General features: G+C 34.6%; 2 long non-coding RNA genes and 1 other non-coding gene across 4 annotated transcripts; 2 read left to right on the forward strand and 1 right to left on the reverse strand.

The window, feature by feature from the left end:
* Nucleotides 1–28500: 28500 nt before the first annotated feature.
* Nucleotides 28501–28614, reverse strand: LOC138223176 (U5 spliceosomal RNA). The gene has a single exon (XR_011181696.1). It is a non-coding gene; the product is annotated as a U5 spliceosomal RNA (small nuclear RNA).
* Nucleotides 28615–29710: 1096 nt separating this feature from the next.
* On the forward strand, nt 29711–78117 carry LOC138223129 (uncharacterized). 2 transcript variants are annotated; one of them, XR_011181640.1, is made up of 3 exons: nt 29711–29780; nt 36265–36361; nt 78063–78117. It is a non-coding gene; the product is annotated as an uncharacterized lncRNA (long non-coding RNA). The 2 variants fall into 2 exon arrangements; XR_011181641.1 differs by lacking the exon at nt 78063–78117 and adding an exon at nt 45306–45436.
* Nucleotides 78118–94546: 16429 nt separating this feature from the next.
* LOC138223147 (uncharacterized) lies at nt 94547–98204 on the forward strand. The gene is made up of 2 exons (XR_011181664.1): nt 94547–95130; nt 97281–98204. It is a non-coding gene; the product is annotated as an uncharacterized lncRNA (long non-coding RNA).
* The last annotated feature ends 45975 nt before the right edge of the window (nt 98205–144179 follow it).

The raw sequence follows: 144179 nt of genomic DNA on the forward strand, positions 1-144179 counted from the left end.
ACTATTAATTACATCTGTATCCTGCTGTAAATATGAAATTAATACCTCAATATATATTTCCCCAAAGGCAAAATCTCCTAAGGTTACCTTTATTTAAAATTAAGCTTTGTTGTCAAACTAATTGAATGTAGTTCAATAGCAGTTCATTTCATACCACCTCTTCAAGGCCATTGCAAAAAACGAGGGAACACAATCAAAAAACTATGATCAGCCTTGATGTGAACTTAAAAGAGTACATTGTCTTCACACCATGAGCTTTTTATGTATGAACAAAGACAAAATCTTGAATTTTTGCATTCATAAGTGAATAAAGCATTGTTACAATATAATCTCAAATTAAAATGTGACATGATGTTAAAAAAGGTACATTAAGCAAAGCTTCCAAGAATGTCGTGATGCCTGCAGTAATTTAAAAAAAAGATCACATCCCCCATTCCACTCCCCTAAAACTCTGCATCATAATAGTAAGAGCATTTTAGGGTTGGAATAATGAGATTTTCACATTTTAAGTCTACATAGTTTAAACATTTTTTTTGTCTTTAAAATGATTCCTCTTTCACTTACAGTGATACATACAGTAAATGACTCTCAGCAATATAATTCTCATGACTAAAACTTTATATCCATTCAAAATAATAAGACATCTATAGGGGTAAGCATATCTGTACAGCACAGATCTTTTAGATATTTTATTTTCTAACAGTGAAATACGGTTTTTTATATTTTAGAGTCACAAGTGTTGGTGATTGTAAACACACAGCTAAATTTTAGATATACCTTTAAACATCTTTTCTTTGACAATCATTGGATGTTTTTGTTTATAAAATATCAAATTATTCCTAATTACATGCATATGATGTCATATGATGTTGACTGATTGTCAGTAGCCACAATGGGTATTGCGTATCTAATCAATGTATAATGTTTGAAGAGCTGAGAATTTCACATTTGCACATGGGTGAAATTAGGCATTGGATCATATTTAAAGGATGTTTGAGGTGCTGGAGATGATAGGGGTTTTGAGTGATATTATTATTCTTTTGTACATGAAAAAGAAAAGCCACAATGTGATATGATGAATGTTAGTGTCACTGACAAAGGGAGTTTCCTGCCTGAACTATTACTTTGCTTCATTTCCCGCTGAGGAAAACTGCTAAATGAAAAATAAATCCATAAAGTGCACATGAAATGCAATTAATAAATAATAATAATAAAATTATTAAAGATAAACTTTTAATATATAAATGTAATATATTCAAATAATTTTATATTTAATAATTCAATTATTCTAAATCTTAGAAATGTAAAATGATTCAGAGTGGATCACCTTCCTTCCTAGTAAGAAATAAATACTACATTTTATTTAAGAGGAAAGAGTCAACTAAAGTTATATAAAAGGACACAATGTACCCTACCCACTGTGCAGGTTAATAAACAGGAGTTTAAACATTTTTTCCATCATATTCTTGTCTGTTCAAGAATTCAAATATTAAGGTTTTTTTTGTAAGACATTCCTTTGAACTCAACAATGCTCTTCTCTGAATTAATTCTTGAGCAGCAATATATACTGTAGATCAAAACTGAAGACAATATGTGGTTTTGTTTTTGTATCGCACAACTTAACAACAAATGTTGACTGATTTATGTAAGTGTGTGCCAGTTTCCAGAAGGGACTTCCCTTCAGTTTAGCCCTGTTCTCATGTCCAAATTAAATGTGTTGTAACTGCTTCCCTGTTTATTAAGTCTCTGCAGTTTACAGAAAGTAAATTTCATACCTAACAATATACATTATTTTGTGGAATATTCTAACAAGGAAATTGAAAATGTATACAGAACAGAAGCTAATTACTATAAAATGGGGTAAATAGAGAAACCCTGTACACTGTGTATTAAAACATAGTTCTTCTTGACTTAATTCTTACATTTACAAGCAAATCTAGAGACTTTTGTAAGAAAATATTTCATTTGTATTTTTTTCTTGGATAAACACTTCTGTAAGTATCATCACATGAGGGATACAATGTAAATCTAAATCATGAATTCAAATTCCAGAGAGATTTTTCTAAATAATTAATAAAAAGTGGTGCTCTATTTAAGAAATGTATACACTTGACAAAACATTTTTTTCTAAAGTTTCTGCATTGTATTATAAATTCAGATAGGTTCGAAATTAAATGTTAAACATAATTCTGGAATTGTTCATAAACACATTTCTGAAACTGAAATTAAAGATTTCCCCATCAAATTAAATAGCATATTTTTCATTAATTCCTTAACCTATTGAACAGTATGTCCATAAGAAGTTAAGATGACTAAAGTCTGCTTTTAATTAACCACCACGTATTAAACATAGGCTAAACAACATTGCAAATTACATAATTATTATTATATAGTTATTATTGTTTTCTAATAACAATTATCAGACAGCTAAAGACATTTCATGATCTAAAAAAAATGTTCTCAAAAAACAACGCCTCACTCCAAACATCCCTGTTTATTTAACTCTCCTTCATTACAGTGAAAGTTCTTTGTATATTGCAGTCCTGCAATGATTCAATATGATTTTTAAAGTGCTGTTTGAAAAATAAAATCTTATGCCTATACTTGTGCTTCTTTTCTGTAGGATACTACGACTGCTAAACCTGTAGTGGGATTTTGTAGGATGAATTGATGTGACTTAAGACCAACAGGGTAAAGTTCAACAGCACCTGTCTGCTCTGTGGCAGATGTATTGTGTGTGCCTCTATTTAAGGCTCTGTAGAACTCATGGGGCTTCTGATATCGAACAAAGGATGGGAGATTTAATGACATGTTTAAATAACAAAACATTAGAGATGGTCTTACCTCAAACATACTACATTGCAAAAAATATGTAATTTGTGGTTCAACAAAGCACTGATACACTTTCAGTGTGTTTTAGAAATAACAGGCAAACCAAAAGAAAAAAAGGCATACCCCCGAACTCTTCATCAAGGGAAATTACAAGAATACATTAGAGACTTATTTCTAAACCCAAGCAATCTGTCTTATACAAATACTAACAATATAAATAGGTACAGAACTATTACATTATTAAAACAGTGCATTGTTAACAAATACCATCTGATTGGTAGCCATTTAATACATCACACCTCAAGAGAAAAAGAACATCTTATTTTTAAAAGACAAACTTTTCACCCGATCAGTTCTAATAAATCTTAATCCAACATGTTAAAAATGCAAAGCTGTCTTTCCATTTAGTCTTCTGAGACCTTCTGTATCCAAATTAATACTCTGGTAATATTCCCTTTTCTTAGAAGCACTCAATACATTCTGCTTTCCCTAAAACACAGAAACAGCAGAAGGAGGCAAGCTAGAAACAGATGCCATAGAGAAAGGAATTACTGCTGCATGTACACATGTAAAATAGATATTAGGGTACTGAATAGCATATTTTGTTAAAATGGCTTCATTGTTGAACAATTTCTAAAACCATCAGTCCTGGGTCATTCATATACCTATTGTTTTCATTCCTTACAATCCTATATCCAAGTTTTTCATCACATTGTTTCTTACTGACATCACAAAAAGAATGCCAGCATAATTTCATACCATGGGCCTCTAAAGAAAACTCTGCAATACTTAATCACAGGATCTTCTCCTTTCTGCCAAGTCACCATGTAATCACTTGATGACCATCCTAGTGTTGCCAGAATCTCAGACTTTGGCAGCTTTGACAGGTTTCTGTTTGCTGCTTAACAGAACAAAAATAGCTTAAATACCCAGAGTAATTCCCTGTATTGTAAATCCAAGACTTAGCTTTTTCACACCAAATGAAGAAAAAATGATGCCTACTCTTGTAAAAGCAGACAGAAGGGATAATGGTATAATTGTTTCGGTTTGTGTTATGCTACTTTTAGATACATGCAGTCATAGAAATTTGCTCAGCTGGCTATTTCTTTTAGCAACTAAGACTAGTCTGTGTTTCTGTTTTCAAGAATCCACATGATTCGGCATTGTTTAACAAAATGTGTAGGTCTCTGTCGGACTGGCCAGGTGTTCTAGACTAGCAATTAATAAAGCACATCTTATTTTAAGCTTCCTAATGTTGTATTAAGACATGGCCGAAAATGATATGCAAGATTGTCTTCTGCAGTTCTTACAGGTACAGTAGGCATCAAATGCTAAGATAAGAAGCAATACGGTTTGGCAGAAATGCATAGGAACAAGTACTGGTATACTGTATTTCTAAAACGCTGCAAAACATATGTGGTCAACATGTCATTCTCAGGAGGATCCATAAAACAGACACAAGGTGATGAGGTGAGTGGAGACAGCACAAGATGTTACATTGAACAGTAGAAGAAAATGCTAGAGATCAGAGTATCAATATGAATGCTGATGTCCAACATGACGAAAATAAAACTAAAAAAGCACAGCCAAAGAGGAAAAAATAATGAGATAAATGAATCCTTCCACTAAGTGTGCCAAAATTACATTAAACATTAAACATTAAAACTTTCTGTGCAGCTAAAACTGGATGTGAGACATTTGTCTTTTTAAAACGTCTGTGTCCGAAGGCACAATCGAATAGCTTTCAGTCAAATTATACTTTTTATATTGAATTATACTTTTGTACTTTGTTAATAACAGTAATCAGAATGGGAATTCTAATAACTGTTCAAAAAACTGTTGTAATGCACTAACTAAACTACAGTGTCTAAATAAAGTATCTGACACTATACCGTACTAACTTTTTTTACTAGCTATTTCAAACAGGTTCCCTGAGATCCATGATAGAGGACTAACTTAATTACCTAACGCCAGCTGATCTGAATCCATTTAATTTTTCTGAACCTATAAATCCCATATTTTGGGTAAACCAAAACCTATATTTACAGTAGGGCTGTGATTGAGCAAAATGTTCATTCACATTCACCTGATATATGTTTTATAGCTATACATTTTGCATATGTACAGTAGGTAACAATCTATAACCATCTTAAAGAAGCTGTTCTTGCACTGAAAGGGCATTAAAAAGAAAATAAAAATAAAGTACAAGCTACTGCAAATGTATATAACACTACTTAAAGCTCACATCTGCATGGATTGCAGTGAAGAGAAGGTCTTTCACACTCTACTGACCCTACCACTACACTTAGCTGGCTTTTGTTTCTTTCCCGCAGATAACACTAAAACTAAAAAGATCTATGGTAATGTGCTGTCCAGCTGTACAGAGCTGCACACCGCAAACAAAACACTTTATAAAAGGCCTATGGAGAGAGGTAAGGAGATACATCAATCAATTAACAATTACTCTGTTGATAATCAGCTGTCCCCTGCCTCCACTGAACAACGGCTTTGTAATCCTTTTGGCAGCATCAATTAAATTCTTAAGGTTAGTCTATTGAATTTCTGATAGGGGAGAAACATATGAATTAACTGTAACCAAGGCTTAATCTCAGAGCGATTGTTATGCATTTGGTAATTTTCTCCACTGTGCTATTATATATTTATTAACAGATCCAATCTACAATGATGGAAGAGGAAAATGCTAAGGATTATGGAACGATCTTAACACTGCTTTCAAACTATAGAAAGGCCTTCAGTGTTCCAAATGCTACCTCAGTCTGCCTGCCAGTCACAATTATGTCTCATTTGGTGTGGCTAAAAGATTTATCTAATTATATTTATGTGTCTGAAAATTAAAGGGGTAGGCTATTTTAAAAGTTTGTTTAATTTCGGTGGACAGTATCTTTAATTCAGAAATTCATAACTCTAAGAGTTCAAAGCACTTGTTAAATCTAGCTTTATTGTATCTAGATAGGACACTTTCCCTTTCAATTGAGTCACTGCTATTTTCAGGATCACTAGGTGTCTTCTTTCATGAGATGGTGTGTGTTGGTGGCATTAAAAGGGTACAATTATTAGCCAGTTATACCAAAGAGTGGATTGTGCCTCCTGGAATAGTTTTGTTTTATCAAAAGATACATAAACAATCTTCCACCTTTTTAACTCTTTGCTAAGGCCGCCCCCAGCCTGTTTTACTACCATTTAAAGTTTGCTCCACTCTCTCAAATGTAGTTTCAGACACCAGAGTCCAAGTCCCTGGTTTTCCTGGACATTACATATGAACCTTAGCAGATTCTAAGGATGAGTTATTATGTTAGCAAACTGAAAAGAATCAACTAAAATATCCTGTAAAACCTTAAGAGGAATATACATGCTCTACTGCAGCAAACAAAATTTTGTATTGTGGCAAGCACCACAAATTGTACATACTAGTTTACTAGATATATGTATAATACTGCATATATATATTGGGCAAACATATAGCATTTCTGTTATTACAAATTTTATACATACATACTTCTTTTCAAAAGACATGTACAGTAGTTATCCTCAAACAGTCAAAGATTCCTCAAAATTCTGAATGACGAAAATATCCTTAGGAATCGATTAGTTTGGCTTATCATGGCCCAAGCAGAATCACTGCGTCCCAACCTTCTTCTTCACCTGCACAACAGGAGCAGTCCATGCACTTCTTTCATGATACATCATTACTGGCTTGGCTATGACTTTCTCTAATGGGAGCAGTGTCACCTGTCGGAACTGCATGATGGATTTTGGAGGTACAGCTATAGTCTTCCTTGTACATAACACATACAGAATGTCCACTACTGAAGAAGGGTTTCAATGGCTCCTCACCCACTGCCATCTTGTGGATGTGTCTTGTTGGATTGCAATACAAATCACTTTTTTAATGATTTGAAACCCTTTTGAGCAAAACATATTCCACCAGGACTAATTGAATCAGCCAAGGACACCACTGGCAACTGCTTGTGCTTCTTCAACTGGACAGGGAATGACTTTTCATTCCAAATACAAATAGGCATACTGCCTTTTTTAACAGTGCTAAGGGACTTAGCAATTTGAATATTGCCAGCCTCAGGCAAAGCTTCGATTAAACAACAAAAATGTTCTCTCCCAGGTCCTATGTTGTTACTTCAGTCTGGACTACAAGGTCCACAGGCCTTTGACAACATGCCCATATGTCTTCTGTCTTTCTGTTTAGAGCATTCCTCTTGCTACCAAATAGTAAAAGCTTGAACTCAAGATTGTTTGGTGCCCTTCTGACAAGAGAAAAATCCATCTTCATTTTGTTGAGGAGCAACACCTCAGGGGTCACTGAGCTCAAGTTATAGAACACTTCTTACACACATAAAATATAAATACCCACTGACGCCCTATCCCAGAGCTCCATTGACAATTAAAATGTATTGTAGATCTAAGCACCAAAGCTAGAGTTTTATCCCCATAAAACCCCTCGAGCACTTTAAATATCAATTCAGCTTTAGTTCTTTCCCTCTCAGGGCAGTTTCCCCTTTTTACGATCCTACAGGAAAATCTATTTGTTGTTGAACTGATATTATTTCCATTGTTAATATAATTTCAAATGCCAATCTCCATTATGGAAAATCTAACAGATGATTCAGCCCCTTTAAATTTTATAACCCATGCAGAAATAAAAAAGGACATCATCATGACCACTGTACAGTATTTTCACAAAGTCTAGATCCAGTCTAGGTCCAGCATATTGATGATCACAGTTGATGATGCACAGAAACATTCAGCATGGAATAGTAGTATTATTATCCCCCCAGAAAAAGTTTTACCAAAAGTAATGAAAGAAGTTTTAAATGTAAACTATTATTTCAATAAAAATAGGGTATACATCTTTAAAAATTTTAAAAATTCCAGAAAAAAATGAGAATACAAATCATGACAACTTGTTTTTGTAACGGGAGCCGGTCCAGGCTCCCGTCAAGTGGAGTTCTGGACCTTATACAGACGGTATAATCCGGAAGTAAGTGGAGAAGGATGATGGGGAGGAGAGGACGGGGATCAGGAGGGGTTGACAGACAGGGGGGCGTGACGACGGTGAACTGGTGCTCGGGGGGTGTAGCCAAGGCGAACAAATCCAAGGGGTCCAGGGGGGAAGTGCAGGGCAAAGTCCAAAAGTCCAAAACTGGGTGATCCAAACGAGACGGGACAAAACAGAGTTAAAAACGAGAACAGGATCCAGTAAAGGACAGGGAATAAAAACGGGATGACTCTGAGCCCCGGACTCAGCTGGGTCAGGACGCAGATAGGAGGCCTATGCCCTCAAGTCATGGACGTACAGTAGGGCGACTTGGTGGTAGGCCTTTGGTCGTCCGTCTTCCAATGCAGAGCCCAGAGTAGTGAGAGCACCCTGCTTAAATAAGGGGGCAGGATTGGGGGCAGGTGCACATAATCAACTAAAATGTGAAAGAGCCGGAGCGCCCTTAAGAGGAGGGATTACGATCATGACAGTTTTTCACTCAGTCATCTATTTCACTGTAACTCCATGCAATCCAAATACTCCTCTCTCTCTTTGAAAATCAGAACCTTTTATGACTAATTTCATCTTTTTGGCCTCAGCTTAATGAAAACACTACCTGAACAGGTATCTCATTGGAATCAATTCAACACGTGCACAAAGATATAACACTCATTTTGGCTAGTTGTGGGAAAAGAACCCTGCTCAGTGACCACAATGTATATAACAATCATGGCATCTAATACAATTACTGTATAATGGGACAAATAAAATTAAATAACATTAACAAATTAAAAAGTATGTTCAGTATAAAACAAATAAACGTGTAAGTGTTACATTCAATTAGGAGAATGTTTAGCATTACAGAAACTTTCTGCAAAGTCAATCAACTATGTTTAGCAGGAAAGAGTATAGCTTACCTTGTTAGAGACTGGAACTTTTTTATAGAAGTACACTTGGCCTCAGCAGTTTCTACATACTGCAGGCTGCCTGTATCTGTAATTTGCTGTTTTTTTTGTTCCATGAGTAAAAACATATGGCATAGTTCCAGGTTTTTACTTTATCTTCTTACCTTTTTCCTCTTTCTCCAGTACTTTTTGAGGAAAAGAAATAAAGGGCTTTTTGCTTTCCACTTACAAAGGATATATTTATCCATACTAAGCCTTAGATCACTCCCATGATGTTTCACTGTATGCACATTTTATGAAAAGAAATGCTTTCTGGCTAAAATGAGAGTGACAGGTAACTATTGACAAGATCATGCTTTGATCAACAAATCTTTGGTTTGGTCTTTGGTTTATAGTAAAACAATCTATGAATAAAACATTTTAATGAGGCCTTAACATTCATTAACATTTTTGTATATAAAAACAGAGGTGGTTAAAAATATTTGGAAAAAAAATTAAGATATATAAGACTAAGGCCAGAACAAGTGAAAAAAATACATTAATGTCTACATTTCTGAAATTCTGTTTTGTTTTCGTAACCGTGCGTACTGTTGTCTTGTCACAGGTAGATCAAAGGTTTATGAGACGTTTTTTTTTTCAAATAATACTAAAATTAGAAATACCATTAAAATTGTTTAGAGAGTTTTGTATTAAAAATGAAAATACTTCTTTGTTATAATAATTGCCTTGGACACAGTTCCATAATGTCTGGAGAAAACGAGAATTTTCACAATTTCCCCTTTTCATAATTCGCAATTAAAATAAAAATATTTATGAAGCTGATTCTCAGTTCAAATTATTTGGTTCAAGAAAAAATCTCAGTAATTGTTATACGTCTATGACTTTTTTACTTCCATTTAATTTTGATTTATCTTAAGCGTTGTCTTTGTTTCCTCATTTCTATTAATCTGTTACAGTCTAGGATTCCTCTGCAAACATATTTTTCCTAAGTAAACACTGAGTCACAGATGTTAGCACAACTAAACAGCATTCCTGATAACAAGCTATAGGGGGTGGTGTTAGCTCAGTAGTTTGGAATCTGAAAACTGGGGAATGGTGCAATTTATGCTCTTCCAAAGTTTTTCTTTATTATTTTCCCTTTCATATACAGTATGTAGGTGTGTGTTCTGTTTGCTTAGGAGGAGGTTTGTTTGATGTTCCAGTAACTACTCTGAGCTTTTCTACGTATTTCACCAAGTTGATGTCCTGTATTTTATGCATTTAGTCCTGCATGTTTCATACTGCTAGCATCCAACAGTGATGGTAAACAATATCCTTTTTATAAAATTAAGTTGTCAAGTACAAAAAATGATGTACTGTATATAAACTAAATACACAAAAATGATGCTTTCATTATCTATACAGTATGCACGTATGCATAGCTGCTTCTGTTTTTAAAATAAGAATTATTTAACAGTGTATTTTGCCATCAAGACAATGTGATATGCTATTCCCAAAACCTATTAGTTCAAAAACATGTTTAAAGCTGTTTTTACTTATTTCACTCTTAATGTGTCAATTAGTCATGGGAAATGTTTATTTGAAATGTCCCCCAAAGGTTTATTTAAGCACAACATTACATCAATGGTGTTTAATTTCTAAATAATATGGTATCATTGTCTATTTTTACTTATTCAGTCAGAAGAAAGGTACTACTACTCTGCATAGTGGCATAACTACAATTAGGAAATATCTGCACGTATGACTTAAAGTTCCGCACCTACCCATTTTTTTACATACTTTTTTAACTGACCTAAAGTCTGGACTTTACCTATGGCTCTGAAAAGCTTCTCGTATCCTGGGAGGTTGTTCATTTTCTGCCATCCAAAACTGTACTTCTACACTCATGTACAGTCCCCTCAGGACTATTCATGATAACTTGCCTCATTGTAAATGCTCCCTGGTAACCTCCTCTTGGGTCAGAAATATGTTCATCATCCTTCCAGGGGACAGAAATTTTTCACTATGTGCTGGTCTGGTGTGGAGCCTGGGGAGGGAAAAGAATCTGCTTCTTCTTTCTGTGGAATTTCCCTACAGTATTTCATGGATGACCACTCTTACCTCACTAGACAATCTGCTCCATAAGAAAACTAAACTCTACTCCCTCAGTTCTATTTTTACCATTTCTCTCTTTATGGTATTTGCCTTTTTTCCTACTCTTCCTCATGCTGCTTTTCCCTCAGAGCTACTAATTGTCATGATCGTAAGCCCCTCCTCTAAAGGACGCTCCAGCCTTTCCTCATTTATTCTCGATCTCCTGCTCCTGCCTCCTGTTCCTGCCCTCGTGCTATAAAAGCCAGACGTTCCTGCCCATCTGGGCTCAGCTTTGGATCATGGATGCCCGGAAGCCCGCCTACCAGCGAGTCCAGGAGAACGGCGTCCTGATCATCTGGGTCCGGGTCCGGGACTGGGAGTGCCTGGTCCTGTTACCCTCTTTTATTCCCCCGACCCTTTGCCGGATCCCGCTCTGGCTTTTAACTCTTGCCTTGTCTGTCAGGATGGATCAACCGGCTTTGGACTTTGGCTTGCTCTGGATATTCTCACGGACTCCCTTGGACTAGTGTGCCTTGGAACACTCCCCCCCGAACACCAGCGCACCTTGGACCCCTGTTCTTCTTCCAGTCCCTATCCTAGTCTTTTTTCCCTGTGTTTTCTCACTCCTCTGCAGATTGTGCTGTCTGCATAGAGTCCTGAAAGACACTCCATGACACACACATAGGGGAGAAAACCACCCTTCCTATTACACTGACATGGATGGGCAAAAGAAATGCTTTATTAGTTCAAATACTGTATGCTGTTCCTTGGTCACCATCAGTTTGGTATTCTCTCAACTTCCTGATGACACTAGGGGTGTTAGCCTGCCATAGCTTCACCTTGAAGTAGACTCTTTCTCATTTTGGCTTGCACATACATGGAGTGCTCTAACTCCATGCTCTTCCTTACTCTTTGGCAGAGGATAATTCTCATACATTCTTCTTTCCAGTCCCTGTGACACTTCGATACAATACTATTCTTATCTTTCTCCCACCTCATAGTTGGCTGATGCCCACAGTTCCTGTAACAACCACATCTCTTTATAAATGAGGAGTGTTTTCTAACTGTTGAGCTATCTGTCTTTTGTTGTAAGTGTACTTCCTTGGCTTTGTCTTGGAGTAGACTGTTGCTCTCTTTCCTGAGTGACTGCCAAATATTCCGCCCTAGGAACCAAATCCAGGAGAGAATTCTCAGCTTTGGTCAATTCTCATGTTGACCTCTGTGTTTTTTCTCTGTAAGGTTTTAATGCTCTTCTGTAGTAACTTCCAGTGTTTCCTGGGCCAACATCACACACAGTGCATGTGTATATTAGTTATAATCTTACCTTTTAGGTTACTGGCGACTTCAGACAAGCAACAACTCTTGCTGATTAAAGGCTCTCTAGGGTACGAATGATTCTTTAGACCATTATTTCCCAACATTCATAGCTCACAGCACTGGGGCCCTGGGTTCCTGGGATTAAGTTTGTATGCTATCCCTATGTTTGCAAGGGTTTCTTCCTGGTGTTCTGGTTTCCTTGCATAGTCCAAAGACATACTGACTTCTGAGAAAACTGTCCCGAGTGTGAGTGAGTCTGTGTGTGAGAGTGTGTTTGTGTGTTACTGTCTCTGTATGCCCTGCATTGGGCTGACATCCCATCTAGGACGTATCCTTCCTCCGGCCCATTACATGACAGACTCTGGCTCTCTTGCGATGCTGTATCGGGTAAAGCAGTTAGAAAATGGATGGATAGTTATAATATATAAATAAATCAATGATGAGTGCAAACAATTAATATAATTAAATTAAATTAAAATTGTGGTGGAAACAGTATTAAGTCAATATAAAGTCAGTAACCCTTTCCATTTTTTTCTGGTGTTATAATTTAAAACTTAAAATCTGTATCCATGTGTATGGTGTACTGTTAGTGCATAAGAATCCTTCATTTATCCTTTGCGAAGTTAATTGTTTTCATTGAAAACTCAGTAAAGTGTAAAAAAGAAACTGCTGTTACATGTTATAGTGCAGAGGATGCTGACTCTTTTATTTTTCCTGAAATGTAACTTTAACAGGCTGACCTAAAGACCTCGTGGAATGTCTCTAAAGACCTCAGTTTGAGAACCACTTATCTATGTGATTGGTCTGGACACTGATCTTATTAAATCATCATGAATCATCAATTAAGCTAGGACAAAAACTTAGAACTGAAGCATAAGGGATTTGCCAATGTATTTGACTTTGAAGCAGTAGTTAATGCTCCGTCTTTTCTTTGTTCATTGCCCTGGTATAAAGAGAGCACTTCTGATGAGAATATTTTAGTTTGCATTACCAGAAGCAGTGGTTAGATATCCTTTAATTTGTCATAGCTTAATATTAATCTCTAGAAGACACTATAACATTTTTTTTATTTTTAAAATATAAGGATCTGTTTTAAGATCTCGTAAGATACATTTCCTTGGACATGACATATGTGGCTATTTCAAGACGTGCAGTAATAGTATGAATGAGGCTGAATTTAAAAACGAAGCCCTGAAAACACATAAGACACTTATAATATTCAGGTGCTATTCCTGTGATATTGGATCAGGATTACTTTGTAATTTGTGGTCATTATTTTAAAGTGCAAAAGAGCAAATAATAGGTTTATTCCATACTGAAAAGAGAAGAAAGAAAACACAACGTTTTGGCCGTGGAGCCTTCTTCAGGTGTGAGAAAAACAGGGCAGTAAGCAAAGGTAATGTAAGGTAATGTATTATTAAAGTGTTGGGCTGTATGGTGGTGTGTTTGGATCTGGCACTAGGCATAAGTCTGTGTGAAGTCTTGCATCTTCTATTACTGTTCATGACATGCAATACATGCTCTCAGGCCCGCTTTGTACCCTAGGCTTCCAAAACAGTGGATTTAAGACAATAGCTACAGTACATGGGTTTAATATCAAAAGTGTCACAGACGTCCAAAGGGACTAACCGTGGGGAGCAGGAGAGCGGAAAAAGACCCATATGCGTAGCGGCGAGACGGGAAAAAGGCTCCGGCTCATTAGTGCAAAGAGTTCAGGAATGCCGTATAGAAACCTATGCCCTCAGGGAGCGGACGTGGGGCACCCTGGTGCTAGGCGGGTCTCAGGACATCCGAACGTCAATGCTTAGGGAGGTGTTAGACCCGGAAATATATAGCCCAAGGGAAAGAGAGGGACCGGAAGGACAGCAGACCGGAAACTAGGGACAGGACAGAGAAGGAGGGCGTGACAAAAGGTCAACCATGGCTTTCTAAAAATCCTGTGATTAAATAAATCTACTTAATCACATTTCCATTTTTTAATCCTTGCTTCTTCCACACCCATCACACGGCCTATTTTTGTGAAAATTGGTTCTTTTATGTGAATATTATTTATGTTTGTGTCACATTGTATGTAAAAAACAGTACATCCAGTAACATATATGGAATTGTAGAAGCTTCTATGGTTTATTTAGAATAGAGACAGTAGTATAATAAGCTTTTCAATTCTGAAATCTAATAATTTTGAAAATATCACTAATAGTAATACTTTTAATGCACTCATCATTGTAACCCTGAACTATTTATTATTTTAAGAACATATCTATTAATTTATTTTAACAGAATAGGCCTAAGCATTTATTACATATACAATAAAGTGAAATGTGACACAAACATCCTGTATAACATTGAAAATGCAAAACACCAGTGATAGAAATTCTGAAAAAGTGAAATAACCTTGGTCATGAAAAGTATTGACTGCTCGTTGCTGAACATTCTCTTAAGTTATGATATCAATATTCCTTTGTCAGCATGACTGTCATGTACAGTAACTCCCAGATTCACAAGAACAACAATTACAAAAGGTCCTGGTTTATACATCTAATAGTTGAAAAGTAAACAAAAGAAACACAGCTCTTAGCAAAATCTTAATGAAGTCATTTTCTTCTCAATATCTCAGAAAGACATTCTCAAGGGTTTGCAAAGGAGAAAAACAAAGAATCACCCTTTTTTAAACACTGCTAAAGACCAAGGCAACAAGGTTTGGATACTGTTTTTTTATGTCAACCCCCTTATTACCTCCATTATTGTATTTTAAAGGGCAAACATCCTTTTACAATTTTCTAAAAATTAAACAAAATACACTGTAAAAATAACCTGTTGGGTCAAAAAAATCTAAAACCATACACAGTATTTTAATACTTTTTCATTTAAAGAAAAAATGTTTTGGGAGGAACCTTGAAATAATCATTTTCAAACTTACTGTATGTGAAGAATGGAAGGGGTAACTGCAATAGACTGGTGTCCCATCCAGGTTGTTATTCACTAACAAGAAAATGGTGACAACAGCAGTCTGGGGTAGAAAAGTAGTGTACTATGACATATTTTTATGCCCAGTGTTCCTAGGATGACAGAGTAATAGTACAACCATCTCTTCTTAATATTATTTTACTGAACTTCATCTTATTGGTAACTTTATTATATTCCACCTCAGCTGTCTACTGCTTATACTGGAAGAGGCTCCATCAGGTTGCACTGCAGAAAAGCCAGACTTGACAGCAAATCTGTTTCTATTAAAGATTCCAAGGAATACAGAACGTTTTGTACTCTAGAGTAGAATGTGCTGTTGGCTTGGGGGTCTTAGTCCTCACTCTTTACTTTGAAATGTACAAAGCAGGAAAGTGGAAAACACAAAAAGTAGCTGAAATGTGCACTTTTAGCCACTCCGATTTGCCATCGCACTTTCATCACTGTTCCTTATTGCTCAGTTGAGCATGAATTCCCAGATTTTACGGTTAAAGAAGCCTGTGATGGGATGCTGCGCTCTCTGCACTTATTCCTTTCACCACCTACTGAGCCTCCTGCTGTCACCTTCCAGAGGAAGGCTACAGCTCATCTGAGCACCAGCTCAGGCTGGAGAAATTGCTCTCGGCTTGCTTCTTGTCAGTGGAGACCATCAAAACATGCTGTCACAGCCAGTCCTGATGAAGCTACGTTTTATTTAAATGACCAATAACAAAAGTTCCTTTTTGCACATAAAGAAATCTCTATCTGTAGTGTACTGTATAATGTATACAGAGTTCCTCAGGTTCTACTAGTGTCATATAAATATACTGTGCGAGGTGTATAATTTTGAGTGACTACAGAAATTTGTATTTTATGTTAGACGTTTAGAAACTTTAACTGATAATGGCAACAATATTTCAAGGGTTTATATGAGTGATTAAACATTTTTTCCTCAATTCTAAACATTTTTTGAGTGGCATTATGACATAGAGGTTAATGCTTCTGCCATACAATTCCTGTTCTTGGGCTTGGTCCCAGCCTCAGACATGTGTCTGTGTGGAGGCTGCATATTTTCCCCATGTTCACCTGGGTTTTCTTTGGGTGCTCTTCTCTCTTCTCACCCCCTAAAGCCTCACTAACTACAGTGGGTTTGATCAGTGGCTATACGGTAAATGTTCCCGTTTTCCCATTGCCCTGTGATATGCTAACATCTACAGTATATGAAAGTGTTTTAAATAAGGTGAAAACAATATTAGCATATGTGCTAAAAATAAAGAACAGTCTTTGATGATTTGATTATACAACTGGTAAAAAGACAGCATCACAATTTAGCCACGAAAGCATATTAAAGTATACATACTGTATACAGTAGAATATGGAATGCATCGTGAAAATGATCAGTTGCCATAATACCAACACATTCAGATAAAGCTGGCATTTCATAAAATATTTTAGGTTTGTTGTCAATATTTTGTTTGCTTTTGATTCAGCCAAGGAACACATGCTACTGGAACATTTAAACAAAGTGTTAAACTAACACAGTAGAAAGAGAAGATATTATATTTCTTGTTCCTATTTATTTTATCATCTGCTAGCCTGTCAATGTCTCAACACCCTTTCTATCTTGTGTTTTTTTATTTCTGAGCTCTTAGGTTCTGTAGCTTAGTGAAGCTATTTTGACATTTTTATGTTCTTTTTAAAAAAGAACCTGTAATGTGGAATTTGTCCTTGTTTGTATATGCCAATGACTCTTGTAATAGTTTAGAAGAGAATGAGACGCATAGACATTCTTTCCCAACATGCTCTCCAGGAGCCATTTATAAGCTCCACAGTGCTTTACAAGATCGGTACCTCTGATGATGGGAGCTGTGACACATCTCTCTCTGATGTCATTGCAGGTTCACAGATACCCAGCAGGACACTAGACTTGCTGTTTTCCGGAAAGCCAAGGGGACTCTTGTTGAGTTATCCCAACTCTACCCAGACATCGCTCTGCCAGTTGTGAAATGATGTGAGATATGGGATTACTCAAATAAAAGCAGATAGAATATGCTACCCCTAGAACTAACACTCAGTGGTCACTGAAATACAAAATATTTTGGTTCTCATTATCCACACCTTCAGCCCTTCTCAACTGTTTGCTGAAGGCCCTGAGTGTTATTTTAGTTTTTATGGTTATGCCAAAGATACATTTCCATCCCTTTAGGATAAAAATAAAGTTATATAAAGATATTTTGGCTATACAAAACAGTTTTCTATTTTAATTTATTATGTAATTTGTGCTAATCATTCAGGACACAGTTGACTGTGTACTTGATGCTATTGGTACATATTCTCATAGACGTATTTGGTGAAATCCTAGTCCCCGAGATGCCTAATTAGTGCATCTACTGTAGCTGTCACTCCGCTACACTTTACCAGAAGTACCCAGGCAAGAAGACCACTAAGCAAAAAGTTTTTGTTGTTGCAGGAAACCATCTTTGCCAGAAACAAAAGCTTTTGAGTCAAAAACCTAAATGATGGTAATTTGCATGTAATGTGTGGTAAATGCAGTTCACTCCTTGTAGTTATACCAGGTGTGTAATGCCCAATTTAATAAAGTAATTAAATGCAAACGTACAGTAGGTAAAAAATTGAAATTAGCATACAAACACAGCATGGTAACAGGGCTGATGTAGATTCACCACAAATCAAAGCACATACCAGGTGGCTGGGACAGAGACAGAAAGAAACCCACTGTTTCTTTAAGTACTGGTACTGTACAAAGTTTGGTTTTCAGTAATGAAGACGTGGTTAATGATTAGTATTATGATTAGTAGCTAATTTAGTTTGTGTTTTTGTTTTAACTGTAAATATAATACAAAATATTAAATAATGTGAAGTTATTCATTTTTTCTGTCCCTTTTTCTCCTTTTATTTGCCTTAAACAGTAACATGTTTAAACTTAGACTTTCATTTTTTTTGCAAAATAATGTTGCATTTATGGCTGAGAATAAGCATACTTATACAGTATAGAGTACTTTCCCCGCTGAGGCATTTTGACAGATATACAGTACCTTGCTATATACAACATGCCACGATGGTATTTTTTGTGATTTTTACATCTGTTCAGGACTTGACAGACTTCCGTGAGTTGCCTATGAATATATGACAGGTCATTATTGGTGCTTAACATCCTCATTTGCATGCATTCAAGTAGCAGCAGCAGTACTCATGTCTCCGTCGTTTTCTCCCCAGTAAATCCTTATTTTCCATATGGAAATGGGAATGGTAAATAAAAGTAAAGAGAATCACGAACATTATACAGTACTTCTTTACCAAGGGATGCAGTATGTCCACTACTTCTGTTTGGTAAAACAGGAGGCCCTCAGGCTGCACAAAGTTACAGTAGTTCCCTACCATTGTATATTCCCTAAAGAAACAAAAACATTGACTTTTTAACAGGATGTTGTTCTCCAGCTTTTATATGAACCAGGATCTCCTTTAAAAAAATGTATCTTCTGCTTGTGTATTTTATACTGTTGGAATTTAAAATGTAATTTATATATATCATGTAGCATAGAAATATTTTCTTTTTATATTTTTGTCCAGTGGAAATGTGTATCTCTTTCTATGCACTGTACTTACGTGCACTGTACGTTTGTGGTTACATTCATGTGTTTTAATTGTTCAAGCTGCTGATGCTGTGGATTACCTGAATAAAACACAAATATTGTACTGTATCATATGGTTCACTATAATTTAAATATTGATTTTAATACAGAGGCAAAGTTAATATTTCAGCAGTTCTGTTTAAGTGATTAGCCAGATTACCTCCAGTAAATACGGAAAACCCATGTGTTGATGGGGTGAGAATATGAACTCCACACCAACAGTCCTGGTCCTGTGAAGAAGTCATCTTCGAATTACATATGTCCTTTCTCTAATATCTGAACATAAAATTTAAAAGATAACTGAATTTGAAAACAAATAAAAACTGGTCTATACTTTGATCTAGAGCCTAACCTCAGCCATAACCTATGATCTCCATCTGCTGAATGTTGTGTACAAATAAGGCTTTAAAAGAAGGGATCAACATTAGTACCCCCCCCATGAGAAAGAACAGTGACGTCTATGAGGTGAGGCCAGACTGAAATTGATTTGGTCGGTTTTCGCAGTAACTTGACAGACTCGTCTTCAGAGTGAAAATAACATGCAGCCAAAGAGTTGAGGTTGGAGGCTATTATGCTACAGATTCCATCAAATGCAGCTTCTGAAGAGTGAAACAGGAAGGAGTATTATACACGGTGATGGCTGAAGACAAGGTGTGAATCAAGTGCGCTTCTTCTGACTATTAATTACCATGAAATAAATTAATGGAAATGCAAAACACTTTAACAAGATGTGAAGCCAAAATGAAAAGCAAGAAAACGAAAATGCAAATATGATTGTCTCCTTCGAGCTGTACTTAAAAAGTACGAGGGCTAGAGTATGGTGACATTTCCTAAAAATAGTTTCTTCCACGTACCACAGAAAAAAAATCTGTTGTAGCCATGGGAGAAAATTTTCTCAATTTTTAAGAATACAACTTGCAGTTTAAAGCTACACTCTTTTGTTGATAAAGTTGCTGCATGTTAAAATTGATTATCGCATTGACCAATAACTCACTGTTAGAAAGAAGACAACAAGTGCACAATTCTGCGGCAAAATGTAACCTGCATATACTGAGGTCAAAAGGCCAATGAGGGAACAGATACTCCTTATTATGTGAGCTTCAGTTTATCCTGTGATAAATGGCAGATCATGAGAGGTGACATTGCCACATCCTTCAGTAAAATTTTACTTTTCCTTGCTCTCTCTGTTTTGTGGGACAATTACAATTGAAGTGCTTTGCACTGTCAGCAAATGAGATGCTGACATCCCCATAGGCTCCAACTCTGAATAAAATTAGAAGAGCACGAAAGTGCTATCAAAATGTAAACTTTTCCTAACTAACCTACGTGTGTGTGAATACATCTCAGTAACACGGTGCCAAAGCATAAATCATGCTACATTTTCACATCCAATCCAAACCCAATAGTTTCTGAAACACTGTAATTAATCTGCTGCACCTAGTAAGTGAGATATATATTACACATCACATAGTTGTAAGCTATAGTGCAATCAATATTATGCTAATCTTGACTGTGTCTCACAAAACATCCTAATTTGTTAATTATCGGATATTAAATATCTGATGACTAACGTTTACATAAACAACAAAGAGGAAGCAAACATTTTTCTGTACATATGTGACATTCAATTATATTGATCTCATAGAATTCACAGGTTTTTCACAAGGACTACTACATACTGTAGAACCTACCAGTACTAAACCCAGTAATCCCAGATAAATAATAATAATAATAATAATAATAATAATAATAATAATAATAATAAAATCCATGGGAAATATTTCTTTGTGAATATTTCCTAAAGTGTCATTTTGGCTTTATTTAAAGGTAACCTTTGTATTTTGTAATAGTTTCATAAATATTACATTTTTCTGACACATTTGTTTTTATTTTTATTTTTATTGATTTCACAAAGTTGACAAATGTCTTGTTTTTTGTATATGTGTCACTACTACATTTGCTTTATTCAAAATGTTATGTAAACATTTCCTAATTACATTTTGCATGGTTATAATTCATGATGCAAAAACAAACCTCAATTTGGGATGTTTATTTTCAAACACATAGCTTTCTGTCTACCTTAAAGCACATCGGTTTGTTATATTCCTTACTTCCAAATCTGTTTTGTAACACAAAAAATCCCAAAGTAGGATTTTTCTATTTTTAATTGAAATGCAAACTACATCAGTGTTTGGGCTACATAGAATTGGCAATACTCTCCTGAAGGGATGATAAAAGCTTTAGCTATTTCAGTGGCTATCAACTTGGTCATGTGTGTAATTGCTTCATGCAATTCTATAACCTTAGATGCACCAATGTAAATATAAAGAGCGCTGACTTAATAAAATATTGTTCAAACATTATAGATTTAATTTCTTAAAAGTTCCTGGTTTACACAGGAGCTTCTTATTTGGGAAAAGAAACTGCAGTCTCAATGTCAAGCTTAAGCTTGCCTTTTACAGCTGTTTCACAAGCTACTGGAAAGAAAAGAAATAAAGAGGAAGAAAGCTCATAGATCAGGTAGCACAGTCTGCAAGACAGGCAGACTTTTTAATAGCATTGATTGGCTTCAAGGCCATGTTAGAGATGAATGCAAGCCTCATGAGACAGCCTGTTGTCACCTTGACCTTGGGTCACTGCTAGGCTGCTGACCTCTGACACCTGAATCCCCTGCACCAGATCTTGACAGTTTTCAGGCCGACAGAGAAAGTCAGCGGGGGCCACATGTCGATGTGACTCTTGCCAAATGAGAATTGACTTCCTCCTAGGAAGCTGGAAATGTGGGTTAAAGTATGTCAATAATGTTTCACAAGAACAATTTCTCCTAAGAATTGTAGCTGGTGGAATGTTTTGACATTTATTCGGTGGAGAAAATGTAGCGCATTTTGTGAAGCACTTGAAGGGAGTCGTTGCTGCTAACTGCTCTGGTGTATTGATCTTGCTGTTAAATTGCATGGGCACACTTGGGAGATCATTGAGATTCAGGCACAGGGCAGAAAGGATCGTCTGCAGACGATAGTTGCTAATGGTAATTGCTTTCGATCCTCACTTGAAGACGCATGATTTACTTGACTTGCTGATGAATAGTTGACACAAATATTTTGGGAAGAAAAATGTATTGCAATTTTCAGGGTTAGGGAAGGTAGTCTGTGCCAGGAAAAAAAAAACTTCATTAATATTGCTAACTTTAAAGGGGTGTTAAACATAACAGTAGATCATTTAAAGTGCTTGGCTTACTCAGGCCCCACTTCATTATGTTACCTGCAAAAGGCATGAAGAAAAAATAAAAGCTCTTTCTGGATTTTCTTCTAATTATTTCAGATAGATTAAACAAGCAAGGGAGTAACCCGTATGTTTTGCACTTTAACAAAAAATAGCACCATTAATTATTCTAATTCGTATTTACACCACAGCAGTAAGCTCATAAATCACTTTTGCCATCTTTTGACAAGGTTTATTTTGAAAGAGAAGCAGACTACAGTGCCCATTTAGGATTTCAGACTTCTAGGCCCTTAGTTTAATTCTACAATAGGAGTGGCTTAACACAAGAACTATTACAGAATGTGCCATGGGTTTTTTTTACAAATAGAATAAGACTAGGCAGAAACAGCTTATTCTAAATATTCATGTAACTTCCTTAAAGCAATTTAATAATGAAAAGTTTTATAGCTTTGGCATGAAACTCTATTATTTGGTTGCAGCTTCAATGTTACAGAGTTATTTCTTATGCAAAAAAAAAAATTCTCTTCACCTGGCAGTGAGATACAGAATGCCAAAAACACCATCAGTGCAAGTCTTTTCAGTGATATTCTTGAGCTACTGGGATCTTTTTTTTCACATAAACTGCAGCTTCCAAATGCAAAAGGTGTGATTGACATAAAACACATTTCATGTATTATGCCTTAAGTGTACTGTATTTTTTTACACCTTAAGTGTATTTTTCACAGCATGTATTATATTTACAGCGAGAACTCAGCTTGTGGAAAACCAGAGAGCAGTTTCCTGTTGTTTTAATTGTTGACATCTGATGACCATTCAAAACATTTCATTTCACAAAGATTTTTTTCTAAAGGCCCAACCTCTCATTGTCTGTCATCTGCTTCAAAGGCCTCTTGAAATCAAGAGTACAAAAAACAACATAGCTGGGATGTGTAAATGTTTAAAGTGTCTAGAATCTGTAAGAGATGTGAAGCACGTGGTTTTAAAAGACAATCCCATTCTTGTGCATTTCTAGGCTTCTTATTAAAATAAAAACTCAGCTTCCAATCATGTTTTTATGTGTTTGTAACTCTTCAGTATCTGATGAAGTATCATTTAGATCTCATTTGTTTCAGCAGGATTAAACTTAGTTATTTAGTTAAAATAAGCATTGCAGAAAAAAAATGTTTTACAGTATATAAATAAATGTCAGATTTTTAAATTTTAGTTCTGTTATGGCTTAGTCACTTACATTTATTGTATATCTACAGTATACTTAGTTATACTAAACATTTACTTTTCTGGTAAGCCATGTAAGTTTAAACATAAATAAGTTCATCAAAATATGTGTAGAGAGATTTGAAAAGATGCATTAATAACAAAAATATTATTTTTTAATTATATACTTATGACACAGTTGCAAGCCCAGTACATCTATTGAGAAGCCGCACCTTTTAGGGTAAAATAACTAATTTCCTTTCAGACCACAGTAGCATACAGAAAGTAGGTTTTCTGTTGGTATGCAGAAAGAAATGGCAGCTTCTGGTGTGACACATAATATACTGTCAACAACATAAACCTTGTAACAGTATTTTACAACACAATTTGAATGCATAAGAAAAATGTGTAAAAGAAGCTTTCTAAATATATATTATTGTTTCATAAAAATAAGAATGCAAGTGACAGCTTAAAAATCTATAGCAAATAACTTATTAACACTCAAATACTGTATGCATTAAGCATTAATTTATGAGAATGATCTGACAGAGTGATTGGTTAATATGTTAGCATGCTAAATACATAGCAGGTACTAAATATATAAGCTCATGTGTGATAAACAGATATTTATTGATAACTGTTTTCATTATTTAGTCGCAATACATTTTTATTTTGTGTCACTTGTTTATTACTGTGGAAAGAAATGTCTGCCATTTCAAGAAAAGAAAGACCAAGCTTTTACAACAACAATTAACAGAGCAAAGCAGAACTTGGTAAGACAATAATTTAATTAAAGTAAAAAATTTGATTGATATGCATTTCTCTGCAGCATACTTTGCCTGAGAAACTCTACATTTAAACAGATTTTGCAAAAAAGTCTTAGACTCCCTTTTTCTTCCAAAGCCAACCCAAGTGCTCCTGTCTTTATGGTACTTATGGGTCAGGACTCAAGATATTTTGGCTTTGCCTACACAAGGGCATTTTGTTAACCTTAGCATAGTGATAAACCTCCTGCTTCTTTGTATGCATACAGTAAATGAATGGAAATCACAAATGTCAACTTGAATACCTCTTCTCCTTGCACATGGGACATTTGTAATTGTGCCCACTTACATCTGCCAATGCTAATTCTGTTTATGCTGCAATGTAAAACTTAGTACATCTGCAACTCTATCACTATGTCAATATCCTAAACACCTTTCTCAATTTCAGTGCTTTTGTCTCTTGAAGTCATCAGTATTACTGAACTTTCCAATATGTTGTCTAAAAGGAGGAACAGTGCAGCAGAGCTTTTTAGAGATGTTTTTTTTTCAAAATAGTGTTGGTGTGCCTAAGGAGTTGAGTTTATCAGATTTTTTGCCAAAATTTAAACAAAATACCTTGGGTGAAATATAAGATAAACATGCAGGTTGTTGATACGAACCTGATCATTTCGTAGAGCTGATCCTGAGTATGTAGCTAAAAGACATATACAATGACTACAGTGGTAAAATGGTGTTACAGGGTTGAGTATGTAGGATTAAATACAGCTTCCTGCAAACTGGTGTTAGAATTCTCAGCTGATGCTCAGGCTTTTTTCAAGTTAAACCATTATTTAAAGTAATGTTATTATAATTCTGAACAACCACTTTTTCACATTTAAAGGAAATCATGTAGAGTACATGTGATGGTAGACTCAAATACGTCAAAGTCATAGATGGATTTGTACCCACAGAAAAAAATATGCCAGAAAGTCAAAAATAGTTCACTGGATGTCTAGTTAAAGGTAAATTAAAAGCATTTATGATTAAGAATAATTTATGAAAATATAAACATCTTGCAGAAAGCTGAGATATGAACATTTATTAATACGAAGTTTGGTTTTATTTTCACCTGGTTAATAATAATCTTATGACTCACAATTTTATAAATAAAGATTAAGAATTTTTAGAGTTATACTATATTTAAAACAAAAATAAGTTGAGAAAAAACTCAGAGGCTATGCCAAAGGTTTGAAAAAGTATCTCCAGTGGTTACACAAAGGGCGTAGTAAGGTCGATGGGCCACAGGCTTCATTATTGCCTCAAAAGGATATGAAACCAATTACAGAATTTGCACTCTGACATTTACTTATGTGTCCCAATACTTATAGTTACTTTAAAGCATTGGGTTGAGCACAAAGTAGGTTTTTGTTCTGAAAAGATCAAATGTATGCATGGAATTACCCCAAAAATGTATATTCAATTGCAGTGATCTTTCCTATTAATTTCAGGATCACAAATTCTAATTACTTAACTGTAAAGGAAACAGTTAAGCAACAGTTTGTGACTTTATTGCCCCCAATATATTTGAAGGGCACAGTATATTTTAGATAAACTTAATTGTACTTGTACAGATGTTTTCCTCTACAGTTAATTTTACACTGTGGAGGGCTATAAGACACATTTCAGTACCAGAACAAATGATAATAATGCAGTATTTAATGATAAAAAGCACTGATAATGAAGTAGAATTCCATAACTCAACTGCATGAAAAGTGAATGTCCTGCTTACATTAAATACACACTGAACAAATTGTACACACTGGTACTACATGGTACCAACTTATATAAGTGTTCTGTTTTCAAGGTTTTTTTTAATGAAGTAATATATATTTAAAGGTGTAAGTTAAGAATATCTGGGTAGATTAATTTAACTTATACTTATCAACTGCACCGTATGAGAACGAGTCCACAATTAATTAATTAAATCATGAAGGCATCTGGGCACTGGAGAAAGAATTCATCTATAGAGGAATTAATAGCTTGGAGATACATACTAAAGCTTGTCTTTATAATATCTGATATCAATCAGTCTAACAAAGTCCATATGGAAAAGCCTCAGAGGTAAATGTCTGTCTCCAGTAAACAAATCTAAACAACAGAGCTTTATAGTCTTGTGTACTGTAAGTAAACTTAATTTTTTTAAGCAATTCAAAGATTTGACCCAAAAAGCTGCTTTCAATGCTCCCTTGTACAGTTCACTTAATTCTGCTGGAGGTACTGTAGGGTTGGAAAAAGTAGGCCAGGACTCCCATATCCCAGAATAAATGGTAAGACTTGCCAGGCTCCTGCAGGATCAAGGTGACATCAGTGATGTTCACGCCAATCTTCTCAAGTTGTCACTGCACTTCCTATATGTTGCTGTATAACAGGGGTCAGCAACTCCTCAGAAGGCACATGTTCATGCATTTGTTTTGCACGCCATTTGCGTTTTGTGTGCCATTGATACATTTTTAATGCCACTAATAGTCTAACTAAAAATTTGATGAATACAAAAATATATAAAAAACCTAATAAATGAATATGCACAACTTATCTTTTAGTGTGAGCTTTACCCTTACGGAGTTCTTTAATCTCAGGCTTGTAGCTTGACACTTTAATCAGCATGCAAGCTTCTGAGACTGTGCAGTTGTCCACCAGCTCTGCTATGGTAGGACAAAGAACTAACTTAATGTGGGAAAATACATGTTAGTACAGGTATGTTGATCCGAATACTGAGAAAACATATAGTTCAAAATCAACAACATTCCTCCACTGACACTGAAAAATACATGTTGCTGGTATCATACTGTAGCTGTCTATTTTAATCAGAAAAGAAAAGGGAAGAAATTGGGCCAGAACATTGGAAATCCTGAAATTCTGATGCCAGTTCTTGCATGTACACTCCAAACTCTGCAACAAGGATTTTCCAATGTTTTGAAAGTTCTTCAAAATGTTGGGATTTGAGCTGTCAATGTCCTGAGAAAAACTGGAGAGTTTTCCAAGAAGCGCATTCCACATTTCGAAAAAGATCCTCAGCAGTTTAATCTGCACCCTGGAAACAGAGCTTAAGTTCATTCATATGTGTAGTGATGCTGACATTGGGTCTCATGCCCCTCATTTGCAGATTCCCACCCATGTCTGCAAGGCCATATGTTGTCCCATTTCTAATTTGTGTTTCACAAGTGTGCTCACAAGCACCCCAAATGAGCCCTTTATACAGTATGCACCCTTCTCATAAGTCTGCATCAATGTAGACATCACTGAAGGGATTTACCCCCAAATGGCTTGCTGAATGGTGACATTTCATGTTCTAACCTATCAAAGCATAGTGAAGTTGCCTTGGGAAATGAATTATTCAAGTGTTAGTAAAATATAACTTTTTTACAATTTTAAAACTCATAATATTTTATGGAAAACCAAAATTTCATTAGGTTAGTTTACATTCATACGTATTCTACAGTAGGTACAAAGTATTGACATAAAGCTGTTATTTCGTTATCCCATTTTGACTAATGAATATTCATTTATATAGTGTATTTTGTACAATGAAAGACAGAGTACAAAGCTCTGAATAAACAGAGAGCGTTATTGCCAAGTTTTCCTTATTTAGTTCGCCTGTTTTAAATTGATGCTGCTCAACATGAATGAACATGTTATGTCACTACTTTTGTGTGGGGAAGGATGAGATGACATTCAATTTAATCAAACAGTGAGCAGTGTATGAAAAAAAAAATTAAAGAATTTTCTGCCAGTGTGCACTTAGCCATTGAAAGCGAAGCAGTGTTAAAGCATTTTCCCTGTGTGACATAACAATCACATGTTTTATAAGAGTGCACCCTTGAATGCTTGCACACCTTGAGTCCACACCTTCTCTAAATCACAGAAGTCTGGTCTTGAAAGAAAGTCTTAGGGCTAAGTTCGGCATTTGGGACACAGCCAAAGAATGTCTCAGTGAATGGGTTGGAAATGCATCTTATTCAATTAATACTTAATACTTACTGTTAATATATGTTGTGCCTTCCTGTAAGTTTTGTCTGGTCACTAAATAAATTTTGTGTCTGGGAGACCTTTTTGGTTACTAATTTATTACAGCAGCCTCTTTTAATTGCTATGCTTCTTGCAAATAGAACTTTGTGACTCTTATTATCAGACATAATTACATAAAGCACATTTTAATATTAAATATCTTTGCTAGGTTTTTTTCTTTTAACTTAGGTACTGAGTACCACAGCTGAATAAGCTCTGAGGCTACCTCTTTTTTCTGTCCTAATAGAAAAACTGACAGACTTTTGAATAATCAATAGCTAAGATAAGATCACTTTATTGGCCATATACAACTCTTTTATTAGGAATTTATCTTTTCACATACCCCAACTTGCTCTCTAAGACAGAGAGAGAGGTTTGAGGTCAGAGTGCAGGGTTAGCCATTTTTATATGGTGCCCCTGGAGCAGTTGATTAATGGCCTTGCTCAGGGGCCCTACAGAGTAGGATTCCTCTACCTGCTGCGGGAAACGAACCAGCAACCTTTCAGCCACAGGCGCAGATCCTTGACCAGTCCAACTGCACCCCACCTGAAGGCAAGGAGAAAAAAAACTCGCACGGAACTCATTCATGCTCCTCTCCACGGAAATCTTTAGTAAAAGGCAAAAGATTTGTACGAGATGAAGAGAAACCAGAGTTGATAGTATCAAAAATAATATCTAATTATACGGATGATTTTAAATTATATATCATTTAAAGGCAGAAGTGCATTAAACAACAAAAAGTACATCGGCAATGAAGATAAATCATTATGCAAAATAGAGCTGGAGACCAAAGAAAAATGAGGTTTCTCTTTTGGATAGGATTTGAGAAAATGTATGCATAATCAAAACACAAAAAGTTTTGATTGTTGTTTAATTGAAAATACATTTTCTAACTAACACTGTACTTACTACAATACAACATTTTAAAAATAAATGATTGAAGTTTATTTTTGAGATCTGGAACGACCTCTGCCAGTCACTACGACTATAGAGGAAACAGACTTCTAGAGGCTTGAATTTGTTGTGAAAGAGGTATTTTTAACTTTGCATTTTTATTCTAATGCTGACACCACCACATACTGTGTGTTTGCTTAATAATATACTTTAAAATCAATGACCACTTAAGACCAGTTACTGCATATATTAAAAAAGAACTACTAAGGAAGTTACCTATAATAAGCCAATGATTTTTTAAAGATGCTGGTTATTATTATAGTCGCTAATGATGGTGAATTTAAGCCATTTGGTGAGATAAAAAAAGTCTGCCATAATAATTGTGAACAAGCTTTTATTATTGTCACAGTCTCCTCCTTGAAGAGTTAAGAGGCATAGATAGAATGCAACAATAACGATGGCACAGCCACAATTGCAAAGACATGCAATGGTTTTTATTAAGAGGAACTGTGTTCTCAAATAGACTGCTGTAGGCAGCTACTATTCTACCCCCCTTCCAATCTTCTCCTATCTCTCATCTGCCCCCCATCCATCTCGAAGAGCTCCTTTTCTAGGTTAAACTCCTCCCCCTAGAATATTCCACTATAAAACCAAAAATAATTTGACAAAATAATGATCAGAATTCTCATATACATATTTCTTCATTAAGTACACAATTAAACAATCAACATATTATTACCAAAAATAAAATATCATATTACTTTAATGTCTGTAAATATTGTTTAAAAAATACTACCCCCCTCTTAATGGTATCTTCTTACAAATCAATCCACGCATGTGCAATCCTGAAACAGGCACTACTAAACCAGCCCCTGTTGCCATGCCAAAGTTTGGGTCCTACAGGTTTGCGGGAGAAACCATTTTGCAGGTGAGAAATCCAAACATCTTATTTATTTGAAAGGCGTCAATTGGTCACCAATTTGGTTTATTTCACTTCTAAAACAAAGGAAAACAGGTGTTCGGTTTGAGTTAATGTTTAATTTTGATAATACGGGAACAACCTTACTTTACTCTGTGTGTGCACCCACAGAGCAAGCAAAGTTATCCCCGGAATACCAGACTAGTTTGTTTACCTTGGAAGCCAGAGTTATAGCCTTTGTTTAGATAGTGAAGTGTTTGCATTTGTGTGTGAGCGGTATGTATTCATGTGGATACCTCACGAGTGCCAGGTGTTCTGGAAACGGAGTTTCCAGTCACAATTATAAAGCCTGGCACCTAAGAAAATGGGTACTTATTGATAATGAGTTTAAGAACATTTATTTATTCATTTAAATATAGTAACATTCTTATGGTCGTTCTTCAGAATTGGCCTCATGAGCCCATGGGGATATTTGAATGTAAATTCCCTGCTTGTATTGTAGGGACTAGGGACAAGTAACTCCTGACTGGCAAATGGTGAGGTCTGAGGTGTGTAAGTAAATCTGGTAGGAGAGACATTGTGCATTAAAAGAAAAATATACTGATGTGTGATCAGGCAAGCATATATTATGTCACAGAATCCTAAAAAGTTGTGTTCAGAAATCTTGTGTTAAAAGAATCTTCTCTGGTATTTTAATTTGGATTTTTTAAATCCAATTCCTTCTCTATAGAATTTTAGGTACCTGCTACATTGAAGTAACTCCTACATTAGGAGTTGCAAAGGTAACCCACCTGCTTTCTATGTGATATACTGTAAAACCAACAGGTTGCAGGCCTTTTTAAATTGGTACAGTACTGTATGCCTCAGACTGCAGAAAAGATGGAATGTTTTATTCGATTACATTGGCATTGATGCCAGCATATTGTTTACATTTAATGGCTTTGTGATTTTATTGCTTGTCGAACCTGAAGAGAGACCCATTTTCTGTGCATGAGCTCCTGCCCTTTTGAACTTGGGTGAAAGTGGTTGGACCTCACTGTGTTCAGCTGCTTTTCACAATAGCCTTAGCCTCAGGAATTACTTAAGGGGACATTTTAACCTAAGGTGGTTTTTGCATCTGACCTGCTAGTTTAAAGTCCCATTGTTTTTTATGGTATTTCTAAAACCATCCTCGTGAGCTTCAATGTAAACAGTCTCCTAACAGTGTGAATTATTTTGTTACAAACACACCTAACAGATTTTTAAGTTTAAACATTCCAATATTACCTGCAGACAGACAGAATTAAGTAATGCATTACCATTTCGCAAGAAGTGAATCTGAACTGTTTGTTCACTTTTTTTGTCATTTCCAGCAAAGAGTTTTGGGTTACCAGTACTGTTCCTTTTAAATCAACATATTGAAAAAAATCATATGACTTTGAGATTATTTATTCAAACCCTAGCTACATGGAGTAGGAAAAAAAACAGCTAAATTTAATTTTCCTCACTAGTTTGCATGCATGCTGCCAATTTGAGTGACGATAACCCTCTCCAGGAATATCCATGCTCCTTACTGCTCCAGGCAAATCCGTGTACAGAAAGTTACTCTGAGCTGAGGTTTAAGGAGAGTCTAAACTATGCCAAAGAAGAACAGTACCACTATGATTTAAGTGGGATCTTGTCTCTATGATCTCCGTCATCTATAAAAGCATATAATAAAAAGGCACCTAAAGCTAACACTGAATTGATTTCTTCTTAAAAGCATTTGTACAATATATCTTCATAAAACAGTGTGCTAATCTTCAAAACAATCCATTCACCATCATTGTAAATATGCATTTAACAGCATGAACATACTGTACTTTAATGACACAATGCTATCTTTGAAACTCTAAAAATGCACTTCTTTCTTTAGCTTTTGATATTCTAATAATACCTATATATGAACATATCTCTCAGAAATATGTTGACAAATTTATCATCTAATTCTATAATTCACCAATAGTTGAATTCAAGGATTGCTAACAAATCATTGGTAGTGAAAATATATAGATTGTATCTTTAACAAATCAAGGAAAGGTAAAGTATCTCAGTTCAAACCAGAATATGTGATCATTATTTCTTCATAATGAAGTCATTTTCAGTTTTCAAGAGCCTTGTTGGCCAAGGTCCAGGTACCTCAGATGGCTGCCAGATGTTTAGATGCATAGTCTGTTTTTACTTTTCATTTCATTTCAAGGTTATTTTTTGAGTCTTATTGCAAGGTTAACATTTCTTTAAATGTAATAGTGTTTGTGTCAAAAAGTTAGGAAAGATCTGCTTTTTAATTAACAAATGCTAGCTGAAAGGGAACAGCTGAAAACAGAAAATGCTGCAGTCTCCTGGAAAAGTGGAGCATTAAAATGAGTAGATGCTAAATATTTTATTATGCAATGTGAAGAGGATTTCATACTTCTCTCATTGAATATAAGGTTCTATTTAAAATGATAACCACATAGCAAGTGTAAACATGCTGGATTTGCCTGGCAGTAGAAGCAAGTGTATTAACAAGAGGTCTAAAGAGCATGAAGAAGTATTGAAAAATTTATAATGGTTTGATTTGGATCACTCCCTCAGGACAAGCCATTGAAAACAAGCAATCTGCGGACAGCCAAAGGCAATCTTTTGAGGAGGTCAGACCTATAGGTTTTTCTTTACATGAAAACATATCTTGTAAAATAAAAAAATAAAGCTTCTACACCTGGATTTGGGCATTTGAGAATTATAGATTTCTTGCTTCAGCAAGATTCTTTTCCTTATTTTCTTAGATCAAAAAACATGCATGCAGTATTAAATCTGGCAGATACTTGTATACACAACAAATTCAATTTTCTCCTGTTTTTGACATCTTTTATGACAGCATCTGTAATGCACATAAAGGGGATTTTAAACCTTGACAACAGGTTTAGCATTGTGTGATCAGTTTTTAGTGCTATTAGGATTTGATTTATCCAGCTTCTTGAAGCTCATAAAAGGTAAATGTACTGTATAACTTGAAACCTTACAGCAATTGAACAGCATTGCCAAATATTTACAGTTTTCAACTGGATAATCACCTTTTTTTTAAATACTCTTTAAGGGTTTTATTCTAAATGAAAATTTAGAATAAAAAATAATACATATCTGAAGTACTTTGACTTTTAAAATGATATTATTTAACATAATTAAATGATAGAAGATGATTGCGCAATAGTTAGCACTGCTCCCATGCAGTGCTGGGCCCTTGAGTTCAGTTCTAGACCTGGGGTTGTATCTGTGTGAAGTTTGTATATTCTCCCCATGGTTGTGTGGGACTCTTCCAGGTGCTCCAGTTTTCTCCCACACCACAGTCAAAAGTCATACTGGTAGGTTACTACTTCTGGGAAAATTGGCCCTGGTGTGAGTGTGTGCATGTTTATGTCTGTGTGTGTTCTTTGTGATGGACTATTGTTGCAGTCGGGGTGTATCCTGCCTTGTGCCCATTGCTTGCTGGGACAGATTCCAGCTTCCCCGCAAGCCTGAATTGGATGCAGTGGTTAGAAAATGAATGAATAATGCGATTTTTGTTTTTATGTATCTTGTAGGTTTAGGAGACGTTTATTAAAATAAATACCTTGCTGAATCTGAGCTATCACCATGTTTGTGTGGCTTTCTCATAGGAGTATAACAGAGTATCCAATGTGTGATAGTATAATACTCCAGGGTCTGTACTATAGGAAGAGTTAAAAAGAAGAGTAGGACGGAAAATAGGATTTTATCGAAATTTATGTGTGGAGATTTTCAATAATTCCAGAGCCCTAACCAGCACAAGTGGATGGATGGATTTTCAGCTAATAATGTTCATAAAATGCATTTTATTTGTTATACTTGGTTTAAGACTCACCTGGAGGACAGAAGGACTGACCAGGTACTTAAAGAACTTGAGTGTTCTAAACATTTTGTCACAAGGTGAAGTATCTCAGAGAGAGAGTGGTTTGTTTCAGTGTTAGGTTGTGGCTTTTGAAATTCCCTGCTATGTAAATAGTGGCACTACAGTGTTTTTAGAACCTTACAGTTGTATTCTGTTTTGTATTACTGTTGTATTACAGTTTGTATTTGGTGTGATTGTTGGTCCAAACCTGCTATTTTTAAAGATCCTGTTATGATACAGCCAAGGGTTTGTCACATGGTCCAAAGAGTAACACTCAAAGCATTAGCTCAGTCAACACTAAAAATTTAAATTGCAAAGGTAATCAGAAATAGAGTTCAACTATGAAAGGGGAGTATTCATGTTGTATATTAAAATGTACATTATGAATCTCTTTAACATGTTTAAGAGGGTGTTTCACACCACTGGTAATCATGAATGCACATGCATTAGAAAACCAACATGCCAAGGCTTGGTCTGGTCGAAACAGTAAAGAACAGACCTTGTCAGATAAGCTATTTTAATAATACGTTTTAACTTATTAATCACATATTAATATTGTATTATAAAACAGATTAGACAATAAATAAATCTATGTGAAGCCTATCTTCCCATTACAGTGTTAGATTTTTTTTTTCCTGCTGAGTATTATACCCTTGCATTTCAATCTAATCATATATCAAATGTTCCAGTATAGTTTATGTTGAATTATCATAGTAATGTGAAGAAATCTGTGTATTCAGACTCGTGGTATTGTTTTTTCGGCCTATACGTTTTTCTTTTTTTCTTTAAAAACATGTTAAGATGCATAGTGCTTTGCAATAGTTTTCAGACCTTTGCACGTTTTTCACATTGTTGTTTTAAAGGTTTGACTTTGAATTACCAATTAATCTGTCATCTACGCAAGCTTTTTCACATACCCAAAACAAAACCTCAAAGAAAGAAAAGTCAATAGATAATATAAAAGAAAAATAGAAAAGTGATGATTGCATAACTATACAAACCCTTTTTTGAACCATACCTAAACAGGTGCACAAAATTAGCTTATTGAGTAATCACTGTAAGATCTTTCGTTCAGGTAGTTCATTTCAAGCACATATTCAACTATGAAGACCAAGGAGCTTTCAAAAGAACTCAGGGATAAAGCAATCAAACACACATACCAGGAGATAGTTATAAAGACATTTCAAAAACCCTTAATGTCTCTTTGAACAAGTTAATGACTAAGAAGTGGAAGGCAGCCAGACACTGCCTAGACCAGGCTATCCCTCCAAACTGAACAGTTAAACAAGGAGAAAACTGGTTAGGTATGTCACCATGAGGACGGTAGCAACTTAAAAATTACAGTACAGAGTTCAGGAGCTGAAACGGAAGAAAATGTCTATGAATAAAGTGTATACCACTCAGACCATAAAAAAGCCAATTATAGAAGTGAAAAAACAACAAGAAGAAAATCTTGTGAAAATGAAAATCTACCAACTAAAGAGATGAAAAACTGTGTTGTGAGAAAGCTATTGCAGTACATTTTGACTTGAAATAATAGCTCCAGAAATGTGTTCTGAATAAAAGGGATCCTGTTACTTTGTGTAAAAGCTTCAATTTAAATTACCAGACTGGAGACCAAGACCAAGAACCTTCCAGGATAATACCAACCAAAATAAGGAAAGGCAGCAGTTCTCATTTCCCTGTGGTTACTCAGTCAATTAGGCCAAAAATTAGACAGTGGGAAATGTGCCCTTTGTGCTTGATGTGAAAGACTCAAACCACTTTGGATGAGACCTAGAGGGACTGGCTAAATCATGCATGATCATTTTGCTCTGATTCTCTATTACTTATAATGCTCCATGCAAACCAATATGGTAAAACAATTTCAGTGGATTAAGGTCATGTTTATTTTTTATGAACATATTTGCTAAGTAGTGTTCGTTTTCCTTGATTGGGAGTTTTATGCTATTTATAAATTAATCAATGGAATTTAAATAAGCAGCAATTGCTGCACTATTTAACAACAGCTCATTGCTTTATTGCTACTTCATCTAAACTGTAAAAATTTTGATTTCTCAAGGTCCAGTTAAAACATTTTCTAATTTAATACCACAGAGTTGCATATGGTTTTTAATTATACATTATGGCTGTCCTTATTTTCATGTTCTCATGCATGAAATATCATGCTCTCCACTCCTTAATGTAGCACATTGCACTAGAAGACCTGTACAATTTCAATTCAATCGAGAACTATTTACTGATGCTTCATCTGGCTCAAAAAATCATTATGATATCACAATGGACTTCTTGAAATCAAGAATTCCTATTCTGAGAGAAGGGGAACAATGATTTGTTTCTTATCGTGGAGTGGTAGGTCATTAAATTCATTAATCATTGCCTCTTTGTACAGTATGCTTGACCACCTGCAATCCTGTGACAATTTTCTGGAAAACAATTTACAATAAGTGGCTGTCCATCTTTAATTTATGGGGATTAGAAAAGTTATGTGAAATATCCATTATCTGCAGGACTTTGTCTGTATTGCTTTTGTAATTACATTACAACTACACTTTTTAATGTCAAGTCTTATCATTTTCTGGGCAGCTCCATTGACGGTCCAGACGCCAGTCCTCTGGATCCATGGGGAGCAAAACCTTCAGGGAGACCCAGTCATGGGAGTAAATACTACTACTATGATACAGTACGTACTGTATAAATTATACTCAGAACAATTTTCACTCATGAATTATTTGCTCTAAATTGGGATCTAGTCAAGGGTTAATGGCAACTCTAAACTGTTTAAGGGAAGGTAGATTTGAGGAAAACAAACACAGAAATCAATGTCCCATTGGTTTAAAATGAAATACTGTAACTCTCATGGAAACAAGGATTCCCATTGGGTATGTACCATAATGTTACAATTGTATTGTATTTTTCTTTATTGAAGATAGTTTAGATAAACTTATTTACTTTTCCTTTCTTTACTGCTCTGGATCTCAAGGTTCAGCAGGGTATATGTGATAAAATAATAGCGAATGTGCTGTCCTTCAGTCTCATTGATTCTCTTGTAAACAATGTAAAGTTATGCAGTTTGTACAAGGTACAGAGGACTAACCTGACCTGTTGCGAATAGCATCCCTGACAAGATCATCCAGTCTGTTAAATATAATGTTACATCTACAGTCAGAATTATATTTTAGAATTACTGAGAATTGCTTTAAATGCATCTCCCAACACATTAGCCTATATGCAATTAATTTAATGATTACTGTCCTAGACCCTCTTAGCCAATGTCCGCCTGGAATTTCCTCCCCTTAAACATTTTGTTATATCTCTGCAGCAGAATATAGCAGGAGCCTGGTTCAGGGCTTAAATTGAAGCTAACCCCCTTGGATTTGAGTGTGAACGGTCACATTTATTTCTTAATGTGTCCACTCAGCAGACAAACATGGAAAAAAAACTACAAACTTGTTTTGGTCTTCAGAGGTCAGGCCTTTCAATTCTAGGCCTGTCAGGTAGCTGAAAAAGCCTTGTCCTACGTATCTACTAGCTTGGATAAAACTTTGGGACAAATTGATCAATTTGAAAAAGCTCTACATAATGTTTTGTGAAGACTGGACCTGGAATGGAATGTCTCATCTCAGAATAAGTTATAAAAATTATTTAAAGCAATAACATAAAAGCTATTCCAATTTCTATAAAAACCTTTAGACTTAAAAAAAAGACCACTGATAAGAAACTGTTTGATTACCCCTTCTGAGTCAATGATTGACAGCTAGAAGTCAAGTGGAATGTAGCCTGAGGCTTCTAGAGGAAGTCTCACCCCCTTAGGGCTCTGAATTGTTTTTTTTACCAATCAGATCACCTTATTTCAGGCAGTCCAGTTTCAAATATCAATTTCAAAGCCAATAACCTTCAGTTCATTAATGATTTGTGGATATATATCGTACTTCAGAATAAGGTAAAAACATGGGATATATATATAATTTTTTTGCTGGTTTTTGCTTTTGCGGTCATGTTTTGCTCACTTAAGGATTACTTATCGATGTAGTTCGGAAGTGCATCATCAGATAAAAAGCTTCTTTGTGTTTGATTGCCTTGTTGTTTTTCGGTTCTGAAAACGGTTTTATAAAGCTCCAGTTGTCCTTTTTTGGTAGATAACAGGTTTTGTAAAGGTATTGTGGTTTTCTTGGTAAAAAACAATGAAATATGGCACATGTCTCAAAAGTAAATATTGACTTAGACCGTTGTCACATGTGACTACGCGGCGCACAATAATTTTTTTGATTAATTACCTGTTTTTTGGTTCTGAAAATGTTTTTTTGAAGCACCAGTTGTCCCTTTTTGATTGATAAAAGGTTTTCTGTAAAGGTTGTGTGGTTTTGTTGATGTAACACGAAGTGAGACGCTCCTCTTAAGTAAATATTTACTTACCCGTAGTCACACGCAACTACGCTGCGCATTAAGAGGTGAATGATTACTGTATTGATACAATGTTCCATATTATTCTGTGGACAATAAATTACTTTTGCATTCACTCCTTCTTCCAGACATTTTTGTTGATTTATACTATATATAAACTTGTATAACCAACCAATGGCCAGATATGCTATTTTATACAAAAACAAAAGAATTTCAGAACAAATTAGTTTGTCTAGATAAATTTAATTAGGTCCACAACATTTGTCTAGTACATTTGTTCTCTGATAAGAGTGTGTTGCCAAAAGTCAACACCAACAAAATCAATACACTGCAGAAATACTTAAAAAAAATAGAAACCCATAGTGTAGATACTCTAGATAGTCTTGATAAAATATGGAAGGAGTGTGAAGATTTCAGGAAGAATGTCACAGGACGTTTTCATTAATGATTAAATATAGCAGAAATAAAAAACATCAAACTGTGTGCCAAGGGTAGAGATGCAAAGTTCTAGTAGAAGAAATATAATAGTGAAGCTTTTTTGCTTATATATAATTAATAGTGATGGCTGTTCTGAGTGTTTGCGCTACTTTATATGTATAGTTAACCTAAAAAACACTTATTCTGTACTTTGGCAAAGTGTACTGACATCACCACCTACAGATTCTTCTGTTTAAGCAAATATATTTTAACATGTCATGCTACATTGTCAGGTATAACTAGAAAATTGAAATATTTATGCCTGAAATAAAAACTGAACTTTATTATTGCAAATTGTAACATTGACTTCCCTCAGCTCAATTCACCTGGCACAGCAGAATGCTGAGTTGATCTACATTTTACGTTCTCGAAATAATTCTTGGTTTTCATATTACAGCTACAGCACATGCAAAGTACTTTGAATTATTTTTTTCCAGGTTTATACAGTATTTTGATACTAGATTTCTATTCTGACAGGAGGGATACTGTAAATACCCTTTTGTTTTGGGCTCTTCTGTGTTGTGTTAAATGGTTGTGTCTGAATCAGGGACAGGTGAGGAATATATTCATAAATATGTATTGCATAACATATTACCACTTAGTATTTAGTTATTCATCATCCATGTGCTTGCAGGGTCTCTAAACCCCCAGAAATTTATTAATTTTAAAATCTGCTGAGCCTGGACCCATGCATGAGAAATCACCAGACTCCAACATTGTGCTAAAGATCAAAATGTCTCAATTCATTTAATGTTTTTAACTGCAGTAATGTATGTGCATTGACTAATGCTTGTAAGGAAATATCACTGCATTATAATTTTCAGGTAAGTACAATGATTACATTGTCATTCAGGTACCTGCAGCTTCCTACCTGAAATATTTCCATATTGGTGTAAATAGGCAACTTTTTTTCTGATATAAGATGAATTAGAAGCATAAACCTGACACATTGGTGGGAAACTACTCTGAAATAATTTGGGACTATAAAGAATGCCAAGATCTGCTGGTTAGGAAGGCTGCACTAAGCTTGTACTCTACAGTTATGGGTAGTTTCCAGTCCGATAAGGCAAACGGGGAAGGTTGCAATGGTTGTACAGATGACTACAGGTTTCAGTGGTGTATTTTCATGAAAACACATCAGATATGTCGCTTTTAAATGATGCATTTACTGGGAAGATTTTCCAATTTCCCATTAAATTTCCCATTCTCTCTTTTTTTGAGAAAAACCCTGACTCCATTTTAATGATGCCTGAACGTATTTATGTATATGGCAGAAAGTTTTGTCTAATTTAAGAGCTGATTTGAGGTGGCTCTATGCATTCTGGAAGGAAGCTCACATTAAGCGAAGTCCTCCTCCCTGTGTAGTGCTCTGTCAAAAATGTTCTGTTCAGTGACACCGCACTGTGATTTGTACAAACAGCAGGCTGGATATGATGGCTGAATGAAACGATCCATAACCTTTCCTGACACATTTAGAGCAGTTCAGCTGTGCATAGAGAACAGTCCATCATCTGCATCCTTCTGTGAAAGCTGGCTTTTCCAAATGCTCCAATGAAATATGTGCAACTTCCCATTTAAATTAGGACCCCATGAACCATGAAGAACACCACAGGTATCTCTTGTAGTACCAGTCTAATGTAAAAGTGGCCTGTCTTGTAATGCTCTAACAGGAAAGACATACAACTGCTCATCTATAACATATTAAAACCAGATGAAACAAATTACATTGCAGATGATGAATTGTCTCTGGATAGTTAAAACCGTAGCTGTGAAAAGCAACTTTTGGGGGAGGAGAAGATATTATAAAAGCTTCTAATTATTGAATACACAACTAACACCCTGTTCCCGTGAATAAATTCCTTTCAGGCTTTCAATTTATGTAATCCATCAAGAAGATTGTATATCAAGACTAACAAAACCCCTACAAATATACATTTATTAACATAAACTGGCATCAACCTGGAATATCCAAATCAAATTTTGACTTGCCAAATAAAAACCTAATTTATGAAAGCATCCTTTAATTGACACCTGAATCTTATATTTGCCTTTGGCAGTTTTTGTAACATTCTCCAAGGAAACACCATAACGTGTTTACAAACTTTTTATTAACTCACTTAGATCAAAGACAGCTACCAAATTGTGCATTTGGCGTGAAATGGAAAATTCCAGAAACTTATTCTTCAACATTACATTGAAAATGTTCAGGAGAAATTAATTAATTTAAATATACATTTGCATGTGAATGTGTTTGCTAAATAATTTAATCGTGGGTTCATGTCCACTTGATGTTGATTCTAGTCATTCTAAAGTTTTCTGTTGGAATAAAATACAGTTTATTTTAAAATACAGATAAACTGATAGGTGAGAGGATGCATTTTTAAAAAAAAAAATCATTAGCACATTCAGATGTATAAGTAACATTGCTTAAGTCTGATTAGTTTCTTGCCTGGCATGTGTTTCCTTACATTGTGATATATTCAAAAACCGGATGCAATTTTCAAATAACTGTATTAAAAAAATAAAATAACACAAACTCTGTAACAGATGTGCTCACCTCAAGATGCAAATAAATGCTGGTTCAAATTTATTTAAATATATTCAATTTTACAGCATTGCAATTTATTTTTTCTGGAATAGTTTAGACGTTTTTACAGATCTGCTAATAAATATAATTTTCTCATAACATAGTGTAAGCAAGGTGAGGTAAAGTTGCACATAAAACTACAATTTTGTAATATTTGATTTTTGACTTTTGCATTGGAAAGTGCAAGCTATTATCTCTAGTTTTCCTTAACTTTAAAACAATGAAGTTCACTTACTGTTAATAGATTCACCAGAAAATAAAGGTTCTTCTGTAGTTTGGAACATTTGTTTTTTCTCTCTAGCTTAATATTTGATCTGATGAGATGAGAAACGGTTTTTACTCCACCTAGTCTTACGATCATATATCCTGACAATATTTGAACCAACTGCACCCGTTGTGTTTCAATTATTCTTATTTTATGTCACCTATGGATATAGTAATTCTATGTGAAAGAATAACAAAAATTAATACTAATTAATGTTCTCTTTCAAGGTTACTGATTTGTCATGAAATATGTCCAATCAATTACAAAAACAAAGAATTAAACATATTCCTTGAAATTAAGCATACCAGCAATGTAGTATAAAATTTTTAATTGCTGTTATTTTTTTTTGCAGACAGCTCTTATGCTTCGAAAGAAAATTAACAGAACAGATAACAGGGCCTAGCCCAATTGTTATCAAAGTCTCTCTTTCTCAGTTATTGCGTAGTCATAAAATTGTCAGTGATCAAACAGCATTTTATTTCCACTTCCACTCATTGTCGATTTGCAAAACTGCATGAACCACTTCTTCATTCATTTCTTATATGGCAAAATATTGTTCTTTCCCCATATCCCCATTTGCATTATGCTGTATCAATAGGGTTCAGCTTTTTTTAAAAATTCATTATGACCTGTGATCTGACAGACCTGAGTGCTGACACTGAAGGTGGAATTGAAAGACAGCATTCATTGTTGCTTGTGCAAAGGAGCTATGTTCTTGTTTATTTTGGAATAAACAGATGTAGCAACTGATAATCAGCCTTCAGAGTTTTCAACTATCCTGATGAATTTCAAGATTTAGTAACCAGCACAAGCAAGAACATTTTTTTTGGCTAAACCAATTATGAAATAGAACAAATAATAGATTTATTCAATGCTGAAAAAAATAAGAGAAAAAACAACGTTTCGGCCATGGAGCCTTCTTCAGGTGTGAGAGAGACAAAGCAGTAGGCCAAGGTAATGAAGTGGGAGAACAAAGGCTGGGAGGGAGGAGGGGTTAGAGGCAGGATCAGGGGACAGAAAGAGAGGCCAATCAAGAGGTAAAGTCAGGATAGGTGTAAAAAGGTGTGAAATGAAACTTCCAATGAATGGAGAAAATTTAGTAGAATAGTAGTCTGTCGTTAAGAGAAGGGGGAAAGTGTGATCCTAGCTGCAGGATAAGTTTGATTTCGGTAGTCTTTCTGATGTATGAGTTTGGAAAACCATCTTTGAGAACACAGACGGAGAGATTAGAGTGGTCGTGGCCGTCAGAGGTGAAATGAGAAACAATGGGCTTGGAGAGATCTTTCATCTTCACAGCCCTGATGTGTTCTCTGAAGTGGTCTCCAAGTCTCCTTCCTGTTTCTCCAATATAGAGAGAAACTGGGCATTTACTGCAAGAGATACAGTAAATAAGGTTGCTGGAGGTACAAGATGCCATCTAGATGATCCGGAATTGTCCTGAGGGGCCTTGAATGAGTGTGTTGTTGGATGTCTACTTGCAGGTGATACAGCGAGCTTTGTTGCAAGGGGAAGTACCTGGTGTGGATGGTTGCTGAGGGCAGTCAAGGGAGCTGTGAACAAGAAGATTGCGCAGATTAGGTGATCGTTGATATGAGATGATGGGGGGGAGGTCAGGAAAGAGGGCCCCAATGGAGGGATCATCCTGTAGGATGGAAAAGTTGTCGTTAATAGTCCTGGGGATAGGAAGTGTGTTAGGGTGATAGGGAAGCACCAAAGGAATGCGGTTGTTACGGCGGGAGTTCCTGATTGGTTTGATGGTCCGAGGGGAAATATGAAATATTCTCTTTTTGCTTAAAGAATAAAACTTGTCTTGATGTACATAACATATTGTTTACACTAAAAGTTTAGGCTTTCTAACACCAATAAGGCATTTTGATTTGAAATGGTGGACAGAAAAATCAATAGATAAAAACATAAACAGGGGAAGCAATCAATATGTATAGAATGCAAAGACTAACATGCAATGGCCACTGAAACACTTTCAATTACAGACATTTTTGTTTGTTTTCTGTTGTGTTGGAATGTAAACATCCCATTTCTGCAAATAATACAAATGTAATATTTTGCAGGCCAGCACAAAATCCAGTTACTTTAATCAGAATCTACAGCACTCTTATCAATTTAAAAATAATTACAAATAAGGTGCAAACAAATATATAATAACTCTGTTATTAACTTATCGGTAAACATTAAAAGCTCTATGTAAAGGTAATGTGCTTGACCAGACTTCAACAAAATAAATATTGGTCCAGATAATTAATCCCGTATCCCCATTCAATCAAAGTCCTCTCAAGCTTATTTTGCACTTATGAACATCTTTGTACTGATCAGATCAGTGATGCTACATACTGTATCTGTAGTTTTGAGAATGAAAAAATATTTTTTATTATGAATGTCATTTAAATATATTGCTGACCATTGCTGATTGGTTACCAACACTGCAAAATTGCTCTTGAAAGGGAATAAACCATTGTGAACCATTGAAATTGTGGTGAGAGCAAGCTGTATTTATCCATTTAAAAATCCAATATTAGATGATTGGCACAGTGTTATAAATGATCTTGAATTAGTTATATAGCAAACTATCATATAAAAGAATAATACATTCCCTCAGAAGTAGGCCTTTGAATGTGGATGCGGATGCGCTTGATCATCAATATTTATTGCTTTTAATAAAGATTTCTGTATGTGCTTGGTTAAAATTGTGAGCAGTAGTATTTTTTTTTTGTTAATTTTAATTGACGGTTTCTGTATTTATACAGAATGTTCTTATACAATATGTTCTTTGAATTGTGTAGCGCACAATGTACAACAGTTTTCTCACATTTAAGCACAAAAGCTTCGATTGCTTCACAGATGCTTAAAGAAACTAACAGACACCTTTCAGGCTTGTATTTTCAAATTAAGTCTTTCTTCACATTACTGTCGTTGTATGCATACTTGCATGTACTTAATTCTTTATAGCATTAGTATCAGCATAAGATGCACCTGACCTAGCAGAATACTGATTGCACAACACTTTAAAAGGTTCAATAGAAAATTAAAATTTAAGATAAGAAAATTCAATAAACAGGGACAAATCTCAGGAGAAGGTGGAAGAAGAGTTTTAGAATCTGTACTGACAATGTGTTGATCTTGATGGCCCAATATTTAAACTTTAAGAAAAAGAGTTAACAATATATCGAGAAAGGTAAATTAGGAAGTTGTTCACAACATGTATAAATATGCACCGTAAGGATTTTCTTGAATTGGTTTTGGTTCTAACTACATAAGTTATGAAAACACATAAATAATGTACTGAATACACGCAAGGCTGCAAGATGTGCTCATATGCATTAAGAAATAAAACAAAAAATTGAATTTCTGCATAAGGAACTTAACATAAGTTTGAAGCTTTTCTTTATCCATCAAAAGATAAAATCTCAGAACTCAGAGACCTGCACTGCTTCCTTTGTTTTTTTTGTTATGATTACATTTATTCACATGATGAAAATAGAACAAAGGTACCCATGTTCAAATAGCAATTACTTTTTCTTCTTTGTTGATACTGTCCAAGTAAAATTGGATTTTAATGAAATTAAATTTCTTTTGTGGTATAAAATAACATGTGATGCTCTTAATTAACATTGTCAGGTTTAAGTAATGATATTGGGCCACGTCTGAACCAAAACTGCTTTCATGTTCCATTCTTCAAAAAGAAATAAAGAAAAGCAGTAAAAGTGAACCAGGAATCATGAATCCATCTGCCTACTGACTTGCACAGCTGGAAATGTGTTTAATTAAGATCTAGTTTATCTGTAAGAGGAGATCAGCAGTTCTTGCGGAAGATGAGACGTGGTATCTGAATATCACTGCTTTGGCAAAACTTGTTACTTCTTCTCTCTGTTTTGACAGAATTTAGATAGGTGATGAAGTCCAGCAGGGATGAAGTGGAAGCTAATTTGTTGCATGGTGGAAAAGGGAAAGCAGAACAACAGTATTTGGTGTGTATGACAGAATTTCTCTGTTCTGAAAATTTGATCACCATCACCATTCACAAAGTATTGGACTATATGTTTGTGATCATTTATTATCCGATGTAACAAGCAAATACAAGATTCCAGTAGATCCATTATAAAACTGCCTGGGTTCTATCTATAATGATTTTTCAAATGGTTACTAATATTCAGTTAATACATGTCTTCTGAGTGAAAGAGGCCTTTATTGTTCATGGATCTACACAAGTCTAGAAAGTTTAAATCTTTCTTCCAAGTATTGTATTACCTTTCAATGACCGTGATTTTATTTAATTAAATCTGGAGTAACGTAGTACAATTTCCTTTTGTGCTGATTGGATTTACTCTGTATTTATATACAGTATCCATGTGTGTGCATTTGTTTAAACTCAAACCATGCTGACTGAATTACATTAATGATTGTTCTGATCTGCTTATTTTCTGCCTTAATGAGATACCATACTTGTGATCATGCTACTGGTAAATACTGGATTCTCATTTTTAAATGTCATCATAAAAAACATGCAAATTTAAGAAGACTTAAAACATGAATCCTGTGAGGTGAACCTCATCAGGGAAGATGTCTAAATAATGGTATTTACACACTTGCTCTCACTGAAATGTTTACTTTCAAGGTGCTGCTGTATTAGCAGTTCCCATGAGGATTAAAAGTTCACTGTAATGCCATAAGGAAACAACAACATAATGTGCAAATACTGTACACAGAACAGAATAAACTACACCACTGCCACAGTTACATTTTTACTTGTCAAATACTCACATTCAGCTGATATTGTGATCTGCAGTGTTGCATGGAGAGAAAAATAATAATTTTCCTTAATAGGAGGTCTTGTCATTCAAGTGCCACAATGAGTTATGAAATAAAGTGTTCAGAAGATCGCTCAGTTGAGAACCAGACAAAAAGATTAAAAAACAATGTATAACAAGACAGAATAAGCATTATACTGTACTATAGAAAATACTAAAATCCTGGGAATATTTGAAATGAGCTCCAGGTTCAATTCTTGGGATGCTCTCTATGTGGATTTTTTCTTTCCTCCCTGTGTTCGTTTGGATTTACTGAGGGTGCTCCATAAAACAGAACATTTTTGGATGGATTATGGTAGTTTTAAAATATTTTAGCATTGCACTTCACCCCAGTCCTTGGGCTGTGCTGTTACCCCTGACTTTGCTCTCTGGAAGCCTTTCCTCCCCTCAGCACCCTATATCGAGGGGGACCCCTAACTTTCTCCCTCCTTGGAACACGTGGCAAGCTACTGTATGAGAGGTTGCGTTCTCCCGCTTTCTCTCTCAACGTTGGGTCTATTCCCCTCTTTATCTCTTAAGTGTCTAACACATACCTGTAACCCAAAGGGCAATAAACCCCCTGCCTTGTGAAGCTGCATTCCTACCTCCTGCCCAGTCTATGCCCTTCGCCAAACCAGGATTAAGGCCAATTCTCCACAATATACAGTAAATAAGAAACAGTGTGGTATATGCACCTCTCTGTATCATGCTTAGTGAAGCACGGTGTTGACATTTTGAAACATTACAGATATGACCAGTGGGGAAGTGTATCTACCTGGTTTGCACATCTCATGAGGTATTTGTTAGTCAGGATGTGGTGTAGGAAACCATAAGTACCATGGTGATAGCTTGGAATCTTGAAATATCACAAAGAGCTCAATCTAAGGTAGATGGAGCCTGCTTTTAATTATAAGATGCTATCCAGCAAATTTGTTGTTTTTGCAAGTATTTATTGCTTTGTTTCCCATACAAATAGACATGCATGATCTCGATCTATTCATGATCTATAATCATATTTGATATTTTCTATCCAATGTTGTTAAGGATTTAAGTTTTTCTGCAATGTTATGTCTGAGAGCCAGCATGATACTTGATTTCAAATACCCTAATATTTACTCACATACAGTGTCAATACTGTTATTTAAACTCTCTTCAGGAGAAGTGAGTGCAGGCTTCTCAACAAATGAGATGCATTGGTAAAGGAGAATTCATTAAACTAGTGGGAGAATAGAATCTAGAGTGGTGATTCATAATACAATATTATTCAATGTTTTGATAAGATGCAATCTAATTAATGTTTAGTGAGGTTTATCACACTGAGATACTTTACACTTGTTGCTATTCAGTGTGCAAATAACATAAGAAAATGAATGGCAGGAAGCAAAAATAACTACAGCGCAACGTTATTGTACATCTGTTTGACTGTAAATTAATACTGAAGCAGACTCTGGCTAATTCAATTTTCTTTCAATAGAATTCCAGTGCCGTGTAACCAGCTGTGAAACTGCTCTTTGCAAACTCAAAAGAAATGACTAGAGTGTATTTACTCCCATTGCCTTTCACTAAAGCATTTTCCAGGGATTTTAATAAACATGAAATATGTCAAAATCTTCCATTATTAAAAGGAAATTTAAGCGGCACTTAACTCAAACCACCATTTTCTATGTAGTGTTTTCTTCAAAGTTTCCTTTATGCTGACAATTTCAAATATGCTACTTATTCCAACCAATCTGAACTGTAACATCCAATTTGGAAGATACAGAAGTCTTTTGTGAGTGGTCTGTTTGGAAAAATCTATCTTTACAATTGCTTTTGCATTGTTTTCTCTGTAAATTATAAACTTGACTACAGAGAAAATATAGTAATTCACAAATGTATCTGAATACCTCATTGCCTCTCTACTATCAATTAGCTGTACATATGAAATCAGACTACTGTAGCTAGAAATTCTGAAGAATGGCAAAATAGACAAACCCTTATCTCACCGCAGTGATGATTTTAATATGCTGCAACTGCATTTAATTATAAATTGTTGGAGGAAAGACATCAATGAGATGAGGAAATTTAATATATTTGGGGTGGGTTGGTAATTGTCTATCAAAGAGATGAAATTATGGGACTGCAGTATACTACTATACTACTACTGATAATACTGTTTTAAATTAGTGTAAAATATGGGGTAAAGTACCAACATGTTGATTATTTAACATTGTCCAAACCCATGTCTGCCTGGAACGATGTCCCAATAAACATCTTGCATTATCTTGGAAAGGATAGATGGTACCGGGCTGGTTAAGGGCTTGAATTCATGCCGACATCTTATTGATCTGAGTATTATGATCTAGCCTCTTCTTAAATGATAGAAACTCCCCCAAACTGTTTTTATTTTAGTCCTGTAAAGATGCCGATTGAGCAAATTGGCATAATCCAGGAAAATAATGACTCCATAATTCATTCCCACAAATGGGGAGCTCGTTCTTACTTATTAATTAGTTTTACATTAGATGATGTAGTAGAACTAAGTAGACATACCAATAACTTTTTCTATTTATTTTAAAGGAAGTCACCTGCTGCAGTCAGTCACCTGTTTTTTTTTTGCCTTGATTTCACTTGATTTCAGAGACTTATGGAATGAGATTCTGGGATAGTTGACACAAAAACTGAAATATGAAATAACTATAATAAAGAACAAAAAGTATTTACATGTATTTTTAGTTAAGACTGCAGTTACAGCCAGGCAGAGATATTAAAATCTCATTTTATAATCTGTTTGCTGATAGCATGTACTGTAGATTACAACTTTGTATTGGTTCTGAGCCCCATCTGTGATACTGTGGTAATAGTCTGTCCTCATGGCCTATATAACATATCAAGTTCTCTGTTATTACTAAGATGGAGGCTTTCCTTAACTTATTAACTAACATGATTTACAAGTTTGTTTATCTACCAGTCTGTATGTTAACTGTCATGTTACATTTTTTTATATTTGGTGTATCTACATGTGACAATACACTGTATTATAGTTGGTTTATTTTTTTATTTATTCTTTATTTGTACATGTATTACTTATACTCACTGCTTCATGCAGGTTAGTTCTGTTATGAGTTGAAATAGGGGTATCAAACTCCAGTCTTTGAGGCCTGCAACATCTTTAAAAAGGTTTTTTATACTACTTCAAGCTCATGATTACTTAGTTGGTCTCAACACTTGCTCTTTTAGGCCTAATTAACATATTGTTTTCTTTTAGATTATATTGTGCTAAACTATGCTTAAATGTATCTTCAATAATGTGGTGTAAATGCTCCCTAAGTACTGCACTTACTGACTAATCCAACAAGAAGTCCTTTTTATTTCATTTTCTTGATTTTCACCAACTGTTTCACCAATACTGTTCTCTGGGGTTTTTCTCTTGTTCAAAGAAGTCTGGACACATTTACGTAGTCTCATTTTCAAAGACGTTCCCCAGTGGGAAATAATTAGTGTTCCCTAAGCAAAATCAGTGACCTGTAAAGCTTAATCAATAACAGACATCTCCTGTCCGTGCATACTTTTGTCTCATCCATCCAAGCCAATAGAAGCATGAAAGACCACCCTTTAATGTATGTGTTACACTTTAAATTTGATACTTTTATTAACACACTATATGTTTGGAAGTAGACTGTGCATGTTTCTGTATAAATTAATTAAACTGGTAGCACATTTCTAGCTTGTTCTTTCAGTTCTGAGGAATAAATGAGACTGCAGCTTTTCACAAGAATATTGTAGTTCCAAGGTAAGGTGAAATCGCAGAGGCCTCATACTTCCTATTTTCAGAAGTCACAGTAATTTTAGAAGCATGCTCAGCAGACATAAAACCTATGTGTAATCAAAGAACTGACAAAATACACTTCATTTTCTGTCTGGTTTTGTGTATATTATTATATGTTTCCATTTTGTTCATATTCCTTAAAGCTGGCCCCTTTGCACAATAATTTCGTATTGAATGAGAGAAGGTGATCAAAGTAGAAAAAATCTTTTTGATTTCTGGAGTAGTCTCCTGTGCCTTTATTATGCTTTTTGAAAATCATACCCTAAAAATGTACTAAAAAATGTGCTACTACATTTGTCATTCTACTTGTAGATATTCTCTCAACTCATGTACATTGGTTGGAAGTATATTTTTTTGGGGGAAATATATCTCATGGGTCTGAAGGGTGGGTTACGTATGGGTGCCACATTATGGTTTCTCCTTCTTTTGTGACTTTGTGTATGCCAGCATTTTATTTGAAGACAGCAATGCCTGTATTGATTACAAGATGAAATAGCATTGCAATACAATATATTATTTAAAAACTGTACAGTACTATATGAAATAAAATCCCTAAATGTCTTTTTTCTATTACACATTTACATCGGTTTTTCATATTTTGTCTTCTGGAATGTCTAACTGATTGTAAGATTTTTCTTGTTCCAGTTTAGATTTTGTGCCTTGTAGAATTTCCAATAAAGACTTCTTCTGGAAAATATTTTCCTGTTTTGTTTTATGACTTTGAGCACTTCTGTACAGTCATTCTGAGTACAATATTTGTTAAAATGTTCTTTGAACTAAATATCTTGTAATTGAGTTTTATTTTATTTAAAGCCTGGGGTGATTCTTGAAACTTACTTTAGTGAAACATTTACCCAACAGCAATTCATAAATATGCTATAAGCTAATGATAAAACATGCTATAATTTTATTTTACTTTTGTCATTTTATGCTTAGAATGTATAATATACATTTGTCTTGCTAAATCCAGTACCCTTAAATCTAATAATCTTATCACATGTACTTTCAGAGGATGCAAAAGAAAAAAATATCTTGAAGCAAAAAAGACTTTAAAAGTCCTTCTGCCACTATAGTTTATACTAACAATGTGAATCAGAATCATGTTTTAATGACCAATAGCTTTGATGTTAGTTTTTGGAATGATTGTGAGATTAGCTCTTTGTGATCCTAAGGAAAAATCAGGTAGCAAAACACTTGTAGAATTTTGTTGATATGAGGGGACAAAGTCTTTAAAGGATTGTTTGATTGATTTATTTTACTTTGAATTGTAGGGGGAATGAACACTTTACACTATTTGAATAGGATAGCCTGATATACTTTTAGAATGTGAATACTAGTATATTGATATCAAGATATAAATATAGCAGAAAACATGTAAGCATGGATACATCCAGAATGGCAAGAATAGCAGGCAATAACACTAATTGTTTTCACTGGATTTTATTATTGCAACTGTGCAATAGGTAAGGAGTCTGTTGTGTTAAATTAATTTCAGGTGATAAAGAAAATGACAACATGCATGGGGATAAGAAAAGACTTTGGTCAATGTTAACTACTAATAGCATTGAAGAGGTAGATGTACCACAGGCATATTTATAGGGCCTGGTGGTACCAATTGTATATAAGGAAACAAACAATGTTAATTATAGGCTGTTAGCAAAACTCTTACTGCAGTTACTCAGGATATAGGTAGAACCATTATTATAATGGTATTCAGCCCATCCATTTACTAGCCTTGAGACTTTTCACAGGATATTCCTGCAGTTACATACAGTAGGCACAGGATGTATTGCTGTCAGATCTCACCCAGACAAACTTCATGTTACACCTTTACAGTTCTAAATTATTTATTATTACCTTTAGTATAATTGGTGAGAGGTTTCTCCAAAGTTTTCATTTACTCGGTCATTCTCCTGAAAAGGCAGCTGTACTAGGATTGCCTATATCACTGCTTGTGTGGAAGGAGGTAGCTTGGGACAGGATGGAGTCAAAGTCAAATTAGAAAATAACTTTATTTCCAAACCTGCCAAACATAAACACTCTTCTGCAAAATTACCAGTACATACCTTCATAACAGTGTTGAGTTAAAAGAAGGTCACTGTTTTGGTGAGCCGGTGCATCTCAATCTAAGTAAAAACAAATAACCACAGGATAGATGCTCTTTTGCAACAACTCTACTCTAGATTTGATATACTGTACCTTATCCTTCTTCCAGGGGGAAGAGGTTCAAACAAGGGAAAAGCTATAGTAAGTGAGAGTGGGCAGTGATAGTCTTTAGAGATTTTGGATTTAAATATGTTGCATTTATAAATTCAACAGATTGTACATGACGGACAGTTTTTTTTTCTCACTTTAGTGGCTAAGTTCCCAAACCAAACCAGACTATGACAGAAAGTTAACATGCTCTCACCTGTCACCCTGTGGAAATGGAACATGGCTTTCTGAGACACTCCAGACTTTCTGAGCTGCCTGAGAAAATGTTTGTACCCTCTCCACTATCTGATAATTAATCACAATGGGTTGTAATTCATTGCTGTCACATCTGGAATCAAAGATTACCTATTTGGTTTTACTTATATTGAGTTGCACCAGCTCACCGAAGCAATGACCTTCTTCCTGTACAGAGATTCATAGTTTTTTTTTGTTATTAGCCCTGCCAGGGTAGCATTATCTGCAAACTTGATTAATTTCACAGATTCAGCAGTAGATTCACAGTTATTAGCATACAAGAAGTACAGACTTGGTGAGAGACAGCAGCCTTGGGGGGCACCCGTGTTTCAAAACCGTCTATAAGCGCTTCTGATGTACAGTACTTTGACCTCCTACCTACTGCCCCAGAGGGTGATCTTCTTGACATTAATGCCATCCCTCCTGAATTTTATTTGACTGTTTGGCCCCATTTAAGTCCATTTTCCCTTGAAGTGATACATCCTGACATACAGAGAGCTTTTAATGTCAGATATCTCTTTTATTGAGAAAAGACTAAAAAAACACACTTTGAGTTATTCCCCCCTTTTCTCAGACATCAGGCTGTACAGTATATGAAGGGAGAACTGCAGTCCCCATTTCTAAAGACCTTTTATTAATTCTTGGTAACAAAATGAATTTCCTGACGTTATCACAAGATTTACAAATTCTAAATTAAGCACAAAATCGTGAACTTTTAAAAAAGGACTATATGGCCCTCATTGCTGTCGCAAACCACTGGTCTAACCACAGGCGATAGTGAGAGCTTGTGCAAATTGTGACGTGAAGTGGCCCTTCTTGCTCTCTAATCACTGTAATGACCAATGTAATGCGATGTATAAGCAAATAAGTACAGGTTGCGGAGCAGGCATTTCACCACAGAAATGTTCCAGCGTGATCCGCATGAAGATTTAATAAGTAAGTTGTATTTGTTGGCAAAATAGTCTCAAAGTCAAGAGCAATTTTTCTACTGGATTAAAGAGATGTATTCAAAGCCTGCTTGCTTAAATGTAAAAAGGCCGCTTCACGGAAGTGGATGTTTTGTTGCCTTATTCTGAATCTCAGAATGTGGCATTGCGCATACCTGAAAATGTTGTCTACTTTGTGATGTTAAAGGCAGATTCTGCATGTTACTGTGTGCATTTTACTTTCATTGTGATTTGAAATGCACTTACCAATGCTTAGCAATTCTTTCTAACCCTGAAATACAAGAAGAGTGTTGCAGTTCCCTTTTAAGGTGCTATTTCGTCAACATGATCATACAGGTTTTATGTACAGGCACCTTGCATATATCATTCACCTCCTCCTCCACATCCTACTGTACAGTATGTGCAGCTATTGCCTTCCCTCTGCCATTCTTTCATATACCAAGAAGACTTCTTTTCTAATCTCTTCACACCTTTGGAGAAATACAGTGATTTACACCGTAGCAGATGATTTCAACATACTTATAAAGAGGGAGCTCTGGATGCATGGCATTGTGTGGTGTAGGAGGATTGTGAAGCTCTCTTGCTAATACTGTCAAATCCTTACTGCATGGCTCAGATCTTCTACCACAACTGCCTAATTTTATTTTTTTGGGGATCTTTGGCAGAAAACGCAGAGGGAGATTATATTGGTGTGTGGGGGGGGGGGTGTCTTTTCATGCTTACTCTACTTTAAAAACAAATTATCCTTATTGTGTTCCATTTTTTTTATTTCTGTAGCTACTTTTTTATTTAAAAAAGGAAGTTTCTTATTGACTTATAGAACCAGTACTTCGAGTAAACTATTGTGCTCCAATGTTTTTGGCTCCTCACATGTGTGATATATTTATTCATTATTGTATGTGTATTTACAGTTCATGACTCGCAATAATTATATATTTTTTTCCATATCAATTAGAAGCACGCATAATATAACTGCTTTACTATTTATAGATTGCAAAATTTACAGGGCAAGTAGCTCAGTATTTGCATTTCATTTAAAAAACAATCACAGATTTTATATATGTATTTATAATATTACAATACAATGAAAACCATTTACCCCTTTCACATTTTAAAACAATGGTATCGATTTGAATATCTTGAACACTCTGCCTGAATTGTTGAGAACATTAGGTACAGTATGTTTTCTATATTTCTAATAAATAGACATAGGGCATTTTCTTAAATTATTACAAGTATTTCTCTTTGATATTTCAATATGTGTGAAAGAAAAGTATTAGGAATTCATGCAGTAATATTTTTGCTTATATGTAAACTACAAAACGTCCACCTGTAAATTATTTAACTATTTAAATTATTTTTTAGAATGTTATCAATTACATTTTATTATTATAGAACACAATAGTTTTCTTAAAATGTCTCATAGTTCCACTATAAAAACATCGGATATTTTGTGTGGAAAACTTTACTGGACAGATTTAAACTCTAAAAAATGTTGCTTAGAGAAAAAAAAATACGTGTGGGGCATGCTTCAGTGCTATACATTTAATTAAAGGATTTCACGTATGATAAACTGTGACAGTGCTTTTTACCAGGAATTCCAGTGATACTTTAGCTTTGTCTGTCTTAGTCTAAATCCATTGTAGGAATTATTGCAACTGGTTCAATAATTCAGATTAGTACTCATGTTTATTAATGCTCTACATCTGTGCAAACAACATGTCAAGCAGAGAGTTTATTGTAATTGCCTGAGCAAACAAAACCTGAAAGAAGCAATTTCCAGTTACAATGTGCTATGACAAGTAATGAGGTAATTGGCATTCTGTCCTGATTACATCCTCCTTTCTTTTCATCATTTCTATATTGTGTGTGATAGTTATTTTTATAAGAAATGAAGGTGTTGGATAATATGGCTCGCTATTGGGAAGGTTAGTGATTAAAGATAATCATCATTTTCTCCTGGAGATCTTATTAGTTTTTAACATTATTTATTCATACATGTAGGATGTCATTCCATTGTTCTGTTAGTGGTACAGGTGAATGTTAATCTATGTTTTGGAAAGTGATTTTTGAGACAGGGCTCTTGCTCTCCAGGCATGTTAAGATGGTAAACTCTGAGAAAATAATTCATTTTGTAATTTGGCAGAAATTACAAGGAAAAATTCTAAATGAAAATGACTACTGACAGAAATCAGAATAACATGTATTAGTGTTCATTTAAAAAAGTTATTCCTTAATTGAATTTTAATTGAATTGGCATTTTGTTAGGCACTCTCTTTTCATAATAGAGTCTTATATTCACTTGTTTAGAGTTTCTGAAAGAGCAGTTCATAGAGTATGTATACATTTCTGACACTTCAAACAGGATTATATCATTGTGGTAATCAAAAAAGCATGACATACAATATCTCTAGGGTACAAGAATGTTACTGCACAGTATATAATGCCTATTTTAGTTGATCATAATAGCACAGTCTTAGTTCTCCACTACAAAACAGGAGTATTAGTTTCATTACAAGCAAAGCTTTGCTTGATCAAGCAAAGTTTGCCTTTACTGTTAATGCATATATGGTATGCAGTTTATATTAATAAAGTAGTATTTAAGATTAGAGGTCACCCTGGAAACCAGATTGAGTTCTGCAGAAAAGAACAATTCCTATTAAAAAATGCACTGGACATATCACAAAAAAATATAATATATCACAAAAAAACAAACTGAACAGCATCTGATTTACTGTTCTATTATGATGTCACAAAAGATGGCCTAAAATGTGGTAATTGTAAGAATATATTAAGGAGACAATTTTACCTGTGTTTTAATAATATATTTGTAGCCTTCTGTTAATACTTTATCTTTCTTGTTGATGATCTACTACTTCTCACAGACCAAAAGAAGACTCCACAGCTGAAACGTTGTGTTTTTTTCTTCTCTTTTCAGCATGGAATAAACCTATTACTTGTTCCTAACTCAAAGACATTCAGGTTAGGGTTGATTGATTACTCCAAATTGTCAGTTTCCAAAGAGTGACCATTCAGAGGGATTTCATACTGCAAGATGAGCCCATCTCGTAAGTATAGATTATGGGAGCAACAAACAGAAATAAAATCATATGATTTCAATCTATTAAATCATTATTTCTTGAAGAGTTATAATGGCAATGGCTAAAGATTGTCTATAAATGTAAATAAAGTAAGTTTTGATTTGATTAAATTAAATTAAGCTACTTCAGCTATTTAGTTAATTAGTGGAATGATTAATCTTTACTATACTTTACTATACTATTACTTACCAATTTTATGGTATACAAAAATCACACTACATTCTCCATTTTGAATATTTTGGAAAGGAACAAAGAGCTTGTATCTATGGAATTAAGAAAATCAGTTTTGTTAAGGTGATATTTGATTTCATATAATGTTACACTTAATGAATGCTACTATTTTGGTATGTGAACTGAAAATGAAAATTGAAAAGTGAATAACATACAGTTACTAAAGTATATTAGTGATATTTGTAGTTCAGTCAGTGAAAGGTGGATGCCTGTCTATTGCACTGCTTTTACAGTTAATTGGATAAAAGATAAAAAAAACAGTTCAAAAACCATATAAATACTGTTTGTGATTAAATTGTTTTAGTTTTTAAGACCTTTCAGTTAGTCAGGGTTTTACTTTTTTAGTATTGTCATGGGAGATCTGTCCACTCTTTATAGGGTCAGAAATTTAGACAGAATTAATATGGATTATTCCTATGCTTTTTTAAAATAATCTTAATAAAAACAAAGATACATGCTAATACTCATAGTTGTGACTTTGAATTATAGGGCTAATCCCAGGCAGAAATGTGCTCAGTGGACAATTGCTTGAATGTTGAAACACACCCAGGAGTTCATTGTACTTAGACTAGTCCAAAATAATTAAAATAGTATTAACCAAAAGCAGAGGTGTGGAAGGAAGGAACTCGGAGAAGGTCAGCCATAGCAAAGTACATGGTGTCATTTGGGACATCGTGCTGCACAGACTCAAAGAGATATTCTTGTGTCGGGCCTTGAACTGAATAAGAGAATTTTGTTCCCAGTCCTCTGGGAGCTAGTGGAGTCTAGACAGAACAAGAGCAATCCTTGCAAAAAACGTTCTACTATGAGCCAAAACATCTCCCTTTCAGTCGCATATTAGAAAAGACATTATCTGGAAGACAGGCCAGTCAGACTAGTGTAACTGAATCTACAATTATCAAATGGTTGTGGAGATTTTAACATTTGCCACAACTTTGGCATGTGTGAGACAGCACTGTTTTATGTACTGTATAAACATTAAAGAGCTTTCTGAAAGCAAAATTATTTTGGTTAAAAATGCTGAGACTTGTTTTAGGTTCAGAAATATAATGGACTGTTTAGCTAGGTGATGACGTAAGATTGTCGTGATGACAGTAGGTCATGTCATTCATCTTGTTAATTTGTTTTATAGTAGTTTAATGATCCTTCTGTCCTCAATTGTGTAAATCATATTCATGGAAACTGATTGATCCTTTTCTTGATAGTAAGAAAATATTGGTGCATTTCTATCTGTCCATTTTAGACTTTTGAACATTGTTTTTATATTATTGTGTACTCACTACAGTCAGTACAAAGTGTTCAATCACTACCCATGCACATCTTTACAGTTATATAGTTACAGTACCAAAGATGGGTGTTGTTTCTCCCTGTGTCTCTAGTTAGTCAGAATGCAGTTCTGTTAGTAGGCTTGAGGGTGAGTTTAAGAACAAGGCAAAGGTAGTGGACTTTATTGTAATTGGGGAAGACATTGATAAGCTAATGGAGCTTGATTTCTTTTAGCTATGTAAAGAGCAAACATCTACTGTATGTTGTTTCTGGGTAATCACGCTCACAGTTTAGTCCTTACTTCCTGCTTTCATTACATATCTTAGGGCACTAAGTGCCTTTCATACAGTAACAAATACTGATTATTGTTGTAAATAGTGTATGTCCTAAGTTGTAATAGAATGTGAGGGCTGTGGCTAGTTCAATTACTTGTATATCTCAAAGGACATAATGCCCAAGTTTTGTGAAGTCTCATATGCAGAGACTATATATAACTATAATTTCCCTTGTTTCAGTTTGGGTTGTTAAGGAAAAATAGATTTTTTTTACATGTGTCTCAAGGTGCCACCTTTTTCTCCTTCCAGGTGGTGTTCATCTAAGTTCAACACATGGGGGTCATGTTTGTCTCATGTAGGGAATGTGTAACCCACCTTCATTTTCTGTCTTACTAAAAGGAAGTTATTTGTGTCTGTGTATCTCAAGATCTTGTTGGTTACTTCCTGTTCCCACTGGGCTTTCAGAATCCATCTAAGATGCCTTCCTTAAAAGCTTCTGAGCTGGATCTCTCATTTTTACTTTGTACAGCAGGACTGAGCTGATGTTGGATCTGTAAAATTTTACTTTAATCATGGTATGAAGAATTGTAAATTTCCAATCTGATGCTGAGATTAAATACTACATGATACTACAGGGCCTTACAGAACTTTTTTCTTGATATATAGCTGTCTACTGAGATGGAACTGCTGATATTTGAAGTTGTTCACCTTCTTGGACTCCTGTGCTTCTTGCACCTTTTTTTTTCAGCTTCATGAGTTTGGTTTTGTTTGAGTGGATCCTAAGTCTTACAGTTCATTCTTACAATTTTCTTTTGCCCATCCTACTGGGAGTGAGAAAGGAGGTTGATGTCATTGACAAAATCTGATTTCAGGGCATGCTGTGAGTCCCCATACAAATCTCAATAGCTGCCCAACCTAATGATTGTTCTAATATAAACCAAATGACAATGATCTGATCTATGCACTTCTATCTTCTACTCATAAAACCAGCATGTCCTTTTCTCTGGTAACTTTTTTGTCATCTTCTTATGACAAGGGCATTAATTCATACATTTTCAACTATCACTCTTTGTGAGATTTCATTTCTTTGGAAGTTTCCTAAAATGGACACACTATACTGTACATACAGTAAATGAGTGCTACACTCATTTCAGTTCTTGAATGAAAGAAATGACTTTGACACTGCACATTTCACTTCTTTCATCCATTCTATCCATTCATCAATCGATATATAAAATTCCTTTTGTCTATGATGCTGTTGTACATTATTTTTGTCCTTATTATTTCTAAATCATGTAATTGTACCAGATGAATGCTGAAATGTCTAACTGTAATGCTGGTTGCAATTTTATGAATATTGGATTTACAGACCAGAATTTGTACCTTTAGCTGGTTATCCAGAAAAACAAATGGACACATGTTATGCCACGACATATACCCTATCACTCTAGACAACAAGGATTTTTTTTTAATCTGTAATGTATAAATGTAATATACTACAATTTATTCCTAAACTGTTAATTGTTTCTTTTCATCAGAATATTGTCTTCATGCCTGTTGTGCTTGCCCTCTTCCTTTAAATCAAAAGGCATGTTGTGTCGTGTAACCAATTTATGTCAGCAGAAATTGAAATATAGATTTGAACGGCATGTTGTAAATTGAAATAGTTTCAATAAAATGGTAAAAGATAATATTTCACTTATTGGTGAAAGATAATAATACTGAAAGACAACTTCAACAGAACGTTTTTAGATCTGCAGTATGAGCTACAGGAAACTTACAGTATTTGGTACAGAGTATTGTTTACAGCTACAAGAGAGAAAGCTGCTGGCTTAAGGACATACTTCACATAAGAATGTAAAACAATTAAGCATATCACTAAAGACATAAACCATAAATATACCTTAACATGACATTACATGTTTCATGTAACAGGTTGTACTTCTTTCTTTATATACTCACAAGGGTTGAGATTTGGAAGCTGAAAATTGTATATTTTGCTCATTCATCTTCACTCCACCCCTAACTATCTTATTAGACAAACTCATCACCCATGTCCTAAGCATACATTTTAAACATTGGAAATCCATTGTTTAGAGTATCTATATTCCTTTTTTGTAGCAAACAGTTAAAATTACAACCAGAGTAGCTCAGAAAGTTAAGATATTTAAGAAATGATATGTGTACAGTACATAGTGTTTACTTACCTTAATATATGTTCTAATATAATTGGAATGTTCAGATACTTAACATTAAAACCCTTAGCATTTAGACATTTTGTAGGAAAGGATGCACAACAGAGTGGTTAAGATGGACATGCTGAGGCTCCTCTTTTGAATAGTGATGTAGTACATAACGGTACTACTGCTGTGGTGCTTTAGGTGAACACACATTTAATTTTGACTAATCATTATAAAGTATTTAAGGTGTAATCTTCCCCTAAGTTTAGGCAAGTAGCACATTTAATATATCTTAACATAATTTATCAACAATCCTCACCTTTTTCCATAGTTCATCTTTACTGGTATAAGGAGGGCCCACTGGGCCTCAGTCACACTTAACAAACTTCCTCATCATAGTCTGCAGTATATTCTAAAAGTCAGCAGTATGTTATAAAACAGGAGTATGTACTGTACACTCATACTGAGAGAGACTCATCACTTGATTTGCTTGCAGGCCAGGTTTACTTCCAGTTGCTTCTTCTAATTTCTTTTTGATGTCTCAGCTTCGAATGGTGTTCAAGAGAATTGGACATTGTTGTTGACATCAGGTACATGGATGTGTGTTAATTAACACTGGCCTCCTGGAATATTAGTTATTATTTATATTTGATATTAGTTATATTAATACATTACCTACAGTAATAGCGGGTCAGTTCACAATCACTAACAATTACAGTTGTAACATGTTGAAGGGTCAGACCCACTTCTTCTTAATAAGCATCTGTGGAGATACAGGACCAATCTGGTGCTCTCACAAAGTGTGAAATCAGATGTCTGTCCCTTTGGTTCAATGATTTCTTGCAGTCTGAATTGTGCTTCCATTTGGTGTGTGTGTGTGTGTGTGTTTTTTTTTTCCCTCCAGCTATTGTCTGCAATCCCTCTAGGCTTTCTGAATTGACACATTACCCAGGTCTGCTGTTGCCTTGAGCAGTGCACCTGCATCAAAATTAAGTCCCTTGTGAGGTCACTTATATCATCCTTCTTTCCCAGAGTATAGGAAGGAATAAGACTGGTCTGGTACTACTTTACAATATTCAGAAATCAAGGACTACCCTAGAGCGTACCATTCTGTATTACTTTGAAAGAGCATTTATAATTATATATATACTGTATATATTTAAACATGCAACACAGACTTTTACAAAGCTAGATAGTTTAAATGTCATATAATGTGAAACTACATCCTGTCATCTCTACTCCTTTGAGTGTAATTGCACCATGTCCATTCCCCTTCCATTTGGAAAAGCAGTGGCAATTACAGAAATACAATGTACCTTACATTTGCTTGCTGGGTATAAAATGTATATACTAATTCGCAATAAAATGTAACAGCTGTCAGTGTATTTTCTGCTCTGTTACTTCAATAAATTGGAACTCTGAGTGGGGAAAAATGGGAATATTGCATTATACACTTCCTCCAATGAGTGCTTCTCTTGCAAACACAATTTATTTTTTTAGACTAAAAAATATGGGTAGTCATTACAGATTCCGGATAAATATTCATGCTTCAAGTTTCTGATATATTGCCCTCACTTTGGAGAAGGGGCTCGCCTTTTTCTTAAAACATAAAAGTAAAATGAAACAGACGCATGACTCGAATTTAAAGTTTATATTGGGCATTCAAAAATAAAATGTCTTACATTTTAACATCCTCTTTTATTTTATTTTTATTATTGTTATCATGAATGTTAATGCTGCTGTGGGTTTTTGGAATGTGGGTAATTTCTCCAAGATTAATGTCGATTCCAGTATTTCATGAATAGTTTAAGATACTGTACCTTTTACTTCTGTAACTATGGTTGCTAGAGGGGGAGGGGTGTGGGATCTTTCCTGATAATTAGCCTTTCATGCTCTCTGAAATCAACCTGAACTAGTTATTTTGGCTACAATATTGTGTGCTCCTTTTGCTGTGGCTCCCAGAAGGTTCAAGTGCTGAAAATCTAGCTGCAAGCTTCTAGGACTGTTGCTTTGTGTTGCTAATTATCCCACTGCATAATTATTAATATCGAGCAGAAACAGGAAGGAAAGCACACCAAACAGTTGAGAAGGCTCTGTTTCAAGCAGGAAACGAGCCTCACATTAATAAAATGTGCCCGTGCCATTATCGCTTTAGATAGGAGTGTTCCTTGTTAAGGATCATTTATTAACTGAGATCATCTTTTAGTTCGCCTTGGGGTAATGACTAATGTCAATGGCAAATTTCACAGTTGTCTAGAGAAATGAATTAAATTTGCAATAAAAAGGCCCTTTGGCTTGTTGTACATGTTCATTTATTGGAGTTGTTGAACTAGGAGAACTGTAAAGCAACCAAGAACATTGGCTTAATTTTCCTTATGTGCAACGCTGACCTTTTTTTGCTCGTTATTGGAAAAAAAATCACCTGCTATAGACTGGAAAACTATATTACGACATTCTGAAATGCAAATGAGACATTGGACATTTACTGTAGCTATTGCTGTGAATGTTACATTAAAAACCACTCTGTGCCATGTATTATGTTTTTTATCCAACATCTGCATGCGTGAGACATGAATTAAAAAAATGTGCTCAGAAGTATTTTCTAATTCCCACATTCGGATATATTGGTGTATGCAATACTGTACATCCATATAATGCCCACCTGCCTGGCACCATTCATGTAAAATGAACAGAACTGGACAGGACAGCAACACATCTTTTTCCAAAGTGCCTGTCAGGGGACTCTCATTGGATGACTTTGACAGCTTCAGAAAGGGAGAAAATTAGGAACATTTTTCTATAAGGCCAAAATAACATACGTGGATTTTTTTCCTATATGAAGTGTTCTATATTATTGTCATAAGCTGACATTTCTGGGGAAGATTAAGGTCGATATTAAATAGACACACATTTTAAATGTTGAATTTGCAAGTATTAATTTGGTAGAGATTTTAGAAAAAGGACAGCAATAATGTTGTCAATACTCAAAGTCAGAGAATAAAACCTCTATAAGGTGTACTTTACCATTGACATTGTATGACATTGACAACAGCTGTCTTTTTTCCTTCCGAATATTCCTTATTCTAGCATCATTAAATAAACATTCAAAATGAAAATTAACTGAATTTATGATATCTGGAATGGAATGGTTAAAATTTGGCCACCCTTTTGAATCTGAATGAAGGCTCTTTCTGTATTCGCTACATGTTCAAACATGTATACCTTTTTCTTGTGCCTAAAATACTGTAACACTCTAAAATCATAAATCAAATGAAAAACATTTTTGAAATAATGCAGTGTACCCTTAGTAAAATGAAGTGAAGTTGACCAGTGTACTGTACTTTTACTGGACAAGCTGAATGTGATGTAGCAAGCTGGCCATGAATTTTTGCTCCAGGCAACATCTCCAAACATTTGCTGTTCAGGGCATCAAGAAGCAAAATTCATCAGCCTGTGTGTGTAGCCCAGTGTGAACTCTTCCTGTTTCTTACAGATATTGTTGCACATTAACTATTTATAGATGGTAAAAGTGATATGGGGGTGTTGGGCTTGCATGCACAGCAGGGAGCCGTCACACGCATTTTGGTATCTGACCTTACCTTAAAAGAGTAATTTATACCATCTGCACTTTCCCGTTATTCCTTTTCTTAGTGTTGTACATTTATTCTGTGCCATTATCTGCTGTTGTTTCTGTTTAGGATATCTTTTACACTAAATGCATTAAAAAGTCCTCTCAAGAAATGTAAAGAGGACATGAATCAGCATGACACAAAATGAACTTGTCACTATGGTGCAATGTTCGTGTGTTTCCCCTTTGTTACTGATCAGCTAAAACAGTAAAATAGCACAGCAATTAAATTCCAGCAGAAAACAAAAATAGCTTTTAGTTCAGTCACTTGAAAATGAAAGAGCAGAAGTATTTCACTGGTTTAAACTTTTCCTTTATTGTCTTTTTCCGTGATGTGCCATTAATGTGCTGACTTTTACAATAGCTCTGATTGCACCTCAACAAACAACTATTATGTGCTTCATGTTATTTTTAAAAATGCTTTAACAGTGTTACATACATCTGTGTACAGTATCTTTTAAGATTTTAAAAAAATCTCAATACTGTATTAACAAATTGGTTTGAAGAATGTCTTCAGACATTTTGCATACTTTTATTTTCTTACTGTAGTTTTTCTTCTTCTTTAAATCTTGTTTTAAAATACAAGATCATTTTTTTAGGCTTTTATTAGGTTTGAGGAACAGGTTTTGTTAATCACTTTTGATTGCCAAACATGGATTCACTACAACACTTTTCTTTGGATACACATGTATAGATTACTGTACCTTGAGATGCTTGGATCTTGCTTTTGAAAAATAGGTTAAATCAATCTAAATAAAAGGTTGTGAAATGAGAAATGTATTTTCTTTCACCTTACCTAGGTTGTATTAATAATAAAGTTATTATTGAAAACCCTAGTGGAGGGAATTTTTAGTGCTTATAGTACTGTATATATACATTGTTACTGTTGATTTTATGTTAGATGTTCATGAACTTTGCAAAACAGCATGTTCTAAATAAATCCGATCAAAAAAAAAAACAAGCAGCTGTCTGTTTGTGAATGATTGCTTACTCTTTAAAAAAACTATACATGATATTTTCGTGTTATCACTTAAGGACCCACTAAAGTCTTCATACCATGCTATTTAATTAAAAAGAAAGGGTACATGGGAGAACACAGGTCTCTGAAAGTAGTTTTGTAAAATGTAATTAAATGAAAATGTGATTAACTTTCTTTGATGTGTAATATTTAAAGCTCATGAAAATTCTGAATAACTGTTGTCTCAAAAAATAAGTTGAAGCATATTTCACTCTTTTGCATCTTATTTTCAAATATAAACCAGAATTTTAGATCCAAACACCTTAGGCTAAAAGTATGCGTGTTAAGATGATTTAATTGCCCCACAATTTTTCCTGTCAAAAACGCAACTTGCAACTCTGATGAGACTGATGAGACTGCAAGAGCTAATTAGCATGCTTGTTAGAGGGCATTAAGTGTTGGCATAGTACTGTCAATTGAAATAAAAGCCTTAGATGTGTGCACACTATTCGTTAGTTGGTGTAGACCTCACTGGACAAAAATACACATTCAAAAACTTGGGCCACAACATTTTTACAGTAAAGCTAAATGCTTGTGTCCAAAGATTTCATTCTTGGATTATGAGATTATGATAATAATTATGGTGTACAGTGTAAGGCTTTTCCACATTAACAGTAGTATTTTTATACCCTAAATAAATGTTTGTTTTTTAAATTAAAACATGCCCAATATTTTAAAAACATTACATCCAAAATGCTGTTGCCTTATAGCAGAACATACCTTATTATATTTTCAGGTTTTTATCTTTAAATGTAGTTCTTTGTAATGTGCATTTTCTTTAGTGTTATTTTTCTTTATAAGTCTATAGGTTTTGGTTTAGGCATTGCAGTATGACAAATTTGTAGTTTTCATGTTTCTAATGTTCTGAATCACAGAGTTCCAAAGAGTGCCTTATCATTTAGTATGACAGACCTCTGCATCTGTAGATTATAATAAGTCTTTCATTAGAATAGCAGCTCAAATTTTGTAAAGGGCATACTGCCTTTCAGTTTTAACATCATGCCAGTAATCTTTCACTGGCAAGAAAAGGTTGCCACAGGCTGTTATTGCTGCCATGTATTAAGTAAACAATGAAAGAGAGCTATAGTTTATCCACTTAGTATTGTGAATTCAGAAAGAATAATGTTGTGAATTCCCTGAACGAACAAGATTTTATTAATCTGAGTCTAATGTACATTTGAAAAACTGTCAGTGCTTTTTTGTCTCAACCATTAACATGGTATATAGGCCTTATTTCAAGTATGAATACTTTTGTGAGTGACAACATGAGTGTAATTTTATACACAATTCATTACATTCCTACCTTCAAATTTCTTAGCCATAGTTCACTTCCTGAGGTTGGGAGGGCTTGGTCTGCAATTTTGTCCTTCCACCACCAGATGTCGGTTAGATACAAACCTCTTTTTACACCAATCTTTGATTTAATCCCTGCCACTCAAGATACTCCTTGGGTATATTTGTCAAGATTATGATTCAGAAAATTTAAATGTACATTACTGATTATGTACAGTAGATGAAAACATATATAGTGTGTGTATTAACTTTAGATATAATGTACATGCTCACACGTATGCTTATATGTCGAAACCTTAATGACCTAAATACTGTAGGTTGTGTTTGAAAAGGATTGCAAATCTGTCAGTCTTTTATGAAAAGAGTATTGGAACTTAGTTTCCAAAGAAAATCAGATGTTTCTAAATAATAACAATTACATCATTAGTTTAACCATCCAGTTTAAAGCTGATGATAATTCAAAATTAATACAAATGACAAGGTTCTAAAGCTTTATTTCTGCTAAACTTTGAAAAGTGGAATTAATTTTCTTTCAGCATTTCTACTGTGATATTCTAAAGTTAGTTCATCCCATTCTCCTTCATAATAGATGAAGTTCAAAGGTTTTCTGATGGGGAATAAAGAATGCTTTTGTCATCTGGCCAGATTGGAGTAAATAAGCACTCCTTATTCCACTCTTATTAAATCATATAAATTCTGTTGCTTATCTTGTGGCATTATCAGCACTTTTACTACTTCCCTTTCAAAATAAATCCTTAAGTAGCTCACCAAAATGTTACTTGCTTCACATAAGCCTTATGAAAGAAATATAATGTCTCATGATTTGATTTTTTTAAATCATTTTCTTGGAAATTGCCCACTCCTGTAAAGAAACATTCTCTTTGTGGATTAAAAAATAGGATAATACACAGTACACAGTGTATACTGTGTAAAAAATACACAGTCCACAATGTTTACACATCATAATGAGGCTGAAGTGAAGACATAGAAAACGTGAAGTTGAGGTCTAATTTTCTCAGGTCTATTTGATGAAATATTACCTAAGCATAAACTAAGAAAAATATATGCTGCACTATTTATTGTATTACATGCCAAATACATACTATGTTCCTTGAGGAACTGCAATTTGTATCCTTTGGGAAAAATCTTGCAAATGAAAAGCTAAAACATAACTGAAAACTACACTTTATCGGAGGATGATCAACCCAGCCATACAGATGGAGACATACTGGATTTTCAAGACATCCATTCTCAAAAATTATTCATTACTGTTTGCTTGTCTCTAAACCACTATACTGCAAACTACAACAAGAAAAACACCATTACATTTTTGTTGTACAGATTTTAATGTCAATTCTAGCCTCAGTCTAGTTATTTCCAAAACTGAAGGGTCAAGGCGTCAGATGAGACAAAAATGTGCCTAAATCAGATTCTTGTGTTGTGGCTGCAGTTGTATATAAAGCTAAGAGAGGGATTTGCACATCATACTGTAGGTAGATGGGAGTCCTCCATAGCTCTTCTGGTCATGGGTGATATTTTCCCTGTTTATTGGTTACGATTTAAATATGTATTTATGCTGAGTAGAGTCAGCAGAAATTGAGTTTAAAAACTTCTGGGAGAACAAGGGCATTGATCACAAGTTGAGTCTCACACCACCTCCCTCTTTTTTGCTTTGAGCTGTAATTTGTTAAGATAGCAGTTCTGAATTATTAAACAGTTATAAGTATAAATAATTCACCAATCAACAAATAAAGTGACAGCCCATTAATCAGTCTCTGTACATGTACATTTGTGTCACTCTGTTGCCGAGGTCATGGTGAAAGCCCTGCTGAGGTCTGCACACTTCCAGCATCTCACATTCAGATCAGAAAAGATTATACACATAATATGAACTGATTAGATTCCACAGCCTGGAGGTCATAATGAAAACAATGGCACTGAATTATTTTGCAGATCACACTGAATCTTTTTTTTTCCCTTTAAACCACAGGTAAGGAGGATACTGTCCTTGTTCTGGTAGTAGTAATATAAAGGCGAATGTCAGAATATTAGATACAATTTGTAAAATATTCAATATAAATACATAGTCAAAGACTTTGGAGCAATGAATCATCATATGATGTGCAGAATACTGTATTCTGCTCGCACGAAGCAAATTGCATACAAATGTTTACAAGTGCTTTTGTTTTCCTTGGTGGAATTGTGTTTTGCTCTTTGTTAGTTTTCAACATGCTCCATTATGTACTGCACCCAAAACTGTGCTACAGTTTCATTGCACGGTGGGGGTAAAGTTGAAACATTAAACAAAGTTTAATTTATAAGCATTCATACTATTAAGTAGTTTTTGTTTAATTGAAGCCATTTCCTGGTTGATACACTGTATTCTGGGACATGATAATGCTTAACTTATTCTGACTTGGTATCAGCACAATTCCTCAGACACTGAAATCATAATTTGTTATGTTCAGTGGTCTGCATGCATTACATCATTGTTCATTGAAACAAATCATTTACAGTGTATTGTTTAAATAAATGGCTTTGTAAATTTTGGGAAAATCAAATAAAGTATCCATAAACACCATGCAAATGGTTAAGACTAACAATCCGATATAATCAGATCTGTCACTCATCTCATTGGCCTAGATTTAGTTGATGATCTTTATACAGCAATGCCAACAAAAAACAAACTAGTAGCACTAAAAAACACATGCACATGGTAAAATGACAAAAACAACTAGCCACTTACAGATTCAGTATTATTTTAAAAATGTTACTCATAAGCCCTTAGTTCACCATGTGAATATCTTCACGTACTCTGTGTCTTTCTCTTTAAGGCAGGAACATTCAAATTTGATCCTTGGAAAGAAGTAAAGGACCAAGTGAACACTTTAGTCAATGAAAGGACATGAAAAGAAAAAACTCCTGATTGGACATAATTGTAGTCTGTCACTGTTCTGCAGATGGGGGTACTGACTACATAACCACTTCTCTTGTACTGCTAATGAGAAGGAAGCAACAGGGTACTGATTGATCCCTGACTACTTTGCAATCTGACCCCTTCTACTGTAAGTCATTAAATTTAAACAAAATACAGCAGCGCTGATCACTGTTGCTCAAGGGATTAGTTTTAAGGAGAATAACGCCTGTGGATAGCATTATAATATGCATTATCTGTGCTGCTGATTGTGTTTTGTAACTTTTATACCCCTGTTGATCTTGTGGGAAAATGTTTTTACAGGCAAATTTGGCACTGGGAATTTTGACTTTTTGGTGTGAAACTTTTACCAAACACTTAACTGTGACATCCAGGAACTTTGGAAAACAAATGAAGCTTTCTTAAAATTTTTAAACGATTGTGAGGGAGCAAAATTTCTGATTTAATACCTGAGCTTACTTTTGGGAATCTTTTCGGGAGGGCAGGTTGCAAGATAAAGTGAAACAGTTCGTGCACCAGAATTACTAAACAGGAGGACATTCTTACTGATTAGAATGATTACATCATATTTTATATGTAAGAAAAAAAGTATTTTCAAATACAAAGCCAGACTGATTTTCATAACAAAACACTTTTCTTATAAATAAACATAATTAAAATGCATATATTGATTACCAGGTTGATATTGTCTGTAAATATTCATTTTAATCCTGTTTATTAATAAGAGGAAAATGTAGTATTCATAAATACTGTATGTATTTCACTTTGCACAGTATTAATACTTATTTTGGGCTTAGACAAGTAAATTATACTGAGTTAAATGTCAATGTTATTTACAGACTAATTTAAAATCCCTGATGTATACATTAAAATCAGATGTGTAATGTTCCATATGGTTTGAAATGATTTAATCAATTTAACTGAATCCAAAATATTGAGGAATTCCCCAAAATAGTGTAACAAAGCAAATGACAGAAATCAGTAATGCACAGGTTGTTATAATGGATATTGTTAATTGTAAATTTTAAAACTGTAAGATGCATTATGGAATTTCAAGTATGTTTTCTAAGTTCCTCTGACTTATTTCTTTTTGGTTTTTGTATAAAGCTGTTTGTGCATAAGTTCATTTCAACTCAATTCAGTTTTGTAAATATGTAACAAATGCATACCAATGGAAAGCAAATCTTTGCTATAATCAGCAAAGATAAGGTGATAGAGAAAACAGTAATATTTATCACTTCACATTATATGACAACCCCTAAGTGTGATTTATGATTTAGTACCATATAGTATTAGAACCTTTTCCTGTGTTTTCCTAACTTGGACAGTACCAACTACATTATTTACCAGATTGGAAACCTAAAATGAAACAGTGGCTTGTCGCACATCTGTTGTTTTCAGTACCACTAATAGGTACAATGCTTTGCTTTGAACTAAAACAGGACAAAAAGAACAGCAAGCAATAAAAGGTAGATGTGAACTGATTCCGTGTTTTCATAAAAAAGAACTAAATTAAAATTATGAGAAAGCTTTTGAAAGCAAATTTGAAGTTCAATGGCTAACAATAAATATTTAACCTTAATAACATTTGACAATAATGCAAAACTAGGGCAGAGCAGCTAGGCTTGAAGTTCACGAGAATAATGCTATAATATATATCAATATGTACCGTATACATACAGGTAAATGAACACACATTTTCTATCAATTAGTATGATTTTTTCCAAAACATTTAACGTCTTGTTTAATCAGCTGTGATTTGTCAAAGCTCTCAAATCAGGTACCACACTGAAACTAGCTTTCTGTTGTAAACATGACACTTTGTACACCTTCTTCAACAATTTATCAACATTAATTCATCACAGACACTTAAATCAAAGTGGAACAATTATACCTTGGCACCACTGGCCTTTAGGATGTTGCTACAATATCCATTTAAAAAGCAACACACTGGATTCCGCTGATAATTAAAAAAGCTAATTTCAAAGCTTTTTTCATAATTTGCTCACAGTGTTCTGGAAGTAACTGGACACTTTTGAAGGTGAAAATATTGTAAGATCCATGCACTTATTAAATACAACTGGGGAAAATTAATGACATTTTATGTACGTTTTTTGAGGTAGAAAAAAGGAGACCTATGCACAGGGGTACAAAGCTCTGAAAACCATCCTGTTAATGTAATGGATTATTACAAGGCACCAATTCCAGAGCCTTCTCAAATCGTGTGCAATGTGCACAAAGCAAATCATCTCAATAAAAATGACTGCAATACATTTCCTATATATTCTCTCATTAAGGTAGACTCATGAGTGTTTACAACTTATGTCAAGACAGGCTAGGAAAGACAACTGGGAGGAAGTTGGAGTCTTCTAGTGAGAATGAAGAATTCCTGTGTTGGCGAATTGCACTCAGGCCATGCAGTAGGCATTGAGAGAGCAGCTGCACTATGCTCATGTCTGAAATGGCGAAGGTTCACCAGATCCCAAAAGCGGCTGCTTCTAAACTCACTTCCTGCAGCAGTTGGCAGGCTGTGCTGGTCAGCTGGGACTGTGGAAAGTGGAGAGGGAAAGGAGCCGGCGCGTTGTAATTTGCCTCTGATTGATGAAGGGATGGAAATTATGGACGCTCACATCTCTGCTACTATACCAATTCTCCATCAGTCCCCTCTTTTCCAATCTCAGAAAGGGAATATGTAAATGAATAGAGATGAATGGAGAGACAGACATGTGGATGGATACATATAGGGTTAGGAGACTGCATTAGAAAAATAGATAGATGGTCTGTCTACATATTTAGGTAAATGGTTTGCCTAACCATTTCTGGACCTTGTAGTGAAAGAAAATAACAACCGAAGCCAATGTAGGCTTGGTTATTGTTTTGAACTTTGTTTTAGAGAATAAACAATATATTTTTCCTTGTTTAAAAATGATTTTTTTACCCACAGGATTGTAAACTTGTAGTTTTTTTTTCTATTTGGTTTCACCATTCAGGGCAGTAAGATCTATTTCTTCTCATTCAGCTCTCACCTTTTTATGCTATACGATCAGAGTAGAAAAATGACTTTTTCTGCATTAATAATACAGATTACTGGTATTCAGAAACATAATGAAGCAAATCCTATTTTGGATGTTTATAATTGTTAACGAAAGAAATAGAATTAGTGATTTCAGTGCGATGTTAACTCATAACCCAATAATATGAGATCAACTACCCACATAAAACAAAACACAAAACAAATCAACATATACTGTAGAAGTATAAAACAGCCAGCTCTTTTTACTTAAGATTATTATATTATGTTGCCCCTAACGAAAGAAAATCATTGTGCTTGAGACATCATTAGCGCATTGGTGGGTACAGACAAGCAGTACAGTAAATGTGTTTAGAATGTCTTGGTTAAAGGTTTGACACCTAGGTGAAACCAAGGAAAGGTGAAACAGGAGTTGCTGAGCTGGGGTGGAATGAGAAGGGTGGACTGCTGAGCAATGATCGTTGGGTGACTGGTATTATAGTGACGTGGAAGCAGGAAACTGATAGAAAATGGGAGTGGCTGCCTTCCACTTGAGCTCTTGTTCTAAACTCAAACAATTATTATGTCAAGTAAAAATAATTTGATTCATTTAAATACTAATATTGGGCTTTGTATGTCGTGCATCCTTTAAAGGAAGATTTAAAAAGCCACACCTATTATTTCTTTATCTATTTTTTTTTCTTTATCTAGTCCATTTTTTGTAGTACTGTATATGGGAAGGATCTTGTACCCAGAGTGCAGGATGTTAAATGTTAAAGGGGTCAATGCTTTACTTCTTGTTGAAAAACGTCTCTTCCTTTTGTATTTAGTTTGCTATTCATTGAAATTGAACTCTAAAACAATTTAGAATTTCATCTGGTTTTAAGGTGACACTATTACAGAATGTAGACTTCCTATTGTAGGCTGTTCCACCCTGTGAGCTCATACAATATCAACTACTGTATATGACAGAAAAAAAACCCAACTATATGACAGAATAGCCTGTAAAAATATAACCCTTTTTTGTCGATTCATTTCTGAAATTTTTGAATGGATCTTCAGATACATTTTGTTAACAGCTTAGTAAGGTAAAGTTCTGTAAAATGGTTGCTGTTGGTTCTTTCAGTGCTCCTTCTCATTGGGAAGAGTATTTCGAGTCCCTATCTAGTTTTGGAATAGCAGAGATAAATTATATGAAGTAAAAGTTATGCCTGAAGCAAAGTTCAGGTTAAACCTATATTTAAAGAAAACTTGATCACATGTCTCAGTGATGGATGACAAATGTCACAAGGTTTGACAGCTGCCTTGAGAAATGAGTCCCCAAATATGGCTAACATACTGATTAAGTTCATCATGAGATTCAGACAATATGGAAGTGGTCAGTCTAGAGTGACGATAAACTCTGTATTCAAAAGGACACTTTGAGACAGGATGGGATTTTTAGAAGTGCCCATAGATTGAAAGATATTAATATACAAACTCAGCATTAAGGAAAAAAAGAAAGTAAAAAAATTGTGCTTGACGCTCTTGTGCATTCAAAATTGTAATACTGATCAGCTATTCAATATAAAGCCTAACCCAAAATGATGCTTTCTAACAGATTAGTAACACTGTAATAATTGTAACAGTAAAATCAGATGTTCACATGGTCTAATCATTAGCCATAAAATGTGAACAGCTGAATAGTATTACATGTTTATTGGACTCGGGAGTTAAAAATGATATTTAGCTTTGCAAAAGCATAATGCTGAATTTGCACATTGCTGTCTTTCAGTTTGAGGTCAATTTATAAATCCTATCCTGTCTTGAAATATCAGGGTGAGTCCAGAGTTATATGATCTCACCAGGTCAGTTCACTGCGTTTTGGTTATAAAATATCCCTTAAGAATGGCATATCTACATTGTGCATTTGAAGGGAAAGCTCAACAGCAATAAAATGGAATTTGGGATTACAAAAAACATCTTAACACATAAAGCTAGAGAAGTTCACATGTCCCTGAATTCAGTGTGATGCACTAATGTACAGTAAGTGACCCAAGAAATGCAGTTTATTGAAAGTTACACAGTTACTGACTGCAAATGAACATACCGTGCAGTGGATTTTGGATGACAAAAATGCTGAATAAACAAACTATTTCTCAGGGTGTCATGTCACTTTATTTTACATCAAGTATGACAATATTAATACACACAGATGTCTGTCAAATTGAAATTGTATCTTTATTTTCTTCAGACCCTGCTTAAAGATGTTTGTATTTCAGACAATACATCACCACTTCTGATTCAGTTTTATTATATGAAATTTCAGCCTTTTATAGATAGGTATTCCTTAAAATGACTGCAACTCTCTTACTAATTTAATCATCCAATATCAGTGTTTATTAAATAGTGTTAATTTCACTTGGAATAATTCTTCAATTCAGCAGTGATCTTTTACAGTCAGATTCACTCTTTAGTTTGATAATGTGAACAAAATTGATTAAATATGAATCATTAGAATCCATAATGTCTATTATATTATTGTTATAAAGCCCTTTTACGTTGTTTAATAAATTCTAGATAGGCTTTCTAGATTTTTCATTTCTTAATGCATCCCTTACTGTTGCTTTAAACTTAATAGCCTGCTACTGTGTTTTTTTCCTCTGTGTTTTGTTTACTAGAAACTTCTTCTTCCTCCATATTCTGTTTCCAATACCAGCAGTTTCTAGGTCTGCAATCTGTTTTAATGAAAACCAGTATAATTCTATTTAGTTTCCTTATAATACATGTTATTTAAAATAATGAATATGATAAGGGTTGAATACTCCAAACTGAGTTCTTCACTGGAAAAAAATGTATTCCCCGAAGTCTGACACAGACATCTCTCTTCTGACCACATAATTGTTAAATTGTGCGTGCCGAATGACTGCAGGACATTCTGTCCCTTTTCCAGCAGGTTATCAGGGAAACTTGCCTCAGAACATTGTGGTGTTTGTGTATCCTTTAGGTTAGGAAACTCAAAGGTCAATAGTTGCCAAAAGCACTTTCTCTAAGTAACTACCTCTTTTCCCAAGCTCCATAACCTGGCTCAGCAATGATCCTTATCTTCCTCCTGCTGGAACTGGTAATTACAAGCATTCACTTCCATTGCTTGAATCAGCTTTAAACTGCCACAAAGAAAAGTTAGTTTATTTAATAGTTGTAGGTAATTTTTGGAACAATAAATCAGAATGATTAACTGTGTTTCAAATCAAATGTCCACTAATTAAGAGCATTTCCCTCATTTTTGATGCACTTAGCATTATTGACATGATTCTACTGTAGCTTTTGTCACAATTTAAGAGGATGTTCTAAAGATTATTTAGACAGCAGAATGCCCAGATAAGAAATATACAGTATAACACCCTAGTGTGATTGATTTATGGAACCAGGAGTCCTTTCAGTTATTTAGTTTTGTGTGTTTGGCTGTACTCTGATTAAGGCAGTTTAATATTTCTAACAAATATTTTGTTTACCCTAATGAAACGAAGCAGCGTGCATCAAATTAGTGTATTGCATCATATAATTAAAAGTGCATTAAAGTAACAGGAGTCAAGGTCTCTGCAGTTTAATTTAAAATGATGTTGCAGAGCACACAAGTTGATGCAAACACATTAATAAGCAATGGGCTGAGAAAGAAAGTGACTGTGGGGACGGTGGGGGATTTCAAGTTTTTCATTATTGTTGTACGTTTTCCACTGTGATATTACAGCATCAGGTGCATGCTTTTATGTCTAACAAATAATGAAAGAGAAAATATAAATTGCAGCAAACCTCTGATGGTTTTGAGACTGGAATCCTGGTACATATGGTGTAGTCCAAATGCTTTGTGCCTTATGGTGAAGAAAAGTGAGCAATTTAATTGTTTTCTTATTGCAAAAATTTTTTTCTTCTGTAAATAACAAACAGATTCTTTTTTATTAAACCTTGTTAATACAGGTATGGTGCTATTTGTTGCATGTTTATGATTAACCAAGCTGACGTTCCTTTTGTATAAATAAAACCTAACAATATTGAATGGAAGAATATTATAAAAAAAACAAGGGAAACTGTCTTTCACCTGTCTTGGCTGTAATACTGGATTAAACTCTAACCCACTGTTTTCAGACCAAGACCACCTGTGTTCTAAATTAGATCCCATGGTTGCACAATGGATCACATAACCAAGAATACTATATAAAAAGAGTGCCATATTAGTTCAGACCCTTTGCTCTTGACACAGAAGTAAAATGGCACAGCATTTGTATTTTGTGATTGGAATTTTTTATTTTAAATAACAATAGCAATTAATAGCAAACTTTTAAAAACAAGGATTGCAAATTGATGAATGTTTCATGTTCACATACTATATATGTCATGAGCAATTTATTGACAGGTTTTGGATATTGCACACTTATTAACGTGTTGTATAATAATTATAAAATATATATGTGTGAAAGGTACAAATAAGTCAATATAGTTCCATTGAAGAGTGTGGACATTCTTATACCCAGGTAAAATTTACTCACAAATGTTTTTACTACCTAAAGTACCTAAACTACTTCCATTATACAGACTGGGTTGAAGAATAATACTTTTTAAGTTTGGTAGTAAGTTACTGTACATCCTGAAAAAAAATTCTTAATAGTTTACAGACACATACATCACTTTTTGATAGAAGCAAAGAGTTTTTTTAGTTTTAAAGCAGTAAGTAATGTTGATGTGATTTTTGTCCTTTAAAATGGACAGATTGCTTCCAGAGAGAACCTTAGCAGTTTAAGGAGTATGTCATGTTTTACTGCAGTACAAGGTAAATTGTACAGTTTCCATTAATCTTGTAACCCGATAGAGCAAAATTGCTGGCCAAGCTGTTGAATGTCTAAGCAGGGGGTGTGCATGTGATTTATTATCAAATGCATTAAATGTTTCAGAGCCATTACAATGGACAGTTAAGGACACTCCTTTCCTTTCAAATGATGAATGTAAACCTGAGCATCATCCTTTGGTGGTGTATAATTTACAAAATTATTAAATGAAAGTAAAAAGAATACATTTGAATGAAAAAAGTTAAACTTTATTATAATTTGAGAATGATCATATTCAAACATATAAATATAAAGTGTGAAGTGTCAGAATGGCTTTATTTGTTTCATAACACAGATAAACTGATTACAGACTTGCAAAATACGAAAGAAAATCTTGAATTGAGATACTGTAGTAAGAAGTAAAAGACAATTAGTACACTAGGGAAGTTAAAGTGCATTAATAACCACAAATGAAAAAAAACAACTTTATAACAAAACAATATTAGTATTATACATACTGTACATGTATATATAAAAAGATAAAAGGGTGATATGATTTTTTTTACAACTGTGAAGTAAGAATCAGCGAATGAGCAAGACAACCCTTTCACTGTAAGACTACTTCTAAACTACCTGTTGCACATTTTTATATAAATATTTCCCAATTTAACTGAGATGTAAATACCAACAATAAAAGAATGCTACCTAAACACTGAAATGAATGTGTCGCAGAGTATTTTCTTTTTTTTCCATAGTAAACTATATAATTTTCCTTCCTGAGTGTGGGGGTGCTTTATTTTAGGCCAAGTAATCCATCCATTGTGGTGTATTTCTTCATCTGTATCAATTCATTGAACACATGTTGCCCTAAGGTCTGTAACTGAGCTGGGCTTTTCTCATCCTTCAGCCTTGCTCTTTGCTGATGGGCTCTGCACATGGCAGCGAGACAGACTCTTCCTGGTGAGTTTAACAGAGCATGGGAAAACAAAATCCCGCAGTTTCTATCGCACTTGTTCCACCCCACTTCACCCACACACCAGCCGAGTGTGCCACTTGTCACTGACCCCTGCCTTGTCCCATTTTCTTTCACCCTTTGAGGTTGCACATGTGTGACAGCGCTGAGCAACGCCGCGCTCTCAGGCTGTTTGTTGCAATATAGTCGGGCACAGACCATGCAGAAATGTGACTGCCTTCCCGCATAGCTGGACACAGCGCAGAAAAAAAAAACTAATAAAAAGAAAAAGAAAACTTTTCATTGTTTCGGTGTGAGACTGAGGAAGCGGTGAAGGAGACAAGCAAGGTAGAAAGGCAGAGTGAAAGCAACCCAGGGAGGCAGACTGGGGTCAACATTTCATACGGAGGATAAAGGTTTGGGTTTGGGGACTCATTCATGATGCGAAGCCTGTTTGGACAGAAATCTATCAACACAACAGAAATAAATGCTACATATTTAATACAATCCACCAATAAAAATAACTTTGCCCCCTTCTTTGTTCTATTTAGACAGCTTGACAGTTTGTTTTAAAATGGCATTTTAAAATGACGAGACTCTGACCAAATTACGAAACGGCAATCCTGAAAAAAGTAACGATACGAAGCCGTCACTTAATTTTTTTAGTTTTTCAAGTCTGGTTCTATTGCTTCTTATCAGAAATCTAGGCTGTAAGGCATGTTGTGAAGTTTCGAATTTTTTGTGGCCTGTGCACAGCAAGAAGACTTATTTTTGTACTATACTATGTCTCTCATTGCGGATCGATTCCAGATCATTTCGCAGAAAAGAAAGAAAGGCAAACTCCACAATACCCCTATACCTTCTGTTATGCTTACATAGTATTGAGGTGTATGCTAGATAAAAACATATTGTTGAAAATATCTAAGTTAATTGTACAAAAATATTTAACAAATGCTTCTTTTTTCCCAAGGGTTGAAAAAGTTCCCAATAAATACAAGAGCAAAGGGTTAAGTTTGTTTTGTACAGTATGCTTCAAGGCTAACCTTGTTGGTTGATTTTTAATTACTGTATTGCTGTGGTCTAAATGTAAGCAACCACAAGTAGGAACTAAGCCTTCATTACAGATTTGCTGAGAAAATGATAAAATATTATGTATGAAATGAATCATTAGCATGGACCATTAAGTTCTCTATTTTAATTTAATTGAATTTGTCAGTAGTACCCTCTTTAACTGAAAACCAGTCATAACAGCTAAATTAAATAATAATTAAAGAAACAACTATTACAAGATTTGTGAGGAAGCTAAGGTGCTTTTTAAGCAGTACACAGTAATTTATTTAAATTGGATACCATACAACAGCAGTAGAAATTACACATAGTCTGTTTTGTATAAATTTAAGGCAAGATATATCCATACCAATCTAAAACTAATAGAAGAGCGGTTGAAAAATCCCAGTTCACCTGATTTTGATCATGATTAGACAGTGTTCTGCAGCTCCTTTCTGCATTACTTTCAGTTTTCATGTTGTGTTTTCGAAAACCTCGGAACTAACAAACCCGGATGGCTTGAATCCTTTTTCAGCAAGGTTATTCTTATTGTTTACTTAGTGTAAAAATTAGATTTCTGTATCAAATGTTCTATTTCTACGTGGCAAGAGAAGTGGAAAATGAAAAACAAGAAACCCCGAACCACCTTCAGCATTACTGTATTATCCATTTTGCTTATAAAATGTAAAAGCCTTTCTTGCAGACCATTATGCCAGTGTTTAGCATGGAAATAATAAGTTAAAAGAACCGTATGGAAAAGAAATTGTAATGAAGTACTTTTTGTTAATGGTCTTAGACCTGGAAGCACCAGTTCTCGAGCCAAAACATTCTGCACTTAGCTGCAGGGGTGGGCTTGCACAAATTTTTGGAAAGCATAATTAAGCAGCCAGCAGGGGGAGGTAAGATTAAAGGAAACATGTGGAAAACTTTGATACTGATTTTACAGTTGCAGAGCTTCATCCTGGGATTACATGCTAAAGCACAATCTCATTTACATGTTGACTGTAGAATACTTTAAAAAACAAATGTTACAATCTCCACACTCCTCTTGTGTTTTGGGGGAATATATCTCCCTGAGTGATCAGAAGCTCCTGTTACAACCATTTCTTAATTTTTGCCACATAAAATTAACACAATGTTTCCGGTTTGTTGGAGCCATAAGTACACATAATGCATTTTAATTTGATAGTTTTCCTCCTTTTTTCATTAATCAGAAATATTGACCTTTGGTGATGTCTGTGTGAATGATAATTGTTAACCTCTTAATTTCATGCATGCGATTTGACCATTATTTGGTTCATCTCACTGTTTTCTTGTTCAGAAAGGTTACCTATGCTTGGTAAACATGACAATAAATAATTGCTTGTACCGAGATAAACAAGATCTTTGAAGAAGCTGTCTACATTAATTATTTCCTAAATGAGGCATTCGAAGCTGTCAAGAAGGGCATTCTAAAGGTAAACTACTATTAAGATTTGATACCGTCTTATTTCATTTCACCCCTCAAGTATTTGTTTTTATAATATTCTTATCCCGTATAAAGATTTTTTGATAATTTTCACAATAGAATGTATGTGCACCTGTAATATTCTTAAACCAAAATGAAGTGATAATTAAAACATTTCTAGAATGTTAAAAGAGAAATGCCTGTTTCAAGCACTTTTAACACATTATTTGTACAACAACAATTCTGTAAAAGATCAAATATATCAATACAGTAGAATATAATAGTTTCTAACGATTAAAAATAGTAGGTCAAGATTCTGGATTAAGGTAATTCTTTTAACAAATTCAGTACACTTTTCAGAATGACTTCAATACGTATTTAAAAGCATATAAGTGCTAGTAATACACTAAACATGCAAAACTGAAGGTGAAATAAACATTTAAACCACAAAAATCAAGGTAGCCTTAGCAATAGGAATTTCATATGGGAAGGCAAAATTTAATCCTCAACAAAAAAAAAGTTTTTTTTTCAGAATTTTCAGTAAAGCATACAGGGCTACCTTCAGCTGCCTCTCATTTGTGTGTGGCTATTTTGTCTGAGTGGGGGGAGGTGTTATTCCGGCAGCTTCTTAGAGAGAAAGGATTAAGAAATATGTCCAAGGGCCCTTGAGGTTGGCCTTGTGCACCCAACAAAAACTGCTATGTGTGTAAAGCTGTTTACTGGGGAGCCTGAGCCACTACTCTGGGACAGATTGCAGTTCCTCCACCTTCTCAAGAGTGATGCCTTTTGCTGAGAGGCAGAATATAGATTTCACTGTGGAAAACTTTAATAAAGACCTGCATACAAAGTGAAAGGGGCTCTTCAGGCAAGCCTCAGTATCCCTTACCTGTTACTTAGTTTAATTATTTTGTTGCATACGATACAGTGTAATGTAATACTGTAGATGGGCACGCTGATAGGGGTCTCTTTTAATAGGGCTCTGAGATAAACCTTGTTTGAGAGGAACACAAATCTCAAGACCTAATGTACTAGAAAGTTGCTCTTACAAAGTACTTACACTTTCTTAGTCACATTAGACTGTGTTGGTTTCTACAGAGTTTATCATTATTTGCTTGCCTGTAAGGCTCTCCCACAAAACTGTTTGTGTTATGTCATGCAAATTTCTACATTTTTGCGTTTGATTTAGACTTGATAAAATCAACAGACTGGCCTGTACATGAGCAAGAAGGCAATTAAAAACAACACTTCCATGTTTATTGTAAGCAAGAAACGAAGTTTCGAAGTATTGTTGTTGACAGATTTACTTAAATGGTACTGCATGTTAGTGCTGCATGTATCCTACATCTGTTCTCCTTCTTATGTAATCAATACAACTTAAAGAGCTTTATAATACAGTAGGTATTTATTTGAGTAGTGCGTATTGTTTTGGTATGTTAAGAAAAAGAAAAAAAACGTTTCTCTCATTAATGGCAGAGTGGTCACATAGATATATTCTCACAGGACTGATAACAGACAAAAGGTTTAAAACTGTTTTGCTGACAGGATATATTTCTGAATCATACGTTATATTTAAAGTGTGCCAAGAGTGGTTTTCCACATTACTGACCTCAATTTAATAAGAGCTAGCATTTTTGGTGGAAACAGAGGATCACATTTGGAATTCATTATAGTTTAATGACAAATGTAAAAAATTAAATTTTTCTGGATGAGAAAGCGTAATGAATTTAATAGTTATTAATTTATTACAGCATAAGTACAATAGTTACAGATGTGCAACCTATAAATGGTATACAATATTACATGTGCCTTTTCTATGTAGCTTTACAAATGAAGCTTTTAACCATATTAGTTTATAATGCAAAATCATAGAAAGAACAAAAGAAAAGAACAAAAACTAAAATAAATTAAATAAGTGTAACTGCCTTGTATCCATATATAAATTGATTGTTATGTTCGTATATAATGTCTACGTTTGTAAATGAAAGAAGCAGAAAACAAGTCCTATTTTTTCCTATACAGTATAGTTTTTTTATTGAGTTTGTACTGTAAGCTTTTGGTTCCCAGATAATAAATAAAAACATAATATTCATCTACAAGGTATCAAGATACTGACTGGTTGTTGATTCAGAGTCATTTTGAAAGCAGAAATACATGCTATGTAAAAACAAACATAAAAAGAGACCTTAAGAATTAATCAGATGCAATGATTCTAATCTACAGTATATGAATCAGTTACACTTCCTGGTTCAAAACTAAGGTTTCCATGGCTATTGCTGCACCAATCACAGCAGTTCTTCATTGCAGTTGATTTGAATATCTCTGGGGCAGACTGCCTATTTAAACGAGCCGAGACACTTCACAGACAGGGAGTGGGCCAATTAATTCTGCCTGGGGCACTGCTTGTAGGTTAGCATTTGCTTATAGTGATAAATTGGTGCTTTGTATCCATGGTAAACTAACTCAGTGCCCCTATTTTGGATGGGCTTGCGGTGCTATGAATGGTGTCAGTGAGGATGCTAGGTGATTAAATGGGTTTGTTGCTTCTCTTTTGCAGGGTCACTTAACCAGTGTCTGTGTGAAATTAATTAAAAATCCAGCCCAGGTCACAGGCACTGAATGCCATTGCTAACGAACACCTATTTGGGGACTAAAGTAAGCACTGAATAAGAAACCACATCTCAGCAAAAATGCTGCAGATTTCCACTAAAAAGCATTCATTGTGCAGTTTTAAAATCCCTTCCCTTACCCCTCATTAGCCTCTAAACTGAAGTTGTCATATTTCTTGCTGAAATGTCTCTGGGAAACTGATACATGTATTGAACATAGTCAAAATGCTTCTCCACAGCACCAAACTCATTGTTTTTAAAAGTTGAGCTAATTTGCGTGCAAGTGCTCAAGTGTGAAAATATAAAGCCCATTTCTATGAATTTATTCTTCTTACGTAAGAAAAGAAGGAAGACGCCAGAGCTTTATTTATTTTAAAAATAAGAGTATTTGTTATTAGCATTGAAGTGTTACACTTTTTATGAACTTTATATTTACTGACACTTATGGTGCTAAGCATGTTTTATGGGCCATTCTAACTACATATTGGGACAGGTCATGTCTCTTAAATTAAAATGCATACTGTATCTAAGATGGTATGACCAGCCTCAATCTGATAGCATTTTGAAGGCTGAGCTTTTCTGTGCTGACATACAGAAGCTCAAATGTCAAATCTGTTTCAAAGAACTAATGCAGTTCCCCCCTGTTTTAAGCCAAACTGATGAGAGGAAAGGATGACCAACGTGCATGAGCTTTTCATAGAGGTCTATGAAAGACTACATTCACAGAACTCATCAGCATTGTCACCCCACTCTACTGACTGAAGCACTGGTTTAAAAATAGCTGCATGCAGAACTGTATGCACTTGTCATGTTCATGGAACATTTTATCCCTCCACATTCATCAAATTGGAACAAATCCTGTGCAGGCCCACTAAAACTCTTTCCTGACTTACTACAGTCGGCAAATTGATATTTTTCATGTTTATGCACATTTGGTCTGAATTTCATTTTGTTCACCACAGGGCTTGAAAATGAGATTGAATCTTCTTTTGGATTCATGTGTGAATAAAATTAAAAGCATGCCCACTTCATTCTTAGACTGAGGATCCTTTTAAAGTATTAGCTACCTTATTTGTAAACGGTGTGCCATTATAAATTAAGCTAATGTATTCTGGTCTGCTTTAAATGGCCAATTCCAAAATAAATTCCTACAATATAAGTGGAGGAGTATGCATACATTCAAATAAATGGGAAAGAACAAAATGAGAGGTTAAATGTCAAACACCTTAAGAGGTCTTCAGTTTTAAATCAAAGGACATGTCCATGGTCCAACCAGTTTTCCAAGGTCTTATCATTTTCTAAAATGGCCCTGTATTCCAATACAGCAACTTTTCCATATCTGAAGAGGTTTAGTTCTGTAATCATTCAATATCAGCCTACACAAGAGGAAAAGAGAATGTGATTCTATCAGCTATAATGAATTATATCAGCTTAAAATTAACTTCACTGTTCCTGTAAGATTTAGAATAAATTAAGTTTGCGGTGAGTTCTTTGAATGAACTGTTCAAATATGATTGATATGAGAGAAAAACTAAAGGAATCTATGTGGTTTGATCTGTGAAAGTGTTGTCCAGTGAATCAACATTGATTTGCTATCTGTTATTACCTGGATTCATAAAATTTAATATATTTCTCAAAACAAATATTTTGTTTATTTTTCTCTCTGGCATGCTTTGAAAACATGTAAAGAAAGATCAATGTAGTTGATGAATCTTGTCCTCTTTCATGCTGTAATGTGTGATTGAGAACAGTAGTTCCCACCCCGCAAGTCATCAGCACCCTGTTTGGATTAGTTCATCAGTTTTCAATTTAAGTTATGATCTTAAAATTGCATTATATATATATACTAAAGACTCTATGGTTATAATAAAAAAGATTAATGCTTAATATCTATTAACAAATGGTAACTTGACATGGTAAGTTAACATGGTATCACATGATACACTTGGCACTTCACATGTATGTTAGTTCCCTAAGCATGAACTACTGTATTTCTTATACACAAATGGGAAGAATGGTGGTGCAGTGGTTAGTATTTCTACCTTGCTGCGCTGGGTCCCAAGGTTCAGTTCTGAAGCTGAGGTGCTATCTGTGTGGAGTTTGTATGATCACCCGAATACCCCTGGGTGCTCCTTTTTCTTCCACTATCCAAAAATACACTTTTAAGTTACGTGGATTCTAGGAATATTGTGAGTGTGTGCGTGTTTTTTGTCTGTGTGTGTCCTGCAATGGACTAGCCTCCCATCCGTGTTGTATCATGCCTTACTCCCTTTGCTTGCTGGGATTGGCTCCCCTGTGGCCCTGGATTGGATAAAGCAGTTAGAGAATGTATGGATAAATGGATTGATGTTTAGAGACGTGTACATTTTTAATGTCACCTCACATTTGTACTTCAGATATGATTCTTAACAATGAGATCAATTAATATCTAATTAACATAACACAATATTCATAATTTGTCAAACGTTTTGCAGTTTATTCGATCTTAAAGGACAATGAAACATTCCTGCAAGTGGGAAAAAAAAAACTTTGGAGGGTCAGCTTGTACACATAGTTTTATAGCATCTGCAAAATCAATTGGCAATTTTTATTCTTGCAAACAATAATAACACCTGCTTAATGTCAGACTGCATTCTACTTTGTCGCTGCACTTGCTTCTAAAATGTATATACTATACAGTATGTGTTAAAAAAGGCAATACACCTACTTGTGGATTATATTGCATGATTACTGTAACTCTGCAACATGGTTTTCCTGTTAATATATACTGTAGGTGTATGAAAAAAAAACACTTGTCTGAAATGTTCATCCATTGGACACAGCCCAAACACGCAGTATACAAGCCCACTACTCCAAAAGGTTATTGCACATAATTTCAAAAATAAAATACCAAATGCAGTTTTTCAAGGCAACATATTCAGGTAGAATTTATCAAGCCATTTCAATAAAGTGCAGAACTGTTTTTTTTTTGTTTGAAATTGCTGGTGTTTATACCTTAGTGGATTTTTATAGTTTTTTTCTATTTCCTGGAAACGTGGGTTTCCTGAATTAGCACTAAGGACTCCACGATTCATTTTGTCATATAGTATGATATAGATTGCAAAGGAGAAACAAAAAACATCTTGTAAGCATGATATCCGGTAACAGGAGAGCTATAATATTATAGAAGCCTGTATCTTTGGCCAATGAGTGTTTTTTACCACCTGACATGATGTCCATCTGCAGTATTTCATTACATTATAACCTTTTCTATATTTGTGAGGTAGGGAACTATAGTTATATTCATAAATAACAAGATCATCAATACAGACCTACATCCCTTTTACTGACATGCTTTTTAATACATCACTGAGGGATTTACAGTATCTTCTGGGTCACGGATTTAACAACTTTCCCCTGTTTGGGAAGTCATTAAAGCTGTGCCAAACATAAGAGGAAGGATTAAAGATAAACAATGTAAAAACCTGCAATAGGTACCTGTTAATCAATACAAATGGACAGTGAACAAAATTATTTAAAAAAAGTGTTACTAACCAACATGCAAGTTGACACTCCCTCCTCCTAATCCCCTTCATATTGCCAGTCTTGAAGTGAAAGCTAATAATTTTGGTGGCTCCATGAAAAAAAGAAGCCAGAACCTTGAATCCCTGCCATCAGCCCCTTCATGATGAATAGGCCTAATGAATGCTAGTAAAGTGCTAGGAATCTGTGACCAGCTGCATCAAGGCAGGTAATACAGCTCAGATTTAATTGGGAGCAGGTATTGGAAGGCTGTATTACTTTAATTGGTAAGGGGTTTTCTAAATGGAAAAGACAAAGTATAATGGCCAAATTGTGCTGTACAATAGCACTTAGGCTAGGATTGTATGCATTCGCTAATCTGCCGAGGAATGAGGCAATTCTGAACAATTTTCTCAGTGAAACCAGCTCCAGAAAGCTTGTCCCTTTTGTTCTCTCTTGGGAAAATGTAAGATTGAAACAGAAAATACCTTTACCGAGGCAATCATTTGCCACGTGTAGAAAGCGGATACAGCAGCAAAGTATGGAAAAAAAAAGGATCTTTGTAGTACAATAAAGGATGGAAAAGGAGATAAAGCCTGGGATAAGAGTGGGCCTGTCATTGCATCCAATAGAGGAATAAAGTGATGACATTTACAGTGACAGATGAGACTGTAAAGAGAACTGGGGACAATTTAGACAGAGAAATTTGATATTTAAAAGACATGGCCATGATAATTAAAAGTAGCCTTGCATTAAACTGTTAAGCATGTCATTAATGACAGACGGGGTACTGGTGCCTTTTAAAATCTTAATGATGCACACAGGACAGGACAAAGAAATTGTTTTCCTAAATGCATTTTTATATGCTGCGTAGACAAAGTGTAGGGATTTGGATTTCATGTGCATGGAGGGGGGCACTAATGGTTGTGTGGGTTCACCAGTCAATGGACTGTATGCTTACAGTTGGGGATGTTTGAATTTTGTTTGGTGTTAATAATCATGTGTTTTAAATCAAGGAAGGATTAGAAAATTAGAAATATGTTTGACAAACATTTTATAAAGAAGAGATGCGTAAGAACACTTTTTATTTGATCATGGCATATAAAAATCCGAATTATAATAATATAGTAAATTCCTACAGATAATTTTTTAATGGAAAATGTTCCCATTTTGGACTATAGTTTCCATCAGTTCACTTGATTTCCTTTCATTGAATTAATGGTCTTTAATACACGTTTTTTTTAAATAATACAAGGTGTGAAGCGCTTAATGACAGATAGCCACATTAGGATAATCAATCATGCTTAGACGCATAAAGCACAGCATGCTGTTGAATGCATGTGATGCCCTAGGGCTTAAAGGAATGCCAAGAAAGATGTTTAGAAAATAAATCCATACATATATTTATTAAGAAAGTATATTCAACACATTTTCAATATGTACACACTTTCCCTGGAACGAAGCTATGGATCCTAACAACCAATTGCACCTGTGAAGTTAAAATAAATGTTTTTTATTGTCAATTGTGTCGCAGGTCAGGGAATTTAGGGGATTACATATCCTGAAAAGTCCAAAAAGGCCTGGCAGTGGGAGGAGAATAACAAAATGCAGTATAAAGGATGTGTTGAATAGGCTTTCCCAGGATTCCCAGGTGGGTTTCATGTATTGCTTAAAGCTGAAAGAGATACAGATATAGATTTCTGTGCCGGTCTCAGAAACAGCTTCTGTGTGAGACAGATTTGTCGCTGTGCTGAGGTAAAATCCACACAGAATTTTTTTAACATATGTCAACATCAGCTTTTCATTGCATGATACACAACTAAACAAACAGGAAATTGTAAAAAACAAGTTTTTATTTTTGTCTCTACTATCATACCCAAATTTGTTTCAGTGAACAGCATATTTTTTTCTACTTTTCAGTTACATTTAAATGTAAGAATGTTCCTAAGACATTAATAAAAAGAGATTGTGTTCTGAAGCTCTGTTTTAAGTGGTTAATAACTTAGAAATATAGTGTGCTTTGAAGTATACAACAACGTTAGCGTCAGCATAACAAAAACCCTTACACAAACATTGGACAAGGAGACACTGTTATGTTATTGTTACAGTATATGTTATCATTAAGTAGGAAGCGAGGACAAAAAAACTAAATAGCTCTGTGTTTTCCTAGATATGTCAAAAGCATACAGTAAACTTTAAGAGAAACATATTAATACGAAACAGCTTTGTGATAAAAATCTAAAACACAATATGATAATGATATGGAAAGTCATGTTTTTATGTTACTTCAAAAAATTGTAGGCAGATCACATAAATAAGCAGTTTTAAATAAAAGAAAAATAAGAATATGCAACAGAGTCTTTCTGGGATGAAAAACTAATTGTTCAGGTAAATTTTAATTGTCTACACTTCATGCTTCCCATAAACAGATATTCTTATTTTTGCTGATTATTATTTAAATAGACTAATAGGCTATTAGGCAATAACTGTTATTATTGTGATGATTATGGATCAGATTGATAATCTTTTTGCAGTCCTCTTATTTGTATAATAGGTTAATCTGAGTTAATTGGCGCCTCCAAAGTGGCCCTGTATGCATATGCTAGTGAATACATCTGTGTGTATACCTATCATTGGTATCCTGTCCAGGTATACTTTCAGTTTGCACCTTGTGCCTCCTGAAAGGGATGGGAAATTGATATTTATATTCCCAAACTAACACATAGACGTAACTCTCCACAACACCAAACTAAATTTAAACAGGAGTACTGAACACTCTCTTTTGCATCTTTCCCTCCACCCTCATGTAATCCTTTCAGCTACTTCTTCCCCAAGTGGGAGGGGAAGTCCAAAAGGCCCAGGCTTTATAGCCAGGCTATCATTTCTTCAGCCAAAGAGGTTAAACAGTCAAATGTGTTATCTCAGACAACCGCTCAACCTCTAAACTGTTCGATAAGCTCAAAGTTCTCAAATCAATTTTACTATCTTATTAACTTCTGCTTCGACCAGGAAGTGAGAACTCCATGTTTGTAGAAGACAGCACACAAATAACATGGCCCTGAAACTCTATTAAAAAAAATCAAGCACTATTTTGTATTTGTGGTAGTCCTGGGTACTGTACATGTGATATTGTACACAACCACAAAATGTAATTGGCCTGCATATGGGAATTTCATTATCAATGATCTACAGTATGCTGCTTCTTTTAATTATATTTGTTTCTTTTAAACTTTTATTCCCAGCTCTGTACATGTCGTTTGATAAAATATTAAGTATGCAGTCTCCCATGGTTTGTGGCAATGATATGTCAAATCAATCCTCTCATCAAGAGTCAATTTGAGAAAAATAGTGTATTGTTTGGTATTTTTTAATATTAGTTCAGGTGGGTAGCTCACCGAAACTAAAATTATTCTGCAGTTAGGATCACACATTCTCCCTTCCCTTAACGACAGATTACTGTTCTTTTAAATTTTCTCCATTCATTGGAAGTTTCATTTCACACCTCTCTGCACCCATTCTGACTTCACACCTCTTGATTGGCCTCTCTTTCTGTCCCCTGCTCCCGCCTCTCACTCCTCCTCCCTCCCAACCTTTGTTCTCCCGCTACTTTACCTTTGCCTACTGCCCTGTCTCTCTCACACCTGAAGAAGGCTCCACGGCCGAAACGTTGTGTTCTCTTTCTTCTTTTTTTCAGCATGGAATAAACCTATTACTTGTTTTTTTAATAGTATGCTATTAAGCGTAACTTATGAAGTAAGCTATAATTCCATATTCTCTTATCCTAGACTTCTTATGGATTGTTTTTTTGACACAAACTTTGTAATTGTAATATTTTTTTTCAATTCATTGCTTTTAAAATGGGATAATTTATGTGAATTTGATTTTCATATGTCACCTTTTTCTAATTTTTCTAGTCAGTTTCTGTAATAGTGTTATTAACTGCGAATGCTGGCTTTATTTATTACCTTGATCTTTCTAATCTTAGAAAATCTGTTATCTTAAGAACATTATTTCAAACCTATCATATATGTAAACTACAGTATATAGTCTTGTATTACATTGGAGATTTTAATAAATGTTATTTTGGTTAGAATGATATCACTGTTTTACAATATTCCATTGTATGTGATGGAGTAGATTACTAGAGCAATATATGATTAATGTTACAGAATTGAAATTGTTTATAATTTAAGCAAATATTTATGATAATTTAACATTAAGAAAAGATCAAGAAAATAGATTTAGAAAAGATTTTGAAAAATACAATTTACACTCTGCATGTTTCCAGACTTCAACACAATTTAAGAACTTGTTTATGTAATAAAGCTGATTCTATTTTGAACATATCATTACATATTCATATATTTTGATAATAATTTAATCAGTACATTCCAGAGTGAGGCTTTACTGTACATAGGTATCATTGTTTTTTGCTAAATATCCCTGTCTGTAACGGACACGGATTTGAATCCGTGTCGGATCTTGTAGAAGACCCTATGCGATGCGGTAAGAGCTGGAGAAAACAGGAGGCGTGGTAAAAAGGAACACACAGGGGTTTAATAGTGCACAAAATAATAGTGACCGTCCGTGAGACAGTGTACGGGGAAGACAAAATGGCATCCAAATCCAAACGGGTCCAAGGGCAGGTCAAAGCACGGTCCGAAAGTCCATAAACTGGAAATCCATCCTGGAACGTGACAAAGTTAAAATCCCCGGGAGGGGGGAGCACACAGACAAACGAAACATGGAGGTCCAAGGGTGACGGGGTGACGGGGCGAGATCCTCCAGACCCCGGGCTCAGGAAACGGGAGGTGTCCGTGATGAGGCCTATGCCCTCAGGAGACGGACATAGGGTTTCCTGGTGCTAGGCGGGCCTCGCGACATCTTTCCCTAATGATGAGCCCCGAGGACTGGAGGAGCTGGTCTTTAAATAATAACACTAAAAGGGTACACCTGGAGAGCTAAATGACACGAACAATAATGAGCAGTGGAGCGCCCTCTAGGGAGGGATGTCGGGAGTGACACTGTCTGCCTCTTGGAACCCTTAAACTTTAAGCAGTTCTCTACAATATATGGTATGCTGTGACTGTAATTAATTCTTAATTGATCTTCATTAATGCCTTGATAAATTAGTTGATATTTTACTCAGATTCATAGAACTAAACCAGTACTTTTTTGTGTGCAAATCACTAAACATTTTGTGATTTCATTTTACTATAAATGTATGTGGCCTTGTTTTAGTGTGCTGAAGCTGTACATTAAAGCTGAGCTCAGTACAGCTTTGTCAGTATAATTTAAAGTTTTGAATAACAAATGAAGAGAGTGCAAACTCCTTTGCTCAAGAAACACTGGAAAATTGGTTGTAACATCACATTAACATGTTACTATACTGTATAATCTGTCATCTAAAAAACACTCATAAACCTGTATTCAAAGATCTTCTGTATCACACATTTCTGCATTGTTAACTTAAGCAAGAACATGCAAAATACACTGAATGAATTAATGACAGTCGATAGCACTTGCAATCATTAAGTTTATACCATCTGTAGCTCTTCTTAATTTCCCATGATTTGCATTTACTATTACAAATTTTCAGTGTTAGTCTGTGTTTTGCTCACAATATCATTTGGCATCCTATTTCAGGAAAAGCCCCGTGAAGTGATTTCTTAAAGCAGATTGTGAGAAACTGCGTTAAGGAAGCAAATTAGAGTTGTAGGCTTTGCACAATTCTAACATATTTCCCAATCTCATTTCCTTAACATTGAGCCTCGAGCTAACTCTTTTATTGTATTCCAGTAAAATGAGAATAAAAATCTACCTGCAAGTGGACACATAAACAAACGTTAAGATATGTAACCAATAAGAATTACTTAAAGTAATAAAACCACTAACTGTTATGTAATTGGTGTATAGATCAGAAAAGGGAATAATCTGATCTGATACATTTTCTGTTATAGAACATGAACATAAAAACATACAGTAAGTATAGTAACAAACAAGAGGAAGCCATTTGGCTTATTGATTTAGTTGTTGATCCAAGAATCTGATCCAACTGAACATCCAGTGGCATCGTCTTTTTAACATAGCGGGCAGTGGTTGCATCACAAAAATTGTGCACTGTTCAGTGTTAGAAATTAAAGATAACTAGGTCTTTTCCATATGTTTTGAACCAACAAAATACAGTTGTTACAACCAGTTTCGATGGGCATCCATTATATACTGTAATTCAACTGTAGGATTAAGATCTCCCTAAGGTCTTTCTACACAGCCTTGTCTTTTGCTCTAATTGTCACTTCTGCAAGCTTCTTAATTTCATCATTCCATCTTCCCTGAGGCCTCCCAGTTGATCTTCTTCAGTTGAATTTTTAGGCCCTATGCTTTTGTCGTTGTCTTTCTGAAAGTGACTTTCTGCCCCAGTTTTAGGTTTTAGCAGATCAAAGCAGGTTTTATATTTGACTGTATTTGTTCCATCCAAGGTTGACAAGCTTTCCAGTCTCAGTCATTGAATGTTGTAGCTCTTCCAAAGTTGCTATTGGTCTCACAGTGGAATTCCTAAACTATCCTCTTTGCTCATTTTGAAAGCACAGGCAGATCTAGGCAGTACATGTACTGTAAGTGGTATTGTACACCGTCCAATTTTTAATGGTTGATTTCACTGTTCTCAAAGGAATCTTCAGTATCACTGATTTCTTTATTGCCTGTTCCAGATCTGTGCATTTCTACAACTTTATGCTTGAGCTATTTGAACCTTGGTCTTCATGGCAGAAATGTTTCTTGCAATTCATTACCTAACAGACGGACCTTACAGAGATAAGTGTATAGTATTTATTCTGAACTCATATGAACCACTATTGCTGGATACAGACAGAGACCATTCAATTAATTGTGTGATTTATCAAAGTGATTTTGTGATCCAAAACCAATTAGGTATTTCATAGAAAATATAGTGAATATCAACTTATTTATTTTATCATTTTTGAGCTGTTTTTGCAGTTTTTTCAGAAATTTGATTTTTAGCCATAAAAACAGTCAAATTTTGATTAAAATATTAACTTTAAAAAATGTGCCCACATCATTTGTAAACATAGGAAATAGAGCATTATTGGAAGAAGTATTGTAAACTGTTTTAAGTTCTCAATGTATTTAAATCTTGAAGTATTCAAATACATTAGCAAATGATTTAAAGACATCAACGTAATCTCTAAGTGAATTAGATGAATATAATATTTGGTTTCTTATAGCTGACTAATGTATTTTTATCCAAGTGTCAAATGTGCAATGCAAAATCTTTTTCTCTACAAAACATATTTGTTTTTAAAGCTAATAGATATTTAGGATCCCCAGTGATCAAACTGAATGAACACCTTATCAGTGTTTCTGAAGTGATAGGTACAGAACCTAAAAGAACATTTTAATTCACAGAAACAGTGACTTCAACATATTCTTGACTGCAAAAAGGCAACTTGTCTTCTTGTAGGTAATAAAAGGTTGATAATTAGCTATTTTTCTTCCAATCACAGAAGGCTGAGAGAACAGCAGATCACTGTCAGGAAATGGGAAACAGCTTTCATGGAGACACTTGCTCACACTGTGATGAGACATCCACATTCGTCTCTAAAACGTACCATAATGCCTCTTAAATAAAAAGTCACTTCCAGATATTTCAAGAAGAATTTGAGATATCCCCAAAAATCAAAATATTTTGATTTGCATTTCAGATGTCTCAAACTGTATATTAAATATATTATTTTATGTTATGTTTCACATAAAACAATGTCTTTGACAAGGTTTTAAAAATATCTTTAAAAAATTACAATGGAGCCTCACCACGCCCTAATATCAGCAAAATATAAACACGAACCAAAACAATGTTTACATGTCTAATGCTTTCATGGAAACATATGACAAACTAAAAGATTCCGTTAAAAGCTGATAATCTTATGTATACCCTGTGTCACAACATAGAGGTACCCTACTGTAGACATTTTTTAGGCCAGAAAAACTGCAATCCTTCTTTCACCTTGAGAAACCCAAAAGCTAAGCTTAGTAATATACAGGATTATCAATATTGAAAATGCACATTTTGTTAAGTGTTTCAAATGAAAACTCTTAACTGCATATAAATATCATTATAACATACACTTTAGAACATTGTAAAGCATAGCAAAATCAGAGTTCACACCACATACAAAAAAATTGGTCTTTATGTATCCAAGCATTGTTAAGGAATTGCACTCCTCATAGTACTTTTGTGAAATGTATGGCTCATTACAATTTATAGAATGTAAGTTCTTTTAGACAGAGATTTAGTGAAGCAATTTGTTATATTTCATCTTGAATTGAAGGCTCTTGGGATCCTGTTCAGTCCTTAACATGTCCAGCAATGACGCTTCTTCTTATTTGTCTGCTCCATCACCAGGTTGGTCTCCTCACTCTTATAAAGATTTGACATACCCTTTTTTGGCTGTAACCTTTGGACTTTTTTCTCCAACCTCATGTTTCTGTAAGCTTATACAGTACCTCTATACTTTGTTTTATGTTCATATTCAAGGTAGGCTTTACGTCGATCATTTCAATACAGGCTGAACCCATTGGCAAAAGATCTTTCCTTTAAGATGTTATTTTATGGAGATACTGTATAGTGTATACATATTATTTTAGGGTGATGTTTGTAGAGTGTGCTTTGACAAGAACTTGTTAACTCAGTGATTAGGTTAGAATCTACGTAGAATGCTAGTGATTCTGTTTACAAGGATACATAGAAGCTGTGAATTAACTTCCCTTTTATTAAGGACATGATCCAAAAAATGAGGTCAGATTTGTGAGCATAAATAAATACCTTTTATGTCTCAGACATGTTATATTATTCCATTCTGAATTCCACAGTGACATTGTGAGAATATTTTGATGTGCCTGATTGAATGCATCATAATGAATTATAGTTTTAGATTTTAATAAACAATAATTCAGAGTATCCAGATTTCATCTCCTAATTTCAAATCCCAAATGTTTTTCTAAACCATGTCGCATACTGTGGATGTTTGACTATAAAAAGTTTAGTTAAAGAAGAATACATTCTAATATTTCATTTAGTACAAAAATACATTTTCTTGACAATGGAAACAGAAGTAAAGCAAAATACCCGAAAACGAGCATATACTGTACAAATGGAACTACAGAAAACATCTTTGCATTTCCAGATATTGCAGTGGTTTATAACCTATTTTAGAGTTCTTACATAATTGGTGCTATTTGACAGTGACACATGCTTTTAATGAAATTGCAGGGTTTGACGTGCCTTATACTCTGCTGCCTTTTGTTATACAATGCAATGCACTTTTTTGCTAGAACTAACAGAAAGTCAATAGGTAACCAAGTAAATAAAAGAATATAGGCAAATTAGTCCAACACAGTGAAAGAAAAAGAACCATACCATTAACAGCATTATTATTTATAGCATCTTACTATCCATTAAACTCTTTATATGGTATTGAAATATTTTTCAGATAAGATGTATTTTAATAACAGTGAAGTACAGAATATTAGCAACACTGATGGGATATACATTAACTAACTATTAAGGTTGGGGATTGTTTTAATTGTGTTTATTAGTCTTGAGGCGTCTTGCCAAGGATTTACTGCAGCCCTTTCAAGTTGCTACTATTCCATGTAAAATGCTCGGTGAACTGGATTTAATCTTTATAATTGACTTGGTCAGTCCAAGATTTTCCAATTTTCTTTTCTTATGAATTTCTTAGTTGCATTTGGCTTATATCATTTGGGTTATTGTCATGATGCCTGGTGAAAAGCCAACCAACTAGTATGGAAGCTGTTTTACTTACTAGGCAGTTCATAACCTAGGTCCATGTTTTACTGTTCAATCCATGTCTTTGGATTGTGAATACGTGATCCATCCTAGCCGTCTCTGTTCAAGATTAAAACGTTTTTTATAGCCTGTCAATGCAGGGTATTCTTTTGATCTAATCACATGTTTTTAGTTTGATTCCAGAGCAACGGTATTTTGTACTATGGTGAGTAAAACTGTAGGCAATATTCTAAATAAAGTATTAATGAAGTATTGTCACGCCCTCTGCAGCCAGAGGGCGCTCCTTCTCTGTCCTGTCCCTAGTTTCCGGTCTGCTGTCCTTCCTGTCCCTCTCTTTTCCTTGGGCTATATATTTCCGGGTCTTGCACTCTGTCCTCGCTCAGCATTGACGTTCGGATGTCCTGAGACCCGCCTAGCACCAGGGCGCCCCACGTCCGCTCCCTGAGGGCATAGGTTTCTATACGGCATTCCTGAACTCTTTGCACTAACGAGCCCGGGCCTTTTTCCCGTCTCGCCGCTACGCATATGGGTCTTTTTCCGCTCTCCTGCTCCCCACGGTTTGTCCCTTTGGACGTCCGTGACAAGTATGAAACAGAAGTTCAGGAAGAAATTTAAATCCTGACCTCACACACGTCTGCTTGCCTACTGTCATGATCCTCATCCCTCCTCTTAAGAGCGCTCCAACCCTTTCGTATTTCGTTGATTATGTGCACCTGCGCTCTGTTTGTCTTTCATTATTTTAGCCTGGGGCTGTTGCTATTCCTGGCTCAGCATTGGGAGATGGACGCCTGGAAGCCCGCCTACCAGCGGGTCCATGAGAGACCCGATGGCATAGGCTTCATCACGGTGTCCTGACCATCTGAGACCGGGACTCGGAGCGCCTGGCCTTGTTATCCTGTTTTTATCTTCCTGGTTCCCTGTTCTTGTTCCGGATCCCGTTCCGGATTTTAACTTTGTCTGTCTTGGATGGATCACCTGGTTCCTGGATTTTAGAATATACCCCGGATTTCCCATTTTGGACTTCCCTGGACTTGTTTGCTTCGCCATTGCCCCCCAAGCACCAGATCACCGCCCCCTGTCAGTCAACCCATCCTAATCCTGCTGTACCTTCCCCTGATGTCCTTCTCCATTTACTTCCAGATTATACCGTCTGCACAGGGTTCTGAACTACACCTCACGGGAGCCTGGACAGGCTCTCGTTACACCTACTTACAGTATTTAAAATCACAAACCATTATGATTTTCTGGGTCCTTTAAGAAGTCCTGATTGTGGCTGTGTCATCAGCAAACATAACGAGATGTCTATGTGTTTGCTCTTACAATCATTAGTGTACAAATGTACTATGCAGTAGGGAGGATGTATACGGAATGCAAGGGGTTATTTGTGGAGAGATGTGAGAGCAACTGGACTGTAACGGTTAAGATCACTTGGCCTGGCAGTTTTTGGAATGGGAATAATTGTAATTTCTTTCACAGACTGGAGATGATTTGTAAATTTAAAGGCATGTGAAAAAACAAACTAACTATATCACATAACTGATCTGCACAACATTGCAGAACTCTTCCACACACATTACCTGGACCTGCATTTTTTCCTACATTAATTCTCCTAAATTGCCTATACACCTCTGCTGTGTCAATTTAAATAAACTCTCCAGATACTTTGAGATCAGTAATTTTACCTGACATGGTTGTGAGTTTTAATTCAAAACAGGTATAAAACACATTTAAATCATTTGCCAGCTGTTGCCCATCCATCCCATTTAACACAGGTATGGTATTACCATTACATTTCTAACAGAAATTAGCTGTGGATTTAATGCTCTGCCATGCTAACTAACCCTTAGAACTTTTCAGTTTCAGATTTCTGGTTTTGAATAAAACATTAAAACAAGTTTAAACAAATGTGTATATATAATTTTGTAATTTTGTAATTTTGTAATTTCACAAAACCAGACACTACAGTGTCACTTTCATGAGCATGAGGCAGTGTACAGGCCTGTGTATGGATAAACCTTATTTATGCAGGTTTTATTAAGCTTGCTCCAACTATACACTTGAAAAAGCTCCTGCATTTGAAATAATTAAGGATAATTCAGGCATTTTTTCTTTAGCTCAGTTTTAGTCATTTCCTGATTTTGCTTATAAAAATCATTTTACAAACTGAAATAAACAGCAAAATATATTCATTCCAATGGCTTTTCACTGGTATTATTTCATTTGCACATTTCGTCAAACCTCTCTTTATTGTATTATTTTTCTATTTCATTGCTTATGTTTTATTTTGAAGCAGTGTCTAATATTTGCATAGATATGAGGTGTTTAAAATCTCCTCTACTTAAGCACAATCCAGGAGATTGCATTAACTATCTTCCCTTGGCACTGTAACATCAGAACTCACAGTCAGAAGTAGGACCCACCTTTCAGACAGCTGGAGTTTCAGCATGAAAGGCTCCTCAACTGAACCTCACATCTCTGTAGGAACTCAGAGGTCATACATATTCATGAGCCTTCTGGTGCAAAGCCTGTGCAAATCAACAGCAGGTTAAAAGTTGCTTTAACTTAGTTATTTACAATTGAGAAAAAAGTGAAGAAAATATGTTTTAACATATATGTACTCATCAATATCTGACTAAATACAATCTACATACAAAACTCTGATTTCAGTGTACTCAAGTACCAGCACAATTGTTGCTAGTTGTGATTCTTGTGCTGTGGTGTACATGCAGTTCTTTCCGCAGCACTGTCTAGACTATTAGTATCTACCTAAAGTTTAACTCTGTGGTTGGATGGTCACTTTCATAGACATGTGAATAAAGACAAAGGGTACAAATAATAAATTTGTTGGATTTTATTTCTTCATACTAACCGCAAGTACAGAGCAACTGTAACTGTATTTGTTACTGTAACAGCAGTTTTAGTTTGCTATTGAACTGCATACTTGTCATAATTTATGGAAAAGCCTTTTTGTTTATATACAAATGACCCTTCAAAACAAATGTTACTTTGTAGAGTGGTTAGCTACTAAGTAAGCCACGTACAGGTATAATTGACCACAGTTATTAATCACCCTTTACTAGAGAGCCAACTAATACCATGAAAAATAAAATGTTTTTTTTCTTTTTGTATTGCAGGTAGAACATTCTAAATTAGCATGATTTTAATATTGGCTTAATGAGTAATGCACTTCTGAATTCACAAACAGTTCAATTTTCATTCATGTTTATTTGTAAATACTCATCCCAATTTCTGTATTGTTGTTTGTTTTTAAGGAATGACTGAAGTACACAGCTTTATCTGTAATAAATGAGTACAAAAGAACATTTTTGCAGTTAACTGTTCCTCTTTTTAGCTTGTGGTTTGCCCAGTGCTTTGTTCTAAACAAATTCTGTTCTTAAATCCCCACAAGCATGCCATAGCTCACTGTCTGGGAATAAATGTTCCTGGTAGAAGCCTGCAGACTTGAGAAGATCCACAATTGACTTTCAGTAGTGGAATCAGCTGTCAAATAATTTATATTTGGAATTTAAAAATATATTTTAAAACTAGCAGCTTGAAAGCATGTGCTGTGCAATTGAAATTCTACTATAACTTTACTATTACTTTTTATAAAAAGTTCACTTTTTACTGTGATATTTTACTGAGATTTACTGTTTCCGTTTAGACTTGTCATTTATTTACATGATCTTTTTGTCAACTAAATACAATAGTTATGTTTATTCCATGTACAGTATGGGTATTACATTTACAGTAGTTTTGTTTCATTTGTTTTATATAAATGTAAAAAAATATATAAATATTATATTCTCAATTTGACTAGAAAATATCTATTCTCTTAAATATTTCCAGTTTTAATACTGTAGTTTTATTTTCTCTCAGGGCATGTAATAGAATCCATATTGTGAAGTCTCATTTTGAAGTTGTAGCTAGTCAAACTGTTTGAAATGACATCTGTCATGAGTGACAACCTTCAAAATTATGTTTTAACATACTCTAATTTCTGCAAAAAAGAATTTAACTAAAACCAGCATTTTTTCCTATATGAATCCTGACCTGATATCCTAATCATTGTTCAATTACAATTCTATCACAGTTCACAACATTTTGTTTGAATTTATCATCCATACACGTTATAGCTACATATCTGATAAAATATTTATTTATCCTTTCCTGGTCTAAGTTAGGAGAGCAGTTAGAAAATAAAGAATTGTAATATTCATTACATAGAATAACCTTGTAAATCTGCTAATGGTGTTACTAACTGAAGTTAGGAGCATAGGTGCCTTTACGGCATAATGATGCTATGAATAAAATAGCATTATTTCTTTTCATTTTATGTTACAGAAACATAAGAAAGTTTGCAGGTGAGAGGAGGCTCGTTGACCCTTTATAACTCATTCAGTTGTTTTACTTAATGATCCAAGAAGCCCACTGACACTCTTCTTGCCAACGTTTGGCAGTCCTTCCTATTTTTGTCCCCAACTCCTCACCTAAATTAAAGAAAAAGTTCAGCTTGGCTTTGCCAGCCTCTTTAAAAATACAGAACACTTTCTATGAATGTGCTTTTGTTGCCACGGTTTGCCATGGACATGGTTAATCCTAACTTCACAATTTTAGTACTCACAATTTCTTATAAAATTAGATAAATGTAAGGTTAGCTATTAGGTTTATTGCCTGTATCATTTGAAGGAATAAGTTGTGTAATTTTCCATCTTGCCTGTATAACCATTAATGTATTACTATAAAAGTTAAGAGGATTGTCTATGACAATTTGAATTGCCTTTAGCACAATTCTATTAATCTTAGCTGGGATAAATTGTTCATGGGTCCTATCTGCTTCTGTTATCTGCAGGTCTTCATAACGTTGCTTTTACTAAGGTGTAACCAATCAACTGTTTCTCCCAGCCATCTATGACAGTACATTGCGGGTGTGTAGCTTAGACACCGGTCAGAAAAAGAAAGTACAGGCATTTGCAGGGGACATGAAAGTCAGACCTGCTGCAGCTGTGTTCGATCATTGCTCTGTGTAAAAAGGTTCAGGGCACAGGTGTAATAGTCTAATTGGCTAGCCATGGATAGTTTAGGGTTATGGTTAGACCAGGGAAAAGGTTATTAATTTCCCATAGGGATGCAGGGAAAAGCAGATTGGCTCTCCCTAAAGTTAAGAGGGACTTTTCCTAATGGCAAAGATTAAAAAAGGAGAAGCAAAGCGCAGCTCTCCCATCATCTAAAACTACGTTTACAGTGGAATCTGGTAAGGGAAAAGCAGGGTATGTACCAAATCATGAAGAAAGGTTTTTATACCAGGGTTGGTCTGGCCTCAGTTCCGGTTTCACATTTTGTCGCAATTTACAGTGATATCATCATCATTAATTATTTGTCTGTTTTGTTTGTTATGCAAATCAGAGTATTCATCACTATTTGTAGGAGCCACTACAGTTCCTACATGATCTACATGTTCAGTTGCAGCTTTGCACTTTCTAGTTTGTCAGTATAAAAAAATCCCACATTATTGTGGATTTATCCTTCCTTCGTGCTTTCTTCATCTGGCAAAAATATTAATTGGCATCAGAGTTTTGTGGTTAGTAGCCTTTCCTGCACTATTAAGCATTTTGTACTTACAGTATGGCATATCCCTCAATTTGACCCGTGTGGAATCTGAAAGGTTTGACCCATTTCTGGTTTCAATTTGTTTATTTCTCTGTTGATAATAATAAAAAAGTGCAATGCAGCCAGCCCTCCTATGTTGTCTATCATTATTGAACAATGTGTACTCACAACAAAATTAATTCCCATTTCCTGGAGTTATCCAAGGTTCAGCTGCGTATTGAACTAAGTAGTGGTGTCTCAGTCCAATAACATTTTGGAAAACCGAAAGCTCTTTTCAAGGATGCAACGGTTTCATACTGTAGGTTTCTTAACACTGAAATGAAATGTGACAACATTTTACATTAATGACTGAAGGAAAATGATCTCATTATTACAAAGATAAGGAAAATAGTTACAAATGTTTGGATGTTATAAAATATACTTTGTATTTATATTTCTTTGTGAAATAAAACAGAACATACTGTAGTTTAGATAATCAACAGTAATGTTTTTTTGGTGTCTTCTGTAAAATTATGATATCTTAGATTCTGAATCAAACATGTTTGCCTTTAAAGTGCTTAACAGATGCACAATACATTTGATTATTTAATTTAGTTGTGTTATTTCCAGTATTGTGGCCAATTTCCTCTTTGTCCTCGCTTTCTAGGAAGACATTAACTCACAGACCTCTTTATTATGAACTATAAACTCATAAAAGATGCTAAAAATGGAGACATTTGGATTGCGTGGAGGACAGAAAACAATTATGCATGGGATACAATACCAGCCTCGACTTCCATGCGCATAGCTGTTCATTCAAGTAGTCAGTAACAAGTAGTTAATTGATGCAAGGATCTCATCCAGCTGGTTCTTGAAACAAGCCAGGGTATTGGCTTCAACACCATGGCTTTTTAACCTGTTCCATAATCCCACAGTACTTAGGTTAAATATATGTCTTTTGTTCCTGGTTTTACTTTGTCAGTGCCTTTGAGTATTTTGAATACTTTTATCAGTAAACATCTCTGATCAAAACTAAAAAGCTTCAGTTCCTTCATCCTGTCAGAGTAGGGCATTCCAGAGCGAGGCCTTACTACTGTGCTACAGTCTTAACATAACATTCTTTGATTCACATTCTATCTTTATAACTATATGTATCTTCTTCTTGCTCATCATTTCCTATTCATTTATTGTTTGTTTTTATTACCTAAATGCAAAACCTTGTACTACATTAAAGATATTCCATGCTGAAAAAAAGAAGAAAGAGAACACAATGTTTCAGCTGTGGACCCTTCTTCAGGTGTGAAGGCTCCACGGCCGAAACGTTGTGTTCTCTTTCTTCTTTTTTTCAGCATGGAATAAACCTATTACTTGTTCCTTTGCAGCCTTACGCATGCTTACGCAGCTACCCACCTGAACTACTACCGCCTACATTAAAGATAATCTGTAAGGTGTTTCCCCAGTCTTAAATTTTATGTAAATCTTTTTCATTTAATTTGCTGCTTCTATAGTGTTTGCACAACCTCCCAATTTGGTATTATCTGCAAACTTGACTAGTTTACTAATTATTCTAATTACTGATAATCTAAATTATTTATATACATTAAGAAGAGCAGTGGTTCTAGTACAGATCCATGTGGATCCAGAGCCAAAATATTGTTTCTCTTTTCTTTGCTTTCAGCATGGAATAATCCATTATGTTATCTTTTGCAGCTTATACATGCTGATGCAGCTACAGTACCTACTGGAATATCTTCTAAAATATGTCATTGTCTGTCTGAAGTAGGACTTAACTTCTTATGAACATAAGAGGACATTTTCAGTGGTTAAGGCAAAGACAAAACTGGATTGTGTGTTGTTAGAGGGGGTGGGTAGCCCAAGAAAGGCCAGTGCCAGACTCTCTCACACAGAGTTTCAGAATTTGGCCTCATGCTTGATCGGTAGAGACCACCCTCTAGAAGAGAGATGGGGTAATTAATTCCTCATGATTGTTCTATTCAGGTTTCTCTTCCGAGCCAAAGCAGCTAATTGTGCTGAATTAGCGCCAGAGTCGGGTGGGTTTATGATGTGTCCTTAAACCACACAAAGTCATCTCATGTGAAACCTGTACTGATATCTGCCAGGAAAGGATTAATCACTTTGGTCTGGTATAGATCTCACAAGCAAAAACAGAGATCAGTGTATTTATTCCTCTAAGATATTTAGTACCATCCTTTCCCACTTAAAATGTTAAAAACTAGAGGGAAAACAGGAGCTACATAAAATAGGAACTACATACAGTACATGATGTCGCTCACTCTTCTGTCTCAAGACACAAAATGAAAAAAACATACTGTATACTGGCACTTAATAAAAGCATGAGACAGTGGATGCATTGTGGTCATTAGTGGCACTGTATATGAGTAGATTATTTGTGTTCTATACTGTACTATATATATATTATGTGGTATTTACAGAAATCAAACAAATCTTCATACAGACATTATTCTCCTTTGCTTCTAAGTTTTTCACTTGCTAATAATTTGAAGTAGAGATGTTACACAACTGTTACAAAATAAAGCTTACCTGTAGGATTTAATTTTATGTGTGTTTTTATTTATTAAACCAGCTCAGTACTCATTAACTGATAAACTGCCACACAGGACTTCTGTTTTGTTGAAAAATAAATACAGAAATGAGTTTTGGAAACAACCCCGTTGGATGTTTTAACATCTGTGTTTTGGTTCACCTGCAAAGAGACAAGAAGTCTAAATCTGCACAGATGACTGATGTCGATTTTTTAAAATGTATTTATTTCCATTTACTCTTTTTATATTTCCTTTTATATGTTCTCTTACATGTAATGTCAAGCTTCAGCTTGGGTGAGCTCATTTATATTTTGCATCATAGCAAACCTCAGTTTCACTGTCACTGTTTCACTGTCACCCTTTTCTATCACTGGAATTGCTGTAGCTGTCATTCACCAGTCAGCTTCTACAGCAAAAACAAATCTCATTCCACATGTTGCGTACAGCTGAAGGTGAATTGGTCATGAGGTAAACATTTTTATTGGGGTATTTTCCTAAACATTATTCAACATGAGAAAATTCAACATGTAGATTTTACATTTTTAGCCATTCTTAGTACAATAATGTACAGTATGACCTGAATTCCAATGTGATTTATTCCATTCTGTATAAATTCAGTATATCATATACTGTACCTATAAGACAATATACAGTACTATGGATTTATCCCACTTACAGTACCTTTCAAAGATGCTGAAGGTGAAGTTAAATTGTATAGTTTAATACTGTAACTTTATAATGTTTCAGTATAAGAATATGATTTATTCTATTAAGGACAGAAAACAAATGATAAAACATGGCAGTGACATGAAACATTCTTAATGTTTATATTATGTTATATAAAAAGGTTTAAGGCTAAAAGCTCTATTATGACATAAATAAGGTTGTGATATAGATGTAGAAATTAAAGATCATTGTAAAAAGAGATCACATAAAGGATCTATTCTGCTCATGCTATAATAAATATATAAATACATGTATTTGTTCCTCTATTCAGCAGTAATACAAGATTATTTGTATTAAAAATTCTGTCATGTTACTGCTAGTTACATTAAAGTCAATAAAATAACATGGTGAAGTTAGTTGATTTCTATCATCTTGTGAGCAACAAACTAGTAAATTTAAAGTATTAAGCAGCACTATTAAAATACTCAGTATTAAGCTTCATAGCTCTCATTTTTCTAGAATTAAATATGGTTTTCAGACGCTTCAGAGTAGTGTTCATGTTTACAGTATCTTAAGCAATTTTCAGAGTAAAAACACTGCTTTTCAGTGAATCGCAGCTTCTATTTGATCTTAAAAACACTATAATGTTAAATGGTATTTCTTACAAGAACATAAGCACATTTTACTGGTCATAATCTAGCTAAAGTGTATCACAATGATGAACACTAATAGGGGTGAATAAATGCCACGAATGCTTACTTTGACCTAACATACACAAAGCAGAATTAGAATTCTGTTGATACGGATCTCCTTTCTAGCTACATTTAAGAATCCCATAAGTCAGTAAACTTGCTCCTTATAGGTCATCTATTATTTTTAATGACAGAAGTTCTAACACAGTGTGGCCTGATCTCATAAGATCTTAGAAGCTAAACAAGGCTAGGCCTGGTCAGTACTGGGATGAGAGACCTTTATGTAGTATGTGATAGCTTTTTTAGTAGTATGGACAAAGCAGTAGTTGTCACTTTTCCCTCTGCTCTAGAATTTCCAACTAATGTGCTGTCATGGTGACAGGGGAAACTTTGCTTTAAGCAGTGCTGTCCATCAGATGATTAAACTAAGGCCCAAATTACAGTGAGTAGTTGTTAAAGACTCCATGGCATTGTTCATAAAAAATCATATGTCTTAGTTAAATTCCACTCTGGTATAGAATTATATGGTCTACCTAAACTTTACCTTTAATTCAACTGGTGTTTAATTAATCAGTTTTGCATTTTTCTACCTGATCTAAGGTGCAGTGGGGCTGCTAGCATATGCAAGCATACAGTGTCTGCTGCACCGATGTGGTGGATGAAGTGAATTTACATCTGCATTGTATGTGAATATTAATGTAATGTATTTACAGCTCACACCAATAACCATTCAATATTTTCTTGTATTCATTTGCACTGCTTAGATATTTCAGAGATCCAGGAGGACAACTAGACATTTGAACAGCACCCCTCAGGTAGACTTTAATTATTTTTATTTTTTGTATCAGTACAATGCAGGATCACAACTCAACAAACAAAGATTAACCATATGTTGCTTTAAAAAAAAAGTGCCTATTGAAACTAGGTAGAGGGGAGTCCAGGGTCAAAATCTAACTGTAACTATCGTTATTTTTATTTCTTTTTTGTCACTTGATCTCCACTGGTCATTAGTTCTTGTTACAAAAGCAGTATACTGTACTTTTGTCAGTCTTGTTCAATGAAGCCAAAACTCAGAGGATTTCAAAGACAGAGAAGGCCTTCCTTTGTCAGTTTCACTGTCTCTCCTTTTATCATAAATACAATACAGATAGACAAACTGAAAAAAATGTCTAAAACATAAATAAATATTGGCATTTATTTTCAGAATCACTAGGCAATGGCCAGTATTTAGAAGAATAATGTTATTCTTTGATGATTGGAATGTCTCCATCACAGTCTCTCAAGAGTGAAGGACTCTTAGCGGCAATGACGGAAAACTACTTGAAAATCTTTGGGCTTTTTCCCTTTTTTTGCAATTATTTTTTACATATTATGAGAAGTTTAATTGCCAAAAGCATGATAAAGGACAACCAGTTGCACAGCTTTGGTGTAGGCATGTAGTTTCTTAGGGACTGGAAATCAAACATAAATACTATAAGTATGACTTCTAACTTTTATATTAAAAAAAATGCTAAGCTAGCTGAATATGGTAAAATAATGTACCTTTATTATTTTATATTGTTTGATTCACTGGTCATTACTGACATTTAAAATAAAATAGTAGTAATAATGACACTTTGAAATGTGACATTCACTGTCTGAAGCATTCTGTTTGATGTGATATGGATACTGCATGGGAAACTGTGAAGAGCTGTTTGAAGATTCTGACAAATGTTGACAAGATATTCCTATACATTTTTTTCATTGGAATAAAAAATTAGACATGGGTGATAATTACATTCTAATACACTTCTGGGTGGCAAAACTGTAGCAATCAGCAATCAATGTAACATCTTTACTAATGGCATTCGCCAAAAGAAGTGCAACTCTAAATCTGTGTTTTTGAATATGTTCATCACAATTGCGATTTTTATTAAATTGATCGTTAAAAAAAAGAATATTTCAAGTTAAAAATATATTGGAAATATGGTTAGGATGACATACTGACTTAAGTATCTTAAAAATTAAAAATACAGTTTGTCACACAGAGAAAAGGGTGGATTGGGGCCTGTTCGATATTCTATATAAAACTCAGTTTTTACTGTAGGTAACAAGTTAACGTAGAACATGGAAAGTACTGCAAATATAAATGACAATAAAATATATAACTATAGTTTCAGTTTTTTTAGACAGTGTGACTTTAATGATGTATTGTACAAATTTCTCAATTGATATACAGTAGTGCCTACCATACCTACTGTCATAAAACTGTATATCTATTATTATACAGTATATAGTATTAAGATGAAAATTGAAGCATACATCTTTACATACTATACTATACTATGAGAGATATTAATCATGTTGGAATTATTTCATTGCAATGATATTTTTAATTCAGTAATGAAAAAACAAAACATAAATAAAACTGTTACCATTTTGTTTTTAAAGCACCAGTATACTGTATGTGATCACCAAGGTTATGAATAAGTGCTTGACAACAACAAAATTACTTTTCATTTTCTGTTAAAAAAGCCTTTTAAGAAATAAAGACTTAAAATATTTAACTGCATTAAAATGATAGTTTGGTAAGTAACACAATTAAAATTACTATTCATGAAACCTTCCAAAATATTTTAACATGTCTGTTCTGTTCAAAATCAAATCCGCCATTACAAACACAATCGTACAGTATGCAATGGTTATACAGTAGATTATTTTAAGTTAAGGATGAGTTTTAAAAACATGTTTCTGAATTAACAGAACTTCTAATTAAACCATTCAGATTCAGTTTGCTTTGAGATATTAAACCACCCATGATGCGAGAATAAATAAACAAATACAAATCACAGCTTCTAGTTACATATGAATTAATTGTACAAGAAAAATTCCTGTGCATTGGGAAGATAGTTCCCACATTTCTGTGATTGACATGTCTGACATATGGAATAGTTCACAAATTCCCAGGTGACTGACAGATGGAGAATAGAAAGGCGGATAAACTTGCCTGGAGAGCTGAGTATGATTTTATATTCAGCGGTTTTGATCAAAAGGATTCCAGATCTCACACTAAATTTAGCACCAGTGGCAATTAGTGGTGGAGTTATACAGTCATTTCTGTTGCTATCTGACAAATGGAAATATAACAAGTTAGAAAAATATAGCATGTTTGTCTCTTGCATATACTTGTATAAATTATATATGTAGAATGCAACGTCATTCCTAGAAAATGAGTGTGACATTCCATTCTGAAACTTAATTTCCTAAGATATGTATTCTCTTATTATATTTTAACTGTTATAATTAAAATGAAACAGTTCAATGGGGTTTGTTTTACTTGTATTTCAAGTGCTTAGAGTTTAGTATAAATGATATGTAATCAGTCAAGCTGTATTTTTGCATAAAAGTCCCCAGACTAGTGGAGGATGCGCTTCGTATGAATAAAAGAAGAATGTAATGGACATGAGTTAACACAATGTAAACCAGTATGCATTTTCTTTTTGTAGTGCTAATGCATGCATGATTTTGTTTGCGGTATTAAACCCAGCAAAGGAATCAGATTTGCTACATTATTACGAACAGCACCTGTAAAACTAATACTCTTTCAATCAGTCATTATTCTGACTTGTGAATTGGTGTTAGGGTATTAAATCAATTATATATTTTTGGTAAATCAACACTAGATATATAATCATGTACAGTAAATAAACACATTTCAATAAGTTAAATATTAAATCCTAAAGAAAGTGTCTGTAACAGATACAGGTGATAGCATTCTTCCTTTTTCTTGGAAAAGGACTTGCGTGCAGTATACTGTATGTGCCAGGACTGAATTAACTTTAAGCTTTCTTGATTCAATTTCAGTATCAGTTGCTCAGAAGTCCATAGCAAATCATAACACAACTAAATAAAATACAATTTCAGATTGCCGAGGATACAAAGTATACTCAGGCTGTACAAGTAGGGTGGAGGTGTTAATGTGTAATTACACCATTCCCTTATATCAATTTTTTCCTGCCTCCCTGTCACAATCAATGCAATGCACTTTCAACGCATTTTCATGCTACCCCTATCGATAACATGCTAACAAGGTAATTTATAAAAAAAAAACATTTTAATTAGTAATTCCACTATTAGCCCTGCTCTATTTTTAAACATTTCCACTCTGAAGGACCTGCCGTCGGGTCTTTAGAGTTTCAGAATCAGATTGCATTATCTCCTGCTCTCCTGAACTGTGTGTGCCACTTTGGTAACCACAATGACAACATATTTCATTAAATGTTAAAAATACACAACTTTTATTTTTTAAATCATGACTTTTTGTTGCTCAGCAAGGTAATACTGTCTTCTGCTTGCTGCTGTGATTTAATAAGCATGCACCTGTGTTATGTTTCCCAGTACTTGCTGTCCTGGGTTGCAGTGATCTTCACCAGGAAAGGTGAATTACTGATAATGGATGGATAGATGGACATTTTTGTTGACATCTGTAGTGTCTTTGAACACCATGTATTAACTTATTATGCTTCTTTTTCTTTAACACAAATGAAGAGTCTATGAAAAAAGTTGATGTCACGCAGTTGATGTCACTTATATTATCAACCTAAAAGTTTCCACCAAAACCACTGAAGTTTAGTGCCAATCCCTAGATTAGATAACTACAATATCCATTTAATTTTATATTTCTTCAATGAAATGTGTGTGAATTACAATTTGAATTTTAATTTCATGTTTTTATACAAAAGGTGGGCCAGTGTTAAGTTTATTTCTGAGAAGAAATGCATATGCTTATACAATATATACTGTATACTATATACAGTATTACTGTATCCTATGTATCACTCTCTTTCTAAAAATACAGTATTAATTATTTATGCTCCTTTCAATAATATCAACATTTACCAAGCTCATTCAAGCGCCAAAGAAGCCAGACCTTAAATGAGTGTTTCACTTTCCAGTTTAAGCATTATGTAACAAATATTTGTGCAAATATGAAACATGCCTCTTAACTTTGCTAATTCATCAATAATTTAGAATATTATAAACTCTCACTCTCAATATTATCTTATGATAAATACAGTCATATGTTTATGGATATTTATTCATGTGATGAGAGGTAAGCCTTAAACTTAATACTTCCTTCTTTCAGCTATATCCTAGCTTCTATTCCATTTTGAGATTCCTGGACAAACACGTTTTTGCACTTATTCAGAGTGGCGATATTTGTAAACATATCTTCTCATTTTTTTGTGTTAAAAGGAAGCAGGTTGTATGAACAAACAAGATATTTTTACATGTATTGAAATAAACAGCCTTTATCACGTGAGCAGAGTGAGTTTATAAAAAATGTCCTGCAAAAGATGTGGCATACTTTAGTGAGACAGTTACTGTTAACATTGCTCTTGGATATAATACTCTATTTAAAAAAAAGTAAGTGGCTTGTTGTTCTTGAGTTAACACCACTCTCTATAACATTTAGCCAACTAACAAGACTACCTAGCAATGAAGGTATAATTAATCCTTATTTTTGGTATTAATTGATACAACTGAGCAGAGAGACTAGTGCAAAGGGAACTGATGTCTTGATCAAAGCTACAACAGTAGTGTTTCTGAACCCTGGACCCATGACCGTGTCAATGAACCAGAGTTCTGTTACATTCTCTGCTCTGCCCTTTATCATATTGCTGTGCTTGCTATGCGGCCTGGCACAAAAAAGGAAGTGACTTGTCTTTGTGCGTACACGACCACTCTCCAAATTTGGTCTGATGGATGGACTGATTGACAAGGCAGAAAAGATGACATAATAAAAGTGACTGTGTAATAACTAAAAGCATGCAAGTTTAGACATGGTAATTTCTTGGAAATAGTGATTTTAGCATAAACATTGTTGTTTTGCTACAGAGAAATTTTCAAATGCTTTAAACATTGCTTATGGTTTCTATAAGATTCACACGCTCTGCACCAATTGCAGTAAATGAGAGTGCCTTTGGCTTCTACCCCACTTGGCTGAAGGGGTGACTCCTTTCTATACATGGGAACCAAGGGGTTTCTGCAATGGTGGTGTGAGTGTGATGGAGAGAGTGATGTTGGGGGAGGATGACTCTACTCATATTTACAATGATGTGGTGAGGGCTGATTGGTAGGAAAAAGAGGCATATCTTCCTCTCAGATCTTCATTATTAACTCCATTTGTCCTGCATAGGTTCAACTACTATCACAGTAAGTTTCCATTGCCCTCCATTAAGGAAATTCACCACTGAGGGAAAAAAACAACAACTAATATATCATCGCCACAGGTAATCCTCCCAAGATTGAAAAATGTCAAAAATCATACCGAGTTACCAAATAATGTCAGAACTAGAACTTTTGTTTAATATGTGGAAATCAGTGGAAAATATTGTTAAGATTGTTACATTTTCAATATTATAATTATAATGCTATATAATGACCAAATTATTATCTTTTGTTTCAAAAAAGGTTTGTCACCCATCTTCCCATGTGATGTAAAACATGGTACAGTACATTCAGTTCAGTATGACTAGGCAACACTTATGACAGGTTTTGGTCACATTTAACAAAATATATACTGTATAATAAAAACATGTATATTATTTTTACCTTAGCATTTTGCACAGTCATTGTGACCAAATATTTCTATAGTATCCATCTTTATCTGGCTTTCAACTTTTAAATGGTGGCATCTGCATAATATAAATTACAATAACAAAACCATATGTTATCTTGAAAAACTATACAGCATATCAACCAAGAAAACTGCCAGTACTCTATGGGACTAGATTTATTTCACAACTCAAAGTCATAGTCAATGGTCAAAAATTATTCTTCAACAATAAAGTATTTTTGTCATTTTTTGGTACCTTATTAGATTTGATATTACTATATATATATTATAGTTTTAGATTACTGTCTTATCAAAATTGCAAGAGCTCCTAGCAGGGCAGAAATAAAGAAAAAGGAAAGAAAGGGAACTTGTGTTTAGAGCTCCTTATTTGTTGACTTCAAGTTGCGAGTATTTCATAAATGGTAAAATAACTGAACCACAGAGAATTTCAAGGTATCTGCTTTTTAATAATGAAAATATGCTTTGGTAGTAATCTTTAGTGAAAAAAAGTATATATTTCCATAAAAGCAGAAACCTTTTTTCCTTAGTGTCTGCATCTAATTGTGATTGGAGCCATTGGTAATGGATATGCTTTATGGAACAGTAAGATTTGCGCAAATAGAATATGTTGACTCCTCGTGTATGTTTTAGCTATTCAGTATGCAATATTTTATTTGTATTAAAAGATTGACATTTGTTCTAGCTTAAATGTACAGTATATACTGTACAGTCTGTATGTACTGTACATAAAAACTATAACTGCAGGTACAGAAGAGCATTTCTTATTATATGATTGATTGAGATGAAATTCATTATGTTTTGTATTTGCACCACCCACAGCCATGCTTTAAAGAGTCACAGAATTAAAAGTGTTTTTCTGGTGACATCATGATGTTGTCAGAAACATACAGTAGAAAAATCACAGACTTAGGACAACTCCTGAATGCAATTGCAGCTTTTATGTAAATTGTCTTTGTGAACATGTTGTTTTTTTAGAGACTATTATAAAAATACCAAGCCTAATTAAAAAAAAAAATCTCCCCATATAGAAACTTTGTGGTAGTGAAAATTTGGAGGTGTCTATCAGTGTATTTTGATACCTTTCTTTAAAACACAAACCTTTTAAGCGCAAGACTTTTTAAACAGTGGATTGTTGAAATTTGTATGTACTAAATCTAAAATATTTTTAACATGAACTGAAAGGTAGTTGTCAAACCCTCCCTAATTAGTGGCCGTTATTCATTTTCCCAGTAGACTGCTTATTGTCAGTACAAAGTACACTTTCTTTCATTGAGGGAATCACTGAGTAGAAATCTCTCAACATTATGATGAACTGATAGGCAGTATGTCCTTAGGGCTTTTTAGAATAAGTTGTTGGAGCAAATATGTCTATTGCATTTGGTTCTGAGAAATAATTGGTTAATGAGAGAGTGATTACTCTGTTCATTCGTGATTGCTGAGGAAGTTTCTGCTCCATATGTTGGTGAATAATAGGATATTCTCCAGTGAAAGGGGACAATGATTAGAAGAAATAGGATAGCTGGAGAATTTATTCCCCAAAGTGTTACAGTACTTTTTGTTAAATTGCCAATGTGGGGATCATCAACAGGATCAGTTTAGGCCATTTATGATAGCATGTCAGGTATCTATAGTTTGTGTAATTGCGTCAGTTCTTTTATTTATCTTAAAACTTCTCTCTGGAATTATTACACTATTCTGATTGGCATTCCTACTTCACATAAAATGTTCACCTAATATATTTACTCAGGCTATCAAATTAAAAATGTTGTAGCTTGTTTGATAGAAAATTACATTTTGTTTTAAAAGGCCTATTGTGTATTACATCTCATTTGATGATTTCTGTTCACAGTAACAGTTACTATTTGGATTTTGGAAGATTTAAGTTTAATGCTGTTACCAATAATAGATGTATTTCAAAGTGAATTTTTACACCTCCGATAAAAGAAAAACAAATATCACACTGATTTTGTAATGGTACATGTCTCATTCATGATGCACTATCATCTAAGCAGATTTAATGATACAATGGATTCACATCCAAATCCTTCTTATGTTAATACTCATGTAATTTCTGTAGTATAATTTTTACATCTACAATTTAAAAGTGTAAATAAATGCATTTATTTCTATTTGAAGCAATACAACTACAGCTAAATAAATGCAGTTATAAGCATTGCACATACATCAACAGCCATATTTTTGTACAGTATATACGGAATTGTCTTTGAATTTAAAATTGTGTTTTAAGATATTGTTTTGAAAATAAACTATTTGAAAACATTACATTTGAAAGTGGGTTAGCACTACCCAAGGAAGCACCAATTATTTTCTGTATTACTGGAGGAAAATAGCTAAAAAGGGCTGTTTTCCTTCTTTTATGGCTCATTAGGATATTGCTTTCATGAAAACTTAACAACAATGTTCTAAGCTAATAAGCTTTTACATTTTCAGGCTATATGATCTATAAAAGGCAACTGAAGGTCGTTCAGGCATTTGAGCTCTGCAAGTGGTTATAGGCAGAATGATTTATCAAAAATTATTTTATGTCTTTAGTCCAAAGAGCCTTCTGCTGGTATGTATGGTTGAAATCACTCTTTCCAGGGGACAGCAATAGGAAACAACCAGTAGGTGCATTCATACAATATGTTCTTAGTAACAATGCAAGTCCTAATTTAAACCTGTTTGGTCTTTTGTACAGTAAACGAACTTGCAAAACATTCAAATTACAATTACAAAACCCCAAAGAAAGGCTACAGCCACATTTTTTTATAACAGCATGAGAACTAGCATTATTTTTTAGCATTTTACAGCTAGGTATGGGTTTACATAATTTCCAATGGTGTTCTTTCAAGTAAATATCAATGCAGGGCACTTGCTTTAATTTTATGTTTGGTTCTTTCATCTTGTTTTAGTACATTATATTTGAGTTCAGTTTCTAGGTTTTTTAAATGTTTGCATATTTAATTGCTTCATCTTATTTGGGTTACAGTCATGGTCATTAATTATCATAGAGGTGAGGGACAACATCATGCCTTATTTAATCTGTTACGACTGTTTTAATGAGAAAAACATCTGCCATGGTTTTTAAAGAGAGGCCGTAGACTTCACAAATGCAGGTTGCTGCACCAGTCTTGTGTAGACTGCGAACATCAAAGGAAATTGATGCCAGGTGAGAACAGAAGCTGCTGAATATATTATCTACAGAAGAAACAGGGAGATAGGGCTTGCAAGAGCAGGCTTATATGAACAAAGCTTCACCATATTTTTAACATTTTTAAGACTTCAAATATAAGACAAATTAATGAACATAGCAGCTTGAAAAATGTTTTCTCCATAATCTGTCTGCAATGTTGAAACTGAACTCAAAGTATAATCATTTCTGCCTGTTAATCGGGTAATACTTTATTTTAGGGGAAGCAGATCACTCTTTTTAAGTATATAACAAAGACAGTTGTTAACTCTGAAGTAGTCCTTTATCAAATATTTATACAGTACATGACAAATACTGTATCTGTGACTACAGTTAATAATCATTTAATTAATCATAAGCATGGGTCACTTGCTACAAGAGTATTGACACTGTATACATTTTCCATTGATTATATAACGTTTTGGTTGTATTATGTGTTATTAGGGGCTTATACCTGAATTTGTGGCCCTTACAGTGAAGTGTTACCTTTACTCAATGTTTTTTTTATCAATAGGCTTTAGAATATCACAGTACTTGTGCTTTCATTCTTTGTTGTTGATTATAGGGCAAAACCTAACGAAAGAAAAGAAAGTGTGAAAAAAAACATTTCGATATGTTTAACAATCAGAAAATACAGAATAAGTTACAACACCGATTGATATTATTGGGAAGGAAATGCTTTCAAAAATGAGATCTAATTTATACATGGTCCTCAATAATTAAAAAAAAATGAGACCATGCAATTTTGCAGCAAACTGTGGGGATATAAAAATTATTTTATGTGGAATAACATTTAGAGATGCTTGTGGTGCCAAAGTGCAAGCTCGACACTGAATTTAAGCAGAACATTGTATTCCTACTTCCTTAAATCTTACTATGGAATTTTAAAGTAGCAACTTCATTAGTTTAATGCCTTACCTGAAAGATGGAAGCTCGTACAGAATAGTGTTTCCTGTCAGTGCACTCAGGTTTGGAATTTCTGATGCGCAGGGACCATTTCCAATGGGCAGTGTAATTTCCTCAAAAGTCTTACTTAGCTTCTGATTTCTGACAAGTACAAGCTGCACAAGGGTATAGCTGCATTTCTGCAAAATCACTGCATGATTTCATAGGTAATATTCTATTTTTGGGTAAAACCTGTCCATATTCTATAAAAGAATAAGTATGATACAGTATATTCATGCTTCACTTAAAGTTTTGCTTGAATCATGAGGTTTTTTTGGCACTTTCCTAGTTCTAATTTTACATGAGAACTGTGCCTGAAATACAAATGGTACTGTACCTGTTCAGATTTCCACTGACACACTTCATTTTATTCCTTAACATCAACACAAGAGAATATCACAAAGAAAGCTATGGTCAATAAACATAATACAGTAATTAAGCTATTTTAAACAAGTACAATAAAACTCTTATTTATACTTGTGCTTGATTCTGACAATTCCCTTATTTCTTATCAACAATGTTTTTAAAATATAATTGATTGTCATAAGTGGTGATAAATTGTATTAACTGGGAAAATATATATATATAACTGGGAGGGTATAAAAAGAAAGTGACCCACCCAGATATTGTAGGTCACAAGGGCCAAAAGCAGTGAAGATATACAATTGAAAAGATTTCACTTTTGGATTGGATTTGGCCATATTTTTTGGTTTATTGTTCCTTTACAAGTTATTGTCACTTTACAAGTAAATCAATACCATGAAATATTGAGACATGTCCTCCAGATGCTACTAATCAGGACCCAGAGAGTTAGAAAGCATGGTGTTTTTAATTTCAGTCCATGGGTGCTTCTGGTCTAATATTAAATAACAATGAAATAACAATAAAAATAACACAGCCATTATTTAATTTCTACACATGTACTGTATAACCTCTCCTCCCACTAGCAAACCTTAGAACACAGAAGTTTAACATAAATTAAATCTTCAATGTGGCACAAATTAAAAAGATATTCATATAGCTGAACTACTTTCAAGTGATTAGCAATGTTAACAACAGCAGCTAACAAGGAACAAAGCTAGGTGGCCCTATACAGAGCTCTGATACCCATTTTCAAAGCTACTACTGGAAAGCAAAATGCGACTGTCACATATTACTTCTTCTCCCTGGAGACTCTGAAATGCTTCAACTTCCTCCTTTTAATTTCCACTCCTTGCTAAGCACATTGCCTTTGCTGTTAATTTCTCATGTTCTTATGACACTCTCTTCAGCTAGTTCATGCTAACTCCAGCAGCCCTCTTCCCCTGTGCTCTTTTTAATCTTGTATTGATGGTTCCTGCAAGAGGCACTTGAGTTTTCTTGCCAGCTGCTTGCGTCTTTCAAGCACACCAACTATGCTTTGCTGTCTTGCATCTGAGCCTAATCATTCACTCAACTGCTTTTAAATGCTTTCCAGTGCATCCCTTTGGCCTCCTTTGAACACTTTGCAGCAGGTCCTACATGTGCTGCAAAACCATGATGGCAACTAACAAGTCCTTAGCCATTATTGCAGGCAAATCCCACCAGCTCTAGACAGTGCCCCGTGTAAAATTGTGGATATGCTTCAGCCATTTCTTATGTATTCCATCATATGGGTTTATCTCTGATATAGTTTTGTCTCCCCTGTTATGCTCACTAATGTAATAGACAAACACTCGTAGCTTCAACCCCTAAACCAGAAAAGGTGAAAGCAAATGAATTGTTTTCCAAAAGGTACATGTTTAGTCCATCATCTTCTTCTCTCACTGCTATTCCTGAATACAGAGCAGATGTCTTTCTTGTCCAGTAGAAGATATACAGGTATAGTACTGAAAACAGACTCAAAGATGCAAGCTCATTACATTTTGATCCTCAGTCAACACAGCCTTGTGTGGGGGCATTTGTCAGATAGGCCATTTTAAGGACATTGTTTCCCAAAAGCAAATGTATAGACATGTGACATGGTTTAAAGCTATAATGCACAATGAAATATTTGCATACAGTTTGTTTTCCATATTACTAACTTTTGACACGGTCTACACAGCACAACTTTGACATAAGGGGCGCAATGCTGCCTTCAAGAAAATTGTGGGCAAACTTCCCATCTTATTTAATTTAATGTGGCCTGGGCCGCCTGCCTGACTTTTGCTCGCAAGTTAAATAAGAACCATTGGTTTAATAAAGCATTTTTGGAACATTTTGTATTTAGATAAGTCAGAAACATTTCTTAATCTAAAGGTAAATTAGATTGCTACCTCAGTCAGATTATGTAATTTTACTGGAAAGAAAGTAATGGGATAATGAATAATAATGTAATATAAAACTTGCTAAGCAAATTTTCTTTTCAAAATAAAGAATATGTTTTCTTCTTCTTCTTCTTAAGGGGGCAAGAAACAAAGTTGCTAAACACTTTGTTGAAAATCTCCTTTGTACTGTTCTTCTGCTGGAATATTCAAATCCTTGAAAAATCCTGTACCTGCATCATGAATTTGACATGATTGTAGAGGCTAATGTAAAGTTCTGTTAGAGTGAACATTACACTAATACTGTAGGTCATGTTATAAAGCAGGCATTTTGGATTTTTCACAGATTTGTAGGATTTTTTTTAACCCTCTTCACTTAAACTTTAGTACTGGTGTAATACGTTGTACACAATGTTACTTTATGTTAAACATTTAGGATTATTCAGGATAAACTGATCGGTGCCTGGTTTGGCTTAATTTAATCTCATTCAGCAGCCATATCACCCTGCAACTCACAACTGGCAACCCACTGAAGCTCAGCAGGTGTGAGCCTGGTCAGCACCTGGATGGGAGACCTCCTGGGAAAAACTAAGGTTGCTGCTGGAAGAGGTGTTAGTGGGGCCAGCAGGGGGCGCTCACCCTGCGGTCCATGTGGGTCCTAATGCCCCAGTATAGTGACGGGGACACTATACTGTAAACGGGCGCCGTCCTTCGGATGAGACGTAAAACCGAGGTCCTGACTCTCTGTGGTCATTAAAAATCCCAGGGCGCTTCTCGAAAAGAGTAGGGGTGTAACCCCGGTGTCCTGGCCAAATTTCCAATTGGCCCTTACTAATCATGGCCTCCTAATAATCCCCCTCTATGAATTGGCTACATTACTCTGCTCTCCTCCCCACTGATAGCTGATGTGTGGTGAGCGTTCTGGCGCACAATGGCTGCCGTCGCATCATCCAGGTGGATGCTGCACATTGGTGGTGGTGGAGGGGAGTCCCCATTACCTGTAAAGCGCTTTGAGTGGAGTGTCCAGAAAAGCGCTATATAAGTGTAAGCAATTATTATTCAATTTAAGCATAACTGGTATTGTTTAATTATCTCCACTGAAAGTTCCAAAGCTACAGTATATTTGCATTGTCTTTACTTGCAGGTACAGTATAGTTTGCAGTCAGGAAAATATTGACTGTCGGGAAAACATCAGAATTTTGTTAAATATCACGTAACATTTGCTAGAAATATAAACAATATCACATTGGCTTTCATAAAGAAACTTTTCTTGTTTTGTTTCTGATTTTTACACTTTTTGTTTTTTGTTTGCACTAGAATTGGGGACCTGTTTATAACTCCTTGTAAAAAGTGCAGCTAAGAATAAATATACTGCAGGAAGCCATGTGTGCTCGATCATGTCTGTGTGGTCTGTCCATGACCTTTGACCACTATTATATTTCAAATGCACTTCTTGTAACTCCACAGATTGCAGATAAAGTCGTTATTACTATAGAACACGAATAAAAACTGTGATTTTTGTCCTACTTAAAAAGTAGCAAAGTGAGGATCTGTCCACATGAATCAGCTGAACAATTGGAAATCTCAGAGTTGGGGCTGAGACTGTGCTCCCTCCTATGAAAATCACGAGATATGGTCTGGTCCCTAATATTGTCCTTAATCGATTGGCCTACCCAGTTTCCCTTATATTTAAACCTGAGTAAATGGATGAGCACTGACTTTATCACTTTTTTGCTGAATCTTTAAACTTTAACTTTACGAAAAGATCAAATTCATACCAAAACACTGGTCTGATCTCACCACAAAACTAGGTCTTCTGCTATGTCCCATGTTCTCTACAGAAATCTAACTGAAGCCAACTGCATTAGATTCCTCTCTCACAGCCTTATGTGAATGCCTGCATTTATTTTCTCTTTAGAGTGTTTCTAACTGCTTTCCAAGAAATTTAAACTGACACTGACCGTTTTGAAAAATAGCTACTCTGTTATATACTGTAAACTTTGAAATAATGTTTTTGCCAATGACCTCATTATGGAACAGGTTACCCAAGAATATATACAGTTATAGTATAAAAACTTATAACATTTCTATTGAACACTGTTTTTGGTGTGACCTCTAAACACACCTAAAGGTGAAATGCAATGTTTTTCTTGACCTAAAGCCATCAGTACGTACTGGTGTTCTATAATAGTTGAGGTGGGTAGCTGCGTCAACATGCGTAGGCTGTAAAGGAACAAGTAATAGGTTTATTCCACGCTAAAAAAGAGAAGAAAGAAAACACAATGTTTCGGCTGTGGAGTGTGTAAGAAAGATAATGTGGGAGGAAGAAGAAGAATTTTCCAAGGCCGTAGTTTGTCATGGCACCTCTGAGAGCCATGATCACACTGATCCCTGTATTTGCAATCTCAAAGTACAGTTTGTGAACTCCTATAGCAGAAACACTTCAGAAACTAAAATCATCCTGAAACTTGGTTCACACGTTCCCCCTTCTCTCAACAACAGGCTTGTTGTCATCAGATTGTCTGTTTTCATTTGTATGTTTCAATTGACATCTCTCCTCATCTCTCTCAACCTCACAACACTTGATAGGCCACTCTGCCTCTCTCCTGCTCCCAGCTCCTCTTCTCTCCTGGCTTTTGTTTCCCCATGCAATGTTATCTTTGCCGACTGCCTGTCACCGGCCAAGCGACCAGGTTTGGCTCAAAAGAAAAGAAACTTCAGTCTTCTCCAGAAAAGAAACAGCAGTCTTCAAATACAAACAAAACTGGTTTTTCTGCCATCAAAATAGGGATAACAAAAAAACACTCACAGGAGTACTCTCCGCACACCTTCCCTCCAAGGCACCCCTCTTTACTGAGCTCTCCCAGTCCCTTTTATTATAATAATAATAATAATAATAATAATAATAATAATAATAATAATAATAATAATTGCTTACACTTATATAGTGCTTTTCTGGACACTCCACTCAAAGCACTTTACAGGTAATGGTGACTCCCCTCAACCACGCAGCATCCACCTGGACTTTATATAAAATGTCCCTGGAGGGACATTTTATAGTCCCTCCTCTCCAATGACCATCCTCTTAAAGGGACCCACTCACGTTTTTTAACAGACATTTAACAGAGATGGGCAATTTGATCAAAATAAAGTATTTAACAATCCATAAAAACGTATACATTTTAACAGAGTCATGCAAGAGTTATATATACACTTAAACAAAACAAATAACCTTACATCTGTTATTTATAGATGGCTCACCAGTAACCTTTCCCTTTAAGATCATTTGTGGGAGCATTGGAGAATACTACAAACAGAAAAGGTGACTGGTGGCCATCTTGATCAACACAATACAATACTCCACTGGGGGAAACACTGCAGTGATTTTAAGGAAACAAAAAGGTACTTTTTTTACTTCATTCGTATCACATACATACTCACAAACATACCAGAAGGGTAGAGGAAAATATTGAACGAAGAAGGTTCTACAGCCAAAACTTTGTGTTTTCTTTCTTCTCTTTTCAGCATGGAATAAACCTATTACTTGTTGCTGTTGTTTTATATATTGTTATTGTTGCATTATTGCAGTGTTCACTGCATAAATATTATATAAGGCAAGAGTGAAAAAAGCTACTGTTATTAATTACATGGAAAATCTAAATTTAAATACTGCATATGTGTGTAACTTCTCCTGCTACATTATTCTTATCTAATTGTTAGTTTTCCTGACATTAACTAATTTCACAAGGATGATGCTGTGATTTAATATGTGATCTTGTGTTGTCTTTCCACAGTATTCTAAAACGAAGAATTTCGTTACAACAATTTGGTTACAAAATATGGTCACAGTGCTTGTCAAACCTAACCTTTGTGTAATAACAGTTGCAAAGTATAGTATATTCAGACACTAACAAATGCAATGAACACATGACCATCCCTTATAATTTGGAATAGCAACGCGACCCATCATGTCTGTACACCCAAAATCTGGGGATGGGGAAAAACAATTTGTTCCAGACCTCTGACATTGTGGGATGTCTTACTAGGAAACATAAAATCTGTGCTATGTAATGGACAGGGATTTGTGATGGCCTGCTCAAAAAATGTTTCAACAGATGGTGGTCCTGATGCAGTCCATAAGGAACCCAACCAAACTTGTATGCCCACAAAGTAATGAAGAAATTTAAATTCACTTGCAATGCTGGCACATGTCAATAAAAAGACCAAGCTTTAACAATAAGCTTGTCATCCCTTTTGCTGAGATATGATTACAGTCTTTTTCCAACACATGGAACAAGTCTTAAGATGTGAATCAAGCAAAAGATCCAGTTCTTCCATAATTGCGAGCATTTTTTTATTAGCTCAGTTATGACACCATTCTGGTAGTGCTTCAAAACTTTGTTTTGGCTTATCCTTAATATTTAAAATCAGATTTATTGGGTTTAATAATGGAAACAATGGTATCTTTTTCTTTCAGTAACCAATCCTTCATTGGCACATTTAAGCATTCATAGTATGAATAGTCCAAATAACTGTAATGCTGTATGTATTGAATACATTTTTGGTAAAAGTGAGTAAAAGGAACAACATTTATTTTAAATAGTTTCCAGATAGCCATTAACCATAAACATAAAAGATTCATTAAGATGTGCAATATTTCATAATAACTAGAAAGACATAGGAAAAATATAATTTCGCATTAACATTTATTCATATTTTATGTCAGATATTTTTTAAAGATTAATTTGTCTGGAAAAGGTAAAGAGTTAATATTTTGTTAAACCTTTCAAAGAATGCAGAAGAGCAAAACAACATTTTAGGCTCTAGAAAATGACTGATAGAACAAATGCATAGTATGAATTTGAATTTTCACTTTGCTTTGGAGTAAAATCTGCAGACTGGATTTTGCTCCATTCATAAAATATGGATCTGAAATATTGAAATTATATCCAAGAAGGTGTTAAGTAACATTGTAAGAGAAGTTTTAATCCATAAATTAATAATAAAAAATAATCAAAAACATTTTTTTTCCGAACCTCTTTTGCAATGTTCTGTTGACCTGCTGGTCAGGCAAAAAACAGCAGTCCAAGGTTTGAAAAAACGCTTTCCGTGTGCTGAATTTTATATTACGATAACTTGAGTGTCATTGGTGTCATTGGAGCCCACTTCCAACACAGTTACTTCAAGGCCTCACTTTAGATAGAGGGTCTAGGGGTGATGGAGCTAGGGTTTGGGTTAAACCTTCCACAATGCCAATGCCAATTTGTGATGCCTTTGCTGTACTTTTGAAATGCAGTAGAGGTGATATCTGCTGTTTATCTGAAAAAAAAAATCTAATTCATGTTTTCAGTCAGTTGAAAAATGCTCTTAACATGGTTTTTAGATTAGCATATTTCAGGCCACTTTAGGGTTAAGGTTAGAAAAACCATGTAAATTTGATGCAACTTGTATTTCTGGTTCCACTTCAAATGAAGAATTGACAGAGGTTGTCCACTGGAATGGATTTTCTCCACCATCTTATTATCACTCAGTTTTGAAATATGCCTCCTGTATTGTGTAATATACAGTAATTGAAGCAACCAATTCTATCTAAAAAAAGTTGAAGATTGGACAAAAGTATCGCTCTTCTTAAGGTTCACTTGGGCCCCAAAATACTGCTATGATGTTACAAAATGTCTACCCACTGTTGGACTGCTAACCCTAACCTTAGCATGACCTTAAATTGAGCAATTCTCCCAAGTGTATCTGAACCTTCCTTTTATCAGATTTGAAACTGTTCCTTAATCCAAAAAATATTAATTAAAACAATCAGATCCATTCATAAACACTCTTTTAAATTTATCTTTTTCAAAAATATGTTTTCTATTGGCAGGTTTTCAATCATATAAAAATAATGCTGTTTGCACAGTACTTAAATGAGCATACGTTTAAGGCTAGGGTTAGTGTTATGTGATCCATCCAAATTTGACACCACTTATAGTTCTGGTTCCACTTGAAATGACAACATTAAGTGTTTTTCCCACTGGAATGGATTTTCTCAGCAAATCCAATATGCCTCAGTCTTGAAATACACTTAATGTACTCTTAAATATAATTACAGAGGCCATATCTATCTGAAAAAAAAGTGAAGATGGGACAACAGTATCACTCTTCTTAAATCTCACTTTGGCTCCAAGATACAGTTACGAAGTTATAAAATGTCTAACTTCTGTGAGTTTGCTAACCCTAACCCTAGCTGGGGCTTAAATTGAGCAATCCTGCAAAGTGTCTCTGAAGCTTTCTGTCCCTCAGATTTAAAAATGTTCCTAAATCCCCAAAATCTACAACATGTCTCCGATGCCTTCTATTCATCACATTTGAAAATATTCCTCACTCCAAGAAATATAAACTTAAACAATCAGATCCATCCAGAAACACTCTTGTAAATTAGTATTCTTCAATTATGTATTATCTATAGGCAGATTTTTAACAAGTTGAAAAATGCTGTTAGAGTGCTATTTAAGTGAGTATGAATTTCAGGGCAGTCTAGGTTTAGGGTTAGAATAACCATCCAAATTTGATACCATTCATACTTCTGGTTCCACTTGAAATAACAGAATTGAGTGAGGTTGTCCACTGCAATGGATTTTCTGAACAGTTTCAGTATGACTCAGTTTTGGAGTATACTTCCTGCACTATGCAATATAATTTAAGTGGCTATCTGAAAAAAAGTGAAGAAGAGCCAAAAGTTTCACTCTTCCTAAAGCTCACTTGGCCCCAAAATACAGTTATGAAGTTACAAAATGTCTAACTACTGAGGGATTGCTAATCTTAACCCTAGCTAGGGCTTAAATTGAGCAAAAGGTTCTCTGACGCCTTCCATTCATCAGATATACAAATGTTCCTCAATCCAAAAAACAAGAGCCTAAAGCAATTAAATCCATTCATAAACACTCCTGTCAGTTCGTCTTCTTCAATTATGTATCTTATATAGGTATTTTTTCAGTTAGTTTAAAAATGCTCTTAAATAGCATTTAAGATCACTCCTGTTTTAGTTTCTCTATTTTGGATTCCACTATCATATTGGAGGAACTTCAGAATCATTTTTCTCAACCTTAAAGGTACTAAGCAATCATTCTCCTTCCTACCTCAAAGATATACTAAGATTTTACACTCGACAAATAGTTTTTTTTTTCTTTAAATACTGTGTCCATGACAAGATGTCATACTCTGGGCAGTAAATCTTTCCATCAAAATGCAACTCAACTGCGGAAAACTTTAATTTAAGATATATGAATCTCCCCATCCCCATCTTCCAATTAAAAGTACAACTTCAGGCTTGCATTCCCTTAATTGTAATACAGAAATGCAGTTTCTCTACATATTCTCTCTACCTACAGTAGGTACTTTGGATTTGTTACATCCACTGTTAAGTGTTTTGAGATATCTTTTCACGAATTATGTTAAATTATATATTTTTTTTCATTATTTATCCCATTTCTGTAGACCTAGTATATTCTTCATTTGATCTCTTATTTGCATTTGAAGTAAATTTTCTTTGGCTGATGAACAGGTTTTAGTTTGAAATTTAAAATCCTATGTATTTCAAAAACACATGCAGCATTAAACCAACCCTGTTTATACAGGTCATTTCAGTTATGAAAAATAACTTTTATTTTCTATTGTATATATGCAGAGCTAATGTAATAGGATACTCCAGTACAATACATCCATATTTTTACAAGCAATCATGACAATAATATATTCTGAACTATTTTTTATTAATTAAATCAATTTATTTTTAGAACTGTACCTTGTAATTTAGCTTACTGTTATTATATTTTGTTTTGATGTACCATACATATTATATATGCATTGTTATTTTAGATAATTGTGATATTTAAGAATACAGCAAACTTATTGTATTCTTCATTTGTTTAAGTAGAGTTACACATACTTACAGTTGAAAGGTTAGATATGTTATGGAATGTTTTTTGATGCAGGACATTTGGAGTACATGACTATAAAGTTTCCAGACTATTAAATAGTTTTTGGGGAATTTGAACTGAATTTTCAAGTGATGTTAGACTCTGTAAAGATGGGTGTCTTGGGAAAAGAGGTACATCCTGGAGAACGAAGAAGGAAAAGATGTTGGTTGCCAGACGCTGGACTCTAAGGAGTTTAGTCTGACACCTTGCACATGTTCAACATCCACTGTGCCACTTTAAAGACATAAAAATGTCCCAGTTAAATGACTAATGCCTTTACTGCAATACTTAACTTTCTTCAAAGAATAATATGAGATGAATCTATATTTCAAACCTCTACCGAAAGACCCCAAAGTACAAAAGATGTTTTATTATTTGGGTAAAAAACTATTCTGTACGTTACATACAACATACATTATCTGATATAACATTCTTCTTATATTTCACATTATTGCTTCTTGTACATTATGAAAGTTTGCATTTGAATGAATTCTAAATTCTTAAATTTGTTTTACAGGATCTGTTAAAAATGACAAGCACGGTCTGTTGCAAACTTTTTAACTATTGTTTTGTTTGTCATATTGTGTCTAAAATCATCAGTCATTTAAACAATGCTGTTTAAAGGTCTACATAAGAACATTTAGGAAATCCAGAAAATTAAGAGCTCAATTTAGTTTGACACAATTTATTTTGATGTTGATGTTTTTTTGTTTTCTTTTGTTTTCTTTCATATTGCAGGTGTTACATTTGTTTTTGTTTCTTATGCATTATGAGTCAAACAAAGGATGCTGACATTGTGCAAAAATGGGAATTCAATTTAATAAAAAAATAATTCAGACAAAATAATGTAATTACTATACAGGTTAGTCAATTGAGAATAAATTCTCATTTACATTGACTTGCCAGCTGTCAGACTAGAATCTATTATGAACAGTTTGTAAAAGTTTATTATACTGTATGTTGAGAAGCATTAAAAACACAACAAATTCTATTAGTTCCGATAGTCATGTTTAATGGATTGCAGTATATAATCTCCACTCTGCCTGGAAGATTGGAACGGAAACAAAATGAGAAGAAAACCTAGAGATTCTATATGTGAGCAAAACTTTGGGTCAACTAATACAGTATTTTAAAATCTTGGTTTACAGCATGAGGACAGGGAGCATTTAAGTTCAATTCAACTGATAACAGTTAAATGGTACAGTTGTTTATATGAGGAAAATATAAATCCAAAAAAATCAGTGTTGATAACCTCTAAATTGACAGTATTAAATTCATAACACTATTTGCTGCTTTTGCTACAACTGTGAGTGTATTGAAAAAAGGCCAGCATAGCTTACAACGTTCACTGAGCGGTTTTTAGAAGTATCTGCTGATGCTTTCTGAAAAAAAGTCCTCATTCAGACCATCCTATGTTGCAGAAACAAGTGCTCCCATTTTCCCATCAAATCATGTACAGTATGTTGTGTGAAATTTATACTGGACTGATACTTTTATCCCTAGAATTAGCAAAAAGGCACATCTCCCCAAAATGTACCTTTCATTTATTAGCAGCACTATTTATTCTTTTAGCTGTGCCACATAACATTAGACCTCCTAATGGCATTCCATGTGTTCCTCACAGCTACCTGCGTGAGTCTGCAATAATTAAGCAATTTTAGGCTTTGAGTGACCCGGAGAGATAGCTAGTCTGTACCATGGTGTGTCCTTGAAATGTCTCCTTCATCACTTGCTTTCATTCCTTCATCTGGCTGAATGCTGGTGTCAGCACTGCTGTGGATCGTTCCTCTCCTCCGACTCTTATTGAAATCTTATAAGGATGCGTCAAACTAACTCAACAAACAAAGCACCAGGGGTCAGAGTCAGGGAAGGAGGGCTAGAGAAGCAGCCTCACCAAAGGCAGCGAGATAATTCTGTGCTCTGTTTAAGGTTAAAACACAATTTGCATTTCAAAAGACACACAATGTGCTACCTCAGGGATTGTCATGGCCAGATTCATGTCATTTAATGTCAACAGGCATCAGAGCCTTGATAAAATTAATAGAGCTCTATGTGATTGATAACCTGGCTCATCTGCCATTCCCACTGAATACTCCCAGAGGTTTAGAAACTAGAAACAATCCTTAGATCATTTGTGAAAGAAGACCAATTTAAAATATGCTTCTCTGAGCTTGAAAGAGGAATTCGACAGTGTAAGCATTTCCACAGAATTGAACGAGGCCACTTTATATTAATTCTAGTGTGTTATTTCATATCGTAGATTTTTTTGAAAGATAACAATAACCTCTCTTCTTACTTCAAAATGAACCCGAAGGTCACTATTATTTACTCTGGTAGAAAAGGCTGGTGACATCTCTTTTTATGAGAATATAGCATAACCCTTTGTATCTATCCATTACTGAGAGTAGGAAAAACAAGACAGAAAAAAGTTGCTAGTTTATAATACAGTAATGGTAAAAGGATCCATCCATTATCTTAAGCCATTTCTTCCTAATGTAACCCATCTCAGAAATGCAGGGTGAAAAAGAACTTCCTGTTTTTTCTTTTACAATATATTTTTTTGTAAACAGTAAATAAGAAGATAATGTACTGCAACTGTTATGCTTGGATGATGAAGGCATTGTTGGTCCCACTGCATTGGGGCTCATAAACTCAAGTGGGCCCCCAGGAGACTGGAAGATTTAGATGTTTATTAATGTATTAATCATTCCGGTTCTACAATTATCTCATAATGTGATTATGTTGATAGGCATTAACTTATTAAAAAGAGGCATTTTTGTATTCCTTTGCATTTTTACTGTCTGTAGTACTGTGACACAGGAAACAAAATACAGTAAAACCTTGGTTTAACAGAAATGAATGTCAATTATTGACGAATGTATGTTTAATCATGGGTGTTTTTTTCCAGCCTAAAGCACAATATTATATGAGAAATGTATGCATATATGTGTACAATATATATATGTGCTTACTTGTTCTTTTGGCATATTTTAGCAACTGCAATCAACAGTCAGTGAAAACTGTTACTATGCATTTTTTTCATCTCTCTATTTAATATATCATAAATATACTGCATAAAATTCACCAAAGCATAATTCAAACAACATCCAACATAAGCAACTGACCTACCCCAAATGGTAATACCATTTATATTCTGGAATTTCAAGCAATGCGGATTTAAGCTTTGTTTTATTTTTTATGCATTTCATTATTATTGCGAGGAAAATCTGGTATTTCTGATTTCGGCCAATAAATTATAATGATAAAATTATACGAGCACTTGTGACTAGTGCCACCTTAAAAAATGACGGCCTCAAAGCACAGACAACGCCACTCTCCAGAAAGAGGCAACTGTTGTTATTAGTGATGTGCGGGTTAAAAAAAAAAAGATCTTAGATCGGATCGGTGCGTTATAGGGTTCGTTTCTCACAACCGCGGGTGGGTGTGGGTAAAAAAAAAGCCGACCAGCGCATCACTAGTCATTGTCCCACCAGTCTTCCACTAGACAATTTGACACTGCCTAGGTTTTCAATAGGTTGATATCACTTTCTGTTACAGGCTATGTGCAGATGAAAAAAGGATGGTTATGTAAGTGACAAATTATGCAATGAAATGACATCAAAATAAGGTGATGTGTAATGTAGAAAGGCTCATGTAAGCCCAGTGGCATATCTATAAGAGTAACAAAGACAACTGCTGTTTTTTTGGCATAGTTTTACAACTTTACAACAAAGGCAGGCACTAAACGTCTGTGAACATAACTACTGTGTATATGGAGAGCCCTGCTGGTCTTTGGCAGAACACTGTGCAGTTCATGCAATAATAATGCGTACATGAAAAGAGTTAGATACTTGGCTTACTGTATATTCAAAGTCAATATGTGAATAAATGTGTCCAAATCTGATTATGGAGCTAATAGTAAGGTTTTTACTGTGATAATGGGTTGAACAATGCTCATTAAATTAAGAAAAAGGCCAAGAATGTCAAAACTGACAGAAGAAAGGAACTTCTGAGAAATGGAACAACTTTTAAGCATAAAAAGTGCCAAGGAATTTTTTTTAAAGAAATTAACAATTTTATTAAATACAATAAATCAATAACTTATTTTTTCAGTTTTGTGAAATGTTAGAAAAAATGAATGATGAAATAATGAGTTACACAAACATATGATATATACTTGATATATATCTACTGTATATCAGAAAGCTTTTTGGTACCATATGAAAGTGCTTAACTGAAATTTCGAAGGGACGACAAGAGCCAAGCCTTTTGGCATGGTAGTTCTAAATCACAATTTTTCCCAAAGTCATTTCTTTAAGCTATGTAATACGCAAATAACTTATTTCTCATTTTGTTTCACAAATTCCACCTTAAGAGCTACCCTTTTGTTCTTCACTCTGCATGAGAGTCCCTGGCATCCCATTCGATGGGCAAGGGGCTGGCCCTCTGTCAAGTTAGTTAAGCTAAATTCTCAATAAACACCTCCAAATGCATCTAATAGTTGGATCTCATTACTGGAGAAAAAATGAAGTAGACAGAGTTCAGTTCTCCCATACACATTGGGCCACCTCTGCCACTAAAAAAGGAATTAATCAGACATTATGTTTTTAAAAAATGTAACACTTGACCCACTATGATAGGCAAACAAATGTTTGAATATGTCTAACTGAAAAAGATTGTTATTATAAAACTGATGAATAATATAAAAAGCATATCCAGTAGGTCAACAAATCTAATTCAGATGTTGAAGGTACAAAAAAGGTAAGTGGATTTATTTCACCAGGAAGACAGAGTATAGAGGTGATGAAGACAATAATGACAGCCACAGTATATCGGAATACCTATCAGTGGCTATAGGGAGCGAGAGGAGTAATAATACTGAAATAAAGCAAGAACTAATGCTTAGTTGCAGACATAAAGTTTTTTTCTATTTGTAGATGCTATTTGTCACAGATTTTTATTTACATTTGCAGTAAAGACAGACATCATTCAGTACATTATAGACTTTGCAAAACCTTATGTTTTCTTGCCACTGGGTTAGACTTGCTTTTATCATAAGGGACAGATGTAATAGCCAAATCAATAATACAGAGATGGACAGGTTGTGGTGGCAAATGCTGCTACTGAAGCAATATAAACATAAAATCTTCTATAAACACTGGCAATAGACCCATCCCAGAATCCCACAGATTTCTGTAATGATCCTCTAGCAAAGAATTATAGGCAATTTTGCAAAGCTTAGGAACTGCACAGGTCTGCAAGGTTTTAATCCTTATTTCTCTGTCCAGTCTTGTCTGCTGAGCTGATGCCTTTATCTTGTATCATGAAAGTAACAGTAAAATGTGATGCAGTACAATGGCTAGTGTAATTGAGGTAAACAATTTAATAAACCCTCTTTTCTCCTGACAACTGCCATAACTATCTCAGTAAAGGTGATTTTTATACACAGTACAATTAGAAAATAAAAGTAAAACCTTTCACTATAATCCATTACTGACACAACAACAATACTACTGTTTATACAGTACATTAATTGTACATTAAAAACATAATTATTATATCAGACACTAACACATCACTGAACTTTTTACATTGACAAGCCTAAACCGTTACTGCATGCCTTCACTGGCCACACCTTGCAGCTGACGATAATTGCTATCTATGAACCTAGACAGGACTAAAAGGACAAATATGTTATCTGCACAACCTCGGGCAGGTTGAACTGATGTTGTCTTGGGACGTATCTGGTCATGTACTATGCTTCCTGCACATGGTGAGTTCTCCTTGACACTCTTGCTCACTTTTTTATTCTGAAATTGATTGTTTGTGCCTCAAAATGCTGGTCTTCAGATATAGAATATATCCAGATATTCAGATTCATCTTGACATTTCTCGTTGTCTGGTTCATTCAAGGGCTATAACCTCTCAGATGTTGACATTGATATTGCATTTCTTCATGTTTTTTACCAAATTTTTGAAATCCTAGTCTAAATCCTAGACAAAAACATTCTTAGGGAGCAGAGAGTTTGACATTTGACTAATCCAACTGAGCTGATGGTGAATGCTCACGGTGTCTATTTTAATGCTTTAATAGTTATGGTGCCTGTTTCAGTGAGAACACTAATGTTGCCACTTGATCCATAAAAAAGCCTTCCAAGAACAGTACTGATGGTACAGTATGACTTCTCTTCTTTTAATTGTGTTTTCAACACAATTAAAAGTAGTTGTGTTTTCAACTTCGTACTGTACTGTAAAGTAGGAATGATGATTGCATGGAAGCTTCCTCAGATGGACAAACACTGCATTTGCAGGTTTCTCGTGATGCTGCAGTTCTTTATCAAAATAACTCCCAGGGTATTGGAAGTGGTCTACCTTCAGCAGACTCTCATCATGATTCCAAATTGATAGCACTGAGGCATGTGCAATTGAAACCTGCAGCCAGATAATTTTAGTCTTCTGATTGTTACTTCTCCATACAATACCTCCATACTGTGCATTTGTTGACAATTGTTTGGGTATCTGTGTCTATCAAACACCATACTATTGCATCATCATCATTATGGTGGCATCTGACAAATAATTATTTACTGTCTACCCATTTCTTGGGTGTCAGCCACACCCAAGAAATGATCTTGTCGTTTATCAAATTGAACATGATTCTCAAATGTATTAAAAACAAAGTAGGGTGGTGACACACCCTTGTTCAACTCTTGCGTGTTTATTGTGCTGTTTAAAAATAACCATTAAAATCCTATTTACTTGTTTATTTTACTAGATTTATTTTATACTCTATTAATGAAAAACATGTCCTTTCTATGAAGATGACTAGAATTTGTGATTAAACATTCTCTGTTTATCACCCAGAAATTACTTCAGTATAACATACAGTAGTTGACATGTATCTAGTGTTGGGCAATATTTGTAAGTATTCCTTTGAGAAATAATGTATTTGAATCTTATACAAAGTTAACATTTACTAGTACAGAAATCTGCATTTCAGCTTTCTGATTATGTTGATATTCTAAAGAAGGTACTGTAGATGATTTTTGCACATATTTTCCTAACTGGCATTGTAATGGATGGAACACTTTTTCAAATGTTTCAATCACCAAAATGTGCTTGCCCGTGCTCTCACCTTAAAAATAATTAAGCTGCATTTCAAACATTGTTTTGTAAACTTTTAGAAAGATTATGGAATGCAAGAGGAAACAAAAATTATGTGGAGTGCTTCATATTGTAGTATCTATTTAATAAGGCTGAAGTTGATATGTGGAATTTTTAATTTTGAAACTGAGAGGAGGGAGAAGGGTCTCTTCTTTTCTTCCACACTCTTGCATTCATTCCCATTCCTATTATTCCTACAATTTTAAGTTATTAAGCAAAAAAGAGGAGGGAGCTGTATTTGAATCAATTATTTTCTAAAGAACTTTTCATTTGCATCAGTATCTGTTCAAAACCTGAACAAATGCCAAATGTCTTTGTGTCCAGTTATTTATAGTTTTTGATAATTGTGCAGGAAATATCAAATTTGCATAGAGTGATTATTGTTGATTGTTTATCTAGCAGTCAGGATGTTTCAATATTCTTAGGATGACAGGTTGTCAAGTACTTAAAACTCATCCATTTTATGAAATTTGCATGTAATTAGGCAATAATGAAGAGAATATTTGTGGACAGGGGATTTGTGTTTTGCTCTGCTGGAAGAAAGTCAATCACATGACACAGTACTAACATTTACATTTTAGGAATTTTGATGCTTGAGAAATGTAGATGCTTTTTGAAATGTATTCAGTTTACTTTATTAACAGTGGTGGATGAAAAATACTGCATTACTCTCATTTTAAACTGCATTTCATAACAAAGTTTACTACCTGGCAGTTGTTTGTCACACAGATAAGAAATGCAGAAAATAAAAAAGAACGATAATAATATCCCAAAGAGTGCACAGTGTCTTATACTATACTACATTACAGTGTCTTAGGGCAACTTTAGAAATAAATGTATCCTGCAAGCCAAGAGCTGTCATGAGCTTTACATATATTAAACACATATTGAGGTAGTATCATTTTTGTTGCATGTGTACTGGCATTTTATTGAAATGCTATTATAAAGGTAAATTAATTAAGCTGATTATCTAATATATCTGCACCACATGCTTTGCATCATATACGTATCATCATGAATATATAAGGAACTTACTCAACTTGCATGATGGTTGGATGGACACAGTGGAAAAATACAAAGACATTATGAATTTAAGACTTTTAAACATTTCACATGTAGGGCAAAAGGTGTCCTCTCATAAACCTGCTTGGTTAACTCTTCGTTCATCTAATAACTTGCCTGGCTAGCACATTGTTCTACAGTATATATAAATACATAATTTATCTCCAAAGTAAATCAAAACACAATATTTTTTGAATATAGATAATTCAGATGTACAGCATATTATACTGAATGCTAGAAAGAAAATCTGAAATAAACTGTGGAATTTCATTTTAAAATTACAATATATTTTTCAGTCTGAGAGCAAGTATCATACAAACCAGTTTTGACTAACACTCATAATGTCAACTAGATCATTAAATAGGATAAAGCCCTTTAAATCAGGTTAAATTTTTGTATGATCTTACAATTCTGTCTTGATTTCTTAATAACTACTCTTTGTATTCTCTCCGATTTCCTGTGATTCTCCCAGCTTTGAGTATTATTACTATAATAATAATAATAACAATAACAATAATAATAATAATAATAATAATAATAATAATAATAACTGTAGCTAACTCTTTAAAGCTAACAGCTTTATTAAAGCTCAAATATCAGAACAGTTAGGGAAATACACTAGCCTACAGTATACATTTGTACAGTAAATGGAAATTAAAATAGCTACTGTGTCATCTGTGCTGTGTACTGTTTAGGTGATTTGGTAAGGCTACTAAATTAACTGTTCATTATGATAAAATCTTACAGTAAAGAGCGGTCTTCCTACCACTAAAGTCTATTGGCAGAACCACTGAACTTTGATTGGAAATCATTGAATATGAGATACTGTACAGTTCTTAAGCTGTTACTGCAAGATATGCATGCTATTTGGTGATACAGTGTTGTGCACTTTTCTTAAAAGTCATTTATATAAGTCTGAAGTCAAAATAAGAGCTCCCCAGGTACAGGTCTGCACAGTTTATTAAAAGACAAATACAGTATTAAGTATTCGTCCCATAATTAAAATATAACTTCTAACTCCACCATACAAGAGTCTGATTGAATTTTCCATGAGTTGTGAAATCATTTTTAGAGCTTATCTCTTTGTAGTCCACCCTCTTAACTACCACCAGTCCCCAGTCCCAAACTGAAGCACAACTGTAATTTAATAAATTCAGTTTAATTCAGGGGTCAAATGCATGTTTTGAATTTATTTGATATTTTTCCAAGTGTTAGGAGGAAATATGATTTTCAAATGCCTCCAGAAGTGATTGAGCTTCTAGTACAGAGCTTTGTGGGTGACCAGAGATCTGCCAGGATCTGAACATAAAAATAAAAGCCCAGGTTAAAGTTTTAAAGAGAACCTATATATTTCACATTGCCTGCTAATAGCACTGAAGTGGATCATCACATTGGTCTGCTTTTTCACATACTGTAGCTGTAAAGAACCTGAGGATTTTAAAACACATTTAGGATAGGTGATCACTGTCCAGCTCTTTGTTGTCTAGATACATGCACTTAAGTTGTCAATTGGTTAGAAAATGAGAAATCGCAGTGTTAAAGTGCTCTCTAAACTCTTGGCCTCTATGTTTTGGTTTCCACAATGGAAGTTTAAGTAATGTTGACTACACACTGCTATACACCACAGCCACTTAGGCTCAACAGCTCAATTTGAAATGTATGGTACCTTAGTGGAAAGAAAAAATCCAGATTCCAATTCAAAGCAAAAGTGCATTCTTACTAATCACTGTACTAAACAGTTATGTCATTTTTCAGAATTAATCCAGTCACATTACATGTAACCTGGGCAAATGAGATGAGCACTGAAGTATGAGCATATACCTGAAACTAAGTAAAAGCTCATTCATGGTTACTCAGCTGATGAAAAAAGTCAGTGTCTCTATGCCTTACCCTTGATTTGTAAAGGCAGGTATGTACAATACTAGTGATTGAACTTGTTTTCAGTGTGTGTTCAACTGTGGCATGGTGCAGCATGGCGATCAGCACTGTTACAGGCTCAGTATAGGACTGGGTGCATTCTATGTAGAGTTTGCATGCTCTCCCAGTGTTTGCATGGGTTTTCCCAATGAACTTTTGGTTTTTCCACCTTACAATCTGGCACGGATAATTGGTTCCAGTTTGTGTGTCCTGCGATAGACTACCAATCTGCACAGCTGTAGTCTTGCCATGAGCCCAAGTGTGCCTTCAGAATAGGCTCCAGGTTTCCACATCTGATAGTCTGAGAATAGATGGATGATGATAATGCCGTAATTGTAGACATACTATAAACAATTATTGAGGAGTTATCTGTGTTTTCATCTTACTTCGTTCCTTGTTTTTGAAAGTAGAACATGTCTAGTCTATAACAGTTTGTTAAAATAAAAGATTTGTTAAAAGGTTTTTAAAACAGATTAAGTATGTACTGCAAGCTCTATCTTATAGAAAGTAAAAATTAAATATAGCAGGCTTACATGGATTTGCATACCTGTTTACAATTGATTGAATATGGAGTTTTCTTTATTGTTGATGATATATAAATAAAGATTAAAAAAACATAATTGTTTGCTTTTACTGAAGTCTGATGCTTGTCTGTATTACCAAGCTTCATGTGTGATTCAGGAGTCCATCCAGACACTGCATTGTTTCTAATACTCCAGTAAAGAAAGTATAATTGTACTTAGTACAGTATGTGTTTGATATTAATCTTCTTAAGATTATGATTCAATTCTAAAAAGAAATTAGAGGGAGTTACAGTATATCTTGCAAATATTGTTGTTCCTGTTTAATATATTCCTAAAGGCCATGTTTTTAGTCTATCATAAAATCTAATATATTATTCACCTAAGTATACAGTACGTGAAAAGAATAGTTCTGATACAGTATGCATTGAGAATTTGTAATTTGTATATGATATTTAATTATTTAATTTTTCGTATATGATATTGTAGCACTAAAGAATTTATCCATACAAAACTGAAACTGAATTTTAAAGTGACTTTAACAACTAAAAATTACACTCAGATACAAAAAGATAAAAGAAATATGCTTAGTGCAATGCTGAGACTGCCATGTGTTTTAACACTGAAATATATTCAAAGAACTGAATGTGACTATTAAGCGAGGAAAATTCAATAATCATTGTGTCTTTGTGTTAGTCTTGTGACAGAAAATTCAGACTGTGGGGGATAAGTCTTAAAATTTGATAATCAAGCTTTAACATAACATTACAAAATCACACCTATCACTGTGTCTAGTCATATACACAAGCTCTCTGTCACAGAATATGAATTCCTGGAGCTTGCATATATTGAAACAAGGCTTTTTCACCCTTATGTTGTGTTTTTTGAGAAAATGTTATGTTTCCTTGTTTTTGGCTTGCAAACCAGCTGCGATCCCTCACTAAACATGTACTGTATTTATTTTTTCTGTTAGAAAACTAGACAGCACAGTGGTGCTATGGTTAAGGATTCTGTTCCTTAGCTATGAGCTTCTTTGTTTTATTCCAGACTCAGGCACCCTGTTAGCTAGAGTTTACGTTGGTGTTTAGGTTATCCCTGGGGTTATGTGAGTTTTCTCTTAGACCCTTGAATGACAGGTTTCATTTGGCTACTTTAAATTGTCCATGCCAAGGATCGATTCCTGTAAGGTGGGCTTCCCACATCATTACAATGCCTTTTTAAGAGTGGATCTGATGCCTCTCTTCTCCATGCTACAATAAGGTACAGATAATAAACACAAATTGTTTCTGACAAGGCATCTATAGATTGAGGGTAAAATCAAATGTCATTAGGATGAAACTTAGTATGGTTGCAAATTAGTGAAGACCATTCTACCCATCTGGCACTTTGACCTTACTCTGTACATCTCAAAAGACGAAATGCGGAAGGCTGTTAACTCCATTTTGTATTTTTGACTAGTGGAATAGAAAGATCCATTAAAACTAAAGAAAACCAATGAACAATTCAGTTAGTATTTTCAGGTCTACTTCTGTCTAGGCACTAAAATGCCAAGAGATAGTTCTTAAAGACAGTTTACAACACCTGTATTAAAAGTGATGTAAAAACATAAGACCAGAAAAATCTAGAAACATGGCAGGGTAGCTTGTTTCAAACCCCCACAACCATTTGTGTAATAAGTCTTTTGTGTAATAATCTTATCCATCATCCAGAAAATGAGCTCAGCATCCACATCCTGAAAAATAACTTGAACTGATCAAGAATACAGTACAGTATGTACAGTATGTACTATTGCTGCTTTTCTGAGACTATTTAAACTGATTTCAGTCTGTACCAGTTGTCAACACACAGGTGAAAGTGTTTCTTAATCCTGACCAAGCTGTCTTAACAGATAGATGTGATTTATTTTTTATGAGTTCAAAAAAGCACATTGAGTGCACATTTAGAGCTTAATACATGAAGGAGGTGTTATAATAAAATAAATGCCATGCTATTATATCACAATACATGACTGTACACTACAGGCTGCCATAGAGTTATATATAGAGGTATGTGTGTAAAATTAGTAGTTCACTGGAAAATTAATACCACATTTTTACAGAATGAATGAGTTCGTGGTAAACATATTGCAGTTCTTATTGGCAATTAAACAAAGTATAATAATGCTAAAATGACCCTTGTTTCAAATACAAATTTTAATCTTCATAATCAGCTCATAATAATATGGACTAGACTTGCATGAAAATACAAAACATATGTTTCAAGAAAGGGTACTTGGAGATTAGGACTGACCATTATATGTTTCTTGCTTTTGTACGTTTGTGTTACGATGGCAGTACCTCAACTGCATTGTAAATGTACAAAATGCAACTGAAGACAAAGCAAATTTGCACCAGAATCTGGGTCATACAGCTTTACTTTATTTTTCCTTCCAAACTTCTGGATACATATTTTTCCTCAGATATATTCAGTCTTGAATATATAACAGGCTGAGCTTGACTCAGTCTGTTATATCTCCAGTGCTTCATTGAAGTGAGTAACAGCAGGGCTCCAGTACTAAAACTGAAGGGATTCAGAAAAGGGGACTGGGGGTGGCATGTTAAATAATAAATGTTTTTTTTTGTTGTAATAAAATGAGAGCATGCAAAGCATGCAATACTGGCAAGACATAACTGAAAATACGTATAAAGCTGAACCATCAAGTCGGTGACTGAAATTCCCTTGAAAAAAACTTCACTATGGCCCAGTACAACAATTGTTCTTCAGTATCTCCCAAAGTGATCCTGCTGCACCCAAATTTATGGGCAATAGCTCATATTCTATTTCATTTTAGTTAATGACCTAAATTAACTTCAAACCAAAAATAACCAAATATACATATTACATATTTGATAAAGATAGTTATCAGAAAACCTTTGTGTAAGTCTCTTTAGGTAAACTAATTCATAGACAGACAAAAATGCAAATAACGTTTTATGGCTATTTCATACCAAACACTTTGTTTATATTCACTTACTGTATATTGCAAGCAATGTCAGAGATGAATGAAGTATTTCACACCCGAAAAAGATATAAGCTAGGTATTTCACAGACATTGCAACACAAAATCAATGCATTATATCTTTATATAAAGGATGACTATATAAAAATAACATAATTAGCTGTTAGATTTAACATGAATTTTATTCAGTATGTCTGAAATACATTCGATCTCAAATATTTCTTCTGCTTCTAGGTTGATCTTCTTTAACTAGTTGCCTGATTCTAATTAGTGTTCCCCACAATGTTCTATGTACTCTCACCAGCACAGCAAAATGACACAAGTGCTACAACTTCCTAACACTCACACTTCACAATGCTATAACACCAAAGCACTGCATGTGTAATATTCTACTTAGAAATGCAGTCTGTGCACTTCTTCAGGCAACAAATGTTTTAAACAACTCATATATTTGCACTACATAGTGTAATTTTCTTGCGATTTTTCAATTTAGATAAATTAAAAACATACACCTGAAAAGATTAAAGCATACAACTACTGTATGATGCAGAAAATTGTGCACCTACAGTATCAAAAGTATACAGTACACAGTATACTATATTCAATACCGTTACCTGGACTAAACTGGAACAGTGTTAGATTAAAAGAATATTGGCAAGTTTACATTTCTATTACTATGAATAAAAATATGCAATAACAGAATGCTAATTTACAGCACATGTTGTTCATTGAAGACATGATGGAATTTGCTTTGTAGTGACACTTAAAAAATCCAAGCTAGATGAGAGACCTAATTCCAGAAACAATGTCACCTTTTTCTTCCTAGCAGTTCCTAACAGTTTTTCCTTTACTTGTTTCATAATCTTGCTAAATAGTGAGCTCCTAATTTTCAGGGTTACTATGGGTTATAACACTCACAGAGTGCCCTTAAAATGCATACAGTAGATATCATAAAATGGTTGCTGTATTCTCGTTAGCCACTAGTACACTACCACAGAAGTACGCTAAAAATCAAATTTGTTCTAGATTACAGCAGCCATATCACCTTGTAACTCACAACTGACAACCCACTGAAGTTAAGCTTGTCTGAACGGGGTCTGTACCTGGATGGGAGACCTCCTGGGAAAACTAAGGTTGCCGCTTGGAAGTGATGTTAGTGGGGCTAGTAGGGGATGCTCACTCTGCGGTCTGTGTGGATCGTAAAGCCCCAGTATAGTGACGGAGACACTATACTAGAAAAAGGCAACATCCTTTGGATGAGAAATAAAACCAAGGTCTTGACTCTCTGTGGTCATTAAAAATCCCAGGGCATTTCTTGAAAAGAGTAGGGGTGTTACCCTGGCATCCTAGCCAAATTTCCCATAGGCCTTTGTCAATAATGGCCTCCTAATAAAACCCTTCTATGAACTGGCTTTATTACTCTGTTCTCCTCCCCACTGATAGCTGGTGTGTGATGAGCGTTCTGGCGCACTATGGCTGCCGTCGCATCATCCAGGTGAGGGCTGCACATTGGTGGGAGTGGAGGGGAGTCCCCATTACCTGTAAAGCGCTTTGAGTGGAGTGTCCAGAAAAGCTCTATATAAGTGTAAGGAATTATTATTATAGTTATACTATATAGGTTTTTTCTTTACAGTAATTAAAAAAACGTTTAAAAAAGTTGGAAAAACAAAACCTTAAATAAAAGTAAACAAGTACAAATTCAGAATCCCTTTCCTATGCATATTACATTGCTAATGCTACATTTTAATTCTACCTTACCTTTAAAAGTCTGCAATATTTAATGTTTCAACCAGTATTTGATAGCTTAATGTCATTATTCATTTATCTATTGTAAAGGCTTGGCTATTTTATGTAAATGCATTGTACATAAACCTGTCTGGCTAGCTTAATGGTTGCTCATTATATGTGCATTTGTTCTTATACACTTACTTAATATATATTTCACATACAGTACATTAATGAGATTTTACACATACAGCCATATATCAGTGTTTCTACAATCCTGACAAAATGTTACCATTCCAGTGAAAGACGGATTCCAAAATATCTACTTGCATAGGAAGGAGAATGAATACCAAGTCACTGTGTGGTACTCCAGAAATTATGAGACATGGTTAGGCATACTGTATATGTTAAAATAGTATTTATTTTGTGGAAATTGTGTGTAAAAGTCTAAAATCTAAGTTTAGTTCTAATGCACATGCTATTAGTTTGAGTTTGCCAAACATATGGCTGTTATTATTAATCCCAGAACCAAAAAATGTTAAGGGCTTGGGGCAGTTCATTTTTTGTAAAACACCCAGAGCAGTATCCAGATTGTATCTCAATAAACTTTAAACAGACCGTCAGGGGGAAAGATAGCAAAGAACTCACTGAAATTTAAAAGGTAGCATGCATAATGATGTGGCAACATTCCCTCTGGATGTTTCCTTCTTAGACCAAAATCTGTAGCCCCCAACATCAGAAATGTTCTGAGTAAATTAAGAGAGGACTTCAGCTGACAAGCTGCACTGTCAGTGTTTTAATTCTATTATTATATATATGGAACCAGCTAAGGAAAATACTCAAATCTTATTAAGTTACTAAATATCACTACTGTACATATAAGTTTCACAAACCTACTGTAGCTTATCGTATAGATAAGAGGTGAGTTTTCAAATAATCTACAGTAAATAACTGAGAGAGAGTTTGATTTGACAGCATAAAACTGCAGCACATGACACTAGTCCACTAGGTTTTTTGATAGGAAAAATAATATATGAGGTTTTTGATTACAAAAACTGGCAAAAGTTATTTTTCAATTAATTACACAATCAGTTTTTGATAACAGTTTAACCTATTTTTTTTTTACATTTTGTGCATGATTGCTGGGCCAACTTCAAAACAATCCTTCTTTAAAAATCCTTCTATGGACAGATATGCAGCTATGTAGGAGGAAGATTAGGAGTTACTGTTAGCACAGAGATATGGCCTTCAGGTAGAGCTAGCCTATGCCAAGTACTGACCTATTAAATGGATGTGAAAAACACATTGGAGGAATAGTCCACTCACAGAAAATTGGCACCTCGCTGTTGCCCTGCCAACCGAATTTAATTTAAATGATGCCATTGTATTATCAAGTGCCGTTGGTAACACCCATAGAAGAAATGTCATGTCACCAAAGTAAAAACAATTTATAATACAATTTTGTTGAATGGACCTGATTCTGAGAGGTATTGTGTAGAACAGTTAACAGCAATATTTGACCACTTCAAAGGTATCTGGATTTTTAGCTTTCATTAAAAATAATAAAAAAATCTTAATAAGAGGCCAGGAGCTCATTTGCAGAATAATTGGTACAGTCCTAACAAAACAAAATACCACTTCTATAGTTGTGAAGTAAAACTGTAATTGTAATAGCTGTTCATCATTTTTGACCCAAATCTTTGAAAACCATCCATCAGCTCTGATAAGAGAAAACATCCATCAACAAGAAAAGTGTGCAAAA

This window comes from Lepisosteus oculatus, chromosome 15 (genome assembly GCF_040954835.1).
Source record: "Lepisosteus oculatus isolate fLepOcu1 chromosome 15, fLepOcu1.hap2, whole genome shotgun sequence".
NCBI lineage: Eukaryota > Metazoa > Chordata > Actinopteri > Semionotiformes > Lepisosteidae > Lepisosteus > Lepisosteus oculatus.